The sequence below is a fragment of the Ictalurus furcatus genome, chromosome 29 (genome assembly GCF_023375685.1).
Source record: "Ictalurus furcatus strain D&B chromosome 29, Billie_1.0, whole genome shotgun sequence".
NCBI classification, from domain to species: Eukaryota; Metazoa; Chordata; class Actinopteri; order Siluriformes; family Ictaluridae; genus Ictalurus; species Ictalurus furcatus.
In genome coordinates, this window is record NC_071283.1 from 9,694,077 (window position 1) to 9,838,255 (window position 144,179).

The 144,179-nt window shown below is 38.3% G+C and overlaps 4 protein-coding genes across 4 annotated transcripts in view; all 4 read right to left on the reverse strand.

Moving 5' to 3' along the window:
- Window positions 1-5,037: 5,037 nt before the first annotated feature.
- On the reverse strand, window positions 5,038-31,798 carry LOC128604240 (uncharacterized). Its single transcript, XM_053619211.1, has 6 exons — window positions 31,626-31,798; window positions 25,596-25,644; window positions 22,901-22,989; window positions 21,457-21,526; window positions 7,799-7,927; window positions 5,038-6,115 (listed from the first exon to the last, which is right to left on the reverse strand). Exons 1-6 carry the CDS (start codon window positions 31,716-31,718, stop codon window positions 5,976-5,978), a joined length of 570 nt encoding a protein of 189 aa, XP_053475186.1. The 5' UTR covers window positions 31,719-31,798; the 3' UTR covers window positions 5,038-5,975.
- LOC128604031 (protein Dok-7-like) lies at window positions 31,786-49,743 on the reverse strand. The gene is made up of 8 exons (XM_053618802.1): window positions 48,813-49,743; window positions 48,641-48,686; window positions 45,571-45,786; window positions 37,409-37,609; window positions 36,075-36,194; window positions 32,541-32,633; window positions 31,823-32,353; window positions 31,786-31,790 (listed from the first exon to the last, which is right to left on the reverse strand). The coding sequence occupies exons 1-8, from the start codon at window positions 48,864-48,866 to the stop codon at window positions 31,786-31,788; spliced, it is 1,266 nt and encodes a 421-aa protein (XP_053474777.1). The 5' UTR covers window positions 48,867-49,743.
- A 59-nt stretch (window positions 49,744-49,802) lies between these two features.
- On the reverse strand, window positions 49,803-77,258 carry LOC128604239 (hepatocyte growth factor activator). The gene is made up of 14 exons (XM_053619210.1): window positions 76,824-77,258; window positions 75,055-75,118; window positions 74,717-74,810; window positions 70,384-70,457; window positions 64,567-64,707; window positions 61,271-61,402; window positions 61,046-61,156; window positions 60,774-60,948; window positions 58,408-58,505; window positions 57,815-58,049; window positions 57,057-57,196; window positions 55,377-55,517; window positions 52,296-52,438; window positions 49,803-50,997 (listed from the first exon to the last, which is right to left on the reverse strand). Exons 1-14 carry the CDS (start codon window positions 76,914-76,916, stop codon window positions 50,812-50,814), a joined length of 1,827 nt encoding a protein of 608 aa, XP_053475185.1. The 5' UTR covers window positions 76,917-77,258; the 3' UTR covers window positions 49,803-50,811.
- A 64,187-nt stretch (window positions 77,259-141,445) lies between these two features.
- Window positions 141,446-144,179, reverse strand: part of LOC128604269 (phospholipid-transporting ATPase ABCA1) — a 195,115-nt gene continuing 192,381 nt past the window's right edge. The window contains exon 50 of the mRNA XM_053619270.1: window positions 141,446-142,838. Coding sequence (XP_053475245.1) covers window positions 142,722-142,838 — 117 coding nt within the window. The 3' untranslated portion in view covers window positions 141,446-142,721. The remainder of the gene's footprint in view (window positions 142,839-144,179) is intronic.

A 144,179-nucleotide genomic window follows, 5' to 3' on the forward strand; every position in this document is an offset into this window, starting at 1 on the left:
CATGCTCTCAGGTGTGGGGCGGTCTCTTCCGCTCCACAGAGAGATGACATGACATGACATGACAAAGCCTTACTTTAATGCGGCGCGAATGCTACTGTGCAGCCAGCGGGAGGAACGAAGCTCAAGGCGGAGCATGAGGGGGAAGCGATGTTCCCCATGAAGCTAGAGGGGGGTGCGATGCTCTCTGCAAGGGGGGAGCGAAGTTCTCCATGAGGCCAGAGGGAGGAGTGATGCTCTCCATGAAGCATGAGGGGCGGAGCGATGTCCTCCGTGGAGCAGGAAGGGGGAGCGACATCCGGCATGAAGCAAAGAAAAGGAGCGACTAGTGTAATGTTCCAGCTTGAGGAGGGTGGTGGTGGTGTGGTTCTTAAGAACCCAGAGGAAACAGACCTGACAACCCATTTATTATTCTGCATATTATTAATTGGTCATTACATTAGAAAACCAGAAGAGAAGAAGTAGCATACAGAGTGAGAAAAGAGTAATGGATGTTAAAAGAGATTGGTGAGAGAACTTATGAGAGCGAGCACTGTGCATGTTAGAGGGGAAGAAGTGTCAGACAAAGACTGAGTGTGTTTGAATGAATTCTCAGTCACCCTGGAATGACCTTAAAAAATGTAAGGCCTTATTGTTACGCCTAATGTGCCTTGTTAATCCAGTGCTCCTTCAGATACATGGCATTTTTGTAAATGTTTTCCCTTTGCACTTAATATATTCTGACATGAAGGCCAGAATCACAGCAACAGTCTGATGAGACCCTCTGATGAAAGACTCTTTTTAAAGGTTCCTCCATCATGCACATTCACAAAACTTGCACACAAAAACATAGGATAGACATTATTGCACATGATTTCCTACATTAGGGCTTAGAAATACCTCTGTACAACCTACATCCACAAATTATGTCTCTCAAATGTTCTCCTAAAACGCTTGAGCAGGTACATTAACATGTTCCCAAATAATGCAAGCAGGATTCAAGAACAGGTAATCTTAGCCGATGCAGCATCGTCCTGCAACAGATAAGGACAATGCATGACACCAAAGGTCAGATCAGCAGGCTGCTGGACTTTTCAGACCTGCAGTTGCCATGGTGACCCACAATTTCCTGGGGCACACATGTAAGACCCAATCAACATATAAATGCTAGCTGTGTCACACTAAAGCGAGAGATTGTCCAGAACAAATGTGGCTCCTTTCTAAACAGATAATAGGAAATGGAGATGATTGAAGCATGTAAACTGATACAAAATTGATTGGCATTCTGGGTCAACATTTTTTCTTTAAGCATGCTATAAAACAATTAAAAGCGATTGGGGGAATATAAGAATTATAATGCAAAACCATAAAAAAAAAGTAGAGAAGAAATACCCAATATTCATAAAGCAGATTAAATTCATCTGAATATTTAATAATAACCAACTCTGTATATGCACGCAGAAAAAAATTACAAGGCCCGTTTTTTTTTATTTTTTTAAATATTTTGCATAAATGTGACAGTTCTACAACACGGACAATAAAGATATCTAATATTTCCTATAAAATAACTCAGGACTACACTACTAATTAAGGTTATTTTATTCTTATATTAAAATGGTGTCAGCACCATTTTAATATAAGAATTAACTAAGCTTAATTTAACTTAATTTAACTCCTAAGTCATAAATAAACTGACAGAACAGCAGAAGAGTGAATAGGGAGGTTTCTATTACGGCATGTATCTGAAAGCAGTCGAAATCAGAGGCTCATTCTCTCTAATCACTAATGTCCACTCAGAAATAAATATCTATCGGAAAAAGGCACAATTATTGACAGAGTGAATTCCCAACTTACGACTTAAATACAGATTTATAATTGTTAATAAAATAAGTACATTATGGAAACATGATGAAAATGTATTTCATGACAAATCATCATCAACAGAAATATTAAAAAATGAAGCAACTTAACTAGAAACGTAGAAATTAATATATTACACACATCTTGTACTCAGTATACCTAAGACTCATATTTAAAGTGGCATACATTGATCAGCCATCACATTAAAACCACTGGCTGAATATAGTGTAGGTCTTCCTTGTGTTGCCAGAACAGCTCTGACCTGTCGAGGCATGGACTCCATAAGACCTCTGAAGGTGTGCTGTGGTTTCTGGCACCAAGACGTTAGCAGCAGATCATTTAAGTGCTGCAAGTTGTGAAGTGGGGCCTCCATGGATCGGACTTGCTTGTCTGGCACAACCCACAGATGCTCGATCAAACTGAGATCTGGAGAATTTGGAGGCCGAGTCAACACCTTGAATTCTTTGTCATGTTCCTCAAACCATTCCTGAACAATTTTTGCAGTATGACAGGGAGTATTATCCTGCTGAAGGAGGTCAGTGTCATTAAGGAACACTGTTGCCATGTAGGGGTGTACTTGGTCTGCGACAATGTTTAGGTAGGTGGTACGGATCAAAATAATATCCACATGAATGCCAGGACCCAAGGCTTCTCAGCAGAACATTGCCCAAAGCATCACACTGCCTCCAACGGCTTGCTTTCTTCCCGTAGTGCATCCTGGTGGCATCTCTTCCCCAGGCAAGTGATGCATATGCACCCAGTTGTCCACATGATGTAAAATAAAACGTGATTCGTCAGACCAGGCCACCTTCTTCCATTGCTGCATGGTCTAGTTCTGATGCTCATGTGCCCCTTGTAGGTGCTTTCAGTGGTGGACAGGGGTCAGCATTGGCACTCTGACCGGTCTGTGGCTACGCAGCCCCATACGCATCAAGCTGTGACGCACTGTGTGTTCTGACACCTTTCTATCACAGTCACCATTAACCTTTTCAGCAATTTATGCTACAGTAGCTCTTCTGTGGGATCGGACCAGACGGGCTAGCCTTCACTAGCCAGGCGCATCAATGAACCTTGGGTGTCCATGATCTTGTCACTGGTTCACCAATTTTCCTTCCTTGGACCACTTTTAGTAGGTGCTAACCACTACATACTGGGAACACCCCACAAGACCTGCCGTTTTGGAGATGCACTAACCCTGTTGTCTAACTATCACAATTTGGCATTTGTCAAAGCTGCTCAGATCTTTACGCTCCCCTTTTTTTTCCTGTTTCCAACACATCAACTTCGAGAATTGACTGTTCACTTTCTGCCAAATATATCTCACCCCTTGACAGCTGGCACTGTAACGAGATAATCAGTGTTATTCAGTTCACCTGTCAGTGGTTTTAATGTTATGGCTAATCGGTGTATAAATAACATCGCTTTAAAATAGTCTCTAGGTGGAACTGCATATAGTTTACAGTCAACAGTCAGTCATCCATAAATCAAGAGCAAGAGTAGCATTTTACATGCATGTACAAGATACTGGTATAAATACATAAATTATTACAGTAAGTGGATCTTTATCTTACAGAGAAAAGGCTATAGTGACGTCAAGGATGCTGTTGCAATATCTTGTTCATGACCTGCTGAATTGAAGACTTTTGACTCAAGTTGTATTTTTCAAACATCTACAGTATACACCTCACAGGCCACTTTATTAGGAACACCTCTACACCTGCACAGTCATGCAATTATCCAGTCAGCCAGTCATATGGCAACAGTGCAATGCATAAACTCATACAGGACAAGAGCTTCTGTAAATGTTCACATCAAACATCAGAATGGGGAAACGTGATCTCATTGACTTTAACTATGACCATGGTTGTTGGTGCCAGATGGGCTGGTTTGAGTAGTTCAGAAACTACTGATATCATGGGATTTTCAGACACAACAGTCTCTAGAATTTATACAGAATTGTGTTAAAAAACAAACAAACAAAATCATCCAGTGAGCGGCAGTTCTGCAAGCGGAAACGCCTTGTTGATGAAAGAAGAGAATGGACGAAGTGCTTTGAGCTGACAGGAAGGCAATGTATCTGTGGTGAGCAGTAAACATCTCAGAATGCACAGTACATTCAACCTTAAGGCAGATGGTCTACAGCAGAAAACCACATTGGGTTCCACTCCTGTCAACCATGAACATTAATCTGAGGCTACAGAGGTCACGGCACACCGAAACTGGGTACATGAAGACACATCCTGCCTTTTGTCAACACTTCAGGCTGTTGTTGGTGGTATAATGGTGTCTGGAATGTTTTCTTGGCACACACTGGGCCTCTAAATACCAGTTGAGCATTATTTGAATGTTACAGCTTGAATATTGTTGCTGACCATGTGTTACTCAAGGAATGCTGCACTTGAAGTATTGGGGACGAAAAAGAAGAAAGGAGATGGGTCCTACCCAGTGTTTTTATGGTATTCCTAAAAGAGGCTGGTGAGTATATACAAGCAACTGAACTACATTAGAACAATACAGTTGTGGCCATTTAAACAAAGTACTTTTAGTATAATAGAGAATGCATTACGTACAATTTTATACGGCCACTTATAATATATTAACGTCCAATATACAAACAAATATAATATAAATATACATTAAATTCTGTTATTCAGATCTCAATACTGAGAAATTTGGTAACACGTTAATCTTACCAAATACTGCAAGTAGAACTCAAGGTCATGAACAGGTTATCTTCACTGATGCAGCATTGTCCTGTATCAGATAATCAGATAATACATGTCACCAAAGTTCAGCTTAGCAGCCTGCTCAGACATTTTCAAACCTGTTCTAATATCTGATGTTATCTCTGTTGACCTCCTGTGGTTTTAATAGTGACCCAAAATATCCCAGGGCACACGTATGAGATCCAATCAGCATATATGTAAATGCCAGCTGTGCAACAGTAATGAACATTGCAAAGATTATTCTGAATAAGAGTGGCTCCTCTCTAAAATGCCGCTAGGAGATGTGGTCCTTGAAGGACTAAAGGTGCATAGGGAATAAGGGTGAAAAAAACTGATGCTCCTCCTGCTTTCATTCATGTTAACATTAGCATTCTGCTAATAACAGTTTTTCTTTAAGCATGCTGTAAAACAATTAAAGCAATGTAAAGAGGGAAATAAGAATTTGTATGAAATACACAATAAATACTACAAAAAATATATTTTCAGTTTTAATTGTACTATAAAACAATAGTATAAAGCCAATAAAATGAGAGAAGAAATATAGAATATTCAAAAGCTGATTAAATTCGTCTGAATATTTAATAATGCCCAACGTTGTATATGCACAATTTCCCTTCATTCATTCAAAAGAAGATACATGGCAATTTCCATAGCCACAAACACAAAAATAAGGAATACGATTGTGGCACTTGCAGATGTGATTATAAATATTGCTGCTATTTTCATGACCAGGAAAATAGCAAAAAGAATGCAAGAATTTTGCTACTCTGTCCACACAGTGAGCCTCATATGGATCCGTCTGTTTTTTGCTCAGTATGTAATGTTTTGCTGTTCCGTGTTTGCAGCTCTTATACGTGGTCAGAGATATCCACTACTTGATTAAAGGACAATAGAGTATGTAATTGATTAAGGGCAAATATTAAAGCAAATTAACAAGAGACATGTTGCTGCAGGCAGCTGAGCGTGTGGTGACTCATCTATAATCAGCCATGTTCACACGGTCTGTCCTCACAGCTCTAATGCTCGAGTTATCACACTCACACTCACCCACACACACACCCACACAACAAAACCCACATGATCACAGTCTCATAGCTACACAACACCAGCTAATAAAACTGGGCCTTCGGCTGCCTCAGTTCAATTAGATTTTCTGGCACGTATGCCACCTGTTCAGTTTGATTTCGCTTGGCCTGTGACTCTGGGAGTAAGTGGAGTTGAAGCCTTTAACACGGACCTGCGGTCCAAATCAGAAGCGCGAGGAAAGATCTTGGCACTTTTAGAACTTAACATTCCTCACTGTTTCTCTTCTGAGAGACACTTTTCCAACACACTTTTCTCTTTTTCTTCACATCACTGTTGTCATGGTAAAGAGCAATGGCATCATCATTATTAAGGTGATAAATGATGTCATCATTGCGGTGCCCCTCCTCTTTTCCACTGTTCCATTTTCTGAAGTCCTGCCTCCCGCCCCAGTGCATGCTGGGTACCCACTCTGTGTGCAGTCTCTGTTGCAGTGATGTCAATTTGTGCGTATTTCGTGGTGCCTTTTCCTGCAGAACAGAGATTAAAAAAAACATTAAGAATGAAACCACATGACAATTATATTATTTATTATATTATTTATATGAATTATTGTCAGGAAATGCGTTTGATTTAAATGTAAATTGTAAAGCTCTGAAAAGTGGTAGGCCATGCTTTGACTGGAACTGACAGACACAGAATTCCACTTTCACTGTGCATGAGGAATGAGCACACAGGCCACACCTCTTTCACTGAGACTAACAGGCTCATAATGTTGCTGTAATTAATTATTGTAATTAAACATTATTATTATTATTATTATTATTGTTGTTGTTGTTGTTGTGTTGTTCTAATTTTCTAGATCCACCATACATTCTCCTCTTCTCCAAGCAGGTCTATTTGTGAAGGAACTGTTAGTCCCGGTTATATAATTACAAGAAAATTTAGACTATCACTGTAGCAATAAATTAACCTTTCCCACATGAGCTAATAATGATCCCCTACTGTGACAGACATGGGTTGTACAGCACTATGATTCACTTCTCTGTGCTACAAATGCTGTCAGTAGCCAAGGCTACAAATGTGAGGAATAGGATTACAGATAAATCAATTCCAGCAATGCTTTTGGGTGTAGAAGGAGAACCCTTGAGAATATGAAGCACTTTTCTATCCTGGTCAAACCCTACTCTGATGCTGTATTTAGTAACCATTTCACATGTTTATAAAGAGGAAATGGAATGACTTGCATGAGTCAGCATTATGGTTTATTGATAGTATCGCATCACTAATACGCACATTTCCACTGAAGTTCCTGAACCATCTGAAGAACTAAAGGGTTGCAGAACTACAAGGAGAATGACAGTATGAGAATGAGAACTGTACAAGTTCTTGGTTTGCATTTCCACCAGACTGCAGAGACATGACGATTATGTAAAACAAAATAAGTGAAGCAAACTGTTTGACATGTAAACATTTTAGGACACAGCAAAATTACATTACTATTGTGCTATGTTGCATAAATATGTTGTTAACATTAATGCTGCTTTTTCTAAACCAGCTGTGCACTTTCAATGCCCTATTTCTCATGCATAAATGTAGTTGATATCAACATGGTTTCATTTTGGTTGTGCCAGTGTAACCATGGGCAATTTATCACTTTTGATTAACGCTTCTGTTAAGAGTTTCAGCAAAGTGAACAAAGTTTTAAAGTGAATGTCCCCTTCTAATTATAAATATTTTATCAATGTGTCAAGTGACTACTGTTACTGTTCTGTAGCAATCCCAGTCCATGTAAATAATGTAGTATAGCCTAAATTATGTACAGTCTGAAATGAAAAACAAAGCAGCTATAATGACATACTGCTCCAAAAGAGTCCGGGGTATGGACTTGTGTATTCAGGCCAGCAGTGAAAAAACCACCCTGTTACTCTGGAGAGGTTTATTGTCTAGAAAGTATTTAAATGAAACAAAAAGACCAGAGATGTTGGCACATTCTTCCTCTGTAAAACGTTCAACTGCATTTTGCATGTACATTTAATTTAGTTGGGCGGTTTATAAATGGTGGTTGCAGTCTATTTAGGTCAATATTTCAAGGATGTCAAATATTTTCTCATAATACACAAACAAAGGTTCAATAAGACTAATAATCACAGTTGGCAATCAGCCATCATCCCCACTTTAACATCTGCAGGTTAAATGCTGTGTGTTCTCACCTCTGACAGTGGTACCGTGCTCCTGCAGCTCCAGCTCCATATAGTGCAACTGCTTTTTGGACATTGGGCTGATGGGAATATTTACATATGTCACTCCTCCTCTCGGTCGTTCACTCACCCCTGAGCCATCTGGAAGGAACACAAACTCTCTTGTAAACAAATACACGTCCTTTTAATGGACCTTCAGTTTCCTGGATCCTCATTTGAATAACATGACATGAAATGGACATAGCATTCTGTGATGATACAATCACCACATACCCGGTGAACCTGTAACATGTCAAAGTTAAAACTGACCTGCATTCACTGGTTAGAATGCAGCTTACTTTGATATATTTGGATCTATTAAAGATCACTTTTTAACTGGAAATTGGAAAGTGCCAAATCATTTTTAGCTTTCAGGTTTCAAACTCCTGAAGCAAGAATGCTGTGTGATCATTGAAACAAGAGATGATAGACTGCAAGCAGAGGAATCAATAAACAGAATATAGCTACAAGCAGCAATTATCAGGGTTCAACCCGTTTATGGCCCTTAAAGACGTTAAAAGATATTACTTAATATTGTGCAATCCTATAAGCACCTAAATCAAAGAAAAAACAAGATAATTTTAAGAAATATCGGCCTTCATTAACCTTGTCTAATAGCTGCTGAACATTGATCGACGGATGGCAGCCATGTTTTTCAAGATTCACAGTTGTCCTCGTATATGCTGATTGGACCTTGGACACCGACAATTCTTGCAAGATTTATTTTTCAAGTTTATTGGACCAACGTTCCACATTTACTGCCAACTGCATTTTGTTTTGTTCTGCTATAGCACTACCAACTGGTCATGCTCAGTAATTTTTTTTTTTTTTTTAACATCTATCCCCTAATTGAGCCCATATATAGGTACCCAAAGTTTGGTGAAAATATCTCATTCAGTTCAAGAGTTATAGCCATTTAAGAAAACATGGCCACGCCCACTTCAAACTTTATGTGCCCTTGTGAAGGTAAATCAATACTTTTTTTTATTTATAATTATTGATCTATGTAGCAATACTATTATTACAGTTGAGCAAAAAACCTAGGACTAAGCTTTTGAAATAATCTCAAATATTTAATGAACGATTTGATTGACAGCAGTGGTTCTAGAGGCAAAGTTGTTCAGAATGAGGAGCTCTAATGTATGACACAAAAAATAAGTGTATGTCTGAAACACTGAATAATATACAACCATTTATACAGCCATTTTCATGTTTTTTATTATAGCACCACTAAGTGGCCAAACTCCTTCATTTTTAACAACTGAGCTCAAATAGAGACCTTACATAAGGATAACAACTTTGGTGAAAATTTCTCATTCTGTTCAAGAGTTATAGCCATTTAAGTAAAGGTGGCCACGCCCACTTCAAATCTTTTGATATACCCTTGCAAGGGTAAATTAAAAGTTCAACTTTTTTTTTTGATAAATATTGATCTAAGACGTCCAAAGTATTGTCCCTCTTGGCTTGAAACCCTAATAAATGGAAATTCTCTTGATGCTTCCACTAAGGCAGGTGTACGCAAGCATACAGTATGGCATATAATATACCACTTGCACTACACATCCACACTCCACACCCAGAGAGAGAGAGAGAGAGAGAGAGAGAGAGAGAGAGAGAGTGAGAGAGAGAGAGCGAGCTTGATCGACTGTAATTTACTGCCATTCATGACTATTGTGCAACAAGAGACAGAGACAGAAATCTATTGTTTTCTAGTGACGTGATAACAGTAGAGATTAATAACAACGACTATTAGAGTGGTTATAGTTTTTATAGTCATTTTTAATCACAGCTTCAAGCCTAATTGACCGACTGGTGACTTGAAGTAAATGGGTTTCTATTCATATTCTATTCATGTTTCTTTTGGAAGTTGAGTATTTCCTAATCACGTCGCGAGATGTAAGGGAGTAGAGTACGGAAGCAGGTAAAGACGTATTTATTTAAGGGCAGGCAGACAAATCCAAATCGTAATCCAAAAAAGGTAGTCAAGACAGGCAAAGGGTCGGGCGATCGGCAAACAGGCATAAACGGGGCAAAGCAGGAATCGAAGTCGCGGTCACAGAAAACGGGGTCAAAACCCAAAACAAGAAACATGAACTAGTACTATGGACTCGGAGCGGAAAAACCAGTGGGGACTAAATGAACTAATCTATAGTTTAAACTAACTAAACCTATCAAGGAACATAACATTAACAACGTATCTAACTATACTATATCTACTATAATACTCGACGAGGTGTACAGGGACGCGAGCGGTATATATCCCCAATATAATCAGCCATATAGAACCGAATAGAACCATTTTTTGCACTCTTGTCAATGCACTTTTTAATGCACTTTTTTGTTGTAGGCTACAGAGTGTTACATTCTTTCAGCAGTCAGTTATAGGCCTAACATAGGCTATTCAAGGGGAGTTCAAAGATGACCACATAAAAATATTTTTATTTTACTAGTTTATTTATTTAAAGTTATATTGTGCCTTGTTGGTAGCCTATGCCTGCTGGAATGAAAAAGAAAGTTCAGTGTTAAATAAATATTTTGAAATTGTAGTTTTTGTAATTGATTTTTTTGTTTGAAAAGCAAGACAAAATAGTAAAAAGCACTTTTTGACTATTTAATTTATGCAATGGTGAAAAAAATGGCAAAATAAATAGAAAAAACACGAAAAAACGTGTTCAGTAATCGGCCAAGGTTTTCTTTTCGGTGCATCCCTAGATTATACTGTATATAAAATGGATTTAACTGATGAGACTAGCTAATTTCTTTTAAATTTTTCAATTCAATTATAGTGCACAAGACTATTATAATTTAAAACACAGATTCTATATTCAGTGGTGAGCCCTTTATCAGGCTGGTCCAGGCAAGCGGGGCATATGTTTGACACCACTGATCTAACATTTTAAAGATTTGAATAGTTAAATGGTACTCATAGCATTAATATGTTAATATACAATTAATTGTGTCTTTAACATTAGTTTTATAATGAAAGCGCTGGAAAAAGATGGAGAAGCTCTGATATAGAGGCAACATTTTTTTCTTTCTTCTCCTTCTCTCTGTATAAATATTTGTTCTTTTGTATGACAGCTCAGCAGGCATGTGGGCGCTGACTAATGACACAAGTGGGGAGTAGGCAGATCTCTTTATGACATTTTTTAGGTCCTTATACTGTTATTGCACCACACACACACATACATCTATTGATCATCCTGTAAAACATTATGAATGTCTTATCAGCCACTTCCTCACACAGAAGAGCAACTGATCTTAATGATGCTATTTGGAAGACATTCTGTCCACGTGGACTGATTCACAAGGTGAGGCCTTTGCTATTGGGACACGGCAAGAAAAGTAATAAAAAAGGAACGGGAATATTAGATTAATTCTGAAATAAACCACCCTTGCTGTCTGGAATGAAAGTAGAAACTCTGTTGATACCAGTCCAGTGTATAATAATGGTGCAAGATATAAAATGTATGTTTATTTGTAAAATAGTGACGAATTAATTAGTATTAATTAATTAATTAGTGCCAGCTTAATCACACTATGCCTAGCACAAACTGAGGAAAGGGAATCTGAAGTAGGGGAGCGCAGGGCTAAGTGCAGATAACTAGGTGACCCTTCCAGTATTACTGCATGGTCAAGTAGACAGCATTTGCCTCACGAGGAACTTGTTAATTCTCGAACAATCCGATCACATTTCTATATGAATTAATATACAGTGAACAGAGATTTTACAGAATGTTTGTTTTTCTTTATTATTTTAAATGTGTGCCTTTTAGCACCATTTTGAAACCTGTGACCAACTCTCAGAAGTGCTAGCCAGGCTTAACCCTCTTACCCCGTATGGCCGAAAAACCGGCTTGCCTGTCTTTGATCTTGTCACGAACCTCGAAACGGCACGGAAGCAGGAGCGGGCGGCGGGTGTAGAGCGTAGAATCGGGAAGTTCAAGAAACGTAGTCGTAGGGCAGGCAAGGGTCAAGCGATCGGGCGAACAATACAAACGGGGACAGGCAGAGAGCGTAGTCAAAACCGAAAACAAGGGTCGAGGATCACGAGAAACAAACAATCTAGAACGGCTTGGTAACGCAGAGAAACGAGCTACTGAGCGTATACTTCGCGTATAAACTGGGTGAATGACTTCCCTAAATACTAGCGGTGAGTGTGTGTGATTGGTGCCAGGTGTGTCTGATCAGAACTCCGGGGATGGTGAGCGCATGCGTGCGTGAGAAGTGAGTGTTGCATCTTGGGAATTTGAGTTCTGATCGGACCGAGCTGTGACAGAACCCCCCCCCCCCCCCAAGGGGCTCACTCCGGGAGCAGAGTTCTTTCTTGGCCTCCCCCGGGGTCGTGGACCAGGGAGATGAGGATGAGTTGCGTGAAAGTCTTTAGTAAGCTGTGGATCCAGTATATCCTGCTTGGGAACCCAGCACTGTTCCTCAGGTCCATAACCCTCCCACTCGACCAAATACTCCAGCTTGCCCCTCCTGTATCTAGATTTGAGGATGTTTTTGACACGGTAAGCCGGTTGTCCATCAATTTCCAGAGGGGTCGGAGGAGTTTCAGCTGGTACTTCGGTGGCTAGTGGACCGTTGACAACAGGTTTGAGACGTGATACATGGAATAAGGGGGAGATGCGGCTGTGTCGTGGCAGTTCCAGACGGTAGGTGACTTCATTGACTCGCTTGAGGATCTTGAATGGTCCAGTGTATCTTGGCGTTAGTTTTTTACAGCTATGAGCTTGTCTCAAGTACTTTGTGGACAACCACACCCGATTGCCTGGTTGGTAATTAGGTTGTTCTTTGCGGCGGCGATCTGCTTTGTGCTTGTACACGTCTGTGATCTCTTTCAGGCGTCGGTGGGTGTCAGCCCAGACACGCTCGCTACGTTCGAACCAGTGGTCAACGGCTGGAGCTGCGGTGGGAGTTGCGTTCCACGGGAACAGTGGAGGTTGGTAACCTAGCACGCACTGGAAAGGGGTGAGATTGGTAGCCGAATGACGTAGTGAGTTCTGGGCGTACTCGGCCCATGGCAAAAACTTGCTCCAATCCTCGGGGTTATTGGCACAGAATGTATGGAGGAATCGCCCCAGTTCCTGATTGACTCGTTCAACTTGTCCATTGGCTTGTGGGTGATATCCGGAGGTGAGATTCACCGTCACTCCCATCTTGGTCATGAAGCTGGACCACACTCTGGAAGTAAACTGCGGGCCCCTGTCACTGACAATCTCCTCCAGAATGCCGAAATATCTGAACACATGCTGGAATAGAAGTTCGGCTGTCCCAAATGCGGTGGGGAGAGCGGGTAATGGAATGAAACGTACGGACTTGGAGAACTGGTCCACTGTGACTAGAACTGTGGTATTTCCTTGGGATCTAGGAAGGTCTGTTATGAAGTCTACGGATATGTGTGACCATGGGCGTTCGGGTATAGGTAAGGGCTTGAGCCTCCCAGCTGGGAGGGTCCGAGGTACCTTATTCTGTGCGCAAGATGAACAGGACGTCACCACCTTGTGTATATCTCCTCCATATTGGGCCACCAGTACTTCTCTTCTAGGAGATGGTGTGTGCGTTGTGTCCCTGGATGTCCTGTGCCGAGTACCGTGTGTGCCCAGATGATGAGTTCTTGGCGGTACTCTTCGGGTACAAATAGTTTGTTCGGAGGACACTTTACGGGTACTTGTGACTGGGGAATCTGCTCTAGCTCCTGGTCCAGATCCCACTCTAGTGCACTGATAACACAAAGGATGAATGATGTACTCTTCATGCTCGTTGACACGTTCTATGTGGTCGAGATGAGACAGAGCATCAGCTTTTGTGTTCTTGGACCCGGGTCTGTAGGATAACGTGAAGTGAAACCTGGTGAAGAATAGGGCCCATCGGGCCTGGCGGGGTGTGAGTCGCTTTGCAGTGCGAAGGTACTCCAGGTTCTTATGGTCTGTGAAGATGACAAATGGATGTGTAGCCCCCTCTAACCAGTGTCTCCACTCCTCCAGTGCTAACTTGATTGCCAAGAGTTCACAATTTCCCACATCGTAGTTTCTCTCAGTGGGGGAAAGCTTTCGCGAGAAGAATGTCACCGGATGGAGCTTTGGCTTCTCTCCAAATCGTTGGGATAGAATGGCTCCTACCCCGGTCTCTGACGCATCCAGCTCCACTATAAAGGGTCTGGATGGGTCCGGATGTTTGATGATGGGTGCAGTAGTGAAGGCTTTCTTGAGCTTGTCGAAGGCGGATTGGGCAGTTGAATTCCATGACAGACGTTTGGGTTTCCCCTTTAGCAGGGACGTGAGGGGGTTGGTGATGGCACTGAAATTTCTGATAAACCTTCTGTAGAAGTTCGCAAACCCCAGAAACCTCTGTAGTTCCTTGATCGTCGTGGGTGTGGGCCAGCTTACTACTGCCTGGACCTTTTCTTGGTCCATGGAGATCCCCTCGGGGCTGATGACGTATCCCAGAAACGCAATGGTGGTTCTATGGAATTCGCATTTCTCAGATTTAACATATAACTGGTGACGGAGCAGTCGTTGTAGAACTTGGCTGACGTGGTGAACATGTTCCTCCCGGGAGTCAGAATACATCAGAATGTCGTCGATGTAGGCGATCACATGGCGTCCCAGCATGTCACGTAACACGTCGTTAATTAGACATTGGAAGACCGAGGGAGCGTTAGAAAGCCCATACGGCATGACCTGATACTCATAGTGGCCTGAAGTTGTGCTGAACCCAGTCTTCCATTCATCTCCCTCTCGAATCCGGAGCAAGTTGTATGCACTGCGTAAGTCCAGTTTCGTGAAGATGGTGGCAGTGCATAATTGTTCCAGAGCAGCTGGTACTAGAGGTAGTGGGTAACGGTACTTGACGCAACACTGGTTTAGTCCTCGGTAGTCGATGCATGGTTGTAAACCTCCTCCCTTCTTCTCCACGAAGAAAAACCCCGCGGATGCTGGAGAAGTAGATGGTCGTATATACCCTTGGTGCAACGCCTCCTGAATGTACTCTTCCATGGCTTTTTGCTCAGTGACCGTTAACGGATAGACTCTCCCTCGTGGTGGTGTAGTGCCTGGGAGCAAATCGATTGCGCAGTCGTAATCTCGATGAGGAGGTAGTCCGCTAGCCTTCTTCTTACTGAATACTTCTATGAGGTCGTGGTAAACACTGGGGATCAGAACGTTGTCTGCTTTGTCCGGGCTCTCAATGGATGTGGATGCTAAGGAGATCACAGGGACTTGAAGACAGTGATTGATGCAGTGAGCTGACCAGCGAGTGATCTCCCTTTGATTCCATGAAATTTGTGGATTGTGATGTTCGAGCCAAGGAAGACCGAGAACCACTGGATGCCAGGCCGTCACAATGACATGGAACGTAATCTTCTCCTGATGAAGAGCGCTGGTGCGGAGGTTAATAGGTTCGGTACAGTGGATGATTAAGCCATCTCCAATGGGGGCCCCATCAATGGCTTGGACACGGCGGGGGTGCTGAGAGGATGAACGGGGATGTTATATTGGAGTATGGTCTCTTGGTCAATGAAGTTCCCCGCCGCTCCAGAGTCGATCAGCACCTCTAAAATACAGGAAACGCTTGAGTAACCCAATATAACGGGTAATACGAATGCAGACTGAACTGTGTACTGGGCAATGGGTTCTAAACTCACCCCTGGCTGAGGTTGTCTGGCAGTTTTGGTTTCCCCTCGGGTAGAGCACTGTTTGAGAGGGCATTGTTGCACGAAGTGGCCCCTCTTGCCGCAGTAGAAACAACAATGTTCACGGCGCCGTCGTTCTCTCTCCTGCATGCTCACCCGAGTCTGTCCCAGCTGCATGGGTTCGCTAGGGTTCTCAGATGCCGGTGCTTCCGCCTCGCTGCGTAAGGAGCGGCGGCTCCGTAGTAGATGATCCAGGCGGATAGCTACGTTGATGAGTGAGTCGAGGGTCAGCTGATCATCGCGGCACGCCAGCTCCGTTACGATGTCGGCATTTAATCCCCGGCGAAACATAGCCTTTAGAGCAGGTTGATTCCATCCGCTCCTAGCGGCCACAGTACGAAATTCAAGAGCGTAATCCGCCACACAACGTGATCCCTGCACCAAGGACAATAAGTCCTCCCCAGTCTCCCAGTTGTCTGGAGAGTGATCGAATACAGTGCGGAAGCATGATGTCAGCTGCACAACGGTACGTGCTGATACCGTTCCCTTCCTGTTCCCATTCCGCGGTAGCCCAGAGGAGAGCTCTCCCGGTTAAAAGTTCCGTGAAGTGGATTATCTTCTGATTCTCCGTCATGTCTGGGTACTTGGAAAAAAACAGGGAGCACTGGAGTAAAAAACCTCGACAGCGTGCCGGATCTCCATCATACTTCTCCGGCGCTGGAGTGGGAGGTAAGCGTGGGGTCGGCGCCGTAGAAAGCTGTGCGGCTTGGTTTAGCCGAACTACCTGCTCAGTCAGGTGGGCGAGACGGTGATCATGTTCACTAATCATCCGGCCATGTCCTTCGATGGCTTGCGGCCAACAATCTCCCGCTGCTTATATTGGAAGGCGAAGTATTCTGTCACGAACCTCGAAACGGCACGGAAGCAGGAGCGGGCGGCGGGTGTAGAGCGTAGAATCGGGAAGTTCAAGAAACGTAGTCGTAGGGCAGGCAAGGGTCAAGCGATCGGGCGAACAATACAAACGGGGACAGGCAGAGAGCGTAGTCAAAACCGAAAACAAGGGTCGAGGATCACAAGAAACAAACAATCTAAAACGGCTTGGTAACGCAGAGAAACGAGCTACTGAGCGTATACTTCGCGTATAAACTGGGTGAATGACTTCCCTAAATACTAGCGGTGAGTGTGTGTAATTGGTGCCAGGTGTGTCTGATCAGAACTCCGGGGATGGTGAGCGCATGCGTGCATGAGAAGTGAGTGTTGCATCTTGGGAATTTGAGTTCTGATCGGACCGAGCTGTGACAGATCTATTCCCGTAAGGACGATATACCGGCTTGGTCGTCTATGCCAAATACCCGTAAGGCCGATATAGCGGCTTTACAGTGTAAACGTTATCCCCGTAAGGCCGGTGTACGGCATTACTCTGCTATGATTCCTTACTTATTTAATTATTGTTTTTTAACCCGGAAGGTTGATGACGTCATGACGTCACGACGTGATTACGTTATTACGCCGGCATTACGATGAAGATCCAAGCGTGAATAGTGGTGTAATAGTAGAAGTGAACTAAAAATGCCAACGTGAAAAGCTAATCGTGTTCCAGCTACAGTGAACACAGGTACATCTAAAACAGTGAAAAAAAAAGAAAACATACACAGTTACACAGGCGAGAGCTAGGATTCTAGATAGTGACAGCAGTGAAAGTTCAGGCGATGTTGAAACCGAAACCGAAACCGATAGTGACGCAAACTCTCCTGATTCAGACCCTGATCCGTCTTCATCTTCAGCATCAACCAGTGCAACTGACACTGCAGGGATCTGGAGTCATAACGTGACCATTTCTGTGCATTCGTGAAAACACTACCTGCTGGTCTGATTATCACCAGAAACGACTTTTGGCACTAAAATGCATTTATTTATTTATTTATTTATTATTTACTTGAATTTATTCAAAGGCATTGACCACGCTGATGCTCGTATGGTACTTCTAAATGAGTATAAGGATTTTAGCGTGCATTTTTCGTCATTTCTCTAGTTAAGAATTGTGCTCTAAGTGGAGTAAAAACACTGAACTGCTTCATTTTCAAAGTAATATTACACAAATACATTATTATAAGTTGTTTCAAGGCCTAAAAATGTTAAAATTAAAATGTTGATTTTGGGGCCAATTTTGGCCTGGGAACTCAGGGTTGGCGTGCTGTTTCTATGGGGAATATAGGGTTGTGGGACATAATACTGTGGGAACTAAGGGGTAAGAGGGTTAATTTCAGCCTCCATATGGTAGGGTTTCAGGGTGTCCAAACTATTTACTCACATAATGAGACACAGGAGTCATGCTAAGCGCTATTAACACCGTGGAGTAATTAACATTTCACTTCTTCCACTTTTTTTTATTTTAACTTATTAATTAATTATAAAGCAAAAAAGCAAAATGTATCACATAGTGGAGTCAAAGAGGGAGGGGATAGCTGTGATGCTGAAGATTGTAGGCCAAGGCATGTTTAAGACTAATGCCAATATGCAGTGAATCATTTGAAACAGGGCCACTGACAGGACAATTTGGATTTGAAAACAATGGAGAACAGAGTAAATCCATCAAGAAAATGGGTCTGGAGGGGTCAATCACCAAACTTCCCAGGCAGAGACCCAATCAAAGTCTAATAAAACCCTCAAGAAAAATACAGTCTGGTTTATGCTGTCCTCATCTCATCTCGGTTGGACAGGCAGAAGAAAGACCAAGAACCACCTAGTGACTGGTAAAATGAAGGCACTTTACAGAAACACTTATGACAAACCAGCCTTGAACGTTTTCTGCCCAGTAGTTGAAGGATCCTGGGGTTCAACTGGAGAGTTTTGGTGTGAGCAAAAACTCCCATAACATTCAGAATATGTATAGATCAAAATAATGTCGACATGCATGAATGGATGGAAAACAATGACAATGTTCATACTATAGCCTGAAAAAGTAGTGTACATGAAAGAATAAACAGCATCATGTCAACTGAATATTCAGTTTTAAGCTCAAAATTTCTTTGCATTTCGGGTCTCAGTCAGGGACTCCCTATCCTTAATAAAAAGCAACTAAGGGCCAACCTTGACACATATCTTTCAATAAAGAAAAAGCAATGGGAATTAATCACATAGTGTGCACTGATGCTAAAAGGGACTATATAAAATCTTGTGCTAATGTGTTGCCAGGGAACATAACTAGCACAGGTACAATGCCTTTTAATATAATAAAAATATATGATCTCAAACATAAGGGATAATGGTTTCACTTGTTAGCTCCTTAAAACAAAAGTACAAGGGCTTTTATTTCAATGTTATATTAATGGAAAATCCAACATAGAAACAGCGGAGACAGCAAACATTTGCAGAATGCACTGTAGGGATATGGCAGGGACTCTGCTCAGCTAGTTAGCTATGTACGTTAGTGATGAGAAGTGCAATGGTGCTGATGGCGGTACTGGCATGAAAGTGAAGCATTAGAAGCTGAATGCAGCCTATTGAAGGTATTGAGATGGAATGTGGAATACATGATATTATCCTTCTCAGTGTATCTGCACTTGATAAAACCAGCATGAACAGTAAGAAAGGAAATACAGATTTGGGACAAGCAGCATTAAGGAGACTGAATGTGTGAGACTAACTAGATTCACAGTCCAGTGTGCCTTTATAATTTTTGATAAATAAAACCTGCTAAGCCAAATGGAAGGTAAAAACACCTGAGCTTGGGATTTTGCTGCTTTGCATAGATACTGTATGTTCAAAATGATTTTTCTGATGGTGAAGGGTAGCTCTATCTCAACTTTGGCAACAGCATAAATCTTGGGAATAGGGAGTATTCTATATTAATGCCATTGCTTACATTAATGTTGTTGCAAGATAAATGTTATTTATCAAAGAACTCAGTTCTGAGTAAAGAGATTTCTTCACAACCTGTCATAAAGATTTCCCCTGGAGCACATGTTAGCTTGCAGTTAAGATGCTGCAAGATGTGGTTGGAAGCTACAAGCTATACCCTGGCAATTAGGCTTGTCATATTTAGCTAAGCAGACACAGAGTGCGTAGATTTTAGCATATTGGCTGTTTTATACACATTTAAATTCATAAATTGGGGAAATGTGCCTCTGGAGCCATACCAGAAGTTAACTCAGTCCAATTCCCCTGAAGATTATAGTCAACAAAAAGATCATGCCTCAGTTTAGCAAGTCTGAATCAGTGCGAAATTAAAGGGTCAGGAAACCTCCCTCTTTCAGCTCAAGTCTACCTCTCAATGTTTTTGAAAAATGCAGCTTAAATGGGTGTGGATGGCTGTGCGAAGAAGGGAGGGGGAGTGGGTGTAGCAGGGAAAGGCAGGAGAGGAAGAGGGGGGCGAGCCTTCAGAACACTCACAATAAAGATGGATAGTGACAAAGTTTGCAGATGAGGCAGCTGACTTCTCTCCTCCTGAATCCCCAGGGCTAAATGGAGACACAATAGATAGCAGTGCAGGTCCTCTGCCCTATCTATTTAAACCATTAGCCCCTGGTGTGACTATACATGAAATAAAACCGGAGGCAGCGTGGATGAGAAATATCGGAATGGTAGTTAGCTAATAGGCTCGAGCTTATCACGAATAAAAGACGAAGGCTTTTCCCTTCAACACGGACTCTCATTGCATAATTTTACAGGAGATGGCCCATGAAGCTTTAATATTATATCATATACTGTATGTACAGTTTTTATAATATATTTTATTATCGTTTTCCTTGAGCCGGAGGCAGCGCGGATGAGAGAAATGTTGGAATGGTAGTTACCTAATAGGCTTGAGCTTTTCACAAATACAAAAGTGAAGGCTCTTCCCTTCAATGCGGAGTCTCGTTGTATAGTTGTACGCGACGGCCTGCGGAGGTTTAAGCGGTTAGTAAAACTGTCATGGTTAAAATTAGACACATACACATTTGAAGGGACAGAAAAGTCCTTGGACTGAGTACCGCATCATTGTGTAGACACGAACTGCTTTCATGAGCAAGTACGAAGTCCACCTTTCTCCAATTCTCATAGCTCTCCCGAGAAAACACACTCAAACTCTTACACCACTGAAACAAACACCTGCGACCCATTTGAACGCCTCTCTCATCTACTACATCTGTAGGAAAGCAGTCATGTGCTGTCATGAATAATTAAGAGACAGCATCTTCTCATAGGATAAGAACACACAGGCTCATGAATAATTATGAGACACCGACACGTCATCGAAGAACTATAGTTCATTGCCAGGTCACTGCCTGTGACGTGGGACAGGACAAGATTTTAAACCAGGAAGACGAAAATTAACCAGTTTTCTCCTACAATTGAAATTAGCAGATGCTAAGATTGTCTTTTATGATGTGAGATATGAACAACTCTCGAAAATCTCAGAAAATGTAGTTTAGTGTTTCATGACGCTTTAATGATATATTTGCCAAGGGTACATAGAAACACAGGGCCAGTGCTAAATAAATTATTTGATGATTATATAAATAACTAGTTTAAAACATTTTGTATAATACATACAGTATTTATTTTTTCCTTTTAGTTGGCTTAAAACATTTCAACAGCTCTACAGCTCTGTCCTTTGGCTTTGCACCTCACATCTACAAGAAAACGCTAGCAGCAACCCAAAATACATCAAGTTTGTTTCATATCCTGCAGTTGAGTTGATGCAGGGGTGAATCACTTTCTCACTGTACTCGAATCATAATAGAGTATGCTCGGAACCCGACTAAGACCACCTTGCCCTTGAACCAAATGTTTTGGTCACCTGCCTAAAGGAACCACACGAAGGGGAAAAACGCACCATGGTTTGATTTGGACTAAATGATGCATATGTGAAAGCACCACAATATAACCCTAACCTACACAGTGTGAATGTGTGTACCACAAAATGAAATGTATGTATCAGATAAGGAGGTGTATTGAAGTCTGAGGAACACATGTTGTTCTACATTGTCAGAGAAAACGTGTGGTTGCTCACCTTCAGGATCGTCAGTGCTCCTCTGCTGCCCAGAGCTGCCCATCAAGTCATATCTGCTCTTCTCATCTGACTGAAAAAGAGTCACATATGTCACTAGGTGGTAAATAATGTTTGCTATGTAAGGACGACATTTAAATCTTCTAGAAGAGAGAAGGCAGTAACAATGTGCTACAATGCTGTGAAAAAGTATTTGCTGATTTCTTCTGTTTTTGTGTAGATATCATACGAAATAGTTTTAGAACATTCTTCCAAAAGGTTTGAGGATCATCAAGGTGTGTTTTGGCAAAATTCAGACGAGCCTTAATGTTCTTCTGGGTTAGCAGTGGTATTCACTTTGCCACTCTTCCATAGATGCCATTTTGCCCAGTGTCCTTTGATGTTGTTCTTGGGTCTTTTGTGAAGTAGTTGCTGTGCTCTTGGAATAATTTTTAAAGGTTGGAAGGTTCACTACTGTGCCGAGTTTTTCCATTTGGAAAAATTGCGTGGTAACCCTTCCCAGACTGATGCATTTCAATCACATTCTTCCTCATCATTTCTGGAATTTCTTTCAACTTTGGCATAGTGTGTTACTGGGTAAGACCTTTTAACCAACTTCATGCTGTTGAAAAAGTTCCCTTAAGTGTTGATTTGATTGAACAGGCTTTGCAGTAATCAGGCCTGGGTGTGTCTAGTCCAGCTGAAACCCATTATGAATGCAGCTTCATAGATTTGGGGAATTAGTAACATTTTCACACAGGTCCAGTTGATATTGGATAGCTTTTTTGCTTCAATAAATAACATTATCATTTAAAAACTTTATTTTGTGTTCTCAGGTTGGCTGAGAACACAAAATACAAAATCTTAGATTTTGTTTTAAATTCTGAAACAATTTAGTATGATACACACAAAGACCAAAGAACTCCGGATGGGCTAATACATTTTTCATAGCACTGTATTTGGGGTAAAGCACAACAGATAGAAAATAATATGACTAAAATACTAAATTGTAATTCAATTAAGAATCATATCCCTGGAAAACCATTTGGAATTTGGAAACCCACCATGATTATTATGTATTTAGTCTATACTACAGGTTTTCATTCCAGGCTGGGTTGGTGCATTCAGAAATTCCCTGTGTGTTCATTAAGTGTTTTTTTTTTCAAAGGGATGTTGGCAGAGAGAAAGTCAGCGAAAGAAAAAAAAGATGCTTCAGTATGAAAAGCTTCTTTCTCTATGATTGTCTTGTAGGAGGGTGTGAAAATTCTTTGTCCAAACTTTTACGCAACACACCCTGTTCAGAACACTGGGCTTATCACAAGCTCTAACTAGCTTACACACTTAAGTTATGACAAACATGATGCTGTTTCCCTCGCCTTTTCTCTCTCTCTCTCTTTCTCTCTCTCTCTCTCTCTATCACAGCCTGTCTATGTCAGTGCCAGACCCTTCATCTCATTCAGTGTTGAACCTCTGAGCTCCTGTCTGTGGCTTGGCCCTCCATGATCTCATAGGTGGGATCCATTCTCCCTCTCTCTGCATGACTTCTCTGCTTCTTATCTGTACAGGAAAAAAAAAAGAAAGTAATTTGATGGACAATGTTGATATTACAGTATGCATGCACATGAACATGAGCCAATAAATGCTATCTGGGAATCACTGTAACCCTGAGCAGCAACTGGACTTCAATGACTTCAATCATATTCAATCATATACATCTTTGGTCTCCCATGGCTTATAAAATCAGTTGTGGAGTACATGTTGTGATGATCAGGTTCATGTATTTTGTGACCTTGGTGCACAACAGATCGATCAGTCCACATATCATATATATGTGTGTTTAGGATTAGCTTGTTATTTTCCATACAAGTCTATACACTTACTCATGCCTTGAGAACGTAGGTTGAGATCTATGCTAGAGAGTCAGCTAAGCCTTCTCTCTGAATATAGTTGGAACATTTGTCTAACAGTCTGTGGGCTGGTGCTTCAGATGGCAGCCCTAGCTAGACTGCCAAAATGCCTTAGCCTAAGGAGTACCATTACTCAAAACTGAGCGTACCACACATCACTTTAAAATAATAACTGCCACCATGACTTAATTTTAAAGTTTTTGTCAGAAGCCAGAGATTCTCTCTAACATCCATAACTCCAAAACAGCAAGTACAAGAAATAAATCGATGAAATGGTTGGGGGTGGGGGGCTGTGAGGAGGTGGAAGCAGCAGGCATAATGAAGGAAAACAGGCCAAGAAAGGAAGAGGGCATGCACCCAGCAGGAGGAAAATATGTTTTATTACTTTGTCAGAGAGAAACAAGCACAAAAGAGAAGAAAATGTTCAGGAAAGATCTTCAAAAGCAATACAAACGAGAAGTGAGTGTTGTTTTGTTCTCTTGGGTTAGACTACAAGAGTGCCCACAAGAGTTTAGCTGAGACTCTTGGTTGATCCCTTACCTCCCAGTGTTGTTTCTCCATTACTGAGCTGTAAAAGTGGCTGGGAGGTGGATGTAGGAAGATGAGGAGGTTCTTCCACAGGAGGGGTCTTTGAACTTAATCCCCAGCAGCTAGCACTCAGGTCCTGGAGAAAGGGAGAGTGACCCTGCCCACCAGTGCTCTTTTGTCCAGATGGGTGGCTCAAGCTACTAATTACTGGAGGAACAGCCTTGGGCAGCATGCAGCCATCCTGACCTTTTCTACATTGTAGGCAGTTCTCATAGATTGTTGAGCGAGAGGTATGGTAGGAAAGAACGGTGGGATAAACTTGGCAAGATGAAAGGCACTGAGGTGATGTTAATGCTGAGGCCATCGGGATATATGCACCAGATTGGGCTGATCCCAGGCTATTGTTCCCTGGAGGACAATAAAGCCTTATCAGATCAGGCAGGCTTGGTATAATTGGTGCTGTGCCAGTTCTCCCTTGAGAATAATGTCCTAACAGATCAGACAGACTCTCTATATAGCACTTAGGGCTTCCCTTTTGCAGCTTATCTGTTTGGGGATTCCACTCCAGATTGGTGGCATGAGCTGACGTATCACTGATGAGACTCGTCGATTTTCCACCTGCTGAAGTAACACCTGATGTTCTGAAAATGGGACCTTTAAAAAGTTTCTACTTACCTGCTGTTTTACATATAGTATAATCAGACTATTAATCATTAATCATTGTTATGCATGAAAAATCATAGGTAAACAACTGCTGGGCTATTTTCATAGTTAGCCGCTTAAGTCCAAAGGTTTTGTCAATATTTAGGTGGGGAAGTTGTTAACATATGGGTTACATAGACTCTTAAGTTAATTTTCTAGGTGTGCTATTCAATTATGCAATTGTTCTCCATGTAGTTGTGCCTCCAAAGTTCCAGATTTGTCTGAGATGAGATTTTACAATAGCGTCAGCACCACTGTCTTTAAACATAAACACATGCCTTTAAACTTGAACAAATCAGGGCTAGAACATACGGACCCACAGAATATTGAATGTGATGGGAGAATTTCATTGTTCACACATCAGATGTATTTTGAACAATATTACTCTGAATTGAACAATATTATTTTGAACTTGATTAAACCCATGGAAGAAATGACAAAACGTCACATCAAAACATTTCTGGGTACGCAACTGGACAAAACACTCTACCAATCAATCAGCATTCAACCAATATATAACACCACAATGTGTCATTAGCCTGTCGGAGGACTGATTGCTAGCACTTCTCTCTCACGTTTTCACTTATGGTAGGTGTACCTAGTAAAAGGCCCAAGGAGTGTGGATGTAAGCTAGATGTACCTAATGAACTGGCAAATACACATTCTATAGTAACATGAACCAAACTGTGAAGCATAATGCTGATTTTATTGCAGTTAGCAATGGTAACAAATGGTTACCTCAAAAATTCAGTCTAAAGTTAAACACCTGGGAACGTTTTAAATGGACACCTTGCATTACCATGTGTTGGTGTATGGTGTCACTTACCAATGCTCTCAGTAAAATGAATAGCAAGAGGTGTGATTTTGATTTTGACTCTAAAATGTTGTTATAAATGTAGCCTAATGGTTAAATTGAATTTTACTGTGCTGAATGGTCCTGAAGGTTCTTGTGAACATAACCTAATTAAATTACATAAGCTTTAGAGTGCAGCTGTTCATAGCTGTTCAGCATGAAGAATGTCCTACCTGGCACGCCAGGCTGTAGTGAAGCTCCTGCCTGAGGTAAGGGTGCTCTCTGTTCAAGAACAGAAATCATCAAATTAGTTAAAAACTCACTTACTGTATAAAGTAGGACTAAGGGAGGATTTAGATTTCCACGCGTAACAGATATACAAAAATACATTTTACATAAACATTTATTGTTAGAATTCAACATCTGCCCTTCGATATCCATTAAAAGTGAATCTAGAGATTTCGCAATGTTTTCTGCTTTCTCAATGACTGCGTTTACATGGACAACAATAATCCACTCTTAATCTAATTAAGACCATAATTTGATTAAGAAACTACCATGTAAACAGCAACCTTAATCTAATTATGGTCATAATCTAATTAAGCTCTAATCGATTTAAGACAGGTGGATTACTCCTGTTTTGATCGTATTATGGACGTGCATTACAGACATGTAAACACCTTAATCACATTATGAACCACGTGTGAGCATTTTCACCGCATTTTGCGACAGGACACGATCACACACGGCAGTTTTACGTTTTACGGCAAACAAGAGAGTTCGGCTGTGTCCCAAAATGCATACTTGCCTACTATAGGCCTGTAGTGGGGAAAAATACATGCATCTCGGCTACTATACAGTAGGTAAGTATGCGATTTGAGACGCAGCCCACGGCTTCAAGCAGTTGTCTATTTCCATGTACAGCATGACTAATAATTAACCGCACTTGAAGCGTTCGTAAAAAAATTTAATAAAAACATCCAAAACTGTATACGGTACCATAACAAAGACGAACTGTATGTCGATACGTGAAATTCTGGAGGGACGTCGGACAGCGTGGCGCGGTGACGTAATGACGCGGGCTCTTAATCTAATTATGATCAATAACATGTAAAACGGGTACATGACAGCAGTATTATAAAAGCGACTCATGTAAACACCTTAATCACAATATTACCTTACTTAGATTAAGGTCAATAATTAGATTACTGCTGTCCATGTAAACGTAGTCAATATGTGGTAAAACTCCTGTCTGTAGCACAGTCCATACAGATGCACTAACTAAATATTAGATGAAAAATGTTGTAGTATACCTTTAACACCTTTAATTCTGTTTACACATGCTCAATCTGGCTGCATCCTGTCTCCAAAAGGTAGCACATTCTGCACTGTATTTTTCAGCCATTCTGCTTCGGAAGTGAGTGACTCACTTTGGGCCGTAACAACTAATCGACAACGTTGATAACGATAGTTGGTAATGCATTTCATTATCAATGAGTTGGTCTGTATTGTGAAGTACGCTGTGGCATTTGATGGAAATTTGATGTTACAAAACAGTACGACCTCCTCTAAAGTATGGAAATGCTTTAAATTATACTACGCTGTTGACCTCATGACACAACTTGTGCTTTCATGTGAGCAATATTAAATTTGTAGTCATTCATTTACAAGAATATGAGAAACTGTGGAAACATGATGTCCTTGGTTGAACCATGATTATGCTTAACAGCTGTGCATTCATGCCCTATCACAAAACATCATCTCATGCTATTTTGGACAAAAATTTGGTAGTTTGTATGACAACTTGAAGTGTTAAAAATGAACGAATGCAGCCTTAACTCAATGATTAGTCGATGAGACGAATGTATTCTCACTTTAAAACGAAACTCATATCAGTGAGTGGTGACGCTATTTGTAGAAAGAGCATAGATAATATAAGTATTATTATTTTAAATGTATCTTGTATGGTCAAGTCACTGTTCTGCTTTAGATTGAAATTAATCCCCATAGGCTCAAGATTCCAGCAGTAGCAGATTGACAGTGCTGGGATTTGAACTCATGACCTTCCCATCAGTAATCCAATGTCTTAACCACCAAGCTACCACTTGGTTAGATAGTTCAGCTTTAACTGGAAAGAATTACAGAATACCATCTCCATGCATGAGTCTGGGCATCTCTGATTGATACTTGATAATATTCTTAAACTTTACAGATTATCTGATAAATGTCAGTAATGTCATATTGCAGTTATTCAATTAAGACTAGTTAAGAGTGCTATAATAGTATTAGTTGGATGAAATGCTGTACAGAAATATTTTTTAATAAATATATTTGGTATCTAACATACAGTATTTAAAAAAAAACAACCCCACTAATAAATAAATGATTCACTAATTATCAGAATAATCATTACCTGCAGCCCTAGACTCAATAAAAATGAAAATGATCTGTGTGAGAGAATGGACCTCCTCCACACAGTGCTACTACCAAGGTGCAGCATGAGCTGTCTATCTGAGGTATATATTCTTCTGTTTGATCTAGCAAACAAATGTTAATTACAGCAGTGAGTCACAAAGAAATGTTAGCATCAAAGAGCCTTTTACTGTGCATTATCTGATCACAGCTTCATAAGAACACTGAGGGTGAGGAGATAAAATGTAATACCTCTTTTATACTACTTCTTTTATCATTTATCTTTTAAATAATATTCATTCAGGTCTGGTCTTCAAATGAAGACTCAAATAGCACAATAAACTGTTAAGCTAATGTTCTGCAAAAGACTGAGAGAACGAGAGAGAGAGAGAGAGTACAGGAGAGAGAATACTTGTGTGTGTGTGTGTGTGTGTGTTGCTATAAGTGCTATACAACACGTTTATCTTTTGACTATAACTGTCACAATTTGTTCAAAGATTCGTATATCTCCTGCTTCAAATGTGCCCAAGATGTACCTTCAACTGTATCCACCAGCAGCTCATGTGTCTGAGCTATATTAAATCATTTTTCAATCTTCTATCTAGTGGTGTCTTTAGAATCTAGGAAGCTGCAGAAAAGAAAACAGGACTCCACCGACATCATGTTCTGCTTATGATGCAGTCAGAAAATATTACTGAAAAGCAGAACATTGCTAGGCAGTGCTCGAAAAGCCTATTTTGCCAATGTTTCAAATTACCCAGCTGGCAAAGCAAATACTGAAGGCTTCCCAAAGTAAGTAGCCTATTTCTGTGGTCGTGTTTTCAAAGTAGCCACCTTAATGTTGTTATCTTACAGAATGAACACTTAACACAAATCAGTAGCGATTAACTTGTCATACATTGCAGGGCTAGTGGTCGAAATCCTAAGAGTGTGGTGACAGCAGGTCCTAATGCCCTGTCCTTGCATGTCAGAACTGCTGTAGTGGCCGTGAATAAACCTCTCTAAATGCAACATGACACCACTATCTGCTCGACCCATAGCATCTCACTATGGTCTGGGTATCACTAACATTTTAGAATTTTTTTCTAGAATAAAATATATAATTAGTTGGGTTCAAGCAAGTAATCATTACGCAAATCAAACGGTGTTTTTGTTCGATTTGTGGGTATATAATTTCCTATCCATTCAATGTTTATTCATCTTGGTCAGGATCACAGAGAATCCAAATACATGGAATGTTGGGTGCAATTCAAAAATACACCGGTCCATCAACAGATCAATTTAGCATAGCCAATCCACCTACCAGCATGTTTTGGGGAGATGGGAGAGGGACCAGACAAGCTAGAGGAAATATGATCAGGCAGGCTGAAGTCTCTTCTAAAGAAACAATTTCTACAGCTGTTTGCCCAGAGAGTTTGTGGGTTTGTGGAAGCTATCCACTTTCAGCTCGCGCATCTGGCTCACAGGCTGTTTTTACTCTCATTTATGAAGTTTGTGGAAATAGATTTCCAGTATCATCCAGGAGAACTCTTTCAACTACATTAAATCTCAGGTTTGCAGATAAATACATCCATCCATTTTCTGTATCACTTATTTTACTGGGTCACAGGGAACCTGGAGCCTATCCCAGGGGGAATGGGGCACAAGGTGGGGGACACCCTGGGCAGGGTGCCAATCCATTGCAGGGCACAATCACACACTACAGACACATTTTTGGAAATGCCAATCAGCCTATAATGCATGTCTTTGGACTGGGGGAGGAAACCCCCACAGTACAGGGAGAACACGCAAACTCCGCAGCCACAGGGCTGCAGTGGGAATTGAACCCTCAACCCTGGAGGTGTGAGGCAAACCTGCTAACCACTAAGCTACCATGCCCCCCAGATTAAGGCCATTTTACCTTTTGTTTATTTTATACCTACTGCTGTTTGCTGCTCTTGCATGGAGTATTTTTTATGTTTTATTCACTAGCTTAGTAAATATAACATGCCAATCCTGACTATCAGATTATTAGAGACATCAGGACTGCAACAAGTAATTGAGACAATAGATAATATTACAACCCCAATTCGGAAAAAGCTGGGACAGTATGGAAAAAAGAGTCATTTGAAAATTCAGTTCACACTGTACTATATTGAAAGCACATTATTAACACACTATTTTATGTTTTACTTGTGAATTTAATTTATTTTCAAAAATATACACTAATTTCAAATCTGATGACTGCAACACACTCCAAAAAAATTTTAATGTTTACTTTGTATCATCAGCTTTTCTTTTAATAACACTTATTAAGCATTTGGGCGCTGAAGACACCAGTTGGTTAAGTTTAGCAAGCGGAATTTCCACGATTCATCCATTATGCATTTCTTTAGCTGTGCAACTGCACGAGGCCTTCGTTGCCTTATTTTGCGCTTCATAATGTGCCACACATTCTCAATCTGAGACAGGTCAGGAATGCAGGCAGGCCATGCTAGCACTCGCACTCTCTGCTTATGCAACCATGCGCTTGTAACCCGGGCAGAATGTGGTTTGGCGTTGTCCTGCTCTGAATGGCAGCATATGTTGCTCCAAAATGTGTACATATCTTTCTGCATTAATGGTACCCTCACAGATGTGCAAGTTACCCATGCCATGGGCACTGACACACCCCATACCATGACAGACTTTTGGATCTGACGCTGATAACAGCTTAGTTGGTCCTTTTCCTCTATGGGCCAGAGAACACGACGGCTGTTTTGTCCAAAACCTATTTGAAATGTTGACTCATCAGACCACAAAACACGATTCCACTGTGCTGCTGTCCATCTCAGATAAGACCGAGCCCAGAGAAGTCGACGGCGCTTCTGGACAGTGTTGCTGTATGGCTTCTGCTTTGCATAGTAAAACCTTAACAGCGGCGAATGGTGTTGACTGACAAAAGTTTACCAAAGTTTTCCTGAGCCCATGTCAAGATATTACAGACTCATGACGGTTTTTAAGCCAGTGACATCTGAGGGATCGGAGAGCACGCGTATTCAGAAGTGGTTTTCGGCCTTGCCCTTTATGCACCGAGATCTGACCGGATTGCTTGACTCTTTTAATTATATTGTGCACTTTAGAAGGTGAAATGTCCAAAATCCTACCGATTTTCTTTGGGGAATGTTGTTCTCAAAGTGTTGGATTATTCGCTGATGCATCTGTTGGCAGATTGGCAAGCCTTGTACCCATCCTTGCTCTTGAAGGACTAGGATTTTTTTGGAAGCTCCTTATATACCATGATTAGTCGATTGCCTCACCTGTTTCACATCACCTTCTTATTTCAACTCCTCACATCGCTATTAGTCCTAAATTGTCCATTTCCAAACTTTTTTGGAATGTGTTGCGTGCATCAATTTCAAAATAAATGTTTACCTTCAAAAAACTATGCAGTTGATTAGGTAAAACATCAAATATCCTGTCTTTATATGTTTTTTTCTTTTAAATACAAGTGAAAGTAAATTTACAAATCACTCCTCTTTGTTTTTATTAGCATTTTCCATGGTGTTCCAACTTTCACAAATCTTTGAACTTGAGTGGCAGAAATTGCTGCACAAATGTTTAGCAATTTTTGGCAATTTTTTGGCTCAAGATGACTAAAATACTCTAATTATGGGCACGCTTCCTAATCTGGTAAGACTGTAACGATCAGTGCAAAAATAAACAGAGAGAACAGCAGCTTTCTAATATTAATTATTTCTAATTAGGATTAAAATGGCTTCTGTTATATTTTTATAGCAAATTTGTTTTAACCACTAATTAATAAGATCATTTACCTTGAGTCCTGCTTGATATTCTGTAATACCCACTAGTGTGTGTGAATGGTTGTGTACCTTTAAGCCACCACAGATGGGGCAGGTGGTGAAGAGCATTCTAGATGAAGTCAGATGGGGACAGCAAATCAGGCAGTCAGAATGCGTGTCCATGCTTGATGAACCCCGAGCCTCCGAGTCTCTGGGAGATTCAGGAACAGAGCATGCAGCAGCTGAGGCTTCACTCTGCTCTTTAATTGTTTCCTCAGTCTGTTCACTGGCTGAAGCTCCTTTCTGCTCTCTGGCTTCTTCAAGAAGACTGCGGGGCGTGTCATACAGGTAGCGTAGTGATGAAGGCACTTGGTACTCATGGGTGTGGCTGACTGGACAGGTACAACGATGCTTTTCGGGACTAGAGAATGGCGGTAGGCTGAGCAGAGTACCATACTCCTCTTTGGGGCTCCCTGTGTCTAGGCTGCCTGTGTAGGATGAAAAGCTGCCAGAATAGGAGGAGTGGCTTCCTGTGGCAATGCCGCTGTCTGAGGAGCTCTGTCGGCCAATTTCCTGAAGTCTCCGTGAGAGAGTGGGCTTTGATGGCAGTTTGGGCCCACTGGCTGGATTAACTGGCAGTTTCTCCTCTCCATGAGAGGCAGTTCTAGTGGACTCAGCTGTGGTGGTGGGAACCGGCTCCACCCACAGGGCCAATCGGCTGCTGATACTGGAATCCGAGTGGCTGGTTTCTGAGTCGGAGGACCCGGATATGCTGCGGTCATCTCCAGCTACTGAGGAACTGAAACTGGAGGTGGATGCTAACACAAGATACAGAAAAAGAGAGTTAGACTGAATACACAGTCTTGGTAACCAGCAACCATAACATCAATCTTTTTTCTTGATTTAACTCATTAGCAATAGGTGATAAGATGAACGCTTTTCTGTTGTACCACTTGGGACTGTAGAAACCTATATTTAACATGTAAAACCTAGAAAAACAAGCACCTGCGTTATGAGAAAGCAGGCTGAGCCTCTTCTCCAACTCTTCAGCCTCTTGGTTCAGTCGCTCCTCTGCTGATGCTGCACTGGCACTCGGCTCTGGGAGTCACACAGATGGGAAAATTCACCAGGAATCTCTTAATCTAGGTATTTTGGGATACACTATGCAGAGCCTCCTATTCACTTTAATACTGTCAACATCTGCAATTTCAACAGTTAACAGACAAAGAAAATACTCAAGGATAAACTCTGAGCAGTTCATTCATAGAAGTGGGCAAACGCAAGACTATATTCAAGTACTATTAATGTTTTCATAATATTTTCATATATTTTATAATAATCATGTTTGAAGACAAACAACACACTATGTAGGTCTTACAACACCACTGTTATAGGGCTGTATTCCACCTGGGCTGTCAAAAGATATGTCGACGACACCGCCCCTCCAAAAGTATTGGAACATCAAGGCCAGCGCTATTGTTTTTGCTGTACACTGAAGACATTTAGGTTTGAGATCAAAAAGATGAATAGGAGACAGTAGACCACAATTCCAGCTTTCATTTCCTGATATTTACATCTAGATGTGTTCAACAACTTAGAACATGGCACCTTTGGTAGCAGAACACCCAATTTTTAGGTGAGCAAAGGTATTGGAACGGACAGTCTTAAAGTAAAATCGAGTAAATAACACTTAATATTTGGTTTCATATCCCTTGTTTGCAATAACTGCATCAGCGACCCACTGACGAGTACATCATGAGTCACATCATCAATAAAGATTAGTGATCCTATTCCAGCAATGCAAGCCCAAGCCATGACACTAATTCCACCATGGTTGACTGATGAGCTTCTATGTTTTGGATCATGAGCAGATGCATTCTTTCTCCACAGTTTGGCCTTTCCACCAGTTTGGTAGAGGTTAATCTTGGTTCCAGAACTTTTGTGGCTCATCTCTGTATTTCTTTGCAAATTCCAATCTGGCCTTACTGCTGGTTGGTGATGTCTCTGATGTTTTTGGGGTTTTATTCACAGCTCTCACAATGTTTCTGTCATCAGCTGTTGTTGTTTTGCTTGGCCGACCTGTTCGATGGCCGGTTGTTAGTACGACAGTAGTTTCATTCTTTTTCAGGACATTCCATATTGTATTACCTATGCCCAATTCTTGTACAATGGCTCTGTTCGATTTTCCCTCTTTTCTCAGCTTTAAAATGGCTTGCTTTTCTCCCATAGACAGCTCTCTGGTCTTCATGTTAGTTTATCATTTTTAACAATAGATGCAGTCTTACAGGTGAAACCCAAGTTTGAAACTCAAACCAAGAGTAGACATTCAGAGCTATTAATTGTTTAAACAATCAATCTAACAGGGCATACCTGGGCAACAAGAAACACATATCAGTTACATGGTCCAATATTACTGAACACTTGAAAAATGGGTGGGTTCAAACAAGTTTTTAAAGTTTTTAAACACATCTGGATGTAAATATCAGGCAATGAAAGCTGAAATTTTGATCTCATATTCATATTTTGATCTCAAACCCAAATGTCTTCAGTGTAAAGCAAAAACAAAAGAATTCGCCTTGCCGTTCCAATACTTTGGTAAGGGATTGTAAACAGTATGTTAGTAAAACTTACTTATAGACTTATAGATTCAGATTTACGCTGCTTACCTTGATTTTCTTTGAGAAATAGTTTTTTTTTTCCTCAAAAGATGAGCTTTTCAAATGAATCTAGATCACCCCTTTAGAGCAAGTACTGTATTTGCATTGAAGCCTATAATAAATCAGGTGGTAATTATTATTTTTTTAACTGATAATGCAGATTGCAGTTGTTAAGTAGAATAGAATACAGTTGCGATGTGATGTAGCACAAAATCAAGAAAAACTGTTCAATATACTAATCAACCTGCTATCCGTTAAACACTTTTCTACATTGTTGTAAAGATGTAATGATAGGATTAGAATATAAAAATGCTGCCCTCTCGCAGTGTATTTTTGTACTGCAGAGCCAGTGGAGATGAATGTAGAGGGTGGGGTGTTGAAGCAAACACCTCTGTGTTTGTCTAGCATTTAACTACTATTAATAGGCCTTGCATGTGGGAATGATGGCATATAGCCAAGTGAAACCATGGACACAGGGACACCTCTGCTGATCTTTTGACAACAATGCTAATAAAGGATATTAAACCAACTTTTAGGAAACTTTGGAAAATATTTTTCTTTGTCATAAGACAAAGCCAACACATTTTGATTCCAAGGCGAAGTAACTGAGAAGTGTGTGAAATTTGCAGACCCAACGCATCTGTTGCTGATTTCATTTCTAATCAATGACTTCATAAACTCAGGCACAGTGGAGAACAGAACTGCTCTTATTACAGCACTGTGACAGAGATGGAGAAGAAGGGGAGGAAAGGGAGACTATGTACTGCACTACAAGTGATTGAGTGTGATGGAGGCTCTGATGAGACTTTAGCCCCGACCTTGCCTTCTTCTCACTCACTATTTATTCTGTCTGTGAGTGTAAGAATAGTTGATCAGCTCAGATCTGATTGGCTAGTGCGAAGTGTGAGAACAGGAATACCCATAAATCTTAGGTGCCTGATGCAGCCACACGCGTGTTAGCCTCTAATTAGCTAGCTGATCAAATACATGTACATGACCTATTACCAGCCTGTACAGGATTTCGCAGTTTTTTTTGTGCTTATTGAAGACAAAAATGCTTGATTTTGTGGCTTTTTTTTTTACTTTGTGATGCAGCTTGGGGAGTTTTTGTGCTTTTTTTGTTGTTGCAGAAACCTACTTGAATTGGCGAAACTGCAAATGCATGAAATTGTTTTGCACAGTCTTTTGCAGTGATGTCTGTTGGTAAGTGAGACCTTTTCTCTGTACTCATGCTCGACATGAATTGAAGACGGCTTTGGCTGAATGTGTGTTGTGTTGTCGTCACATGACGCGTCATGGCCTAAAATCTGCGGTAGTTTTGAAAAACTGCAAGCTCCTCCAAAAATTATGGAGTTTGCATGATTTTGCGTTCATTTCTGTGATCACAAAATTGGTAAATCCTGGAGGGACTGTATAACCTTCACCAGTACACAACTGAAAATGAAAACACCAGGGGCTTGGGCTCAATAGAACATGCATAATGACATGGACATAATTAACTGACATACAGCATATTGTCATCATTAAACTGTATCTTTCTCTTTCTCTTTCCATTTCGGCTTTTCCCTAGTTCAGGGGTTGCCACAGTGAATCAATTTTCTCCACATGTGAATCCACCTTAAAAACATCATTAAACTGTATAATGGTTATTAATATTTGACACTGTACTCATTACTAATGTATTGCCACACTGTATTCTTATAAACCTACGCTAATGAGGAGTCATAGCCGTTAACCTGTTGTAGCCAGTATTTTCAAATGATCATAGGCACACACACACACACACACACACACACACACACACACACACACACACACACACAGACAGACAGACAGACAGACACACACAGACAGACACACACAGACACACACATATTCACACCTGGCAGCAGTGGTTTGATTCCAAAGGGAGTTCTGGAGGGGGAGATTCCGCGCACAATGCAGTCAAACAGAAAACTGATCTGCTCCCCTTCAGCACAGGATAAGAAGAACACACCAGCCCCTACACACAGACACACAGACCTTTAACACGTACCTTTTGGCTTCCATTATAAATGATTGCCTAATAAACAGTTTTACATTCTTTTCTCTGTACAGGTATTCTAAAGATGTGATGTATAGGGATTAAATTAAAAACAATGGAACGTATCTTTAAACACGTGACAAGAACAATATTTGTGTTTATTCAGGATAACAATGTAGTCGTATTAACACTGAGTATTATTACCATAAAAACACTCTGCTGTGCAGCTACAGGGCATATGTATAGCGTAAATAGTAACATGTTACTGTCTGCTTCTCTCCCATGCGCAAGTAGAAAAACCACACTTCAGAAATACTCTGAGTGACAGCTGGCCTTGAGTGAGCGTGTGAGGGTCAGTGGGTGGATAGATGTCTAGATTTACTCACATGTGTGATGTATGTGTGACCTCCCTAGGCTGGTGGTCAACAGGGAGACTTATGTTAACTTAGCAGCTAGACCACCCAGAATGAATACCCTCCACCACCAACACACACATTTGTCTAACTTTTCTTCTGAGTGCCTTCCATTGACATAATTATTAACACAGCTAATTAATTTCATACCTACACCTAAACCTAACAATAACCTTCTCTTCACAAACCATTACATTTTTAATTTTATTTTATTTTAATTTTAAAAAACAAACAAACAAAGAAAAAAAGCAAGGTTTCCTTTGACCGAACAAAACTGTCAGATAGTCCTATTGTTATCTGCAGCATGTGAGGCATTTAAAACACTCTGACTCATCTTACAGGTGATGAAAAAAATTGGCACTGTATGGACAGACTGCATGTCAAGGGATTAAACGAAAGACAGCGGTGTCACATAAGCAGCATACCACACATTCATGTTGTACAAACACAAACACATCATTGCTGACTCTTTACTAAACATCTGCACAACATTACATACTGAAGAACCATGAAACATCAAAAGACTTTTGCTGCATGTTAAGGGATAAAACCTTTCAAATTTGTAACACTACCTGCATCAGGACTGACAGAGAGTCAATCAGTGCCTTGTTTTACATAAACAAATCTTTACACTTTTGCAAGTTTTAACAACAAACATCCAACATATTTGCATCATGTACTGTATAAACACTAAAGCTTTGGTCCCCAGTATTCTGTCTGATTTTTCACAACCCTCACAAGGATGACACCAGAACACACTTACATGCCCTGCTTACTTACAATAACCACAACGAGTGCCACCCTCAAACACAAAGCCATTGGGGACTGGGCCGTATCTGCGCAGGTCCAGAAGGTTCCACTGGCCACCGATAACAGGGGGGACGTCCCTGGCAATGACGAGCAGATTGTTGCACAAATGAAGTGTGGCCAGACCAGTTTCCAGCTTAGTACCAGGCAGGACCGTCACCTTAAAACTGTGTACTATTTTGTAGAAAGAGCAAGACAGAGACAGAAAGAGACAAAAAGTGCATAAGAGGGCGTTAAATGAAAAATCCACCCTGAAAGTGTGATCTTTAATGGCATCCACGATTTATTTTGTAATTAAACTTTTTTTTTTTTTTTTTTTTTACTTTAAATGTCTCAACAACACCTTGAGCTATTTTCACTTTAAGTAACGTTTCCCTACATTACTCAGAATGCTGTTCAACTGCCCTGCTGGGAATTCAACTGTTCCAACAGAGCGCATGATGCAGCAGTGCTGTAGACGTTTAGTCTGTCCAGCTGTCTCACCTCCTTATCTGTACACTCTGCTCAAACAGATCAGCTTCCAAAGCTTTCATACTATTACCGTTGGAGGTCTCCTTTAAGAGAGACAAGTCTGATTGGCTTGATGCTGGCATTATAATGCAGCGTTACCCTTTTCAATCTAAAAACAGAAGTACTGCTGTTCAATATGCTGATTAGTTACCTCAAGATGAACGTAATTACAATTAGAATCTTCTAGCTCTGACCTTTAAATATTAAGCTAATTACCATAATATTGAATATGGAACCCTGTTTGGTTTTTCCTTCTTACAAATCTAATCCAATCTTCATCAAACTTGACTGAGATGATATACAGACTGTACCTGAAAACAAGTTATTGGATGGAATTTTCGTTTTCAGAGGAGTTTGCCCATGATACTGTACTCTATTTGATGGCGCAGATGCCAAACAGCAAATGAGGCAATATATCTTTTACATATTGATACCAAATTTGGTGGACATATATTACATGTTTTTGAGGTATCCTACCAATTTTGACATGTTTCTCATTAGGGGGTGTTATAACATTCAATTAACAGGGTGAGTCAGCAGATCTTCATTTATACTCTCATTAGTCTCACCATGCATTCATTTGATTTTTGTATTTATTGTATTATTACTTGTGCTCTTAGACTGAGATGTTCCTTTTCTTGACTGATAATTTTGTATACAGTTTATGCAAATGGTCTTTGACCACTCTAGCACTTGTACGAACTAGCATTTCTCTCTTGTGTTTAGGTTACGAATCCTTGCAGATTCGCTAAAGGCTTTGTATTGGTACACCTTCAACTATTTGCACGTTTTGCATAAATTACTCTGCATAAAAGTGTCTACTAATTGACTAAATGTAAATCCATGTTGAAATCTTGTTCACTATAATCCCAGATCTGCAATTTGCTTTCGTGTGTGACCTGAAGAGACCTGCACAAAGCCCTGACCTCAACCCCACTGAACACCTTTGGGACGAACTGGAATGTCGACTGCGCACTAGACCATCTCCGTGATTGATCTCACTAATTGTGAAATGTTTGTTAAAGTGACTGATAAATACCCAAACACATCTGTTCGGCACATGGGCAGCGAGTAATTTGGCCTCACCTCACTGAGTCATCGTATTTGAGTGTGTATGTGTGTTAGGTCCTTGGGCAAGACTATTAGTCCTCAATTGCTCAACTCTATGGTTGTACTGGATCTGGTCTATTTGTCCACTTTGTTGTCATTTTATGCTCTGTTTTTTTCCTGTGCACTCTGCTGTTGTCACGATTTCCCCTCGCGATAGTGCTGTAGCACACAGCACGTGTTAAAACCCGAAGCGTGAGTGTGCACTTCCGGGTTTTTCAGTGACACTGACTTTGTTTACTTTTGACACGTGCATTTCTTTTGATTTCTGTTCTGTCTCCACCCCTGTATTGTCATTGGTTGTTCCTTTATGTGTCATCATTAGTCTCCGCTGTTTTGTGTTCACTGTAATTGCATCCATCTCAACCACCTTTAAGTGACAGCTGTATGTGTATTTTTCAATGGCTGCAGCCTAATAATCTAATAACTCTAGTGATAGCGCAGTTGGAATAGAAAATGTTTATGCAAACACCTCAGTTGGAATTGAGTAAACCGACTGAGGTCAATCCGAATAAAATTTCTATCCAAATGAATGAGGTGGGTAATCCGGTTAATAATCCATTAAACAGAAAAATCACAGGCATGTACATTTATGTGTCTGATTACTTTTACTACTGGAACGAGCATGTGTTTGATCTCAGTAAAGTTCCGCATGTAGCATTCAGAAATGCTCTAAAACACGGGGGCAAGACTTTGATAAAACCTACATTTCTTATCTTATTCCCATATTTAACAGCCTTTAAAGTTGGCATTATTATAAGATGCTCATCTCAGTGATTGACCTCACTAATGCTCTTGTCGCTGAATGGACAAATCCCCACAACCCTGCTCTAAAATCTAGTGGAACGCCTTTCTGAAAGAGTGGAGGGTGTTATAGCAGGGGGGAATAAATCTGGATTGGGACGTTCAAAGAGTACATATGGGTACAAAATATCAGGTGTCCACAAACTTTTGGCCATATAGTGTAACACTAACAAGATTTCTAAAATTGAAACAAAAGTTTTCACAGTGATGTAAACACATAGACCTGAGAATTCTCACTAAATCAAATTATGGCACATTGTACACACTTGTACACACAATTATGTAAACATGCTGAGATGTGTTTCACACACACACACACACACACACACACACACACACACACACACACACACACACTTTCTCAAACAAGATTACTCAGTGAGGTGAAGCCAAATTACTCAGTGCCCATGTGCCGAACAGATGGATTTGGGTTTATCAATCACTTTAACAAACACTTCACAATAAGGGCCCTGTTCCAATTAGTAATAAATAACACCTGTGTCAGTGTGATAACACGTAGAACATTGCTTGCAGGTGTTTTTTCTTAGTGTCTTGTGTTTTGAGATTCTTTATTTTTTTGTGAGGTTACTTTGTAAGAATGAACATAAAAGGGCATAAACAATAACGATGTGTCTGTAAGAGCTTAGAAAGACCCGATTTATGTTTTTTAGCCTTGTGTAGCTGCACAAGCCATGACACATGGCTAAGATAGCGTAGCTTTTTACAAGACAGTGAAAAAACACTGGGAGAAATGTGTTTAGAAATAGAGCAAGTGAAATACAAAGTACATTTGCCTGTGAGTTACTCAGGGTGATAATGGTAGATTATTTAACAAACTAAAGTCACTACAACTAGCTTAGGTAGTTGGCCGAGAACTTTGGCCAACACAGGGTCATGGGAAGCCTAGAGCCCATTCCAGGGGACTCGGGGCACAAGGTGGGGGACACCCTGGATGGAGTAGCAACCCATTGCAGGGCACAATCACACACACACTCAAACACTACAGATAATTTAGAGTATTTAAGGGAACGTTTACACGATAATGATGTACTACAAATGGAAACGTTTTTCCTTTGCATTATTTTATATATACAAATATTTACTGTTGAAATGTTGTAGGTGGTGCTATCGAGCCATTTTGCTACGCTCAATTCTGGAACCCCTATTAGATGTAAATTTTCAACAGTTCTGACGCGTCTGAAGTTTCGTGAGTTTTCGGGTATGTTTAGGCCCTTTAAAATGTGATTCATTTGAGAAAAGAATAATACTAATACTAATACTACTAATAATAAATGGAGCAGATCCAATAGGGCGTTGCACCAGCGGTGCTCGGGCCCTAATTCTAAGATTTTGAATGCCCTTCGTCGGCGTAGATGTGGGTTAATAATTTGGCGTAGGTAACAAATGCGCCTCCGATGGTCATAGTAGTGATGCAGTATATCTACACTTTGCTGGACAAGTGTCAATAATCTCAAAATCTTGAGCAGCACAAACACAGTCCTGTACTCCGATGTTGTAGTTTTAAATGTCTCGCGCGTTGTTCTGAAGTATTCGCACACATGCCTATAGACTGAACACGTAATACGCGTGCGCATGACGTCATGGTTTTCACAAATTCTCATTTTTGTATGTTTACACGGAGACGATAAAGGCATCGTTTTCAAAAACTTGCACTTTGAATCCCGTTTTCAAAAGTTTGCGTGTTCAGGCCCCAAAATGTGTAGGTTACGCATGTAATCCTGTCCCGAGAAGGGAACGAGGCGTTGCGTTTGGCACAACAGTATGGGGAGCGCCCTTGCACACGTGACTCATACTGTTATGCTAAACGCAACGTCGAAGTTCCCATTGAAGGGGAACGCCATTGTCGTATAAACGAACAGCCAAACCATATTCCTGTTGAAAATGTTGTTGTGTAAACAGCCCCTTAGAGTACAATTTAGAAATACACTGCATGTCTATGGACTGGGGGAGGAAACCCCCGAAGCATGGGATGAACATATGAGAGAACTCCACACACACAGGGTGGAAGCAGGAATCGAACCCCCAACCCTGGAGGCGCAAGACAAATGTGCTAACCACTAAGCCACCATTCCCCCTGTGTGTTTATTCTATAACAGATGTGATAACAGTAACGTGTTCTTCACGTGAGATTATACGATGAAGATCAGCTAATGTTCTGCTTATGTTATCGATTAGCGTGATCCGGGCTGGTGCATAAAACGGGGTCGCGTAAACAGAGCTTGAGCTAATAGGGATATTTTTTCTGTCGATTAGTATGTTTTCTTTATATTTTGCCACAGCAACTAACATATTTGTAGCTGTCTTGTGAGCTTCAAAGGTATAGCCATACTCACTTTGACATCCGCTGCCTTTAGTGGCAATTGCGTTGCATTACTTGTTCAAAGACAATCTCAACTAGCAAGCAAAAAAGTCTTTTATAATGTGTGATTATTGTCTGCAACAGCAAAATCATACAACAAAATCGGGCCAAAAAAAATCATTACTAATACAACATTCAAGAAAATAAAGAATAAATACCTACAACACATGAAACCATCATTTTACTCCAACATGATCAAACGTTAAACAGCTGAACACTCGAGTATCAGTACAATCAATTTTTTTTACTAAGCTCCTATTTAATTATGATGCATAGAGTACATGTATTTATGATAAATCCACGTACTACATGAAGGCATCAAAACATTCATATTGGGGCTGAATGTACCAAATGAGAAAATATTTGATGACGCTTTCTTGTGTTAATTCTTCCAAGTGATGCATCTTCATTATTTGGATGCAATCAGGAACAATTTCAAGTATTCTTTCTATTCTTGGTACTTTATTTCAACGGTAATATACAGGTAACTAAGATGAGAATCCCGAGTGTGGGCAGACTAAAAGAACTGACACAAGGTGTGTGTAAAAGAACTTGTGCATTACACTATGAGGTTAAGTGCATTGAGGGGTACTTGATAAAGGAATGTGGGGCTGGTTGACCCTGTCAGCACTGAGTCTGATACATATTCATGAAGGGCCACAAATCAAAACAATGAAGTAAAGAGTCAAAGTTCAAGATGCGCGCACACACACACACGCACACACACACACACACACACACACACAGTGACAGCAAGCAGGTGACTTCACAGCATGCCGTGCCAGCCCCCCTCAGTATAGTAACTGCAAATCCCCACTGCCACACACACACACTCACACACACACACACACACACACACACACACACACTCACAGGTCACATTGGGTTATTTGCTTGTTAGATTTATGAGGGTAATGACTGGAATGCACATCAAAGCCTGCCATTTAACAGACTTCTCTCTATTGCTTAAGGGCACCTTTGAGCTTAAACACATTTCTATACATTTGCTCATTTGTATTTGTTCCATAACAACTTGTAAGATGTTTAAAACGTTTTAGAGCTAAGCGGTTTAAGGTACAACATTACACTAAATCAGTCTCCTTATCCTCATAATCTGCTCTACAAAACGTATTGTTTTGCTTTCCTGGTACACGAGAATCAATATGGCAGTGGTCCGTTAAGGATCTGTGTCAGTTCTGAGCTCCCAGGACTACCGCAGAGCCACTGTTAGTTCCCTGAGCAAGACTATCAGTCCTCAATTGCTCAACGTTACGGTTGTACTAGATCTTGTCACTTTGTATAAGTCACTTTGTCCACTTTGTTGTCATTTTATGCTCTGTTTTGCCTGTGCACTTTGCTGTATGTGTATTTTTCAATGGCTGTGTTTGCATGCAGCCGAATAATCTAATAACTCTAGTGATAGTGCAGTTGGAAAAGAAAATGTTTACGCAAACACCTTAGTTGGAATTGAGTAAACCGATCGATACCAAATGAATGAGGTGGGTAATCCTGTTAATAATCCATTAAACAGAAAAATCACAGGCATGTACATTTATGTGTCTGATTACTTTTACTACTGGAAAGAGCGTGTGTTCGATCGCAGTAAAGTTCCGCATGTAACATTCAGAAATGCTCTAAAACACGGGAGCAAGACTTTGATAACACCTACATTTCTTATGTTATTCCCATATAATAGCTTTATATAATATAAGATACTCATCTTATAATATTGGCATTGTATTATAAATGCATTACACTGATGTATAATGAATGCGTTTTTGTTTTTTTTCAACAAGTAGAATCAAAGTTTACTGTGATCACAAATGCTTTTTCTCTCCATTTAATAATCACACTTGGGTGACTCATTAAACATGAGCAGTGTGGAAAAAAAAAAAAGCTGAATGTGCTGACTGGATTCACTTGCTGCATGTTGTTATCTTAACTTTGGATCATGTTATGTGTAATAATGCATATAAATGAAGTATTACACCCCTAATACATTGTTTAGAAGTTGAATCAACTGTGTTGAATCAGGATAAACACAGTCTGTCCGTCAAGTGGGATTAGAAATAACTGCACTAGAGACTCTGGACATGCAACCTTAATGCACTGTGATCATTATTTCAGTTCTAATGCGATATTCAAATGAGCTAGCTAGCTAAATTTAAGTGTGAAAAGCTGTCAACAATAGCAGGAATTGGATCATCAGCGTGTTAAACTGTGCAGCCTGTACTTGCTATTTTGGCTTAGAAAGCTGGCAGCTGTGGACAACAATTGGAATACTGACAGCAATGGAAACACTATTACAGCGATCTACTCGTTAAGGATGAACGAATGTAAACTTATATGGTGGGAATGGATTTTTTTTATGTATATATAGTGAACAAAATTAAAAAAACACTGAGTGAGCAACAGTTCTGTGGGTAAAAACGCTTGTTGATAAGAAAGGTCAGAGGAAAATGGCCAGACTGCTTTGAGCTGAAGGGAAGGATGTACTAACGGATATAATCACTCTTTACAATCTTGGTGAGCAGAAAAAGCATCTCAACATCGAGCCTTGCGGTGGATGTGCTACAACAGCAGTTAGCCAAGAACACAAATCTCAACAACCATTAAAATCATAATTTTAGCATCCAAGAAAATTTCTTGCACGCAGAAATATCTTGTTGATGAGAGAGGTCATAGGACAATGGCCAGACTGATTTGAGCTGACAGGAAGGTTTTCTTAACTTAAATAAACACTCTTTACAACTGCTGTAGACAGAAAAGCATCTCAGAACACGCAACATGTTTAACTCTGAGGCAGATAGGCTACAACGGCAGAAGACAACATTAGGTTCCACTCTCGGCCATGAACAGGAATTTGAGGCTAGAGTGGGTACAGGTTCACCATAATTGGACAGTTAAAGAATAGAAAAACATCAACAATGTGTGTCCATCCACACAACTGCTGCTCACTGGATATTTTTTCTCTGTAGACTGTTGTGTGTGAAAAATCACAATTTCCCCACATTTTTCAGGTCACATCTTTCCCCATTCTGATGTTTCATATGAACTGATGCTCTTTATCTGTATCTGCTTCTTTGCCACATGAATGGCTGATTGGACAACTGGATCAGTTCCTATTAAAGTGGCCGGTGAGGGTACATGCCATGATATAAACACAGGGTTTAGCCCTATATGGCATATCAACATTATGGACACTTGCATTCAGAAACTAAACATTTAAAATTCTAATGCAGTTTTAAAAGGACTTAGACAGCTATTCTTTGTGACTGAATGGCCATCTGATCACTGAAAATGCATATTAATACCAACACATAGTCATACTCACCCTCCCCTAGATAGTAGCGAAGCCGAAGGTCCCAGGCCAGTAGGGCCTCCTTACTATCAAATCCCAGCTGAACGATCTGATTAAGACTGAGGATTGTCAGAGCATAGGCGACTCCTTCGCTGCTCCCTCCTGCCTCCAGACCACAGATGTGCTCCAAAACCACACTGCTCCGCTCCTTCACACCGCGCTCCTTAGACACCAACAACACCAGGCAGTCTGTGACAGAGAAAGAAACTGAGAAACAAGCGTTGGCGATATATAAATATATGTGTGTCTTTCATGCTAATAAAACACCTTGACGTGACCTGAATTGGCAGAGAGATGAGAGGAATATGGGGTGTTAATATTCATGGAAATAAGCCAAGTGTAAAGTGTCCCTGTTGTTCCCAGTCAGAGGAAATACAGCAACTGTGAAAACATCACCCTTCGTTCTCTCATCCACACCACCTTCCATTCGCCACATCACATGTATTGACCATGGACAGCTGTCACAACAGCTACATCGAGAGTGTGACCTCTACACTAACACACATTCATACACAATCATACACAGGCAACTAACTGATGCATCAAACTTCATGGGGTTAATTTACATATTAACATATTAACGGTGGCAAACCTGTCATTAACTGTCCTGCTGCTCCTCATCCACTGAAAATGTTCATAGCACTAGCATGGGGCAGCATGCCTCCTGCCCCAATGAGGGAAGTGAAATGCGGGCAGGATGCAATCCTCCGTAGACCCTGTAAGCAGCTTTCATTCTTTTTGTGGGTGTTAATATGTAAATCAATGACATGAAGTTTGATGCATCGGTTAATTGCATGTGTGTATGAATGTGTGTGAGTCTAATATACACAGAACCATTTCTATTGTAAGAAATACAATAGAAGAAGAGGAGGATTATAGAATTTATCAAGTCCGTTAGTGCTGCACGATTATGGTCAAAATGATAATCATGATTATTTTAATCAATATTGAGATCACGATTATTTATCATGATTATTAATTGATTTTAGGGACAACATATTTACATTGCACTTTCACATTTAAATAAACAGACCGCTGATTTCAGCTCCATGTTGTGCTACATTCCTGCTAATGTACAAATCTTTACATCAAATTAGACTGGTCCTTAAAGTGCATCATCTCGTAGAAGCAAAATATAAATAAAATTCTACCCAAAATATAGGTTAAGTAAAAATTAAAAAAAAACCATCAACCAAATGAAAATATGCAATCAAATATAACAATACGCAACCAAATGAAAACAATTCAGGCCTATGCAGAAAACGCAATGACAGTGTTTACAGGAGGAGAGATGCAGCCAAATCACCCAAGAGCGGTACAGGGATGACGTGATTTTGTACCGGAACCCGGAAGTTAGCATCACACCGATTCCCTCGACAAAAACCCAATAGGATTTTCACATAGGCTTTTGGATTATTGCAAAATTTAAGCTCTGTAATCAAGAAACATTTACAATACTAACACGTTTTGTCCATCAAAGATAATTTAAACAAATCAACACAACGTTTATGAATTTTGAAGCCTAAATACAATCGCCAAAAATAAAAAGCTAACCGTTTACTATAAATGAACTACATCGTTTCTGGGTTTTGGCGTTACAAAATGACGTCATCCCTGTGGTGACTGGCTGTAAGTTTAGGAAGCGTTTGATTTGATCTGCAGCGGTGTTTTCTATTAGTGGAGGACAAACTTTAAACGTCAATATCACAGTCGATCATGTTCATGCACTCGTGGGCAGTCAAAATCGTAATCGAGATCGATATGCGATTAATTGTGCAGCCCTAAAGTCCGTACATCAGAAATGCGTATGCACCATGGTGACTTTTTCCCACATAAAGTCTGAGAAAAAGATTTATAATATATATATATATATATATATATATATAATTTACAACATGAATTAAAATGCTATTTTCGGCTCATCATCTCTGACAGTGATTTTACCCTGAATATCCAATCACGTCAGCCAATTATCCTATCACATAATTTGTTGAGGCAAAGTCACATGACTAATTTTTTGAAGCGCATCGAGGAATTTATTCAGTAAATGTCTTTGCATCGTAGTTTACATCGCATGTCTTCTTATATGTTTTTTGTATGCGCATTTTGGAGATTTTATTCGCATCTGCTGTTTCCATCCAGCGTTTTTGTTTATACGACATCCCAAAATTCGCATAAAAATACGTGGACGGAAACAGGTCTACTGTTAACGTGTGACGTGAAGCAGTGAGTGATGGGATCCGAGTGTCCAAGAGTTAGGGTGTGTGTGAGGTGTTTAGTGAGGTGTTGAGATGTTGAGTATGATGGGTGTTCGGTCTGTGAGAACTTGACCTCAGGTCAAATCTATTTCATGACCCCTGTTCAACAGTTTTACATACCGAGTCCCTAAAAAAACGCCATGATCTGATCAGTATTCCTCATAAAGTGATACTCTGAGTTCGAATGGGTTCTTGGTCTTGTACCGAATATATTCAAACGCACAACCGCTGTGTCTTTAAATGTAATTCAACACATGGTGAGCTAAACTGGGAGAGCCCGAGTTGTGAATGGGGAACATGATATACAAGCAAGTGTTGCAAGGATATCTGCTGAATATATAACATAATGCTAAGTCAACTCCTGCACAAGGAAGCAGACTATGAAAGTTGAACACAAACTTAAAAACAAAACTAACACACATTCTTTTATATGTATATATATATATATATATATATATATATATATATATATATATATATATAACATTGTGAGGACCTACTAGTTTCCTGTCCTTATGGGGACATTTTGTGTGCAAACCAAGATATGCACCTAATGAGCCAGCTGTATTGTGTCATGTATACTGGTTACTGTAACATTTTACACTGTACCAGTGCAATTGAAGTGAACTGAACACTTTCTGAAAGTAAATTAGAGCATGCCTCGAAAAAGAAAAAGGTGTAAAGTTTTTAATAGTAAACTTCATCTAAGGTTACTTGTAAACGAAAGGATTCTGTTGCTAGGTCTGTCTGTGAGGGCCGCAGTATCAGATTTAACGGTTACATACCCGCCACCGGTGAGGGCTTACGGAGAACTACCCACCGAGCTTTCCACTGCGGAATATAAAAATAAACACGTCAAAACAAGCCTCAAGGTTAAAGAAAAACAAAACCGAAGTCTCTCTTGGAATAATAAATGAGTGAATTAAAAAAAAAAAAAAAAAGCAGAAGCTCACTCGCCTTTTTGCCGTCTCTGACTTTAACGTGTCCTTCCGCGACCGATGAATCCGTCATCTTCCTCCGCTCATGGCTCCTGAACAGCTGCGGCTCCGCGGCGCGCGCGGATCACTTTTCAAAATAACTGGCGCCGCCGCAGAGAGCCGCACGCGCAGTGAAAAACAAGACTTCCCGCGTCGACGGAAGAGCACAGGTGACATGGAGGTGGGTTTATTGATTTATTTATTTTATTTATATTTTTTATTTTTTGGGAGATCTTGGGCATAAAATCGTAATATGTGGGCATTTGGTCCATATTTATCCCCTGGTGGGAAAAAAAAATTAAACAATAGAAACCATCACAAACATTCTAATGGATTCCACTACAAATACCATTTCAAACCATCAGCTAACCATTAAAACCATTACCTTTATTGTTCCTTAATGGTATCCACTAGACATAACATAATGCCAATAGAAGTCAACAAATAGAAAATAAAGTGGAGAGCCACAGGGACCATTACAGTTTCCGTTAAAACCAATTATAACCATTAAAACCATTACCTATAATGGTCCTTAATGGTATCCACTAGACATGACATAATACCAATAGAAGGCAACAAATAGAAAATAAAGTAGACAACCACAGGGACCATTACAGTTCCCATTAAAAGCAATTATAACCATTAAAACCATTACCTTTATTGGTCCTTAACGGTATCCACTAGACATAACATAATACCAATAGAAGGCAACAAACAGTAAAATGTAGAGACCCACAGGTACCATTACAGTTTCCATTAAAACCATTACAAATTCTTTTAGGGTTTCTATTGTTTTGTTGTTGTTGTTTGTTTGTTTTACTTGTTTGTTTGTTTCTTAGCAGGGACATCTTGAGAGACTACACAGGCACAAAAAGTTTCCCTCAATAACATAGGGCTGCTGGTTTTTTGTTTGGTTTTTTTTTTACCATTAACAAAATTTGGCCTAATGGTGATGTTTGCCAAATAGCCTACTTGTGGATAATACAGGGTGATATCATATGTATAGCTTAGCCTTTCCTATGAAAACACCTCATCTGATGGTATCATACAGTATCAGTAGCATTGCAGCACCACAAAGTCACATCAAATCTTTATCCTGGCCAGGGTCGCTGTAGATCCCGAGCCTATCCCAGGAACACTGGGCAAGAGGAGAGAATACCCGCTAGATCGGACCCAGTCCATTGCAAACACAAATTCACACACTCACTCACACCTACAGTCCACCTACTGGCGTGCTTGTGGGAGGTAGCAGGTCAGGTATCGACTTTTGACAATGCCACTTATGCCCTCAAGTGACCCTATCTGAGCAACATCAGAGGAACTCAACTGACCAAATATTTCTGACTGACCATAATGCTTAGTGAAGAGTAAAGGAACAGGACTCATCCTGCAAACCTTAGAGTAAACACAGCCCCAATCATACCTGTGGATGTGCCCTGGATCGAATCCAGATGTCATGTGACTATTTACAGTACCTGCCAATGCACACTATACAACATTCTTACACAGCGAACTGAAGAACTGCAGAATAGTATTCACATCATCGTCTGTATTACATTCTGTCATTTTTATCAACTGTTGAGTGTCTTTCTTTTTCCATCACTCCACATCCATGTTTAAACAGTTGTCTTGCCAGAAGCTGGAATTTATCCAATTAACAGGGTCAAAGTTCAAATGCTTCAATTAAACAAGAAAAACAAAAGTGCTACACAAAGTATCACACAGCTGTCAGAAGCAGACAAACTCGACCGGACCTAAACGTATATGTGCTGAGCCTGTATTCCCAAAAATAACACAACCAGTGGACGACATTCAAGTCTATGTCAAAATGACACTGTTTATTCAAGTGACATGAGGCTATAACAAGTCATGGTTTCAATATAATTTAATAGAATATAAAACATACTCTTCATTCACAGTTCTTTAAAAAAAAAAAAATGTCTGGCAATACACACGGCAACTGCATGCTAACACACATGCTAAAGTATTTTTTTCCGGGAGGGTTTTTTGCGTCGGATGGTCTGATTGATCCAGGAGATGTATTTGGTGACTTTGGTGTAGACACCTGGTTTCCCTGTTCGTCCACAACCATCACCCCAACTAATAATACCATAGAGAAAACTCACTTCGTTACGCACACATGCCAGGGGCCCGCCAGAGTCTCCCTAAACGCACACAAACACAAACAATTTTATTTTTTTACATTACTGGAGATAGTGAAATTTTCATTTTTCACACCTTTAACATTACGCTACACTAGTACAGATAATGAAATTACAAAATAAATACTTGATGAAATTCAAAAGACAAAGAAAATAGATACATGCCCTTTAGTATGTTAGGTTTCACAGATGTTCCTTTATTATTACATGTAACAAAACTGGTCAAACAATATATGCTTATATAATAATATAAAAGATATAATATAGTAATAATAGAGAAACAATCAACATGATATTAATAATAAAGAGAAAACTAAATGATGTTAGTGTAACTAGCCATTATATCTGCCTCCATCTTCAATCTAATCCTCAGATTTTTTTTCCTCCAGACGTATTCATTCTCTTCTGTTCTATTCTGGTCTGGAGATTGAGATTTTGCCTCACTTCTACAACGTTTTGATAAATTACTGATGACTGAGTGATCGTCTAAACAACTATCTAGGTAATATTTTTCCAATCTTCAACTCTCCAGTATCGGTGTGCCTGTGTCTTCTGGGATGCTTTTCTGCTCACCATGGTGGTAAAGAGTGTTTATTTGAGTTGCTATAGACTTCTTGTGAGCTTGGACCAGTCTAGCCAGTCTCCTCTGTACTCTGTCTTTAAGTAGGAATTTCCACTGGCAGAACTTCTGCTCACTGGATGTTTATTTATTTATTTTTTTTACTTTTCACACCATCCAGCATAAATTCTAGAGACTGTTGTGTGTGAAAATCATATGAGATCAGCCGTTTATGAAATATTTAAACCAGCTCATTTGGCACCTATAACCAAGCCACGGCCAAACTCACTGAGGTCATACTTTTTCCCCACTCTGATGTCTGGTGTGAACATTATTAAATGAAGCTCTTGACCTGTACAGTATCTGCATGATCTTATGCATTGTTCTTCTTCCACATAATTGGCTGACTGCACAATTGAATGAATAAGCAAGGTACAAGTGTTCCTATTAAAGTGTCCGGTGATCGTATATTGACCACAGGGTTTTTGGAACTGACTCAAATTGGGTTAGTTTTACCTAAGCAACTGTTAGAGTGCAGCTACTTGTAATGTAACTGTCAATATTGTACCAGCATTTATCAGCATTACAACATAGCTGAAGACCCAGGACCAGCCAAATGATTCAATGATGAAAGCTTACTTTTCAATGCATTTGTTTAAAGTTCCTCTTTAAATACTCTCACTCTAGCTTGTCGTACAGAGTGCCCATGTGCTACTACATTGGAAGATTATGGTTCTCTTACCTGGCAAGCATCCACGCAGCTGTCACTACCTGCACACAGCATCCCCTCTCTCACCTCTGAGCCGTACACCTCGGGAGAGGAACACTTCTCATCCGGAATAAGCTTCACAATTCCCTCTCTCAGGGAGGAATACGAGTTTCCCTCTAAGACACACACACACATACACACACTAGTTTAATAGTCCAGGGGCCTATATGTTAGTGCAGGTGTTAATATTTTATGTAAGTTAATTTAGCTCAGTGTGCTGCTGAGAACACGTTTTCTGCTTACAAGCTGTCTTAAAGGAATACACTACTGTTATTCACTGTAATCTCTATCCACAGCTCTAGTGTAGGGCAAACAGCACAAGAATTTTTCCTGAACTGAGAAAAGAATACAAAAGGTTTTCACTATAAAGTCAGTTATACCAGAAATATCTGATTATCTACATTTACAAAATTCTGGCAACAGATGATTAAAATATGCGACTATGCTGTACTAAGCAATGTTGAACAAATGTCAGACCCAATCATTACACATAAAAAAATAAAATACTTTGGATGAGATAGAATGAGAGAATGCCTTATTAAAGCTGTTTTTATGTATAATTGTCCATCACAGTAAAAGGAATTCTGATCATTACACAAAACAGGTTTTGCTTTATCGAGGTATGCTTAGTCTTTTCAGTAACACAACACAACTTCTTTCCACCATTATACGAATTGGGAGCTTATTAACAATTACCAACATTCAGTGCGTTTACATGGACAACAATAATCCACTATTAACCCGAGTAAGACGATACTCTGATTAAGAAACTAGCATGTAAACAGCCATTTTTTATTACCTTAATCCGATTAAGTCATACTCGAAGTAAACACAAATGGAATTAAGACATGTGGGGTACTCCTGTTTTAGTCGTATTATCGACGTGTATTACAGACATGTACACACCTTAATCACATTATTAACGTCGTGTGAGAGTTTTCACCGCATTTTGCGACAGGACATGTACACACACGGCAGTGCTCAACCGTTTGACGGCAAAAAAGAGAGCACGGCTGCGTCCGAAACCGCGTACTTGCCTACTATAGCCCTGCAGTAGACGAAATACATGTATCCCGGCCATTATATAATAGGTAAGTACGCGATTTGGGACGTAGCCTACGGTTTCAAGCAGTCGTCTATTTGCACATACAGCATGACAAATATTTAACCGCACTTGAAGCGTTCATAAAAATTTTTTAATAAAAACACTCGAAGACGAACTGTATGTTGATACGTGAAATTCTGGAGGGACGTCGGACGTAATGACGTGTGCTGTTAATCGCTCTGTGTTCTATAACATGTAAAACGGGTACATGAGAGGAATATTCTAAAAGCGACTCATGTAAACACCTTAATCACAATATTGTCTTATTCAGAATAAGGTCAATAATTAGATTACTGCTGTCCATGTAAACATAGACAGTGTTGTCCATGTAAACATACTGATTGACTAAGAAGGATGTCTTAGCAGGCAAAGAGACGAAACAGAATTTTATCACAAAACCCGACTGTATATAGGATGAACATGAATTCACTGATCATAGTTCACCTAAATAAAGTTGTGATGTAAAAGGGAACGTTTTCAGAGGCATACAGCTTGTATGTCTTTCCCGCTTTACTGAATTGCCTTTTCCACCTGGTCAGTTTTATTGGTGTTTGGTCTGATCGCTGATGAAAAAAGCAGAAAAGTGTTGTTCAAAAATTGTACATGCTATGGCTAAACCATACAGTCCCATTCTAAAGTATTGGAACGGCAAGGCCAATTCATTTACTTTCACTATACTGTGAAGACATTTGTGTTTGAGATCAAAAGATAAATATCAGTAAGGTGACAAATCAGAATTTCAACTTTCATTTCCTCATACTGACATCCAGATGTGTTAAACAAGCTTTTGTTTGAACCCACCCATTTTTTCATGTGATCAAAACAAGTGACTGATGTTTCCTTCTGCCCATGTGTGCCCTGTTAAATTGATTGTTTAAAGAATTAATATGTCTGAAAGTCTACTCTTTGTTTGAGCCCTAGGTTTTGCCTGTGAAGGCTGCGTTTGTTGTTAAAAATGATAAACCAACATGAAGATCAGAAAGCTGTCTATGGGAACAAAGCAAGCCATTCTGAAGCTAGGAAAAGAGGGGAAATCTATCAGGGCCATTGCACAAGCATTGGGCATAGCCAATACAACAATTTGGAATGTCCTGAAAAAGAAAGAAACCACTGGTGTACTGAAAACCGAACATGGAACAGGTCGGCCAAGGAAAACAACGACAGTTGAATGGAATCAATTGGAATTAATGTTCCATTAATTTTGCTCACCTAAAAACTGGGTGGTTTGCCACAAAATATACCACGTTCTAAGTAACACATCTAGATGTAAATATTAGGAAATGAAAGCTTCTGATCTATCATCTCATATTCATCTTGTGGTCTCAAACCCAAATGTATTCAGTGTATAGCTAAAAAAAAGAAGAAGAAAAAAAACTTACTCCAGGTTATCCGGTTTCCTCCCTCAGTCCAAAGACATACATTGTAGGCTGATTGGCATTTCCAAATTGTCCATAGTGTGTGAATGATTGTGTGTGCTATTGTGCACTGTTATGGGTTGGGACCCTGTCCAGGATAGGATCCAGGCTCCCCGTGGCCCTGTGTAGGATATGCACTATAGAAAATTGATGGATGGGAAAAAAAGGCCTTGCCATTCCAATATTTTCAGAGGGGACTGAGTGTTGGCAGCTCTGCAAGTGCATTTAATTGAAAAGCGCTCTAGAAAATGTATTGCATAATGTTTATTGATGGAATTGCCCTACCAACAACTTCCATTGTAAGACTTTCCTTTGAGTTTACAGATTTGTTAGCAAAAGAAAGCCTTTCAAAATTCCAGTCTGTAGAAAACCCACACATTACACGTTTTTTTACTATAAGGCTAAATAAAGCTAGATTATTTCTTTAATATCATGACATTGCAGTCACATACTGCTGGTTTAAATAGCAGAAAGGTGGTGTGCAGTGTGTGTGTGTGTGTGTGTGTGTGTGTGTGTGTGTGTGTGTCCACTTACTCTCCTGCATGTGTCCCCAGCCTGTGATAGTGCAGCATGTGTAGTCTGGGAACGTCATGGACTCGTCCGGCAGACAGATTGGCCGAATAAACTTGGTTTTACGAGCACAGCGACCATTAACCTTCTTCAGCTTCACAAGGGCTGTAAACCACACACACATACACATACACACAAAATTAAATCAGCAAATTGCCAACTATTAAGCTTTAATTTATTAAAAAACAACGTCATACTTTTGTTATCCATTTATAGTTAAATTTACTGTCATGGAAAGTCCATGAAACTGGTTATTACTTATGTTATAGCAGCTACAAACAATAATTTCTGTCCCCATCCTCTCAGTTTCTCTCTCCAAAAGGTAAAGATAAAAATGCAGGTTACAGAATAACCACAAAGCACAACGGTGGAAAACGCTAGATACAGTGCCCCCACAATTATTGGCACGCTTAGAAAATATGAGCAAAGTAGGCTATGAAAATTTTTCTTTATTGTTTAACCTTTTGATCTATTGTTCAGAAAAATTCACATAAATACTTTGCTCTCATGGATATCAAAGAATTGCAAACAAAACACATGTTTATATATATATAAAAAAAAAAAAAACTTTCAGTCAATACTTTGTGCTACCTCCCTTATATGAGTCTTGTCCTATAATGCCTGATGAGGTTGGAGAATACATGATAAGGGATCTGAGATCATTCCTCCATACAGAATCTCTCCAGATCCTTCACATTTCGAGGACACTGGTGGACTCTCCTCTTCAGTTCACCCCACAGGTTTTCTATGGGGTTCAAGTCAGGGGACTGGGATGGCCATTAAAGGACCTTGATTTTGTGGTCAGTAAACCATTTTTGTGTTGATTTTGATGTATGTTTGGATCATTGTCCTGCTGGAAGATCCAACCACGGCCCATTTTAAGCTTTCTGGCAGAGGCAGAAATTCAGTTTTCATTTAATATCTGTTCATTTAATATCTGTTGAGTCCATGATGCCATGTATCCTAACAAAATGTCCAGGTCCTCTGTCAGAAAATCAGACCCAAAACATTAAAGAGCCAGCACCATATTTAACCATGGGCATGAGGTACTTTTCCACATGGCTACCTCTCTGTGTGCACCAAGACCACCTCTGGTGTTTATTTTGAAAAAGCTCTATTTTGGTTTCATCTGACCTTATTCCCGATCCCATTTGAAGTTCCAGTAGTGTCTGGCAAACTGAAGATATCTGAGCACCCAATCTTGAACACCTGATTCTAATTGTATGGATTTGAAGGTGTGATAAATGTAAGGGTGTACTTACTTTTTCCATGTGACTGATCTGTTTTTTGTTAATTTAAATTGTGAAAATTACAACAAAATGTTAATTTTACGTGTAATTTGATAGAGTATCAACTTCATTAATAAGCACTGTTTCAAGCAGGATCAAACGCTTGCTTGTCCAAATATGTCAAAAAAAGCCAACCATTTCCCTGGGGTGTACTTATTTTTTTCATATGACTGATTATGTGTAGCATCCACCATACCAAATCCCTGTGAATTAACTGTTACTACTGTGATCTGATTTGCAGCCAAAACTACTATCTGAGCTGCTGTTATAGAAAATCAATCAATGCCTTCTAACCAGTCTTTGGAAACACTGCACATGAAGTCATGTTCTGTGCTTGCTATTTAAGGCCACTTACCAATATCATGCACTGTTGGGTTGAACTGAACGTACTGGTGGTAGAACTCATACTTTTCTATGCCATACGTTTGCGTGTTGGAGCTTGAGTCGTTAAAAACGTGCTGACCAAGGACTACACGCACCGCCGACAGCAATGGACTGAGAGATGTAGGAGAGAATGAAAGAGATGGAAAAGGTCAGGAATAAAAATTATTCAACCTAAGTCAAATATTCAGCATGTGATTTATTGGAGAGTGAATGTAAAGCACACATTCCCATATTTCTCCCATGTAACCCAATAAATAAAAGGCCAATAAAATCAACCAATACTGTATTTCCACAGCATCAGTTAAAACCACATTTACAAATTAATGCTTCTGTATGTTGAACAGCAGTGAAACAAACTGTATGACACAGCAATTTACTTGCTTGTAGTGCATGCTAACCTCACACGTTTCCTAAAAGTTTCACATAGTAAACGATTTAAAGAGAGCAAAATCATTTTTTTCGAATCGGTTTTTCCCAGAAATTTCCAAAAATGGGAATATTTATTGCTGTGACTGTTTCTGGATTTAGGACTCAATATTCCATGCAAAATATTTTGAATTTGATTGATGGGATTAGTATTAGTTTTATATTACTGGTGTATGTTTGATTTCTGGCCATATTCAATTCATCACTTCTTGTACTAATCTGTATTATTTTTCCACTGGTCAGGCCTTATAAAGTGTACACAGACACACACACACACACACACACACACACACACACACATACTTGCGGATGAAGCAGTGGGCGGCCGACACGACCCAGCAGGATGAGACGAGGCTGCCAGCGCAGAACTCATCGCCGATATACAGCGCCGCCATCCAGGGGTGACAGCCGGCCATTGCCGAAGTGCCTCCTATGATTCGTCCTCGAGGAACTCGCTTTGGGTGTCTCCTGCCACAGCTGGGATTTGGAATGGGCACAGGAGTGGGAAGAGAGGTTGGCGTGGGAGCTTTACGAGAAGCTATAAAGGGAAAGGAGAGTCAGTTCTTACTTATATACATATACAAAATCATTCAAACACCTAGGGGTAATAGAGCATTGTTAATCCATATATATGTTTTTGGAAGGTGGGATGTAACCAGATAGTACCCAGAGTTCGAACCATAGGACCCTGGAACTGAGAGGTAATCGGTATTTAAGTTCCAACGTGCCCACATTGGGGTGTTAATGTAGTGAGTGTATACTGTAGAGTATATAGAGGGCCATTTAAGACTCAGTCTGATGGTATGTGAGGCGAGGCTTAAATATAAACAGTATCTCTGAAAAAAAAAAAAAGGAAAATTATCTGAAATATTTACTTTGAAATGACTTTGACTCACATGACACACTAAGGCAAGATGGCACATCACAGTATTCCCAGGAGATCACTCCATTATTCATTGTGTAACACCAGGGCTTCTTGTCATTATCAGGGTTCCTGTGCACACACCCAATCACAATACAAACAGTTACAAACGAACACAATTGCATTTAGGCTAATACGCCATAAGTGGTAAAAATCATCATCCAATCAGAATGCTCCTACAGAAAATATGTCATCTAATCAGAATCCTTAAACAATAATGGTATCATGCAGTTAGAATGCTGACACAGCAATTTTATCATCCAATCAGAATACCGTTACAGTAAATTAATTCTGTCAACTACAAGAAGGACCTGAGTCGTTTCTATAATCTATTGATCTATTCTATGCACTTGCACTTTTGGCTGTGGGCCTTATTCACAGTTGAGTTTACGGCTGCAACTAACGGTTATTTTCATAATCGATTAATTGGCTGATTATTTTTCGATTAATCAGATGGGGGCAAACTTTCAGTACCATTTTTCTTTTATTTATAACTAAATCCACAAACTGAGTGTTACAAATATAAACTTCGGACTAAAACTTTACACAGCTGTTTGTCCAATTATATAAGACTGAAAAGAACACACACACACACCAGAATATATATTATTAATTTAGGACTGTAGTTTAATTCAGTGCTTGTTGTGCCTCCATAAAAATAATGCATAAATACTTATATATAATAGAAACTAATATATAAGTTTATATTATATAATAGTATTTATGTATTACTTTTTATAAAAGGTAACATTGACATAAACAGTAAAATGAAGAAAGTCATTGTCGGTGACTCTGGGTATCTGGGTAAGCTAGCGGCATCGCATTACATGCGTATGACGTCATGCGCCGTCGACTAGGAAACGGCTTATACTTACACTAGGAAGCTAGTGTTCCTTTTGAGATGATATTACCTAATTCACACACTAGACAGTAGAGTACATAGTGCATAGTGTAAGTGTATAGTACATCATTTGGGACACAACTTTAGTATTTATTCTCCGATGTGTGTTTTTGGAACAGAAGTAACGTAGTGAGTAAATGCACCCCGTGCCACGCACAGACCAACTAATCGATAATGAGATTCATTGACAACGATTTTAATAATCGATTATTATCGATTTTATAGACTAGCTGTTGCAGCTCTAGTTGAGTTATACACAACCGGTCAAAAGTTTAGACACCCTCATTCTTTATTTTTATATTTCAGTTTAAATTTATATTTTAAAAAAGTAGTGAGGATTTAATACCATCGTTATTCAGACCTCAGACTAAACTACAGACGAGAGATATACACACAGGGTGGAGTCTGCTAAAAAGAGAGGCGTTTATCAGTTACACTTGATTCTGACCCTGCACTTTCTATACATGTGTGATATCAACTCAAACGAGGAGCGGTATTAAGTCCAGCTCTACTGTCTGACAGATTGATGTAACCACAATATATCATGCCGATATGTTTGTTTTGGGCCGTAATTTCAGTAAATTAATTCTTTCGGCTTACTGTACAACTGTGGACAATACTAGAAGGTCAAAGTTAAATATACCAATATGACACTATTAATTAATTAATTAGGTAGGTAACAGAGTACAGCTTAATTTAAGGAAGATTAATGTAAAAAAAAAAAATAAAGTTTTGTGCTATTTTTTATTTTAAGTTGTTGAATAGTGAGGGAAGCCACATTAAATGAAACCAAATTTACAAAACTAATGTGATCACACTGCAACTAAGACTAATTCTGTAGCAATATTGTAGCACCACTAGACTCCTACCAGATGTTCATTTCAATGCTTAACATCATCTCATTCATATATCAAATTTATCTTCTCACCATCATCAACATTTTTTATTTTTCATTTATCTTTTGAGTTTTTTGACAGCATTTGCCAGCACATTGAAAAGAATAAAAAAAAAAAAACTGTATCTGCTTGTTTAGTTTGCATTTTCTATCCCCCCCCCTCCCCCCCCCCAAGTTCTTTTTGGGCTTAAGGGGAAGTCATAATGTTTAAATGTCTGGACACTATTTAAAAACCTTGTCTTAGATGTTTCCACTCATGAAGAAATCTGAAAAGGTATGAACTACCCACAGGTAATTTGTACAATCTGAATGGGGAGACCGAGAACTTAAGTCCCTGTGTGACCCAATTTTGAATACGCACAACATTTGGAAACAAAGTGCTGTTTGCCATTTCTATTAATGATCAGTTGATCACTGCTGTTGTTCAATGTTGTCTACTATCAATCAAATAAATTTAACATTATACAGAATCCTATATGTAGCTGTGTTAGGTTACAGTTAGTGTTATAGCAGATGCATATGCACATGGTGCACTTATTCTAACCTGCAGAACGCATGGTCCCCGAGTCCCCGCTTGGAGGCATCCTGTACGGTGTCCGGCGAGAGCTCATTGTACATGAGGTCTGAGCTCCAGGGCAGGCAGGGGGCACCAGAGAGCGTAACGTTCACAGTGCCACGATACTGTACACCTCTGTCCTTATAGCATTTTTCCTCGGGTGCTAAACCAAATGCACAGACACTTGATCAGTGATTTCGTGTTTGTGTGTGTATGTGTGTATGTGTGTGTGTGTGTGTGGTCAGTGTTTGTATACTTACAGATGCCACAGTATGGTCCTCTGTAGCCTGGTCTGCAGGCACACACTGCCTCTCTTGTTGCTTCGATTATTCTGCAGGTTCCTTCATTCTCACAGGGATTAGTTAGACATACTACCCCCCCCCCCCACACACACACAGAAAGAGAAAGAGAGAGAGAGAAACAACAGACTAAGAATGGTATAAGAAATGTGAGTTACGTTTGTGTATTTATAACAAAGGTACTACCTCCGTAACGTGTGCGCTCACAAGACACTCCGCCTCTGCCGCATTTGCACTGCTCGACGTTACGCAGGTGGATTCGTCCCCACACCTCCCCGATGTTGTAATGCCTCAGGTGTAGAGGTTCATAGCATTTTTCTATTAATCAGAGAAAAGAACAAAAATGCAAACCATCAATCGAAAGAGGGGAAACTTTTCACTCTGACCAAAATGCAAAACTCACCAATACACCAATACTGCCACCAACTGTAAGCAGCTAAAAGTGATAATGAATTACAATGCGATATGATTTTATATGGTCAGAGATTGAACAGACACCTTACTAAATACCTGTCAATTGCTTAAAAAAAAAAAAAAACCTCAACAAGAAACCTATAACAATAATAATAATAAAAAAAGAAATGACCAGAAAGTGTTGATTTATTTTCTATAACTGCAAGGTTATAGCTGTTATAGAACAGTTGATGGTGAAAGTTTCTTTGAGGAGACATTTATTAATTGTTGGAAGGAGTCTCCAGTGTCAGCGCTTTATAGTCAGAAGTAAATCCGTAACTTTTTTCGGACATCTTCAGGACAGAGGACTTTGCGCTTTACAATTTTTTTTTTGATAACATAACCATAAAGCACACTTGGTGACAAACTGCATTTTTGATCATGTTAACTTCAGAAGAGAGAGACAGTAGAGGTTGGCGAGGTAAAGACTGTTTGTCTTTGAAGTGATAACAGAAACTAATTTATTTGGTGGATGTTAGCCAACATTAAACATAACTATAAACTAATAAAAATCATGTCATGTTCTTTAACTCTTTTTATCAGAAGACAAAATAAATTTAATTTCGGCCTGTTTTGGGTTTGCCTGCATTCAGCATTGAATTTATTTGTGATGTCACACTCCACAGTAGTGGTTAATGGCTCATATGAAAGTAGACACTGGGGGCTTTAAAGCGCACCTATTATGGTTATGAAATGTGCCTAATTTTGTTTTAAAGGTCTCATATAATGGATTTACATGCATCCAAGGTCAAAAAACACTTTAATGTGCTCATAATTTAAATTGCAACATTAGACTTTTTCCCCCCAGTGTCACAAACGACTCGTTCAATCATCCGTTCTAAAGGATTCATTCTAAATTCCTCCTTTCAGAGAGCACACTCTGCTCTGATTGGTCAGATGTCCCAGTCTGTTGTGATTGGTCTACCGCTATCAGTGTGTTTCAAAAAGGAAACACCCACTACCGTAACAAGTTTTAGCTCCGTGTGTTCGGAAGCAGCCGATGAAGACCAGAGTTGGGTTTTTTGGTACAAACTTACATAGGTTAGTACAGGAAGTAAGTCTGGAATCACTAACGATTCATTTCAGCTGTTCAGAATCGCTTTCTTCTTTTGGGAGTCGATAACTCTGTTTGTCGTGCGCTTTGATTTTTTGAAACTTTGCAGACGTTTTACATTCACAAACAGCTCTATAACACACTACATGAAAGGTAATATTTTAAAAACCATAATAGGTGCACTTTAAGAATTTGCAGTTTTTCATAAGCACAGGTGTGCCCAAAAGTTTGCATACCTCTTGCAGAATCTGCTAAATCTTAATACTGTTAACAAAATAAGAGAGATCATAAAAATCCCATGTTGTTTTTTATTTAGTTCTGTCCAAATTTCGCTATTTCACATAACAGAAGTTTACATATAGTCCACAAGACAAGATTATAGCTGAATTTATAAAAATTACCCCGTTCAAAAGTTTACACACCCTTGATTCTTAATACTGTGTGTTGTTACCTGGATGAACAACATACTGTTTTTATGTTTTGTGAGAGTTGTTCATGAGTCACTTGTTTGGCCTGAGCAGTTAAACTGCCCACTGTTCTTCAGAAAAATCCTCCAGGTCCTGCACATTCTTTACATTTCCAGCATCTTCTGTATATTTCACTCCTTTCCAACAGCGGATATATGATGTTGAGATCCGTCTTTTCACAGTGAGGACAACTGAGGGACTCGTACACGACCATTACAAAAAGGTGCAAATATTCACTGATGTTCAAGAAAGCAACATGATGCATTAAGGGGGATGTAAACTTTTGAACAGGATGATGGGTGTAAATTGTAAATATTTTGTCTAAAGATCTTTTTTTTTCATTTAGTACTGCTCTTCAGACGCTAAATAAGATGGTTACATGTCTCCCAGAAGACAGAATACTAACACTTTACACCAATCATCCTGTTCAAAGGTTTACACCCCCCTGGCTCTTAATGTATTGTGTTGCCTTCTTGAGCATCAGTGAATATTTTTCCTTTTTACTTTGTACTTGTCCTGCTGTAGGTCTGTGGCACGTAATTCAACGAGTGAAGCACATGACTATTTCCCTTCAAATTATTGAATAAAAGAATTTTCATATTTTGTTACATTGTACCGAACATTTCGTTCTTTTCCAAACTGGATTATTCTATTTGTCACACGATCCCAAAGTGTGCTACAGAAAACTTTAGTTCTGACTTTTCTTATGTTTGTTTCATGTCTGAAAAATTAAGTTGAAATGGAGACAAATGGGTACAAAATGTCCACAAACTGCATTTTATAGGTTTTAAATATCTATTGTGGTCTAACGAGAAACAGACCTAGGTTCATGAGTGGGTCAACTGGAGCCTAAACAGCTTAAATGACTAAGCTGGGTTTAGATGCATGTACATGTCTGCATTCTTATTATCCGCAAATGTGACTGAAGTCTGAAAATAACCTTGGCACTTGACGTTTGCAATGATTGGACTGGATGTTAGAATTAAATCAGTTTATACGGTCAAAGAAAGTGTGTGAGCAGGACATACTGGAGTGAGGCTGAGATTAAAAACATGGCTATTGGCTATTATTGTAAAAATGCACACATGCAACCATGAAAAATTCCTCATAACTAAACACAGATGATCAGCTGGACACAATCCGTAATTTAGAACTGAAAGTCCTTGTAAGCGAACAGACAAATGGCAGAGATAAAAGAGCTGGCAGATAGGGGAAGGGTGTAAAAAGTGAAACGTGATCATTAGCCTAATAAAAGAGAGGAGTATAGACGAGTATAACTGGGTGTGAACCAACCTTTTAGAACACATATACATAGCCTTTTCCCCTCCAGACTTGGCGTAAACCTAATCTGGAAGTATCTACCCCAAAGCTAGTTTCAATCTGTGTCCACACGCAATAACTGGCATGTGAGCATGTATCAATCCCAATATGGACTCACTGGAATGCAAATGTTTGACGTGAATGGTGGCGTTTCAGTGTGTTGTGGTTTTTAACTGTGATTCACTCACTCAGCTCACACTTGGCTCCTGTGAAAGCATCTGGACACATACACTCAAACGAATCCCGGTAAGGAACTGCAGTACACACCCCGCCGTTCTTACATGGGTTTGGATTGCACAGGCTTTGCTCGCTGATACTGTGGAAAACAGCTGAGGGGAGAAAGAGAAAGTCGTCAGGATCTGACTTCTGTATCTGAGTTTACATCAAACAGATGGTCCACATGGGGACGTTCCACTGAGTCATTGTTTTTTTGAAACCGCAGACAAATCTAAAGGCCCTTTAAAAAACTGCCATGGCTCTAAAAAGGATGTTGATTATATAATACGAGCTGCAATATTGGAAGGAGATCCTTAGATAAATTATTTTAGGTCACAGTAATGTGCGTCCAGTATCAAGTGGGCCATGTCAAGTGGGCATGTTCTGCATAAAATCACAGAATACAATTAGAGCATGGGGATGAAAATATCCACTTCAATTTACACATATTGTATTATCTTGTTTGACTTATAAATATAAACACAAAAGTTTGTATTCATAAGCACAAACAAAGATATGTTTTAAAAAAAAACAAATATAATAGGGAACAAAAGTATTAATTACCAACTTAATGGTATGGTATTATGGTATTTAGTACTTTACTGCAAATCCATTGCTGGCAGTTCCTTTGCTTTGAGTAACGTTACTTTAAGACATTAAGAAGAAATTTGTTTTTTGCAAAACTGTGGTTCAATTTTGGCCCACTCCTCTTGACGTGGACATGCAATTTCAAAATCCTCTACAAATAAAGTCAGGAGATTACAGTAGCTAGGACACGCAAGCACCATCATCTTCTTGTTTAAAAACCTGTCTGGAGTTTTTATGGCTGTAGCTGTGGAGCCGTTGTTTTCTCCCCAAATTCATTAACATGGCCGATGACATTAAATTCTCCTCTAATACAGTATATCCCAGTACATCAATCCACTCATGTTTCCTTAGATGACATATAATTACCCCCGAACATATATTATAATGCTCCCAGCTCCATACTTTACCGTGGTTATGATGATCTTGGGAACATACACACAAGCCTTTTTCCTCCAAGCATGACAAGCTGATTTATTGCCAAAGAGTTCTAGTTTTCGTTCTGTATTGTCTAAAGGCTTGTGTGCAAATTTAAAAAAAAAAAATTTTCATTGTTTATTGTTCTCTGTGTAACTGTTGTTCCTGTTGCACTCAGGTCATCCTACAACTCTTTTCAGGTGACTGCTGGCGTCTCACTTACCTTCCTGTCCACTAATCTGAGACTAATCTGAATAAGTTCTATTTAAGTGTTGATGTGATTGAACAGGGTTTGCAGTAATCAGGCCTGGTTGCGTCTAGTCCAGCTGAACCCCATTATGAATGCAGTTTCATAGATTTAGGGAATTAGCAACTACAGGGGCAAAAACATTTTCTCACAGGCTCAGTTGTTATTGGAAAACTTTTTTGCTTCAATAAAGAACATTATCATTTAAAAACTGTATTTTTGTGTTCTCAGGTTGCCTTTGTTTTATCTTAGATTTTGTTTTAATTTATGAAACAATTTAGTATGAGATATACACAAAAACAGAAGAAATCAGCACAACACAGCACCACAGAAAAAGTCTCCAGAAGAATGTTGGTAGATGCTACCAGCCAATTTTCTTATAAAACTGTACAAACTGTACCTGAGACTACTGATGTTTTTACTGATGTTAGAGAGTAACAAGTAATTTTGAAGCTTAGAAAAGACTCACACTCACACAAACACACACACACATATACACACACACACACACACACACACACATACACACACAGTGCCCTCCACTGATATTGGCACCCCTGGTAAATATAAGCAAAGAAGGCTGTGAAAAATTGTCTTTATTGTTTAATCTTTTGTTAAAATAATTCACAAAAATACTCTGCTCTCATGGATATCAAACAGTTGCAAACACAACACAGGTTTATACAAAAACAAACATCTTTGTTAAATATAGGTGTGCAACAATTATTGGCACACTTTTAGTCAATGCTTTGCACTACCTCCCTTTGCTAAGATAACAGCTCCAAATCTTCTCCTATAATGCCTGATGAGGTTGGAGAATACATGGAAAGGGATCTGAGACCATTCCTCCATACAGAATCTCTCCAGATCCTTCACAGAGGACGCTTGTGGACTCTCCTCTTCAATTCACCCCACAGGTTTTCTATGGGTTTCAGGTCAGGGGACTGGGATGGCCATGGCAGGACCTTGATTTTGTGGTGAGTAAACCATTTTTGTGTTGATTTTGATGTATGTTTTGGATCATTGTCCTGCTGGAAGATCCAACCACGGCCCATTTTAAGCCTTCTGGCAGAGGCAGTCAGGTTTCATTTAATGTCTGTTGATATTTGAGTCCATGATGCCATGTATCCTAACAAAATCTCCAGGTCCTCTGGCAGAAAAACAGCCCCAAAACATTAACATGAGGTACTTTTCCATATGGCTACCTCTCTGTGTGCGCCAAAACAACATCTGGTGTTTATCTGATGTTTTGGTTTCATCCAACCATAGAACCGAACCTATTTGAAGTTCCAGTAGTGTCTGGCAAACTGAAAACGCTTGAGTTTTTTTTTGGATGAGAACAGAGGCTTTTTTCTTGAAACCCTTCCAAACAACTTGATGTAGGTGACTTCAGATTGTTGTTTTGGAGACTTTCTGACCCCAAGGCGCAAACATCCTCTTCACCATGCGTTGAGATAATACAGACACACATCCTCTTCCAGGTTGATTCACAACATTTTTAGTTAACTGGAACGTCTTAATTTTATATATATATATATATATATATATATATATATATATATATATATATATAATATATTTTTATATATATATATATATATATATATATATATATATATATATATATATATACATGTGTGTGTGTGTGTGTGTGTGTGTGTGTATATATATATATATATATATATATACACACACACACATATCACGCACACACACACACACACACACTGGGGGAAATAAGTATTGAATGTGCCAACATTTGTTTCAGTAAATATAGTTCCAATGAGACTATTCACATTAAATTTTCACCAGACTTTGGTATTAACTCAAAAAATCCAAACATTAAAGTCCATAAATGAAGTTATGTGTAATAAAGCATGATGACAGGAAAAAAGTATTGAATACGCTGAATGAAATTTATTTAATACTTAGTGGAGAAGCCTTTGTTTGTAATGACAGCTTCAAGGCGCTTCCTGTATGAAGAAATGAATCGCCCACAGTATTCAGGTGTGATTTAGGCCCATTTTTATAAACATATTGCGGGGATGAGCGTGAGCAGTGGAGTGCATTACCTATTGTTTTCTCTGTGACGATGGAACCTGCTGCCCCCAAGTGTTTCTGGAGCTCTTTCCGAGTGGTCCTTGGCTCTTGGGCTACTCGTCTGACTATTCCTCTGACTCCCTGGTCAGAAATCTTGCGAGGAGCTCCTGTGCGTGGCCGGTTGATGACAGAGTGATGTTGCTTCCACTTGTGGATAATGGCCCCAATGGTGCTTACTGAAGGATTCAGAAGTTTTGAAATATGTCTGTATCCGATTCCATCAATATGTTTTGCAACAACAAGGTTGCAAAGGTCTTGGGAGAGCTCTTTGCTTTTATCATAAGATGTTTCTTGTTTGACACCTTGGTAACGAAAAGCCTTTTTATACACCATCAATTTACTAACCCATCTGATATTAATCTGCACAGATAGGGCCGTATAATTACTTACAGATTGCAGCTGGCTCCTTGCCTTACCTTGCCTTGGAGAACAGCTTTTTCTTAGCGTGTTCAATACTTTTTTCTGTCATTCCACTTTATTACACATAACTTTATTTATGCCCTTTAATGTTGTGAATTCTTTATATTTAAAGAATATTTATAATGTCTGGTGAAAATTTCATGTGAAAAGCCTCATTGGAAATATATTTACTGAAAAAAATGTGCTGCTTTTCCCAGTGGTGATGATTACTTCATAACCTGGATAGGTAGTCGGCCACTAGGTTCTGCCTTCCAGGGCAATGCACCTGAAAGGTAGGACAGGGTTGGAGGGCCAGGTACCATCTTTTCACTAGGGCATTGTGATCCTTTACCGAGTGGATCCATGTCAATGCTCAATGGTCTGTCTTCAGGTCAAACTCCCTCCACAGGAGGTAGTACCGGAGAGCTTCCATGGACCACTTAAGAGCAAGACACTCTTTCTCTATTGCTGAATACCTGGTGTCTCTGGACAATAACCTACAGGAGCTCAAAGGGGGAGAATCCCGTCGAGGCCTGAGGTACTTCCCTATATGCAAACAAGACCAGGGTAGCCACTTGTCCCAGTCCTGCCCCTAGTCCACAACGAACTTCCGTACCATGGACTTCAGGGTCTGATTAAATCTCTCCAAAAGTCCATCAGTCTGTGGGTGGTAAGGACTGGTTCTCAGAGCAGTTATGCTCAGTTGCTGGTTGCTTTCCTCAGACGTGGAGTAAAGTTTGTCCCTTCATCCGTCAATATCTCCTCTTGGTTTGTTCTGACCAGCTGCCAGAGAGTATTGCTAACCAGTTGTAAAGTTACCATTTTAATAGAGGTCCTTAATATTTCATATTTTGGGGTGTCCTATGGTTTAGTAAACTTCTACCTCTTAAAGGACCTTTTAAGCAGCTGTGGAATTTTTTAAAGGCTAAAAATTGTAGCAATTCAATAAAGTAATCACTCTGAAAAATCTTTCAATTTAAAATAATAAGCTAGTTTGATAAAAAGTTGGAAAGCATTTGTCCATGTCAAGTATCCAAAGAGTCAATTCGATGCAGACCTGGCAGTGGGCAAAAGATGAGTGGAGTTGGAGTCTGGTCCATATATAATATATACTTTTTTTTTGTTCTTATCTATAAGTAAACGACATTATGTGTATAAATCTGAAGTGAATATATGCACTGGAAGTATATCAAATAACATAACCAAAATACTTAATACTTACTGAATGTGTTTTTTCTCACTGTATATTTCACATTAATATCGCATAAAAATGCAGTAATGCCCAACATTTTCTACAACAAAAATCTGACTGTATTTCAATTACTAATCCAAATACAACTTGATAGTGATAACAATTTTCAAACCCAAATGTGCATGTTGTGTGTAAGTTAATTCTGGTTAATAATTCTCAAACTTGTCTTTATTTATGCCCATATATATAAAACACAATGCCAATTTAACTTATTAATAAGAACTGCTTAGGATACTGGCATGGTTTTAAAATTTATTCTACAAATGTATAATGTAGTGTAACTTTGTCATTTTAACAATATACTCTCTGTACAAAAAATGTTAAGATTTTGTAGTTTCATACAGTTTTGCAGAACACAGGGCTGGTTTCTGTGCTGATTTTTTCAAGCAGACCTGGCAACCATAGGCAGGACACCTAATATTCTTGTGGTAAACGTTCTGGTACTTTATGTAGTGGAAACATTTATCTATCCATCGATCCATCTATAATATGTAGTACAATGACGAATAATTCTCATCCAGTACTTGCGTGCAACTTTTGTGTGCTTCGGTAGTAAAGCACACACATACTGGAAAATTTGCTTCCAGCTGCACGAGTTAGCATGTTCATTCATCTAAACATGCTGTGTCGAGTGTTTAGATTTTGTTTTTTACATCACCACTACACTTATTGCTCAAGTGCATGGTGACACAAACAGATTCCACCCACAATGTGCATGTTCATGAGCTGAGTAATGCACTCCTTACACAGTTTGGTGTGCGTAAGAGAGGAAGAAGGATTTTTCCTTACTGTTAAAGAGGCGTGTGTGCGAACTACAATATCCCCACTTCATGTCCCGGTCGAAGTTGTTGGTAAGTGAGCACCTGGAATGAAGGAAAAGTCCAGATGTGTGCATGTGACATTGTCAGAAGGCTAATTCAGTCAGACAGATAGAGCAGATGTAAATCTGAAAGGAAAGGGAGAAACTTTCCACCAGTCTAAACAGATAACAGACAAGATTATAATAAATAGATTATAAACGTTATTTAACAGACAAAAAAAAAGGAAACATTTACTGAACATTTATGGAAGTTTATGGGAGTCTCCCGTGTCAATGTTTTGTAAAGGGCTTTTTTACTATCTTCAAGACAGAAAACAAAAGAAAGGCTGGTGACGGAATAGCAGTTTATAGCTGTTGTGAAGTGATAATAGGAATTAACTTGTCTCATCGACATTTGACAAAGTTAAATGCTTAAAAAGTATGATGAGTCGGTGGTATAAGAGGAATGAAAGATATACATGCTGTTGTTAGAAAATAAGCAAAGCCCCAAAGCATTTTATTCTGGATAACATGTACCACAATATTTAATCATACCGAGGTGCTAATATATACAATGGGGTCCAAAAGTGTGAGCCCTGAAAAGCAGAATCTTTAAAATATTAACATGAATTTCAGAGTTTCTTAGTTTTTGGTTTGTCCCATTTTTGCTTTAATGACAGTGTGCACTCGAGCTGGCATGGTCTCCACATATGATCCATTTTAGGTCAAATCCATTGGAGTGTATTCTGAACACATGCTTCAAATAGAAGCGATTAGGCATGAGGAAAATCTGACTTTTGTACAAAGCAGTTAACATGGTCAATATCACACATTACATTTAAATAGGGATCTATAATTTTAACATTTTCTTTACTTTCTTTGTTCATAATATTTCAAAATTCTAAAACCTTCTGTTTAGCAATTTTAAATGAAAAATAATTCTAAAAAAATCCTAGATTTTCAGTGTGGTTTCAGACTTTTGGACCCTGCTGTACCGACCTCCTGTCTCAACTATAAATTATTCCATAAAGAATCATCATTACACAGTCAGTTCATTGGCTGCATTAGATGGTATAACTATGTTACTTGTGTGTAGTTTGACTGTTTATGTTGGGCAAATTAACAAGGCAGACTTGAACAGGATGATAAGAACAACAGATCTACCAAAGTACAGCTCTGTATACACAGACTTTTGTAGTTGCCTACAAAAGCTGGTGAAATCAGTCATAGCTAAAAAATAAAATAGTCATGGCTATTGCTAACTGCACTAAACCAAAGGTACTTTCATGTGTCCAAACACTGTTATGCCTAAGTATGACTGCGTCTTAAAGCTTGCTGGTTAACAGCAAAAAAAAAAACAAAACTACCAGATCAGATGTTACCAGATGGTAATTCAACTAGCAAGACCAAATTTATCAGGAAGGTTTTGATAATCAGCCAGCATGGCTATCTCACAAATCTCACTCTCTCATTGAGGAACCTTTCTATAAGCTACTTGCCATGTCTAACATTTCCCTTCAGTAACAAATTGTTCTTTGGTTGCCTTTTGTGTAGCCAGCTAATACAACTTGACAAAGAGTCAGAAAATGAGCTCTGAAAATGAATGTGAATCAGCAGACATGTTATGGTGATTAAACTTTGGCATTGGGTAACTACAGACATTTAAACTAAACCACAACCCAAAAGACAAGCAACAACAGACTACAGCTAAAGAGAAAAAGAAAACCCACTAACAATCAGCATCACTGGTATGTGGTACACATTATGACTCATGTCAGTGTTTATAAAATTTAGCTTTAGTTTAAGCTTGACTCTAGCTACAGTCATATATATAACTAAACAGATACAGGTTTGGGAGGTATGAGTTGTATTATACGTGGCTAATATGGGAAAACACGAAATAGTGTAATGCTGGGGCTTCAAGGAATGCAGACATCACTGGTTTAAAGCCGAGAGAGCCAGTGGTTTCAAAATTCTATTCTCTTTTAATCCCTAGATGGCTTCCATACTGAAGACTATTAGCAAAGGCTTTCTACTTAAAACACCAACAACCTACACACACACACACACACACACACACACACACACACACACACACGCACGCAACAGTGCCCTCCACTAATATTGGCACCCTTGGTAAATATGAGCAAAGAAGGCTGGGAAAATTGTCTTTATTGTTTAACTTTTTGACCCTTTGTTCAAAAATTTCACAAAAATACTCTGCTCTCATGGATATCAAACAATTGCAAACAAAACACAGGCAGATGGTGGAAATGTCCATTTTCCACCATCAAGGCAGGACAATAATTAAGAAGATTCTGTATGGAGGAATGGTCTCATATCCTTTGCCATGTATTCTCCAACCTCATCAGGCATCATAGGAGAACAATCAGAGCTGTTATCTTGGCAAAGGGAGGAGCACAAAGTATTGACTAAAATGGTGCCAATAATTGTTGCACAACTATATTTACCATTTTTTTTTTTTTTTTTTGATAAACTGTGTTTTGTTTACAATTGTTTGATATCCATGAGAGCAGAGTATTTTTGTGAAATTTTTTTGGAACAAAAGATCAAAAGGCTAAACAATAAAGACAATTTTTCACAGCCTTCTTTGCTTATATTTACTGTCCAGAGTGTTCAGTGTTTAGTCACCCAAACAAGAAGCAATTTATCTAGATCAATTATAGCTCCTATTCATATTTCCAAATATGGTTGGTATAAATATTCTAGCAGGGCTGTCTTCTTTAAATATAAATTACATTTCTGACATTCACATCAGATTATTTGCTGTTAACAAATATCTTAATGCGGAATATTTGAGCCTAGACTGTAAATTCTTTGTGGCCATTCAGTGACAGTCATGTCCGAGTTGTACACAGTGAAACGCTACCTAAATCTGATCTGGATTTGTGCTGAATAGTATCAGAAAAGTTCACTAGACACGGTATCAGAATATACTACGAAGCTGGGATGCACTGTTGCTGCTAGTCAAAGTGGGGTCCTTTTATTATAATGTTGGAAAGATTTCCTTTTTTAAGGATCAGCAACGGTCATGTAAGAACAATGGAAAACACGTACAATGAACATGATGAATGTGCATATGCCCAGTGTGTAATGGGTGCATCTGAAATGCGTGTGCACCACTGTGAACTTGTTTCCCATGCAAAGACTGAGAAAAAAAAGATGTGTCTCCTTCATCCAAAGCCTGAACTTTCTAGTTTCAGGTCTTTTGTGCATTTTTTAGATGTAGTTTGAGTGGGAATTTTCCTGTGACCTGGCAACCCTGAGCACTACCTTCACTGATTTCAAGTTTCCAACATAAAAACTTTGACTTTTTTTGTTTCATCTTCTGGGATCCCAGACCTCACGCACAAATGAACAGTGCCTCTCCTGTTCGTATCTGTATTTGTTTAGAACGTATTACCTGTTTTAACTAAATAATGTATTCATATTCATTTACATCCCTAGTGTGGTATGTTGTGATGACATTCATTCATAGGTTAGACAACCTCATCACCATATCATTTCACCTGATGTGTATACACGCTGGCATTTCTTTGCTGTAATTTTCCTTCTGAAAAACCAAGCTAAGGCACATGCAAACATACATAAAGAAGCAGAAAGTGAAACTGATCAGACTAATGACTAATGTAGACAGAGAGGTAAAGGCATATTCTGGAATACATACAATAAATATAATGTTCCATGGTGCTCAGTTTCCCCGAATGCCGGGGGGGGGGGGGGGCGTATCATGTCCTCAGACAGTTTGGTACAATCCCTGATAAAAACTGCTTTAAGATGTTCCAAATGTGACAGAAGAGAAGTTCTCTTAAGCTGTAACTTGATATCAGCCGATCTACTTATGAAAAGGATGCAATGAGTAAATATTTTAGGGGCAGTAGTAATGTCAGACATGCACATACACACACACATACACACACAAACTCACCCCTTGTAAAAGGTGGAGTCTGAGAAGTGTGCTTCGAGATTTTGTGTGTGCTTCTGCATAAGTGAGGTTTCCTGATTGCGTCTATACTGTATGCAAGACTGATTTTGTGTACTGATTTTGTGTGTGTCCACAAAGATATCTGACTGTTTTGACCTTGTGGGGACATCTGACTGGTCCTCACAACTAAACTAAAATAGGTTCAGTTACTGAGGTTAAGGTTAGAGTTAGAGTTAGATGTAGGCATCACATTAATAATTTGCATTAACAAACATGTGTGTGTGTGTGTGTGTGTGTGTGTGTGTGTGTGTGTGTGTGTTTGTGTGTGTATGCGTGTGTGTGTGTGTGTGTGTCATGTATGATGTAGAATAACTCACCACCGCCTGCCAGAGTTGAATGTAATGCACTGATGATAAAGAGTCCCACCCAATCTGAATGGAAACTTACACTCCCTTCCCTCTATGGTGAGGACTGAAACACGCATACACACAGAACACCATCTGACATTACACGGCAAGATGAAACATATCTAAAAGCATCAAATATTTTTTAAATCATTAACACCCATTAATGACAAATGGTTGGCACTGCACCGCTGCACTACATCACAGTGTAAACTGAAAGCCCAGCACTGTTTGTTGAAGATCTAAAATCTTTAACTTTATCAATCTTTAACTTTATTCAACTGCATTCTTTTTTCAAGCAGCCACCATACCTTTTTGACTTGCCGTGACCGACTGTGTGGAGGTAAAGATCTCAATACCAGGAGGCTGCTTGTGCTTCAATGTGGGCAAAGAAAAACAAACAAACAGAAACTTGAATTAAAATTATATCATGACAAAACATTTCATTCTCTTAAAGCATTTGTGATGACTAGTAAGTGTGCAGGACACAAATAACCATATCTTTCTGAAACAATATTCTTTTTAAATCATTCTTCTGGCTCTAAACGATTAGTTGGTCCAACTTGCAAATAGTGTAATCAGTAATCCCTATCATCAAAGATTCAATCAAAAAGATTCAATTGGCATGGTGTATAATGGTTCACACTTAAACTGAGGATAATCATGCTTAAAAAATGGAAGCAATGGAAATAAATGTTGTACAGAATGTACCTAAATGGCAAGACAAAAATCTGAACAAATCAGTGGTTTGAATTATTTTACTGTATTGAAGTAAATGACATGAATCATTAAAAAAAATTTGCACATCACCCAAGCTGACCTTTCAAGCTAGTCCCCCTAATATCACAAGTACTATTTATTAATTAAAATCACCCAAAGCGATAATATTACTTATTATAAAGCTGCATTAATTATTTGTGAGATAAAAAATAAACTGAATATGAAAAATGAAAACCATTCATCATTAAAAAGAAAAAGGAAAACAGTTCAGTAGAGCTAGCGACCAAGCATTAGCTTGCTATTAAATAAACTAGCTACCATTGCAGTGAGAGACTGTTGTTGAAAAATGATAGCTAAACATAAATGAGTAGCTTGCTAATACATCAATAAATAAGTTGTTAAATTGTACTACCTAAATAGTACAGTATAAATAGTTAAATATTGTTATACCCTCTACAACACGTGACTACATACACTACATTCACACCAGTAAATTGAAAACTTTGGTTCAATCTAAGACCCTTGGGTTATTTGGTTTCTCTCTGTGATTGAATTAAATACAGTATGTATAACCCTCCCTGCTGAAATCCCCCCCCCCCCCCAAAAAAAAAAAACAAAAAACAAAAAAAACAAAAACAAAAACAAAACACAGAAATTCTAATGGTTTAGACTACACTACAGAAACCATTAAAAACCATTACCAATTGGTTTCCATTACGTAGTATGACGTATTAAGCACTTAGCTCCTTACTGATATCCACTAGACATAACACACAATAGAAGGCAGAAATTCCCAGCAGAGACCCACAGGGATGGATCATTACAGTTTCCATTCAAACCAACACCATTACCATTATAGCCATTACAAATTCTACAAGGGTTTCTATTTAAGGGTTCTTTATTTCAGCAGGGCTGCAACAAAGGGTTCTATGAAGAACCATTTCAGAAAAGGTTCCATGTAACTTCCTTAAGAAATCATTCCGCTTAGAACCTCATTGATACAACATGGTTTCTGAAAAGAACCCTTTACGGCTGTGTTAAACATTGTGAGATGATGGTACCAGTTTGGGATTTTGAAAACCCCTTTGGAGGAGCAGTGAACCAACTTTTAAAAAAATAATAATAAAATAAATAACAATAAAAAAAAGATAGTTTACAAAGATTAAGGTCAAAATGGTTAAGACCTCCTGAGGAACTGTTTAGGAACTTTGGAAGTGTAGATGAAGAGAGAGAGAGAGAGAGCGAGAGAGAGAGAGAGATGAGAAAAAAATGTGTTTCATGACTGAAACTAAATCCCTTTAACTTATTAAAGTTACTTGTAACTGAACATCTTCCCCTCAGATCATTTGCCGCCACTTACCAATCGCACGCCGCGCGCGCCGGGTTGCAGCGTCAAACACGTCAGACACGAGACGAAAATTCGCGCGAGAACCGACCTCTCGAGGACGACCATTTCTGGGCGAGCTGCGTCTCCTCTCTGAAAACCAGTAAATACAGACAGTATGCAGAAAGAGAGAGAGAGAGAGAGAGAGTCCTCCGCTCAGAGTAGTGTCACAATCCGCGCACTGAGTTGTGTTAAAAGCTTGCGTCATTTTGGCAGAGGACTCTTGGTACGCTTGCGCCCATCGCGGGGGCTGTGAGCATATCTAACCCTGTAGAGCCTCTGTGGACTCACACACCTGAGCTGAAACCGCACACTACCTGGTGTGGCGTGCTGTTCTGACATGCACTGGCTCAGCGGTTTCACTTCAGGTGGTGTAATATTTGACACAGGCCACTATACGGTCAGGTAATATGTGGGTTGCAACTCAGCTCGAGCGTTGCCAGAACCACGTTTTTTCCCCTCAGAATTGGGAGGTTTTGAACTTCTGAACTGTGACCACTAGTTGAGTTGTAAGGTTGGAATTTGGTCTTTTGGATTAAAACACACTTCCGTAGAAACAGATTTCACACAAAAGTTATTTATGAGCTTTGCAAGCAAAGTGCTTCTACACTGCTACAACCGCAGAAACTTGCTTGCACAGCTGATAAGGGACTTTTGTGCAAAAAACTTCCTGTTTCTGATGAAACTTTAAGACTTGGATCTAGCAAGACGTTCTAGTTTTAGAAGTTTTCATGGAGGTTGGCGAATAAATTTAAGTTTAATAAGTTTCTTTGAATAAAATAAAGACCATAAAAACTCTAAGCTAAAAATAAAGACTACATTTATTAACTTAGTAGCTGTCTGGTTAGGATCGTGTTTGAATTAGGCCACTAATTTGTTCATATTGTGGAAAATGCACCTTATGATAAAACGTTTGTGAACACCTGACCATTAAACCCATATTTTGGCCTTCCCCAAAATTTTGGAATTTTGGAAAAGTTGGAAGCACACAGTTGTATAGAACATCTTTGCATGTTGTAGCATTACAATTTCCATTCACTGGAAGTAATTGGCCAAACCTGTTCCAGCATGACAATACCACTGTGCACAAAGTGAGGTCCAGGGAGCCATGGTTTGCCAAGTTTGGAGTGGAAGAACTTGAGTGTCCTGCACAGAGCCCTGACCTCAACCCCACTAAACACCTTTGGGATGAACTGGAATGCTGACTGCACCCCAGACCTCCTCGCACGACATCAGTGCATGACCTCACTAATGCTCTCTTTACTGTATGAACACAAATCCCCACAGCCACGCTTCAAAATCTAGTGGAAAGCCTTCCCTGAAGAGAGAAACTTATTGTAACAGCAAAGTGGGGACCAACTCTGTGTTTATCCCCATTATTGATTTGATACATATGGGTGCACATATGGGTGTGATGGTGAGGTGTAAGCCATACTTATGGCTATATGGTTTATAGCCAACTATATTTATTACAAAAGATCGTGGGAAGGTTACAAACTAAAATATATAAAATTCACTCTCATGAGTAATATAAGGTTCTGGTTTTTAGGCCGCTACAGAAACCAAGAGAAGACTGGCTGATCATTTTATTGAGCATTTTTACACCATCAGGATGAAAGATTTTTCCTTTCCAGTGGCAAGACACTTCAACGATGATAGACATACTATTAATTACATCCCAGTTTTCATCACTCGTTGTTATGGGAGCAATGTGGAAAGGGCAGAAATGTAAGGATTGATTCATTTTTGGTGCATTACTTTCTGGTTGGTTCTTATTAAAAAGATATTTCCTACATATTGACACTTTTTAAATCATTTTTCTATTATGTTTGTACATATTGATTATAAGATGTAGCTTTTCTTTTGTATGCAGTGTACAAAACATTTTTAAGATGAACAGATACAGTAGCAACATTATACTGTAGCTTTAGTATTCACATTTGTATATTGTGTTAACCATATTTGTCACTTCTCAGAGTCCTAGATGTGGCTAGATGTGTTTGTGGTATCGGACAGTGGTTCTCAAAGTCAGGTCTTTTTTTTGTTTTGTTTTGTTACAGAGGGAATCACAACTTACATAACTAACTAATTAAAGTTGTTATAGTCATTATTAAGTTATGCATTTATAGTTACTTAGTTACATAGTTATTAGTTATGGTTACTTAGTTTGATAACTTCAATGGAATGTGTTAAATCCAAAAACAATTATATAGGCCTATAAATAATGCCAACTTACTTTAGACCTAATGTGCTATAGCAGTGGAAGGTCCAGGAACAAAACGTTCTCCGGCTCCAATAAAGAGCCAAAATATTATTGTACACATTTGTACATTTGGCTTGAAAAAGTTTGAAAATAGTTGACCATAGGGAACAAGTCAAGAAGACATTCACATTTCATTATGATATAATATAATGATTTACTTTATGCATTAATATTTAAAGACAATAAACCATTCAATGTACGGAAGTGGTTATATATGAAGATTAAAATATGCTTGACTGATGCACATGAAGCTACACTCTGGAAATTTGAGTGTTTTGAAATGGACATGAGACTGCGTTAAGTACACAGACCTGGCAACCCGGTAGAAGAGGTTTTAACACAGGTTATGTGGTAATCTCTTTATGTGGCTTTGATTTTGATCCTTTTTCACCTGCCAAGTGTACCATCACATGTATTCAACAATTTCATATTTGTCAGCTTTGAGAGCTCATAAAATTTGACACCATTCCCCCCCCCCCCACCCCCCGACATTTCTAGAGTATCATTATGTCCTTCTTTTTTTATGAAGCACTGTTAAAACTTCACTGGGTGCGACCTGTTGTCAAGGCAACCAACAGAACAGTTTTGTGTAATGGAGAGTCTCGTGCTGCGTGCTAACACACTTCTGAGGTGAAATAAACCTGGAAAGTTCATTGAGTCTGAAACCCTAAAGTATAGTAGTGATCAAGTCTAAAGTACGTTTCCACAATTAGACTTTTGACATTTAGAAAACTGATTTTATACAACACACTCAGGTGATAGGGTAGTTTTTTTTAAACAATATATTTCCCTGCCAGTTGATTGCTGAAGTTCATTCATGCATTTTCATTAGCTGCTTTATCTGGGTCAGGGTTATGGCGGATCCAGAGTCCATCCGGGAAACACTGAGCAGGGGAGCATGCAAACATTCAAGCACTCACCCACACCTAAGGGCAACTTAGAGTAGCCAGTCCAACTATTCACATGTTTTTAGGAGGTGGGAGGAAACCAGAGAACCTAAAGGAGACCCGTGTGGACACGTGGAGAACAGGCAAAAAACGCAGCACAGACAGGTTCGAACTTAGGTTCAAACTGTGGACCTTCAAGCTGTAAGGCAGCAACACTGTTGTGTCATCATGCCACCTTGCAGATGTTATTTCAAGTATTTTTGAATTTGAACAAAAAATGACTTGTATTTATGCAAATGAGACTTCATTTAATTAAATGTGTCAATTTGTATTTTAAAGTTGTTAGAATTAAAATATTTAGCCCATTTCACTGTGAACACACTCTCAAGAAAAAGACTTTTACAGAACAGTTGTTTCGGATATCATTTCTTTATTGTTGAATTAATTGTACTAATCGTAGGGTTGGCGGTTCGATTCCTGGTCCACATGACTCCATATGCCGAATTGTCCTTGGGCAAGACACTGAACCCCAAGTTGCTCCTGATGGCAAGTTAGCGCCTTGCATGGCAGCTCTGCTACCATTGATGTGTGAGTGTGTGTGTGAATGGGTGAATGAGAACCAGTGTAAAGAGCTTTGTAGAAGGTTAAAAATGCGTGATATAAGTGCAGACCATTAATTAAGAAAATACCATACAGTGTCATTTTAATGCCATTTTCAGTATATTATAAAAAAAAATCAACAATAATCAACATTTTGGGGAAGTCCTCTGTAACGTACTTCTAAATGAACAGGAATGAAAATTTTCAGTTCTGGCTATAGAAGAACAAAAACAGATTTTTTTTTTTGGGGGGGGGGGGGGCAGTGATGTGATTCAATGTGATAAATGTGATTCAATGCATTTCCATTCTAGTTAGTGAGGTTTATAAGGTTTATAAAGAAATTTGTCATGTATTTCATAATGACACATATAGTATATATCAGGAAACAAGCTTTTTAGAGATATATGCGTCTACATTCACAGAACACTTTATTAGGAACACTGTAATAATACTGAGCAGGGCCTCCCTTGGCTCTCAAAATTGCCTAAAATCTTTGTGGCATGGATTCCACAAAATGTTGGAAACATTCCTTTGAGATTCTGGTCCATGTGGACATGACTGCATCACACAATTATTGCAGATTTTTCAGGTGCACTTTTATGCTGAGAATCTTCTGTTCTACCACATCCCAAAGGTGTTTTATTGGATTCAGAGCCAGTGACTGAGAAGGCCACCTGGAACTCATTGTCATGTCCATGAAACCAGTTTGAGATGATTTTTGCTTTGTGACATGACGAATTATCATGCTGGAAGTAGCCATTAGAAGATGGGTAAATTGTGGCCATGAAGGGATGCACATGAAGGGATGCACATGGTCAGCAACAATACCTGGTCAGCAACAATAGGCTGTGGCATTTAAGCCACTGATTGGTATGAACAGGCCCAAATTGTGCCAAGAAATAATTCCTCACATCATTACACCACCTCCACCAGCCTGGACTGTCGACACAAGGCAGGCTGGGCCCACGGGTTCATGCTGTTGGGGCCAAATTCTGACCTTACCATCTGTGTGCCTCAGCAGAAATCAAGATTCATCAGACCCGACTACGTTTTTCCAGTCTTCCACTGTCCAGTTTTGGTGAACCTGTGCCCGCTGCAGACTCAGCTTTCTGTTCTTGGTTGACAGAAGTATAATGTGATGTGGTCTTCTGCTGTTGTAGCCCATCCACCTGAAGATTTGATGTGTTGTGCATTCTGAGATTCTTTACTGCTTACCACAATTATACAATGTGGTTATCTGATTTACTGTAGTTTTCTGAATCAGTCTGGCCATACTACATCTCTGTTTCTGTCTGCAGAAATGTCCAAGAATGTTGTGTGTGAAAATCCCAGGAGATCAACAATTATAGAAATACTCAAACCAGTCCATCATCCACCTGCAATCATGCCACAATCAAAATCACTGAGATCTCATCCCCCCCAACCCCCGACCCCCACCTGACGGCTGATGTGAATATTACTCAGAACTGCTGATCCGTATCTGCATGATTTTATGCATTGAACTGCTGCCACAGGATTGGCTGATTAGAGAATTAGGTGTACAACTGTTCCTAATAAAGTGCTCAGTGAATGTGTATTGCTAAGTTAAAGATAATGCGATGGTTAAGACTGGACAAAACTGGGGAAATAAACATTTTCTGTTGAATTTCGATATCCTTCCTTCTACACCTTCACAGAAGACATGATATAGGTGTCCACAAAAGAGGCTACAAAATAGTCACTTCTAGCTGTGGTGTCTTGCCTTAAAGTTTGGATTTTTAAGGTATCAAACATAAATTGAACTTTGCTTTTCTGTAAAGGGGCGCACGGTGGCTTAGTGGTTAGCACGTTTGCCTCACACCTCCAGAGTCGGGGGTTCGATTCCCACTGTGGCCCTGTGTATGCAGAGTTTGCATGTTCTCACTGTGCTGCGGGGGTTTCCTCCCCCAGCCCAAAGACATGCATGGTAGGTTGATTGGCATGTCTAAAGTGTCCGTGTCCGTGTGAGTGTGTATGTGATTGTGCGATGGATTGGCACCCTGTCCAGGGTGTACCCTGCCTTGTGCCTGATGTTCCCTGGGATAGGCTCCAGGTTTCCCGTGACCCTGAAAAGGATAAGCGGTATAGAAGATGGATGGATGTTCTGTAAAGCTGAATGCACTCCGGAAGAAACTTTAAGAGGAACCAGACACAAAAGGGAAACCATCCTTATCTGGGTGACACCAGATAGTGTGATTATAAATGATTTCTCTTCTATAACTGTATAATATAGAGCCATATAAGTGTATACTATAGATCCATATAAGTGTGTTAATAGGAACTTGAGTATGCGCATCATTAGAACTTTAAGTCTATCGTACCAAAAATGAAGTTATCAACTCTTCAATAATTGAATATTGTGTGTAAAAGCAATGACATACAGGATTTCAAGATGGTCAATGAAAATCCAAAAACAGATTTGATCTTCTAGATTAAAAATATAATGTTAGTATTCATATTGTTTTTTGAATAAACGTCATACCAATTAAGCCTAAAAATGTCAAGTGGTCTGCTTAAAAAATCCCACATTTTATGCACCTTAACTACATGAATAGATGTCATAATAAATACTTTTTCCATTCCAGTTCCAGGGATACCTTTGAATTTTGTAAGTACAGACATTGACATTTCAACATCTATACATAATCTATATAAATTAAATAAGATGTTAACGTTTCTTGGAAATCATGTATTATTTATTTAAACTAATCTGGTTACGTTAGTTAACTAAAAGTTTGCCCTATATGTCATCATTTTTGATGCGTTTAACTGTTGTGTATAGCTTCAAGTTTTAATTTGTTAAAACACAAAATGTGTTCAGTGATAAAGTAATTCATTCTGACAGCCAAATCTAAAATTCAACAGATAAACAAATAAACAACATTTTTTTTTTTTTTTACAAACAATTGATCAGATTTTAGTGTCACAGGAGCATGCTAAGTTAAAGAGCACCTATTATACCTTTCATGTAGTGTGCTATAGCTGTTTGTGAATGTAAAAAGTCTGCAATGTTCCAAAAATGAAAAGCGCACGACAAACTGTGTTATCGACTCCCAAAAAGAAGGAACCGATTCTGAACAGCTGAAACGAGTCATCAGTAATTTCAGACAGACTACCTGTACTAACCTATATAGGTTGGTAACAAAAAACCCAACTCTGGTCTTCATTGGCTGCCTACGAACAACGTGTTGAGGGTGCGTCCTAAAAGACTTAGGTTCATGTCTAGAAGACGTTGTTTTCTTCGCTGAAAAAGCAGAACCACTTTGCATGGACTCCCAAAAGATGAGGATGTAAAGTGTCAGTGATTAGAATTAATTTTAAAATGATACCACAGCAGTTCAAGTAAGACCTTTGTCATTTCCCTGATGACTGCTTCTCAAATCTAGCTGAAGTCAACGCGGGATTTGAGAAAGGATTATCCATTAAAGATGGGGCCATACCCACTTTATTTGGACCATCTTGCACCTCTGGATCACAACCTGTAAGCATGATTAATTATTTATGTATATATTTTCTACCGAGTGTTCCATATGTGTAGTTTTGTGTTATATACGTGTACAGCCATTGCGCAGCTGTTAGCCTGTTAGCTGTAAGCCTCTGCTAACTAGCTAACTCATGTTATTGCCAACCTACATATAAACTTACCACTGAGAAATGTCCTGTTCTCATCGTGCTTGCGATGGTGGTTCGGGTTTATCTTCCGATGCATCACTATCGGACTCGGGCTCAAACTGGTAAGGTAAAACCGACATTATTACGGATAGGCTATGTTAAACTCGGATATGGTAGTGGGCATTTCCTTTCCGACATGCACTGTAAGTGGTAGACCAATCACAACAGACTGGGACATCTGACCAATCAGAGCAGAGTAGGCTCTCTGAATGGAGGGGTTTAGAATGGACGGATCCTTGAACGAGTCGTTTGTGACACTGGGGAAAAAAGGTAATGCTGCAATGTAAATTATGAGAAAATTAATGTCCATTTTGACCTGTAATGCATGTAAACCTACTGTATGAGACCTTTAAAACAAAATTAGGCACATTTAAAAACCTTAATAGGTGCTTTAACCAAGACTAAAGTCTGGTCTATTATAATCATTAAATTACTGTTTTTCCAACCTTAAATAGTAGACAAGTTCTCATAGCACCCACAAGAACAACTGGTATTAATTCTGAAAAGATGCCGGATATGATTAAAACAGTTTTCTACATATATAGATATATCCAACACACCAGCAAACCTACATCTGAATGGCTAAAGAAGATAAAAATGAAGGTTTTAGGATGGCCAAGTCAAAATCCAGACCTCAACCTCATTGAGATGCGGTGGCGAGAGCTGTGCAAAAACGAATGGCCTCAAACATCAATAAACCAAAACAATGTTTTAAAGAATAGTGGAGTATATAAAAGTTTATAATGATCATCCATGTCTGTAGACAACTGCTTCAAAGTTTAACTTTAATCTGTTTGCAGGTGCCAAAATATCTTACACGTATTTAAGCACAAAAAACAAAAAATCAACTCTCCTGTTTAGCCCTTTGAAATTTAGTCAAGTGTAAACATTTGAAACAAGATCTCAATATACATCTCAAAACCACCGATCAAGTCAAAATGAAAAGGCTGACGTTTACAGACTGAAACGCTGTTGCCTCTGAATAGGTCAACCTAGAGTTTGGGTAAGGACACACTATACAGTCACAGTTAAATCTCCCCATATGTTATCCAGGGGTACTTCAGAAACAAAGCTGGGTGATGATAATAATAATAATAATAATAATAATAATAATAATAATAATAATAATAATAATAAAGCAGTAGTTTTTAAAGTAGAAATATAGGCAAATTGAGAAATGGGCTACAACAGCAGAAGACCACATACGGTTCTCATCCTGTTAGCCAAGAACAGGAAGCTGAAGATTGGACAAACATTGCCTGGTCTTTGCAACTTTCAACTGCCCAGTTGCAGTGAACCTGTGCTCAGTGGAAGCATTTTTTATTTCATGACTTCTACATTATCGAGTCAGTACAAAAACATTTTAGATTTCCAAACATTAGTTTTCTAGCACAAAATTAAATGTTGCAGAAAAATGTTTGTATGTCAGTAAAGAAAGCAGCATATTAACTGGTAAGGGACACTTTTCAGACAAAAAAAACATAATGAAGGCTGCTAGATTTTGTTGCAAAAATAAGAAGCAAGTGCGACAGTCTCCAGTCTCCAGAAGAACCGTGATTGATTCTGCAAGATGCTCAATAAAACCTACAGCTCTTTTCCTTATAAAACTGCACAAACTGTACCGGAGACTACTATTTATTTATTTTAATGTTTTTTTTTTTCACACAAAATATTGACTTTGTTTCATTTACTACTGTTTACTGCTCTTTGTGGTGTTTAAAAATGTTTAAAATTTTTTTTTTAGAAACATTTAATTTCATTATTTAAAACCTTTGCACAGTACTGTATATATACATTATTGGCACATTATTTGGTTTACCAGTATGTTCTGCATATTTGACCCCTTTCCAGCAGCAGCTATATGATGTTATGATCCATCTTTTCACACTGAGGACAACTGAGGGACTCGTATACGACTATTACAAAAGGTGCAAACGTTCACTGATACAGAGGTATATGTAAACTTATATATAGTGTGTGTGTGTGTGTGTATATATATATATATATATATATGTGGCTTGGCGGTTAGGCTCTGGGTTACTGATCTGAAGGTCGGGGGTTCAAGCCCCAGCTCTGCCAAGCTGCCGCTGTTGGGCCCTTAACCTTCTCTGCTCCAGGGGTGCTGTATCATGGCTGACCCTGCGCTCTGACCCAAACCTCCTGACATGCTGGGGTATGCGAAGAAAAGAATTTCACTGTGCTGTAATGTATATGTGACCAATAAAGACTCATTATCATTATACACACATACATACATACATATACATACAAAATAGGCTGCCTAAAACTTTTGCACAGTGCTGTGTGTATGTGTGTATATATATATATATATATATATATATATATATATATATATATATATATATATATATATATATATATATATACACACACACATGTGGCACACATACATACATACATACACACATATGTATGTATGTATGTATGTATGTATATATACACATATATACACACATATGTGTGTGTCGCTTTTCTTACAGTCAAGATTATTTGATCTTTCACCAAAAGGTGTTGTTGTGCTCATATCGGCATGCCCCCCTTCAAACTGAAGCATATGTATCAGCGGAGCTCATATTTCACTCTTTGTGTACCCTTGATTCTTTTGAATAAAAGTCGAGTCGAGTCAAGCTACAAGCGTGTAACTAGAGAGATCTTTTGAAATTCCTGACGTGTGATCATCAAGGTGTGTCAGACATTTGTGAAGAGTGTTGCTCAACACAAAGCTTTTCAGAGCCCAAGGCCTAATGGCAGTATTTTCAGCATGTGGTAATGGGAACGTGACACTAATATTCTATCGTCATGGGAGCTTATTGACCAATATACGTAAGACAGAAAAATAATGTGCTGTCATGATCACTTCATGATAAATCAGTAAGGTTTTCTGCTGTATTTCTTATATTTTAGGATTAAGCGCTACAGATTTTTTAATGTCCTCCCAGCAGAAACAGAAATTCAGCCTGAAAGAAAAAGAATGATGGCAATGAAATGACACACTGGATACACACAGATGAGGAGTGCATGTTAATGTAAGTACTGTAACATTCTCAGTACTCTCCTTCTCAGTGTGTCAGAAATAAAGGAAATAAAGAATAGAAAGTGGAAAAGAATGAATAGAAAGAAAAAGGAACATTCGAAAATGCAAAAGAAAGCATAAAAGGTGCAAACTTTTGAAAGAAAGAAAGTGTGACAGAAAGAAAACGTACAATAAAATGTCCAAATTAATTTGGTAACAAACTAATTAATTACCAAATAATCTAAAGGCAAGAAAGAGCAAAAGTGTGAAAGAAAACGAATAAGCATTAACTTCAAATGTAATACAAACGAAATAAAATGTCCAAAAAAGAAAGTGCAAAAGGATAAAAGCTGAAGAAAATAAAAAAGCGTAAAAGTGTCAGAAAGAAAGAAAGAACATATGTGAAAATGTAAAGTGTGAAATAATATTTTAAAGAAATTAATCATGAAACAAAGGTGCATTAAAAGAATGTGGAAAGGTAAGAAAAAAGTTCAACAGAAAGTGTGAAAGAAAGAAAATGCAAAAGAAAGTGTGACAGTGGTGACCCCACCATGTATATCAGCAGTTCAGTATATTCAAAATGTCATTCAACTCCATACATTTTAAATGACTGTACATGGACATACTGATTACCTCTTTTGAGGTACACATATCATGGGGCAGTGTGCTCAATGCCCCTTTAGCTCCATTGCACCCACTGCTCAAACATGGGAACAGCAACAAGCGCTAATTGAGGTCCACTGGGAGAGGAATCATGCTGCCCCATGCTTGGTGGAGGATGAGAGGACAGGACAGTTAATGACAGGGATGTCAGAGTGGGTTAGTTTTAAACTACTGAGTGTGAGTAAATTAGAGGTTGATAGTGGATTTTACTGATACCAATAACTAAGTTGGTCAGTATCTACCGATAATCGATTAATCAACCAATAGTTTTTAAAATTGATACTGAATGAAAACAACACTCAAAGGAAAATACTGCTGAACTTTATTACAAAAATAAACAGTATTGACTGTACCATGAAAATGGAATACATACATACACAGCTGCATCTCAAAAAATTAGAATAACCTGGAAAAGTTCATTATTTTTCCTTAATTTAATTCAAAAAGTGGAACTTTCTGCGAAATATTTTTTGTGTGAAATATTTCAAGCCTTTTTTTGTTTTAATCTTGATGATTACAGCTTACAGAAATCAAAGGACTCTTGACAAATTATTAAAAACAATTTTTTGTGTGTGATTATGTTAATCTGTCCAATTACATTTCAGCCCCTGAAATAAGGGAACTGTGTATAAAAATGGGTGCAATTCCTAAATGTTTCATATGATATTTTTGTTCAACTCCTTGAAAGTCTGAAAGCTGAAAGTCTGCAGTTCAATTGCATCTCAGTTGTTTCCTTTACCCTTGGTAAAGATATATTTTTTTGTATAAACCTGTTCTGTTTGCAATTGTTTGATATCCATGACAACAGGGAATTCTTGGGGATTTTTTTAAACAGAAGAGCAAAAGGTTAAACAATAAAGACAATTTTTCACAGCTTTCTTTGCTCAAATTTACCAAGGGTGCCAAAATGAGTGGAGGGCACTGTATGTCTCAATGCTAGCTTAACATACGATCACAACTATTCTTTATTCTTTCTAGAATTTTGAGCATTCATACCCAACTTCAGTGTCAGTTTGGGGCAAATTGGGGCTTGTGTCAGCTTATGTCACACATGACAACTTGCCCTCTTATATACATTACGATTTTGTTGGTTACCCGCTTACATCTTATTTTAAAAGTGACCCATATCCGATATCTGCATTTACACTATACACTTTGTGAAACAACCCACCGTAGACGTCACCGGAAAAGCTTAGGCCGAAAATGAAGTAAAAACGGCACAATTTGCAATGGACGCAGATGAAAATATAATACAATCTTTTGCTTTCTGCACCATATTTAAAGGTAAGCAAAACACCAGCCCCTTAAGGCAGAGAAAAAAGAAGAAAGCCCTGATTGCTGATAGCAATGATTGCTGCTACATCGGTTCAGAGGGGCATGTGGATGCGGCAAAGGACTCAAGATTGGAGGGATCGAAAGCTGGGATCAGGAACAGTGGGTCAGCAACTTTCGTATGAGACGAGAAAGTTTTTATATGTTGTGTGAGCTGATGACACCAAGGTTCTCTTATGAGGATTTTCGTGGTGGGTGTCCACCGGAGTTGATGACCTCACGCTGATATGAAAATTATTTGAGAATCACCGGTATAGCTGTAACATTAGCTGCACTGCATGGATATGCCGCTAGATGGCAACACAGTTCCCTGCAGTTTTCTTCCAACAACTGGGCAATCTGATTTCTGCTCCTGTTTTAATTACATGAAGGGACAGAACAGTCTTACTTTCAAAAAAAATGTCGGAGAACCATAAGCAATATTTCCAAAGCTTGCAATTTGCATGAAAATGATTAATTGTACTTAATAAAGTGTGTTGTATAATTGTGCTATTTGTTTATTATACAGTTTCTTTTAGTAAAACTGAGCTTCTGCCATATTTACAAAAGTTTCAGAAAGGCTGATTTTCTTCATAATCACATGCATTAGGCAGCTCATTTGCATGTAGTGCAGCTCACAAAATTCCATAAAAGTGGAAATAACTTTCATTCACTTCTATGCCAAAATTTTTTTAATAAAATATATTATAATACGAAATCCTCTTTCAGCTGAGGCATCTGTTTATGGCTTACCATCCTCTGCTTATATTTTTGGAGTTGTGCATCCACGGCTGTTGATTGAGCATTGAAGAATGATCTCATAAATGTACTTGGATGATAGAAAGATCAGGGTCACAGAATTTTCCAATTAAAATAAAGCCATGCTATGGAAAAATGATCACAGTCCAGTCACATGACCGAAATCAACCAATAGGCTTTGATTAATGGTGGACGCCAAGCTGAGTGAATTTCATTGTTAACTTACTGTCAAATTTCTTCAACATATCTCATCAGTAATTGATCAAATATTAATACAATAATATAATAATAATATTAATAATTGATAATTAAGTAATATTAATATTGATAATTAATAATTAATAATATTCAAGTTGAGATTGATGTATAATGTATATTCTGCGAGTTTTCAGTATTTAAGTGATGTTGATGATGCTCAGTTGATTAAATTAGTATAAGTTCATCACTGTATTACTGTGAATACCCACGAAAGAAAAATCAGAGTCCGCGCAAGCATTTTTTCATGCTTCAATTAAGACAATGTAACAATGGTGTCTTCATAGAGACTATGGGGCGTACGGTGGCTTAGTGGTTAGCACGTTTGCCTGTTCGCCTCACACCGCCAGGGTCGGGGTTCGATTCCTGCGGCTCTGTGTGTGTGGAGTTTGCATGTTCTCCCCGTGCTGCGGGGGTTTCCTCTGGGTACTCCGGTTTCCTCCCCCAGTCCAAAGACAAGCATGGTAGGCTGATTGGCATGTCCAAAGTGTCCGTAGTGTATGAATGGGTGTGTGAGTGTGTATGTGATTGTGTGCCCTGCGATGGATTGGCACCCTGTCCAGGGTGTACCCCGCCTTGTGCCCGAGCCTGGGATAGGCTCCAGGTTCCCCGTGACCCTGAAAAGGATAAAGTGGTATAGAAGATGGATGGATGGATGGATAAAGACTATGAATGGGTCTAGTGAACATATCATCAAGATTTTCTCTGTTCTCAACTATTATGACATAAGAAGGTTCTGAACTTTTAAATTCAAATTCTGGAATTCAAGCACAATGTGACTCTGATCATCTTATCAGTGGTGCCTTCATATTTTAAATTATTACCCAATGACGTTTCGGACTGTGCTGTTGACGTCATCATCCAACTCTGAACTCGCCTCAAAGTGAATGTTTGTCGCTTTGACCTTTTGATCATGACAGTGGAGTCAGTGTCCTGAGGCGAGGAAACCAAATGACCAGCGGGAAGTTAGCATTCATCACTACTTAGCATTCATGCTGCTGAAAATGTCTGGCCGAGTTTGTGATATTTAGGCTGTGAGATCTTGAAAATGTATTCATTGGAAAACAATAACTCAGAGAGTGATAATTAACTTTACCTATCACGATGGCTTCAAAAGTGAATATCATGTACTGCTTCCTCAGTGTTGGCGTGACACTACTAGTGTCATGTGTTTATGTTGGCTGTGAAATATGGACTAAGGTTTTTTTCTATATTTCTCTGGGTCTGTATCTTATCTGAGATACTTATGTCTTCCTGATACGAAGCTGGATCAGGGGCGGATTTAGTTATTTGGTGGCCCTAGGAAAAATATAGAAATGCGGCCCTCATTTCAGTGTTTTAACTTCTATATTTAAATGTTCAGCATACGTTATTTAACATTAATAGCAATAATCAGGGGTGGACAAGGACCAAAAAGTGGCCCTGGACTTTCTGGCCCAGAGCGGACCACCACACCCGGCCCACAACGCGCCCCATCATAACACACCGGCTCATTGATGGTTAGACCAATATTTAACACCACTTACTAGCATAAAAATATAACACAATACAGAAACATAAATGCTGTTTAAACATATTTTTTGAAGTATCACAGAACAGATATCAAGTCATACGTGCAAAATAAGCAAACAGAAGAACAGTGTGACAAAGAATATAAAACAATCAAGAGAGCAGTGTAGAAGAGCTGCACAACTCAGCTGTACAACTCCTGCATCAGGATTGAAACTTTATATTTTAGCCCTAACATGAATCCACAACTAATAATTTTATCCCCCAAAATAAACCACTAATACTAATACTTGTACAGCTACTACTACTTTTACTACTACACTACTACTACTACTACTAATAATAGGCTACTACTACTACTACTACTGCAACTACTACTAATAATAGTAATAATAGGCTAATACTACTACTACTACTAATAGTAACAATAGGCTAATAATAATAATAAAACACAATAATAATAGGCTAATACTACTACTACTAATACTAATAAAAAGAATAATAATACTAATAATAAAATAATAGGCTACTACTACTACTACTACTACTACTACTACTATTAATAATAATAATAATGTATTTTGTTTTCTAATATTAATATTATGAAATTAATAGAAAATGAATAGACTCATTTTGAGGCGCTGTTTATGATTTATTGGGAATATACAAAAAGGAGTGGGTGGATTTTTACCATTGCAGGATAGTTGTTTCCACATTCTGCCGACACTGATTTATGTTCAAACACCATTTAAAAGTGAATTTTGCATAATAGTTCCCCTTTAAGGTCTTTGCTATGGCTGTGTAGCTTTTTCTGTAACACAGTACAAGGTAAAACATTGAATCTTTATTAAAATTCATGCAATAACATAGTACATTGTCTGTTTTTTTTTTTAGAGCCATGATTTTTTTTTCTTGAACTTTCCACCAGCAGAACAGAAGTTGACATTATTTATAGGCCTCATTATTTTATTGAGGTTTGGATTGCACCCAGTCTACCAGTCTAAGTGACCAGTCAAACACGACTCTTACAATAAGAACTCAGTAAATAGAAATACATTCACTCAATAAATATTAGAACTTTCATAACGATGGGTTGTGATTTTCACCACTGCAACTAAATTTGAAAATGGTGGACCCCCTGCAGATACTTCATGGACTGAGAATTTAGGAACATAGGGCAAAGTTGGAAATTCCAACTGGAAGTGTGAATTTCTCTAGAGAATACTTCCTGATTCAGAGTTCAGAGGTATTTCATGTGTAAGACAAAAATATAGGTTTATTTCCTGGGAAGGACACGCTTCAGGTGTGTTTTCTTCCGACTCACCTAGGGAGTATTTTTAAAATCATGATGAACATGCAGCCACACGAGAATGTGTGTGTATCTGACACTGAGTAAATATGTGTTTTTTTTAAAACTCCTCTTTGTTTAAAGTTAATCTACCTATTCCTAAGTAAGACAGGGAAATCCCGTTACAACATCTAAGTACACTGTGCCAATGCGGGGGACAACTTCCAATGTAATCAGAGTGACTATATAAGCACTATATAATCTGTTAAACATCTCTCAAGGACTGACAGACAGAGAGAGAGAGAGAGAGAGAGAGAGAGAGAGAGAGAGAGAGAGAGGGAGAGAGAGAGAGAGAGAAACTGAGATAAGAAACATAAAAGGAGACAGAGGGTGACAATGTAAGACAGGGACAGAAAGATAGAGAAATATGCAAAAGATATAGCAGTGTGCCACACCGGAAAATAGAAAGAAAGTCATGATATGAGACAGAGATATGCAGAAAATGAAATCTGAGTCAGAAAGATCAAGAGTGATAGGGGCAAAATGACAGAGTGGGAGAGACAGGAAGCATGAGACAAGTGCCGATATGTGTCTATGTATACAGGGGAAAATTGTCAGAGGACAATCGAGACCTTCCCCAGCACTGTAAGTACAGTTCCATGTTTTATGAGGTTATATGGTTGCTTAAATTAACCATTTTAATAAGAAACTGCTGCTAATAGTAATAATATTATTATTATGTTGGCTGACTGGGTTCACCTCCTGTTAGCCAAGAACAGGAGTCTGAGGCTATTGTAGACACATGCTCACTGAAACTGGTAGGTGAAGATTGGAAATACTCCAGGTGAGACTGTCTCCACTCTAGTCTCAGATTTCTGTTCTTGGTTGACAAGAGGGCACCCAGATGTTGTCTTCTGTGTATTCTGAGGTGCTTTTCTACTTACCATAGTTGTGAAGATTGTTTATTTGCATTACCATAGCCTTTCTGTCAGCTCAAACACTAGATACTGTTGTAAGTGAAAATCATAGGAGATAAACAGTTTCTGAAATACTCAAACCAGCCCATCTGGCACCAACAGCCATGCCACGAGATCATGTTTCCCCCTATTCTGACATTTGATGTAGATATTAAGCTCTTGAGCTGTCTCTGCATGATTTTATGCGTTGTGCTGCTGCAACATAATTGACTGATTGGAAAACTGCATGAGTTCACAGGGGTAAAGGTGTTCCTATTAAAGTGGCCAGTGAATGTGTGTGTAAGTGTATGTGTTTAATATTTTGTGTAACTTCCCTTTGCCAACCTAAAAGCACTGAATCACAGTGAACACACACTCGTTCATTTTGGCAGCCAGGAATTTTAACATCTGCATGCTTCAGTAGCTCTCAGCAACATTACAGTTTTAAAAAAGCCTGTGTGTCTTTGCCAGGTCATGATCATTCCATTGGTTTACTAAATGAGAATGATAACAGGTAGAGTAATGGAAATATTGTAGATAAAAAAAAGAATCTATAATAATATTTCTAAAAACCACATACATGGGCTAATTCTTAATTTGACTATGAAGAACATACTTACATTATCTAAGACCTGAGGGTGAGGTAATTAGCTGAGAAGCTAATTTGATCAAATGTGAATCAATTTCTTGTCTTTCGATGGCCATTAAGCATTTTAATGTATGAGTGTATATAGTGGGTAGTCAACTAGAATGTACCACTGCCACAAGGCCACAGTGCTAAATACAAACCAATCACATGTGAAAGTCATTTATTTTCTCAAACAAAAAATTAGCAGTTAGTGATTTCATGTTATTGTTATTTTCTTAAGCTTTTTAGAGCAATGTACTCGAACCGGAATGAAAGTATAACTTATATAAGTGCTACACAAGTTGACATTTTGGCTCGGAGTGTTGAAAAAAACTCATTTTGAGAAAACAGCTAATGTTCGTCACGCTTTGGTCATCTCCTTTCCTTTTCATAGCAGTTCTTTAATACTAGACTTATTCATCCCAAGTTCTAATACAAGGCCATTTCAAAACAAATAGTGAAGATGAGTCCAAAAAGACGATGTTTAACATTTTGCCCCATTTAAAGCTTGAAATAAACAGAAAGATTTAGAATAAAAAAAAGTAAAACAGAAAGAAAATATTCAAGATTCTGCGCTACTAAATGTAATTTAGATTTAAGCAATATTGTAATATTGACCATGTCAGCTTCTTTGTAAAAAGGTCAGGTTTTCCTTGAGGTTTGTTCTCTTCCACTGAAACACGTTTCGTTGACACTCAGATGCGTTTGATCTAATACGGATCTTCAGGTTTTGCACATACAGTGCCCTCCACTAATATTGGCACCCGTGGTAAATATGAACAAAATAGGTTTTGAAAAATTGTTTTTATTGTTTAACCTTTTGATCTTTTGTTTAAAAAAATTAACAAAAATACTCTGCTTTCATGGATATCAAACAATTGCAAACACAACACAGGTTTATCAAAAAATATCTTTGTTAAATATAGATGTGCAACAATTATTGGCACCTTTATGAATGCATATGAGAAAAATATATTTGAAGTATACTGATATTTAAAAATTGTTTTTAGTACACCTGGGTGACTAGGAACAGGACATTGTTCAATCATGACTTCCTGTTTTACGGGGGTATAAATATGAGGTAACACATAGGCCAAATTCCCTTAGTCATTCATAACAATGGGTAAGACCAAGGACTATAGCTGTGATGTGCGGCAAAAGGTTGTTGAGCTTCACAAAATGGGAAGGGTCTATAAGAAAATAGCACAAGCATTGAAAATGCCCATTTCACCATCAGGGCAATAATTAAGAAGTTCCAGTCAATCGGAAATGTTATGAATCAACCTGGAATTGGACGTGTGTCTATATTGTCCCAATGCACTGTGAAGAGGATGGTTCGAGTGGCCAAAAAATATCCAAGGATCACAGCTGGAGAATTGCAGAAGTTAGTTGCATCTTGGGGTCAGAAAGTCTCCAAAACTACAATCTGAAGTCACCTACATCACCACAAGTTGTTTGGAAGGGTTTCAAGAAAAAAGCCTCTACTCTCATCCAAAAACAAACTCAAGCATCTTCACTGTGCCTTCAGATCGGGTTCATCTATCAGCAAAATAGAGCTTTTTGGCAATAAACACCAGAGGTGGTTTTGGTGCACACAGAGAGGTAGCCATATTGAAAAGTACCTCATGCCCACAGTTAAATATGCTGGTGGCTCTTTAATGGTTTGGGGTTGTTTTTCTGCCAGAGGACCTGGGCATTTTGTTAGGATACATGGCATCGTGGACTCTATGAAATATCAACAAATATTAAATGAAAACTGAATTTCTGCCCCTGCCAGAAAGGGCTGTGGTTGGATCTTCCAGCAGGACAGTGATCCAAAACATACATCAAAATCAACACAAAAATGGTTTACTGACCACAAAATCAAGGTCCTGCCGTGACCATCCCAGTCCCCTGACCTGAAACCCATAGAAAACCTGTGGGGTGAACTGAAAAGGAGAGTCCACCAGCATGGACCTCAAAATTTGAAGGATCTGGAGAGATTCTGTATGGAGGAATGGTCTCAAATCCCTTGCCATGTATTCTCCAACCTCATCAGGCATTATGGGGGAAGAAAGATCTCTAAGATTTTACTTTCCACACAATTTACAGCTAATGATATAATTTATAATGATTTATTTTGGTATTAAATTAGAAAAGATAAAAAAAAAAAAAAAACTCAAGAAGATTTTCTCCAAAAATGATTTTGACATTTTCTATTAAATAGAATTTCCTGAACTGGAATATATTTCTCTTTTATATGAAGTTCTAGTGAACTGCATGTAATGTAAAAAAAACGGGTATGAACACTGCTTTAAAGCACTGATTATCTAAAAGATGGGAATATATTGAATTAATTTTCATTACATTTAATATGTAATAAAAAATATAGAAATCATAAATATGACAAATACTGATATGATAAATATTGATAGCCTACAGTTTATTCAGACACCCAGTTGTTGTTCCTTGTTAAATAATATCCTTTATTTTTCATTATTTTTAAAAAATTTGTTTGTATTTCTTACATTTATATTATGAATTATATTATGATTTTGGACAGTTATCATCTACCACTAAGCCACCTTGCCCCCATTATTATTTATTCACTAAAATATTTATTGATGTCATGATTTCATCTTGCGCAATGTGCTGGAGCTCGCACGCTTTTTCAGTGACATTTACGTTGTTTACTTTTGACATGTGTGTTGTTATGGTTTATGTCCTGTCTCCGCCCCTGTATTGTTAATAATTGTTTCCCTTATGTGTCAGCATTGTACTCAGCTGTTTTGTATTTCACCCTTGATTTCGTTTAGTATTTAAACCCCTCACGTCTCTTTGTTCGTCGCGAAGTATTGAGTGTATTCACCGTACCAAGCTGTGTTCTACTGTTTTCATTTCTTGCTTCTCGTGTTGTGCTTTGCTTTGCCTTGCCTGATTCATTTCCGTTTGCCATTCACCTGACCCTTTGCCTGTTCTGACCATGCCTATTTTTCACGATTTGTATTTATCTGCCTCTCTCCTATAATAAAGCTCTTATCTGCACTTGCATCCATCCTAATCTCCATTATGTGACAATTGATCTACTACTACTACTACTACTACTACTAATAATAATAATAATAATTATTGTTATTATTATAATTGTTATTATTATTTCTAGTAGTCATCATATTAATTTAATTTAATTTATTTTTAATGGAGTTTTAAAACTTGCTTTTTTTGTATAAGTCGAGAAATTATTATACCAAATGATTTTAATCATTAAATATGACTAAATAATTTTTGACAAAAATATGACAAATAATTAAAATTATTATACCAAAAGAAAGTTCCTATTTTAGTGAATTTACAGCTTCATGTCACATCAGAAAAAAAACAAACGCCGTTTGCCAGATGATGATGTCATCATCCTCTGCCATTGCAGAGTCTGGTGTGACTCAAGAACAGAAACCCCCACACACGCCGTGTTGTGTGTGAGAAATTCGCGCGAAATTCGATCACTTCATGCTCTCTCACTGAGCCAGGCTGCGCCTGACTTTCTGTACCGACTGTGCTCGTCTTGTGGCCTACTGCGTGAACATGCTTATACACCGCCCACTCAGATTTATAACAGACAAATTTTATTTTTAAGGACGTTCTAGAGAAATTGTATATTCTACAGAAATCTTATTTAATGAATAAGAAAAATGACTATTGGCAAGCATCAGAATCATATCGCGGACGTCCATGGACAGTACGATTGAGAACAATTAAGGCTTTTAGTAACATACAGTATGGATCGATAGAGAAAGAATAGAATGAGTGTTGGACTTTAACCTGAACAATGAAAAAACACCACAAAATGATCATAAGTGTAGTTAATGGAGCTGGTTGATGCTACCAGAAATTTCCTGACTACTCAAATGTAGACTATAAATATATATAGCCACATGTGTGTGTGTGTATATATATATATATATATATATATATATATATATATATATATATATATATATATATATACACACACAGCACTGTGCAAAAGTTTTAGGCACCCTATTTTGCATGTCATTAAAGAAAGCACCATATTATTCAAGCGACCACTTTTCAGGCAAAAAAGGCTGCTGGGTTTTGCTGCAAAAGTAAGAAGCGAGCACAGAAGAACTGTGACTGGTTCTGCAAGATGCTCATTAAAACTTACCGCTCATTTCCTTATAAAACTGCTTATAAATCTAACTGAGACTACTGTTTTTTTTTAAGCAAAGGGTTGTCACAAAATATTGACTTTGTTTTATTTATTACTGTTTCTGCATTATTTCTATGTAGAAACATTTAATTGAGGCATTGTGTGTGTGCGTGTGTGTGTGTGTGTGTGTGTGTGTGTGTGTGTGTTTGGATAAACCTGTGTTATGCTTGCTATTGTTTGATATCCATGAGAGCAGAGTATTTTTGTGACTTTTTTTTAACAAAAGATTAAACAATAAAGACAATTTATCACACCCTTCTTTGCTCATATTTACCAAGGGTGCCAATAAAAAGTCGAGGGCACTGTGTGTGTGTGTGTGTGTGTGTGTGTGTGTGTGTGTACAGCTAGGGACCCCTATTTTTAATTGTTGAGCTAAAAAAAAAATCAATTAAATAAAAACATTAGACCTATTATTCAGGTGTACTCTGACTAGCAGCAGAGTTTTAGTTGTAGAATGTTTCACTGATATAATACATCAGGCCCAAATAGAGATTATACAATAATTAGGCTAGTTAGTGAGATTTGCATTAAACCCATTCATTTCAAGTGACCAGGCACACTGGCTAATAACAAAATAAATATAAACAATATATAAAAAATTAAATAATATAAAAAAAAATACTTTAACAAAAAAAAAAAAAAAAAAATAGAACCCCTTTCTATGCTTCACAGAGTGCATGCTTTCATAATATGGTAAAGTCCAAGCATCGTATAAATGGTTCACTATAAATGAGATCCTAATTCGGAATCACGTGATACATAATCATGCACAACTTATATGTCATGTTAAGATTTAAACCGGAAAGTGCTTTAAAGGAGTCATTTTCTTTAGAAATGAAATCAAGAGACTTGATTTACTGAGTTATTAGGGAAAATAGATGCACATGCAAGGAGATCAGGAAGTCTCAAAACCATGCACAAAACCAGTCATAACCAGTCATGATATTATATCAGTGAATCAGTGAACTCAGTGGGCTACTGCTGGATGCCATGAGTCACTGGGGGAAATGAGGGAACTCAGAAATACACTCACTCACACACACACATACACACACACACACACACACACACACACACACACACACACCACCGTGAACACTCTCCAAATTTGATAAACAGTGAGTGCTACAGTTTGCATACTCTTAGGACAAAATGAATAAAAGGGCATATATGTATAACAGCTTCACACATAGTGAATGTTAAGCTATTAACAATAAAAATAATATTATCAGTTCAGACGTATATTCTGAAGGTCAAAATTCTTTAAGAATTTATATGCCTTTATAATTACCCGACCTAATGATTATTTTCTTTTATGCAGATAGTTTGTACAAAATAATAATAATAATTAAAAAAAACACTCTGAAAAATGATATAAAAAAGAGGTATGTTGAAACCTCGGGAGATGTAAACGTTTACACTCAGTTGTATAAGACTTGTCAAAGCTCTTAGTTGCAAAGCTGAAAGAAATGTGAAGAAAGTAGGTGGAGGAAAACTTGTCAGCATTAGTGTTTGGCTTTGAATAAATGCATTGAGATTGGGATATTGGCCCATTCACCTGTTTGTAAAGTGGGAGGGAAGCCTGGGTGCGGCAGTTATTATTGCGCCGGGAAATGACTCAAGGACAAAAATGTAAAAAGATTAAGCATGTTTAGAACAAAATCCACCTCCGTTCAGTAAAATTATACTTTCATTTACATGTTAAAATGTCATTTTTAAAGCAGGAACACTCACTTTCAATGCTCTGGGGTTGTCTCTGCTTCTAGGAAATCAACTACTAGTGATATTGGAAGTGCAGTGAACCAGATGGTTTAGCCCTTAGCCAGTAGTCTCAGTCTTTATTGCTCCATCCAAAGGGCCACAGAGCATGTTTAGTACACTTTTCTGGCCACAACCTTCATGATCTTGAAGGTTAAAGTTGGATTGTCTTTTCCCACTTCTGTGTATACAGACCGCTGTGCACTAGTTTCCTGTAATAATACACAATTTTGAACACTGTGGCACAATGAGCTTATTGGAGAAATTCACTACAACATGTTTTGTGAAAGTACCTTTTTCTTGACCACATTTATTAAGGAAACATAACAGACTCCCTGTTTGAACTGTTAGATAATAGCCATTAGATGTTACGTCCAATAAGCTATTCTTATTATTATCTTTTATGATCCCTGAAACCTTTCATGCTTTAGTGGACTAGTGACTCAAATGAACCTAATACACTATATGGATAAAAGTATGTCGAAACCTGACCATCAAAATTCTTGCGAATTTTCTGACCAATGATTTGTCATTAAGACAATTAAAAGCTTAATATTTGGCCATTTTGGGCTTGGCTCTTGCCCAGGAGTGTATGCAGGTCTTCTACAAACTGATGCCACAAATTTGGAAGCACACAATTGTCTAGAATATCTTTGTATGCATTTCCCTCCACTGGAACTAAGGGTTCCCAGACGTTAGAAATAAGGAATAAAATGGGTGAAGTAATGCATTTGTAGTTAGTTTATGTTATCACTTATGTTATAGCAGCTATCTTGTCATGCTACATCCTATCATGCTATACTGTTAAACAAAAATGTCCTCTTTCTTGAAAACTCTCCCATGGTGGAACATGTACTGACTGTTACAAAGTGCTGAAACTGGAGTCTCCTTCCATACATGTTAAATAAATATTTCCTTACTTCAGAACTTCACCATATCAATGATTCTCTGGATGTCCTTCTTAAATAACAGCACTTTTAAATCTGTTAATTATTGGGCTTAGATTACGTAGCACGTCCGCCATATGAGTCCCTATGAATGAGCTGTTTCTATAGAAACTGTAACTGATATTGAGCTGTACTTCAAATACACATAAAATAACACATTAAATGCTGCTGATTAAGTAAGAAAGCTTCAGTCAGACATCAAAGACGATGTTCCAGCACCATAGTTCACATGACATATCATTTCCCTTCGGTACAATGAATCATTATTGAATTTTAATCAACCTCTCCTGTAGGAGTCGACTTGATTTTGCTAATACTTCAACCAGACATGGTCCCAACATCTCAAATAACTCATATAAATGAGCTTGGTTAGTTTAACAGATTTTTACAGTCCGTTGCTTTTTGAGGAATTAAACCTTATAGACTAAATAACCATATTTTTATACTAGTTGTTGTACTGTGTTTAAGATAGGAAGATGAAAGGTGAATGGAAGGGAAGAGAGAGCGAATTGAGTGTCCACACACACACGCACACACACACAAATACACACACACACACACATATGTTGGACAGAAGTTGCCCCTGAGTCAGATCTGAGCTGATTTTGACTCAGTGAAAATATTGAACATGCAGCAGATCTGTTTGTCCCTATCCAGCTTCCAGTCTAGACTACATTCCAGTGACTGGTGACCTACGTTCATGACTCATACATCCACGTTTACAACTTTATAACAACCTAGCAAAAAATTAATTTACACAGTGTGAGAAGTGTGTGAGTGATGGGAGTGAAAACAAGTGAAAAAGAGAGGAAGAAAAGAAATACCACTGCTCAATTTTCAGATAATATGTGAGATTAGGCCATGCATGTACACTCACCGGCCACTTTATTAGAAACCTTGACCTGCCAGGTCTTTTTCCAAATTCAAATCTGTCTGTGCCCACTGTAACCCCAGATTCCTGTTTGTGGCTGACACGAGTGGAACATGATGAGGTCTTCTGCTGTTTCAGCCCATGTGAATTAAGATTCAGCATGGTGAGGTTTCTGTGATGCTTGTCTGCTCACCACAGTTGTGAAGATTATTTGAATTACTGAGTACAGTATATGTACTATATAAAAGTGTGAAATCTGGGGTACTATATAAAAGAGTGACCTCCTGGGTATTATATAAATACTATATAAAAGCGTGACCTCCTGGGTATTATATAAATACTATATAAAAGCGTGACCTCCTGGGTATTATATAAATACTATATAAAAGAGTGACCTCCTGGGTATTATATAAATACTATATAAAAGTGTAACCTCCTGGATATTAGATAAATACTATATAAAAGCGTGACCTCCTGGGAATTATATAAATACTATATAAAAGCGTGACCTCCTGGGAATTATATAAATACTATATAAAAACCTGACCTCTTCGGTACTATATAAGTACTAAACTATAATAATAATAATAATAATAATAATAATAATAATAATAATAATAATAATAATAATAATTCTCTCTCTCTCTCTACATATATATATATATATATATATATATATATATATATATATATATATATATATATATATATATATATGTCTATATAAAAGTTAATATGCTAAAATCATGTTACCAAGAAACATGAAAGCACAATATTATTTTTTCACCGATTAATTTCTTTTCTGTATAGCACATGTTTTTTCACACATGATTTTTTAGACACTATTCATTTTCACATTCATTTTTCACAAATGAAATTTGCACACATGAAATCCTACATAGGTATTTGCTTCAAGTGGTACTCACATAACCACATGAAAAACGTAAAGTATGATAATGTGAAATGTATGTGACTTTTCTGTAAAGGTAGCCTAGTCAATTTTGCTGTCCTTGCAGCATCTGTGTCCAATCAGTGCATCTCTTCCAGTGAAATTTCCCTGGCAGCTTTTATGAACACTGACTCGCTCACGACTCATGCGCCTGCGTGTGTGTGTGTGTGTGTGTGTGTGTGTGTGTGTGTATGTTTTCTCCACACAGCTGGGTGTGACATACTCTAAAAGGCCACACGCTCATACATGCTCCAGGTCAGGCTGGCTCTCAGTTCATTAATACTCCTTTATTCATACGAGACACGACTGAAGAGAAACACACAACTTCAACTTATATTACTCTAAACTTAGGATTGTAATATTTATGGGCTGATTCAACGGGTGAGTAGCCTACTATTATAACTATTATAACTCTTTCTTTCTTTCTTTCTTCCTTACTATAAGTTTGGAAACAGCCATGAGATTTACATGTTCTTAATTTTTTCAATGAAAAAATCTATTACGTTTTAAATTGTATTCTTTCTATCTATCTATCTATCTATCTATCTATCTACCTACCTACCTACCTACCTACCTATCTACCTATCTATCTATCCAAAACCCCAAGTCCAAAAAGTTGGGAGGCTGTGTAAAATGTAAATAAAAACAGAATGCAATGATTTGCAAATCTCATAAACCCACATGTTATTCACAACAGAACATGGAAAACATATCAAATGTTCAAACTGAGTAAATGTACAAATTTTAAGAAAAAAAAGGTAATTTAGAATTTCATGGTCACAACACAGGGGTAACAAAAGGCTGGAAAAGTAAGTGTTACTAAAAAGAAACATCTGGAGGTTAATTGGTAACAGGTCAGTAAAGATGGGGAGAGGTTCACCAATCTGCGAAAACCTGCATCTACAATTTGTGAAACAATTTCAGAATAATGTTCCTCAATGTAAAATTGCAAAGACTATGAATGTGTCATCATGTACAGCTCATAATCTTATACATTATGTATGTGTGTGTGTGTGTGTGTGTGTGTGTGTGTGTGTGTGTGTATATATATATATATATATATATATATATATATATATATATATATATATATATATGCATTGCCTTGTTTCTTCCCATAGTAGTAGGGGGAGAATTAGGAGTATTTGTGTAATAGTAGTAGTATTAGGAGCAATATGAGCAGTGATAGTACTAGTAGTATTTATGTACTTATCTATCTCCTTTATTTGTCCAACTGGGAGGGAAAAGGTGGCAAGATGTTGGCATAGCTGTTTGTGTTCATCGCCCTGCTATGCCTCCATATTGCCATTTTTTACTCCTACATGCTGCAAATGTGTTTATAGATTGAATGCCTAAGGACTCTGTGCCCATGATATTTCAGAATGTTGTCTCAATATTTGTTGCTTACTAATGCACACTTCAGTATACTTACAGTAAGTCAGTGATTCCATGATTGATGTGCCCTTTTTGTCCTACTGATGTTAAACTTTCAAATTTGTACTGCATGTACAATAAAACACATTTTAAACATGGCTAAATTCCACAAGCTGTGTGAATGTTTTAGATTAATAACTGTGCTTTTCCTTGCTGCTTTAGCGGTACCATCTTTTAGTATGTACATTTTACCTGGGAATGTGCATGTGGTGTCCTTTTAATAAACTTTTAAAAATAATTTAAGGTACATGAAGTACACCTGAAGAAGCATTGATGTACCTTAGTATATACTATAAAGATATACTGTATACTAAAGGAATGAAATATGTACTTTTGATGGCGCCATCACAGTTACAAGAAAAAAGAATTATGCTTTAATTTTGGAAGAGTTTTATGCTTTTATTTCAGTAAATATGCTTTTATATCAGTAAAATATGTCAGAAATCTTTTTTTTTCATTAATGCGTGAATCCATTTATTCATATTATTTTTTTATACTCGAAACATCCTTTTCTGTGAAGGGTCCATTACAGGTTGTGAAAATTATACATATTAGTTCCCACAACATTTACTCATTGCAAACACATGAAATATTTGGAATATTTCACTTCACATCTTTAACAGGAATATCCCAAAGATAAGTAGGTTATGGCGTTCTATTTCTTTATTTTCAGTGCTATTGTGATAATGGCTGATGAGGTCATTTCAAAAGTAAAACCCTGTTAGCCAAATTATAGGTTGAAAGTATGTTAACAATTTAAATGGATGCTAATTAGCCGAATTTTGTGTATTTGCTAATTCTAGGCTAAAAACACAACCTTGTTACTTAGTTAAGAATAAAATTAGGAAATTGCCAGTAAAGAAATGGTTATTAAAAATAAGACTGTTGCCTGAGATGGGTTAACAATTTTTTTCAAAGGTTAAATGTTTTAAATATCTTTTCTTAAATTTCACCTAAATAATAGGATCGCCCAAACAATGTGTTTATGGTTAATCATGAAAATATCACACAAAAACAATTTTTTTGTATTTACAGTGCTATGTGAAAGTTCTACATGGTCCCCCTGAGAACTGAAGCTTTCTTTCAATCAGCCATTTCCCCAAAAGATTATATACATTTTTTTAGTGTTTATGGATATTCATTATCACATTGACAGTAGTTTCACCGATCCAGAAGAAAAAAAAAAAAACAAAACAAACAAACAAAAAGGACAATATTTTCAACTCATTGCTTTGTAAGTCACTGACTCCACGATTGCTGAAATTCCTTTCACATTCATTCCCATTTATTTATCTCTTCTGCTAGCTGGATTCTTTGTTACAACCTGTTCTACAAATACAAATTTCTCAACAGTATTGCAGACAGATTTGTTCTTGAAGATTTCTTCCTGTCACTTGTTCACTAATATACCTCAAACTTAGATGGCTTTCCTTGGCTCTTCCACTGCATGTGGACTTGAAAATCCAGCCTGGTTAGCAGACATAAAGATTAAAATGCTCTCTGATTTATCCAAAACTGTCATGTTACCTAAGCCATTTTCAAACGCACCATTGTATTTTAATGACAATCTTTGAATGAATGATCATCTGTTTATTTGTTCAGGTGTTCAGAGGAGATTTGGAAACCAAACTATATTTATTGATCTCAATAAAAATAAAGTCTTGTAATGTCTTATTGTGTTGTTGAAGTTATTCCCTATCTCTAAACCCATTTATTTAGGTGACCAAAGATGGTACTATAATTTCATTTTAAAATCATGTTATCCATGTTGCCATGCTATGCTATATCCACAAAAAAAGAAATAGAAAACCTTCTTGATGTAGGTAGCAGTGTTTCCAAATGAAATCATTTTAAAGAATAATTTGTGCCTGCTTCAATAAAGATTTTTTAGATAGCAAGGCTTAGAGAACTGTACAATTCTTGAAAAAAGACTGTGTAATTATATTGAAAAATGTCAACAACAATAAGGCTGTGCACAAATTGTGCAATTTTAACTAATTATGAGGCTGTGTTACTGTTCGGCAACTGCAGGTTGGTTACGGGGCCATGCAATAGCTGCTGGATTGTCCAACAATTATGGGGTTGTGCAATAACGATGACTCAAATGATGACACTAGTATATGTGATATATGTACTGTATTTGAATGTGTGATAATGTTCTGTAATTGTGTATGTTGCCACTCACTGCATTGAGTCCAAGAAAACTTTACCTGAGGGGACAATAAAGTATGTCTATTAAGACTTGCTCACTGTCTGAGGGAGGACTCTTGTCCAGAGTAGAAATCAAATCAGTGGTATATGATTTCTGATGGCAGGTAGTTATACTTCCGACTTCTATGTAGGTTTCCCTCAGAACTTGTGGAGTATTCCTGTTTGCTTTTGCAGCAGCAAAGTCACGACTATGATACAATGTGGTTAGCCTATATAAGATCTCCAGTACCCAGTATGTCTTCTTGTTGAAGAATTCTGGAAGAGGAATCATGATGCTGGATATAGTGCTCTAATCCCTTAATTTTTGATATTTTTTTATTGTTATAGTCATGGTGGCCTTTTATAGGTTACCAATGAGGGGTTGCAGTCACAGTCAAGACGTGATGACTTAGCTAATAGTACTCAGCAAGAAAAACTCCACTAGTTCTTAAGGGAAACAAAGTACCCTTTTAGTCAATACTTTGTGCTACCTCCCTTTGGCAAGATAACAGCTCTGAGTCTTCTCCTATAATGCCTGATGAGGTTGGAGAATACATGGCAAGGTATTCTTCCATACAGAATCTCTCCAGATCCTTCACATTTCGAGGTCCATGCTGGTGGACTCTCCACTTCAGATCACCCCACAGGTTGCCACAGTGTGTTGAGATAATATAGACACACGTCCAATTCCAGGTTGATTCCTAACATTTCCAGTTGACTGGAACTTCTTAATTATTGCCCTGATGGTGGAAAAGGGCATTTTCAATGCTTGTGCTATATTCTTATAGCCACTTCCCATTTTGTAAAGCTCAACAACCTTTTGCCACACATCACAGCTATATTCCTTGGTCTTACCCATTGCTATGAATGACTAAGAGGATTTGGCCTAAATGTTACCTCATATTTTTGCCCCTGTGAAACAGGAAGTAATGATTAAACAATGTCCTGTTCCTAGTCACACAGGTTTATTAAAAAATGTAAAACAACAATGGGAATATACTTCAAATATATTTTTCTCATATAAATTCATAGGGGTGCCAATAATAGTGGCACACCTATATTTAACAAATATATATATTTTTTGGATAAACCTGTTTAAGACAACTTTCGTTCCCAGTGGGATAATAGCTTGTAATTGCACACAAACCTACCTTAATCACAGTAGTAATAACAAGACAGGATGCCACTTGAAACTCGTAATATGTTTTCTTGGAGAAAATAATTATGATTACAAGAAACCAGTCTTTCAAAAGCTCATAAAATACATTACATTTTCTGAAAAAACAAAAAATAAAAAATATTCATACATTAAAAAAGTAGTTAAAAGGTCATATGTAAAAATGTCTTAACACTTCATAATAAAAACAAAACAAATAATGATAAAAAAAATGCTGACATCTACAATGTCAAAGTGCCACAGTTGCATGTATAAACGTACATTCTGAACCGAAATTCATCACTAAAAGGTAACAGGATTTGAATAACTGGCAACCTTCTTTTGCCGGTAGACAAATAGCTTATGATTGCACAAGCGCCTTTATGACAGTATTCAAGACAAAACAGAGTGAACCTTTAACATGTTTATTGGGTGATAATGTCAGATTTTAATGCAATCCCCCCTCCCCCTGCATTCAACCTTCCCCCACAAAAAACAAAAATCCCCAAAAAGACAAAACACAGAAAACTAGTATGTTAGAAACTCATAAAATACATTGCATGTTCCTTGTTGAATTAATAAAAGCACTCTTTAAATACAATAAACATGAAAAATAATTTTCATTCATATTTTAAGGCTTAAGACTCTGGGTTACTGATCGGAAGATCGCGGGTTCAAGCCCTAGCACTGCCAAGCTGCCACTGTTGGGCCCTTGAGCAACACCCTTAACCCTCTCTGCTCCAGGGGCGCTGTATCATGTCTGACCCTGCGCTCTGACCCCAACTTCCTAACATGCTGGGGTATGCGAAGAAAAGAATCTGACTGTGCTGTAACGTATATGTGATCAATAAAGACTCATTATCATCATTATCATTATCGTTATCCTAAAATAGTGAAAAAATAGTCACATGCTTTTAAGTACCATATCAGTTACATTAGAAATATGTTAATTCACAATGAACTAATCCATTTGAAAAAAGATAGATACATTTAATACATTTATTTGTTTAATTTACCAAATGTCTTGATCTGCAATGACATGTTTAGTGTCTGAATTGTGCTTCATTAATTTTGCTAACTAGTACCAGGCAAATAGCACAAAATTAAAAGACACTTGCTGTTAAGTAAGCCTAAACACACTTGTCTGTTTGACATACTGTTGACATTTCAGTGTCATGAGTTAAATTAGAATATAGTATAAACGAACTATAAACTGTACATAAGAGCAAAAATCTGTCATTTCACAGCTCAAGAAAACTGCAAAATGCTGAAAATACACTACTGTACAGGAGTTCACACAGTTCATGCTTGATTTTGCGTCAGCATTTTTTTCCTTCCAAAATTTGTGAATCAAGTTGTGTTTTTTTTGTGCTTTTTTTGTTGCAGAAAACTACTTGGAATGGAAAAACTGCAATTGCATGAAATTGTTTTGCACGGTCTTTGGCAGTGATGTTTGTTGGTAAATGAGACCTTTTAGCTGTACTCGTGTTTGACGCACGTGACTCGAAGAGGGCTTTGGTTGAATGCGTGTTGTGATGACATCACATGATGTCATGAGACATCACACAAGTGTAACATTTAATAAAAAAGTAAGAATAAAGTATATCAGATATGACTTTCATCTCTACGTGTCTGTCTGCATCCATCGTTCTGACCTGTTTCTGATCCGCATGCAAACAATTTCCTGAATTCTGCCTTTTAGTCTGAGGCACGATGCCGTTTTGTCACATGGCTGAGAACTGGCGCTGAGGTCTGAGGATGTCCTAATATGTACCCAATACTGCACTGTTGTTTCACAATATCATGTAGCAATCTTTTCAGTAGTAAGCTGCAGTCGATCACATTTTACTGCCAAGTGGCTTGAGTTGCCAGTAAATCACTGTAATTATAATCCTGAGCAAAGACACATCCAAAAGAAATATTTGAATAACTTCTTTGTCCAATGTAAAGATGTCTACTCGAAAGAAAATCCTTACAGCTTATTCAGGATAATAAGAGACACAAAATATGTACTGTTTGATTTCATTGTGTATTCCTTTATTGTGTATATTCAGTCCTATTTGAAACTGCATCAAGGCATCAAAGCAGCAGCTTTGTTCCTGCAAATATCTAGCGACTACTGAAGTGCCCCTAGCAATAATTTTGATCACAAAATTAAAATATGTTTATATATAACCACTGTTGTCTGTCGGTGTCTTGTGGTTTTTATTTGTTAATTTTTTTATTCGCATTGAGATTAAGAATCTCTTTTACAAGAGCGTCCTGGCCATTTGTGCAGCAGCACAATTTGTGCTACACAGCCGGTTAACAGATCTCGTTCTCTACTACAGTGCGAGTTCCGGCTCCCTAACCCACGTTGCTGATAGGATTCGCTTTGCCATTTCTTGCTAACCTTTAGCAAGAGAGGCTGTAGCTACGTCTGGTTTTACGAAACGCCAACGCTCGGTCAACTAGAGGCACATCATGTAGGCAACCGGTACATGAGGAAGACAACATCCTTATAGTAACAGTTCTGTTCTGTGCATGAACATACAGGACAAATCCATCGCGTCTTATATTGATTCAGAGACAGTGCATTTTCTCAATGCGTGACAATCCTGTATGAATGGGATGAGTGACAAGCGTAAGTGTGTGTGTGTGTGTGAGTGTGAGTGTGTACTGTATGTGTACTTTGACTTGTTGTAAAGTAGCTCCTAAAGCCCACGTTTCTTTTTTTGGCCACCATCATGACTCAGCATATCACCAAATTAGCCAAATTGCTAAACACACACACACACACACACACACACATGCACACACACACGAGTGGACTTTAGGAGCTACTTTACAACAAATCAAAGTTTAAATTCCTTAAATATTTTCTCAATTTGTAATGTGTAGAGTCAACAGTAATGGTAATAATAATATTTAACTAAGCCATAAAGGTTTTCCCTCAATGTTCATGTGGCATGCATCAATGTGTTATTCTGTCAGGTCAGGTGACAGAAGCGGTCCTGCCACGTAGTATCTCAGACGAAGCAGGAAGTGAGGCAGGTGGAGAGGCAGGGTCACAGGTGAGGTCGAACAATGACATGGTGATGTGTTAGTAGTTAGATTAGATTCAGTACTGTGACAAATGCTAGGCTGATGAATTGATGAATAGTGTTTGAAATGAAAACTTTGAATAGGCACATGTTATTGTTTCTGTGGACTGCTTTTATGTCCCTATCAACGTCAAAATCAAACCTACACCCTTGCTTCATACACTACATTACCGTGAGGCATAAACATTATACATATATATATATATATATATATATATATATATATATATATATATATATATATATATATATATAAACTGTCCTAGACACACTGCCTCCTTGTACTATATGGACAGCATATCATGAAATTTCTGTCTGAAAAAGGGAGTGTATCTCATTTAAATGTGTTTACAGTGAGAGATCACTGGCTGAGAGAAACAACAAATTTCTGTTCTACTCAGTTCTACTCTATTCTAGATATGCCTAAATAAGATATGAGTTTTGTGGGCAGAAACAGTTTTTTTTTAAGCAGCTGAGAAAAAACCGTAATACAACTGCTACCAAGTTCCCTTTTTCAAAACTCTTCACACTTCTCTCTGCACAACCATGCTGTTAATTTGCGAAAATGTGTGAGAAATATGTTGTGGCTTTTCAGGCACCTTTAATGTGTGTGTGTGTGTGTGTGTGTGTGTGCTTAATATTAGTTTTTAGAATGTATATGTTTTTAGTATTAGTAATAAGTAGACATATATAAAACGTGTGTGTGTGTGTGTGTGTGTGTGTGTGTGTGTGTGTGTATACTTCATTTGCTTATGAGGCCCAAGAGCCCCCATTTTAGACAAATATATTTTATACAAGTAGATACAATACTGATAATCATACATCATACATGTGTGTGCATGTGCTTAATATTAGTTTTTAGTATTTAGATTTTTATTTAGCATTAGTACTACGTAGACATATATAACACGCAAGTGTGTGTGTGTGTATATGTGTGCGTGTGTGTGTGTGTGTGTGTGTGTGTGTGTGTGTTTGGGGGGAGAATCCTATTTTAAAATGAAGACTTAATACACATTATACATGCCATACATGAGTGTGTGTGTGTGTGTGTGTGTGTTTATTTCATCTAAGTACTCAGTTGAAATGAGTGTTCAGGTGTGTTTGTGGTCTTGCAGCTCGTAATCAACTCATTTCAGCCTGCTGCATCTGGCAACCGTACATGTTCATTTGTTCATTTGCTCCAGCTGTGCTCTCGTCCTTCTGCCTCCAGTTACCACATTCATTGGTCTGTTAAATGGTCTGATAAATAAATAAACATACTTGCAACCTATTGAATCTCTCTCTCTCTCTTATATATATATATATATTTGTGTGTGTGTGTGTGTGTGTGAGTGTGAGTGTCTGAAACAGACACTTGAGGGTGTCAATCATAATTTAAAGTGCTTGGCAGCTAAAATATACACCAATCAGCCATAGCATTAAAACCACTGACAGGTGAGGTGAATAACAATGATTTTCTCATTACAATGGCACCTGTCAAGGGGTGAGATATATTAGGCAGCAAGTTGATGTGTTGAAGCAGAAAAAATGGGCAAGCATGAGGATCTAAGGACCAAATTGTGATGGCTAGACGACTGGGTCAGAGCATTTCCAAAACGGCAGGTGTTGTGGGGTGTTCCCGGTATGTAGTGGTTAGTACCTGAGAGTTAGACTCCATTGCAAGTTCATAATAGTTCATCACCAGGTCATACTGTAGTTCATGAATTTTCTCAAAAAACCTCAGCCTTTGAGGTTTTTTTGCTAGTTCTCTTTGACGGCCTCTTCTGCATATGAATCTTCGTAAGGCATTGATACACAAATCTGTATCTAAAGAACTGGAGACCTCCAGATGAATGGCACAAGATATTAAACAAGTAAAAATCACTCCATATCTCTTCACCAGAGAAAGACCCCTCTTGACCTCTATGGGTCCAAAGTAATCAACACCTACATGGGTGAATGGTGGCAAATCTGGTGTGATGCGTTCGACTGGTAGATCAGCCATTTTCCGTTCTCCTGTTTTTCCTTGATGATGTCTGCAGAAGACACAGCTACCGATCATTTTACAGGACACAGCATTGGCACAAGGTATCCAGAAATGCTCTCGGAGTTTAGATAACATACAGTTTCTTCCAGCGTGACCTGTAAATTGATGAATGTGTCTCATATGGGCAAAATTATTGGATGTTGTTGTGTAACTGGCATAGGTAACTTATTGAGACGACCTCCTACCTTCAGTATTCCATCTTTCCATCAAGAAATGGATCCAAGCTAGAAATGTTATTTGAGGTCTTAACCGACTTTTCTCTTTGCAAGGATTCCATGTCAGTTTTGAAATGTTGCTGTTGTTCATGAGAGATGATTGCCTGTTCTGCTCTGACTAGACCCTTTACGGAAAGGCGGTTAGTTTCCTGACATACAGCCACATTTTCATCCACAGGTTTTACTTTCAGTTTTGCATTTAGGATGTCTTTCAATTTCAACAGCCATGCCACTGCTCTCTTCCGATCATTCCACTTGCTTATGGGATTTTCCAGAATTGTAGCAACATTTACTTGTGTAATTCTTTTGATTTCCAGATTATCTGGGTCTATGGAGAAGAATTCTTTGCTAACTTGGGACCACTGACTTTTATCTTTGCTGAGAAATGCTGGACCATTAAACCACAATTTGGATCTCAAGAATGCATCTACAAACCTGCAACCCTCAGGATGCTTTATCATCCGGGTTATTGTCTGTACTTATATGTTTCCACTGATCTTTGGTCGTTAGGTCTCTGATGGCTGAAAGGCTGTTGGCCACAAAGGTACGAAATCTTGTCTGATCATTGTTTATATACTTCAACACTGACTGGTTGTCAGTCCACAACACTGAAGGTTCCACCTGCACTTGCAGATCTCTTCTCAACATTTGATCCATTTTTGAGGCTAGTGTTGCAGCTGGTAATTCTAGCCTACTGTAGGAATGGTGATTTGTTTCAATGGGGTTACCCTTGCTTTTCCCATAACACAGGAGACATGAATTTTGTTTCTGTCGTTCACATTCCTCAGATAGCTAACAGTGCCATATCCTACTTCACTAGCATAAGTCTTGATTGGATTGCAGTTCTCAGGTTTAGTACATCTGTAATTTTCAGCAGAGATTTTCAGCTCAGTCAGTTTCAATTTTCTATTTTTCTTTCGTTTTAGCTTCCTCTAACTCTAAAGCATATTCCTGTGTTAGAGCAGCTGCTTTTCTGGCTTCAGCTTTCATGCGTGCAGAGGATGCAGTAGAGGACACAGAGGATCTTGAGGTTCGACTTGAATGACTAGTGTGTCTTGAGAGGTATTTGATCTAGATTTAGCCTTGGAGACTATTGATATACTATCGTCAAGGGCAACAGTACTTTCAAGTTGTGTTATAATGTCCTTTGCCCTTTTAAGTGGGTGTTGATCTGCTTGATCTTTCAGCCACATTTCCATCTCAAATAAGAAATCCTGAAAGCACATCATTTTTGGATTTAAACTAGTTTTTACTTTCTTTATCCTTTTCCTCTTTTGACATCATTGCTTGCACCTGACTGTGAACACCATCACCGTCTTGCATTGCATCATTAAATTTCTCACATTGTCTGGGTTTTCATTTGTTTGACATAGTTCTTTTATTTCATTCATCTTCCTTGCACATGCACCTAGTTTGCCTCTATGAGTTCCAATTAACTGTGTCAAAGCATCTCCTTCCTCTTCCTTATCCAAGATTTAAATTCAAATCCAAAAGTTTATAAATGCTTGCTAAACAAGCTAATCAAACTAAATCAAGACTTCAAATCAGGGTACTCACAAACTTGGTTTCCAGCGAATTCAAACAGTTTTCAACTTTGTGCCAGCCAGTCAACTCGCTTCATGTAGATTCTTTTCCATTTCGTCAATCAACAGAAGTATAACTCCTTTTGACAAACGCAAGTTCCACAAGTTTTACATAATTAGTAGTTAAACAATAAATCAAGTGAAACATCCACATTCCATGCGGTTGAAAACTGGCAGTCTTTGCGGGCAACCACGCCCTTTTAAACGGTACACTACAAGCATCATCTAGGTGCAGTGACTGGTAGGCAATACTAGAGGTAGGTATTCAGCTCAAAAGAATAAGAAAAGGTTCATCAGGTAAGTAATGAGACAAATATTCTGCTCTAATGAAAAAGAAAAATTAAGATGGCTCTAACAGTACCTACCAAAAGTGGTCCAAGGGAGGACAACTGGTGAACCAACGACAGGGTAATGGGAGCGCAAAGCTCATTGATGCATGTGGGGTGTAAAGGCTAGCCCGTCTGGTCCGATCCCACAGAAGAATTACTGTAGCACAAACTGATGAAAAAGTTAATGCTGGCTATGATAGAAAGGTGTCAGAACACACAGTGCGTCACAGCTTGCTGCCAATGCTGACCACTGTCCACCTGTGAAAGTGCCTACAATGGGCATGTAAGCATTAGAACTGGATCATGGAGCGATGGAAGAAGGCAGCCTGGTCTGATGAATCATGTTTTGTTTTACATCATGTGGACGGCGGGTGTGTGTGCGTCACTTACCTGGGGAAGAGATGGTATCAGGATGCACTATGGGAAGAAGGCAAGCCGGTGGAGGCAGTGTGATACTCTGTGCAATGTTCTGCTGGGAAACCTTGGGTCCTCGCATTCATGTGGATGTTACTTTGACACGTACCACCTACCTAAACATTGTTGCAGACCAAGTACACCCCTTCATGGCAACGATATTCCCTAATGACAGTGACCTTTTTCAGCAGGATAATGCTCCCTGCTACACTGTAAAAACTGTTCAGGAACGGTTTGAGGAACATGACAAAGAGATCAAGGTGTTGACTCGGCCTCCAAATTCCCTAGATTTCAGTCCGATCGAGCATCTGTAGGATGTGTGAGACAAACAAGTCCGATCCATGCAGGCCCCACCTCACAACTTACAGGACTTAAAGCGTCTGCTGCTAACGTCTTGGTGCCAGAAACCACAGCACACCTTCAGAGGTCTTGTGGAGTCCATGCCTCAATATTTCAGAGCTGTTTTGGCAGCACAAGGGGGACCTACTTTAGGCAGGTGTCTTTAATGTTATGGCTGATCGTTATTTGCTCAAACCTTTGTATTTAAAATGTAATATTAAAGCGCTGTAGTTTATGGCCACCAGATGGCACTGTTTCATTACATATAATTTTTTTGGACCTTTTGTGTGTGTGTGTGTTTCCCTGCGATGGACTGGCACCCTGTCCAGGGTGTACCCCGCCTTGTGCCCGATGCTCCCTGCGATAGGCTCCAGGTTCCCCGCGACCCTGAAAAGGAGTAAGCGGTTGAAGATGGATGGATGGATGGATGTGTGTGTGTGTGTGTGTGTGTGTGTGTGTGTGTGTGTGTGTGTGTGTGTGTGCATATACTTCATTTGCTGTGCTTATGAGGACCAAGTGCCCCTATTTAATAAAAGTATGATACAAGTAGATGTTTTAGTGTTAGTAATAAGTATACATAATACATGTAATAATACATGCCAAACGTGTGTGTGTGTGTGTGTTTGGGGAGGCATCTAGACATAATATACATAATATAATGCATGCCATACATGTATGTGAGTGATCGAGAAAGAGATAGGAAGAGGGAGAGAGAGGCAAATAGAGAAAGAGCTTGTAAGTGTGAGAGACAGTGTGTGTTCATGATGGTGTCTAAGTACTCAGATGAAATGAGTGTTCAGGTGTGTTTGTGGTCTCACAGCTCGTAATTAACTCATTTCAGCTTGCTGCATCTGGCAACCGTACATGTTCATTTGTTCATTTGCTCCAGCTGTGCTCTCGACCTTCTGCCTCCAGTTACCACATTCATTGGTCTGCTCGGGTCAGGTGGAGGCTTCGGGGTCTTAGCTTGATTATATGAGGCTTAGAGCTGGTAAATAAATAAACAAACACACAACACACATTTGCAACTTACTGAGTCTTTTAATGTGATGTTTCATCATCTTAATGTGTGTGTGTGTGTGTGTGTGTGTGTGTGTGTTTGTGTGTGTGCGTGTGTGTGTGTCTGTGTGTATCTGAAAGAGACATTTGAGAGTGTCTATCATAGTTTAAAGAGCTTGGCAACTAATATAGATGTTCAAGCATTTATATTTTAAATATAATATTAAAGCAGTATAGTTTATGGCCACCAGACGGCACTGTTTCATTACACATAATTATGTTGGACATTTTGTATGCGTTCGTGCATGCATGCATCTGTGTGTGTGTGTGTGTGTGTGTGTGTGTATGTATGTTTGACTCATTGTGTGTATCACTGTGTGTGTGTGTGTGTGTGTGTGCGTGTGTGTGTTTAATTTTGCATATCATTAAGTGTGTGTCTTTTCTGGCGGTAGTAGCCAGACTGGGCAGCCGGGTCGCCTCACCTTGATGACATGCGTGTGTGTAGGATGGCATGACCCCTGACCCTGTGACCTCAATCTCCTGGCAACACCAGAGCTAGGCACATTGTAGAATACGAGGAACCATCTGTGCAGTAGGCAGCTGTTCAAAGAACCCACAATACAATACGCTATTCTGTCTACACTGGAACTAGGACTACACACACACAGACACAACACACACACACACACACACACACACACACACACACACACACTTGTCCTATACTCTCCTTAGAGGACCTTCAATTGCATAACTTAAATCTAGCTCCATCCTTAACCCTATTAACTAAAAGGGAACCTTTTGGGTCTTTTACTTTTTTGGAATAAAAGCTGCAGTTTTTGTAAAAAAACAAACAAAACAAAAAACAAAACAAAACAAAACCAACCAACCAACAAACAATTGTTAGTTTTCCTTGTGGGGTCCAGCCAAATGTCTTCACAAATTCAAAACTATCAGATATTCCTATCCTAGTTGGGACATTTGGTCTCGACCAAGATATAAAAACATTCTCCCACACACAAATGCATGAATAATAATAATAATAATAATAATAATAATAATAGGCCTTTCTTTATCCCACTGGAGGAACGGTCCATCGTAATACAACTAAAATACTATCCGCTGAAACAATATAGCTCTTAGCAATAACAAATGAAGCCTGACTCATATTTTATCATTAAAAAGGTGACTACTATCCATAATCATTAACATTGATCAAGCTTTTTGTTCTATTCTAATGCTGATTCATGACACGATCGCTAAAACCTCTCGATTCAGGCCGCATTCAATTGTCTCTCCCGCTAATGTTACACTAGTATTATTCACACGGAGAACAGTGAGGTAAACGGTCATGAATTTCAAGTGCTCTCACTTCTCGATTATTTTATGGCGGCGCCACAGATGTTCTGATTATGAACAAAGTGCGTGTAGATGTGGAAACGAAACTCCAGTGCTGCACATGCTGCCATTTCACATCTTAATCACAAATCCAGGCTGAGCTGAAGTCGTGTCATTACTTTCATCCATCAAGGCATTTGCTAGGCAGGTGTTATTGTGTCCATATTTCAAGTGAATGTTCAAAATTTGTGACATGATTGGCTTCAGCCATCATGGATTACTTTTAGCATCGGCACCTGGATGAAAGTAATTAGTGTAAAATTGGATCATCAGATTCTGAAGTTACTTTTGGACATTTACACGTCTTGCTCTTGGAGTGATCTTTGCTGGTCCTGGAGAGGGTAACAATGGTCTTGAATTTCCTCCATTTGTACACAATCTGTCTGACTGTGGATTGGTGGAGTCCAAACTCTTTAGCGATGTAGTTTTGTATATAGTCTTGTAAACTTTTCCAGTCTGATGAGCATCAACAACTCTTTTTCGGAGGTCCTCAGAAATCTCCTTTGTTCATGCCATGATACACTTCCACAAACATGTGTTGTGACAATCAGACGTTGGTAGATCCCTGTTCTAAAACAGGGCGCTCACTCACACCTGATTGTAATCCCACTGATTGTAAACACCTGACTCTAATTTCACCTTCAAATTAACTGCTAATCCTAGAGGTTCATATACATCACATACTTTTGCCACTCACAGGTATTGGATCATTTTCCTCAATAAATAAATCACTAAGTACAACCCCAATTCCAAAAAGGTTGGGACACTGTGTAAAATGTAAAAACAAAAAACAAACAAACAAAAAAGTAAATATAAACAGAATGCAATGATTTGCAAATCTAATAAACACATATGTTATTCACAACAGAACATAGAAAACATATCAAATGTTTAAACTGAGGAAATGTACCATTTTAATAAAAAAAAATAAGGTAATTTTGAATTTGATGACTGCAACACGTCTCAAAAAAGTTGGGACGGGGCAACAACAAATGGCTGGAAAAGAAAGTGTTACTAAAAAGAAACAGCTGGAGGTTAATTGGAAACAGGTCAGTAACATGATTGGGTACAAAAAGAGTATCTTAGAGAGTCAGTCTTTCAAAAGTAAGATGGGCAGAGATTCACCAATCTGCGAAAATCTGCGTCTACAATTTGTTGTACAATTTCAGAATAATGTTCCTCAACGTAAAATTGCAAAGACTATGAATAAATTGGTACATTTACCCACTTTAAACCTCTAATGTGTTTTATATGTTCTATTGTGAATAACATGGTTTAGGAAATTTGCAAATCATTGTATTCTGTTTTTATTTATATTTATTTACAGTTTACACAGCGTCCCAACTTTTTTGGAATTGGGGTTGTATAATATTTTGGTTTAATTGGGTTCAGGTTGTCTACTTTTAGGACTTGTATGAAAATCTGATGATGTTTTAGATCATATTTATGCAAAAATATAGTAAATGCTAACTTTCTAACTCACAAACTTTCAAGCACCACTGTAACTCGTATACACAGGTCACTGTTGTACCTTTGAGAGTATGTTTACATCACTTGTAACCTGTGGGAACAAACTTTTATCACATTTCTGCTATTTCTATTGCAGTCTCCCAATAGACAAATCCAAAATGTGCATAAAAACAACTGGAAAAGCACAGAAATTTCTAACTCTAGTTTTTCAAATTACCTACCCAACACTGTTCTCACCTGATTTATTATGAATAATTTATTTCAATGTATTTAGCAAACACAACTTGCAAAAGAGGCAGAATTACAATCCAAGTAAACACTTTAACTGCCAGGTTATTAGTTATACCAATTGATTAAGTAACAAATTGCCAACTCGGTGTACAATCTTAAAAAAATGGGTTTATCTGAAGCTAATTCATGAACCCAAATAATTGGTTCATCTAAAGTCTTTTGCTGGAGGATTCAGACAGGATGAGATAAAAAATAAAACATAATTACCTCATTAAATTTGTTAGCTAGTTAAGTTTTGTAAATTCTCTTATTAAATTTGCTAGCTAGTTAAGTTTTGTAAATTCTCTTATTAAATTTGCTAGCTAGTTAAGTTTTGTAAATTCTCTTATTAAATTTGCTAGCTAGTTAAGATTTGTAAATTCTCTTATTAAATTTGCTAACTAGTTAAGTTTTGTAAATTCTCTTATTAAATTTGCTAGCTAGTTAAGTTTTGTAAATTCTCTAATTAAATTTGCTAGCTAGTTAAGATTTGTAAATTCTCTTATTAAATTTGCTAACTAGTTAAGTTTCAGTTTTGTTGCTAATGTGCCTTAATATTCATTTCAAAAGGGTTACAGTAGGAAACATTAGCTAAAGAGGTAGCCAAATTTTAGGTTTGTCTGAGTTAGCAAAATATTTTCTTTTGGACTGATGGCTTAGCAAACTAGCTAGTCCTGCAGGGACAGGCATGATGATATTCTGGTCACATATTTCCATCAATTAGAAGTATTTACATTTTACTCTTGAGTACTTGAGTATGTTTAAATGTAGTCACTTTCTGACTTTCACTCAAGTAGAGTGTTGCCGCCATATTTCTACTTTTAATTAAGATTCTGACACAGTACTTTTACTTGAGGACAGTTTCTTTGTCATTTTTCCACCCCTGGGTGTGTCTTGTGTGTCCTTTTAATTTTCCACTGGCTCTATGATGCTGATCTAGCAAACAAGTAGTGGAAGTCTTAACACTGCAAAATTAAAGGAGGCAGCCACGTTGGCCAACGCAGCCAACTTTTTAGCCAAATTAGCTATTCTCACACAAGGTACAAGAAATGTGCTAGAAAGCTAGAAGTGATGTGGATGATAACATAATTCTGCTTGGAACTTAAAATATGTAAATATGGACTATCTGTCCTGAATACTGAAGACTAGTGATGAATGTATACAGGGAACCGATGCACCAAATGAGGCACTACATGCATAAAACAATAAACGTTCTCTATAATCATGGCCTTTTCCACTCCAGCTGCTAATTCATCTGTAATAGATTCATAAAAAGCCAATTTCAACATCTGAATCTTAATTACACCCTCAGAGCAGGAGGGAAATACAAAACAAAGAAAATAAAAACAAACTCAATTGGTGGCCTTAAGACGCACATGTCTCTACTGCGCCTATCGTAAAACCTACATCACCTGTTACCATGGCAACCTTGGACCTATCGGTCCGCCTCCCTTCAGGCTGTCGGGGTGTTTGGGGAGGAAAACACCAATTTAGACAGAGAGAAAATGTCTGTCTGTCTCAATCTGTCTGTATGTCTGCCTGGGACAGATATGCTGTGGGAGAAATGTACTATATATGTGCAGACTGCTCCATGTATATCACACATTCTCATACACTCGTGGATAACCAGATCAAGTCGCAACTCATCTTGGAGTGACTTATTTTTCATATGTTTTTATTATTCTTATACCACAACAATTTGGCAATGATAACAAATTTCATTTATTAATGAAAAGTCATGCTTTTTATCTGTTTCTAGTTACATTTATTATTTTATTATTATTATTCCTCTTATAATCTACCTTATAAGAGCTCTAAACAGTTGTTCCTTAACCAGCCTCTATTTTTTCTTTAGCTTGATGGAAATAACAAAATAAAGGAAAGCAGCTTGTCATTTTATGGAGAACCTCTAAAGCACAAAGCTCCTCTGTCCTGAAGACTATCCCTTGGTGGAAAACTGACTGTTACCAAGTGCTAACTAACATTAGAGACTCCTTCCATAAATGTTTAATAAATGTTTAATCTCCTAACAGAGACCCTTACAACGTCAACAATTATACATTTTTCTTTGTTAAACCTTTCTCACAGTGCACTGGCATCTTAAATCGACAAGTCAGTTTTTTTCAATCAGTATAAACAAATTAATTATTTTATTTTATTATTATTTATGGGTTTCTGTGCATAGAGTATCACGACCTCTCCATAATATCATTGGTACAGAGATAAAATGGACAGCACACCTAAGCTTTTTTTATTTATTTATAGTAAATCACTGTAGTAAATCACTGTATACAACTGCCTCAATGAAATACTTCACTTACTATAACAATTAAACCTAGTAGTCTAGGTAAAAAAGGACTGCAAATTCTTAAAGCCCTGAGTCTCTACTTTCATATGAGCCATTAACCACTACTGTGGAGTGTGACATCACAAATATATTCAGTGCTCTGTTAGAAAGTGTTAACTATTAACTTTTTTCTTTATCCATTTATTATTAACCTTAGATTATGTATATCAGTACCGATACAATTCCCTGTGAATATGTTCTTACTGTAGAAATAATAATTCATTAGAACAAGCGCATTAATATAAACCTATTATTTGAATTATAGCTAGAACTCCTTTCAGAACTGCAATTATAGAAAAATGATCAACACATGGAACAGTCTGTAATTAAGCAGTATTATGTATATAGACAGTGAAATAAACACACTTTTTTATAAGCAGAACAGAGCTACCCACTAGTGGTCTATTTTTCCCGCATTAAGCAGTGGATGTTAATTACAAACCTTGAGTATAGGACTGAACAACAGCGGCACTAACAAAACAAACAATAAACTACACTGATATGGCATGAGAAGTACGATTTCATTGGCACATAGAAACATTATGTAAAATGAAAATGCCTGATATATTAATCCTAGTATAAAGCTATTAGAATCATACTGTATATATTGATTTTATGTTTAAGCACACAGTATTTCTGGGGTGCAACTGTCAGGAAAATATAATAAATCTTCCTGAATTTGTGTTGCTCATATCCTAAATGCCACTTATTTCAAATCTAACAATGTCCTCGTTTTCTATGTATTTTTTGCATCTTGTGTGTTTTTGTATTATAAGGCATTGTTATTTTTTCCTGCACTGTCCCACTTTTTCCCCCTACATATATTTCTGTGTAGGCCTCGTCCATTATGTGGTCCTGGAGGAACAATATTTCATCACTCCGTGTACATGTATATGTATGAGATGACAATAATATCCACCTGGCTTGTGTTGATGTGAAAGCATAAAGCCACCATAGACACCTCTCACCACACAATACATTACCTGTCAGGAATCCATTGTTGAAATGCATGTTTTGGATTAATATAAAAATATATATATAAATAGAAAGGGGCCTGAAATGAAACCAGGCAGCCTTTTTTTAATCTTATTGAGAGATCGATTGATCTGAGGTTTCACTCTTTTAGCTTCCTTGAGGCATGTTAGTCCTCTCTCTGAAACCAATATTACTGATTATATTATATTATAAAGAGCTGGATTTATCACCATCAATCCATTTGTTCTAATTTTTTAGAGAGAGTATTAAAATTAAACAGAATCGAACTTTTCCCTTTATAGTCCTCACAGGTACACATCTAAAAATGGTCACAGCCTGTCGGTATTTGTATGCAGGAAACCATTTCAATAATGACCATGTTCATTCTTCATGTTCTCCAACCACTCAGAATTCACATTATGATCATGATCAATCTGGACATCTTTCTGAACTAGCCAGTGGATAGAATTGGTTCTTTGTGAATGCTGAGTAAGTTATTTGTGAAAGACTAAACCAAATAATCTGTGAGCTCAATTAATAACATTCAAAATAGTGTAACTATGAATGCAAACTTTAACACACTGGAAAAGACACTATCAGCATTATATATATATATATATATATATATATATATATATATATATATATATATATAATTGGTTTCATGCTGCCCACATTTAAAATTTTTTCCTACATTCCATGGAATAAAAGAAAACAGAATATGCCATGAGTGAACCTTCTACCATCATTTACACATTTGAATGGCCATGGGATATGAAGCAGTGCGATAACATGACATTATATGGCCATAGGAATTGTTTTGACTCAGGACAGCTGTCATTAGCTGCTATTGTCAAGAAACTGTTTGATGCTATACTCAACAGCGCTTCGCCTCCTTTGTGTGTTCGCTGAGAGTAGGCTAATGGTTGAGAGGCAGGAATTTGGCCAGTAGTTGCTGCAGGCCTTTTATAATGGACCAATTGGTGTGCGAGAAGGTGGGAATTACAGAGAAGGAGTGTGAGAGTGTAGCGAGAAGTGAACAAACGGTATCAGATGTTCTGTAGTCTCTGGGTAGAGCGGTTAAAGCTGAGATTAGTGATATAGTGAAAAATTCATTAAAACGAATGCTAAATCATATGATGATGCATTTCAAGGGCAACTTTGTTTGAAAAAAAGCGGGGGAGAAAGGATTGTACCTATTACAGGGTTAGGGTGGAGCACACAAGGGAGGGGCATGACCTATGAATGCCCCATGAATCCCAACCTGGAGGTCCAATCAATGTTATAATACCTTCAAATGTATACTTCTCAGATGACGACCTGATAATTCCATGTTAAATAACTGCTGAGCCATAAGTTGCTGTAGGGAAATGCACTTGTTTGTCCACTGGGAGCATTTTTATTTAAAAGGGATTTGCGAAAATCATTTAGAAATCACTCATCCACTTCTTGCTAAGCCTGCTGAGAAGCTAGAGAGCTGGAAAGGAGGCAGCTCTGTACCTGTTCGACACTAGCTGACATTTTGAGACAGAGAGGTGGAAAGACAAAGACAAACAGAGAGCTTGGAGATGGCCAAAGGACTAGAGAACTATCTCGTGTGTGTGTGTATAGGCATGCTTGCGTATCTGTAACAGAACAAACATGTGGAAATATGACCCAGGACATAATGAGTTGAATATTTCATCATCTCTCCAAGCTCCAAACTCTAGTCTGTTCCATTCCTTTGTGATATCAGGCCATCCATATTAATTCTTCACACCTGGGTGTCCCTCAGTAAAGCTCTGGCCATATGGCTTACAGTAAAAGGTGTGTGTGTGAGAGAGGTTTGAGGGGACAGATTGTTTGGAAACCTTGAGTCCTGCACTTTTGACCCAGTTGTCACAGAGGCAATATGGCCACTGTGGGAAGGGCATTTGTCTCACCCTTATGCAGCTGTTGAACACACGCTGCAGATGTTGCACATACACACACACACACAAACTCACAGAACTAAATGAGAGGCCATTGTGTCTGTACTAAAAGCACTAAATGACTCTCCAGTGATTTGGCTACAGCATCACCTCATATAGTTTGGAGCAAAGCCAGTAAGAATCTTAGCACAATACAACCACCAGCTATTAAAAACCTATCAGGACAAAGCAGGTGATTAATATTGATTTGGTGCAGTGAGATGTCTCAGGTACCTGTTGATTTTGGAGTGATTATATGCATTGTCATCATTTTCACACACACACACACACACACACACACACACACACACACACACACACACACACACACATACACATTGATGGATGGCTGAGGGGGAAAATGACAGAATATCCATCCATCCATATTCCATATCACTTATCCTACACAAGGTGGCAAGGGGGGCCTGTACACTATCTGACGGAGCTTGGGGAACAAGGCGGGGGACACCCTGGACAGGGTGCCAACCCATCGCAGGGCACAATCACACACATTCAGACAGTACAGACAATTTGGAAATGCCAATCATCCCACAATGCATGTTTTTGGGCTGGGAGAGGAAACAGGTGTAGCACGTGGAGAACCACCATATTTAACCATGGGCATGAGGTACTCTTCCATATGGTTACCTCTCTGTGTGCGCCAAAACCACCTCTGGTGTTTATTGCCAAAAAGCTCTATTTTGGTTTCATAGAACCTGATCCCATTTGATGTTCCAGTAGTGTCTGGCTGATGCTTGAAGATGCTTGAGTTTGATTTTGGATGAGAGTAGAGGCTTTTTTCTTGACTTTCTGACCCCAAGACACAAGCTGTGATCCTTGGAGGTTTTTTGTCCACTCGAACCATCCTCTTCACAGTGCGTTGAGACAATATAGATACACGTCCAATTCCAGGTTAAGTCATAACATTTCCAGTTGACTGGAACTTCTTAATTATTGCCCTGATGGTGGAAATGGGCATTTTCAATGCTTGTGATGTTTTCTTATAGACACTTCCCATTTTGCTCAACAACCTTTTGCTGCACATCACAGCTATATTCCTTGGTCTTACCCATTGTTATGAATGACTAAGGGAATTTGGCCTATGTGTTACCTCATCTTTATAAAACTGGAAGCCAGGGTTGAACAATGTCCTGTTCCTAGTCACCCAGGTGTACTAAAAAATATAAAATATCAATGGAAACATGCTTAAAAAAATATTTTTCTCATATAAATTCATAGAGGTGGCAATTATTGTTGCACACCTATATTTAACAAATATATATCTTTTTTTTTTTTAACAATCCTGTGTTGTGTTTGCATATCCATGAGAGCAGAATATTTTTGTGATTTTTTTTTTATTTACCAAGGGTGCAAATATTAGTGGAGGGCACTGTATAAGATTATTATACTTATTTCTGGTTATTTCTATTCATTTCTGTCATGCTCTCGCCGGCAGATGGTGCTGCGGCTGCGACGTGCACGGACAGCTGGAAAGCGCGTACGTGCACGAGATTACATAAGGAGGACTGTTTCCTATGGACACGTGCCTTTGTTTTGGTTTTGGTTCTCTTCCTGTTCAGGTATTGGTTGATGTTCGAGGGTGTGTCATTATTGGTCCCAGCTGTCTGTATTCAAGCATGATTATGTTTTTTATTTAAAGCCCTTGTGTTGCTGTGCACTTCGCGCAGTATTGAATGAATGTATAGGTGAATACGTTTAAGTATGCCAAGCGGTCGGGTTTTCGTGCCCTGTTCGTGTTTCATGCCTCGAGTCTAGTTTCATGTTTAAACCTTGATTACTTCTTCCAGTCTAGACCGCGTTTCATGTTTATTGACTTCTGTTTAAGAATAAAGACTTTGATCTGTGCTTGCTTCTGTTTATATTCTCGTTTCGTAACAATTTCAAGCTTGATACTGCCTTATTCTATTGGCAAATAATTTTGCCTGTTTCAGTTAAGACAAGCTTAAGCTGAAATGACTAAATATGTCTGGAAATAGTCTCATATATTTGTTATACAATAATCTCACAATGACAAATATTAGATAACTTTTCTTTTGAGAAGATATATTCCTTTTTTCACCGAATGAAAGGGAGAGACATTAAATTAGAAGGTCGGGGGTTCAAGCCCCAGCACTGCCAAGCTGCCACTGGCCCTTAACCCTCTCTGCTCCACGGGCGCTGTATCATGGCTGACCCTGTGCTCTGACCCCAGCTTCCTGACATGCTGGGGTATGCGAAGAAAAGAATTTCACTGTGCTGTAATGTATATGTGACCAATAAAGACTCATTATATTACACATCAATTAAGTGTTAGAGTAGTCTGTGTGATACACAGAAGACAGTCTTACTGTAGGCTTCCTTCTTGCTTCTTCATATGTATATGTGACCAATAAAGACTCATTATCATTATCATTAAGTTTCAATATCAGATGTCCGTATTCAAAATAAACACGTTTACACGGATAACAACCTGAATTCACTACATCAATCTTCAATAGTCTTTTCACTGTCAAAGTGTTATTTCTTATTCATCAGAATAATGTCAACACAGCAACCTATGATCTGTAACATTACATTTTAAAGAGATATTCACTCAAGTTTCACATATTTTACACTTTCTCAAACAATCATAACACTGTTTGCATTAACATAGCTGTATTGACATAAGGATAGAAAATTATTAATGTCTTTTATATACTGAATTCCATTTCACATTAACCACAATTTACATATGGAAGCTGCCATCTTGGTTTGACCACGTTTTACATACGGGGGCCGCCATCTTGGCTCGAACTCATCTTGCGCCATCATCAGCTCCATTTTGGTTCTGCACCATTCTAATAGTAATTACGTTTGAACTCAATCACATTTTCTCAGAACAGGCAAATTAACATACTTTCTTCTTTTAACACATTTACACACTCATTTCGTTTACATATGTTCAAGAATTGAACTCTTAAACCCGGTTTTTATGACTCGTTTTTCTTAGATACATGAATCTGACAATAGCTGAACATATTTATTAAGTACTAACATCTTAACATTTTCCCTGCATGGTCTGAAATAGACTGATCACTTTTCAATAATTAATCCACATTCTTAAACCTTTTGCTCACCTGTAGAAACAGGGAAAAATACTCAGATATAGTGGGTGCAAGCTCTGGCAGCGTTTTATTGAATCTGGCCAGACCGTGTAGCACCTATTATACTCCAGTGCTAAGCGCCCTGAATGCAGAATAAGGTCAAGAATGCCCTTTAGCTTAAACATCTAGGACCCACAAATCGATCTGTATGTTGGCAATAAGCTTTGACACACACACACACACACACACACACACACACACACACAAACTCTACTCTATGTAAGCCAAAGGCTGCATTAACATTTTACATATATAAAACATGCCATAGAGGGTGAACTTTACACACATACACACACACACACACACACATACACACACCGAGTGCAAACAGAATAAATCACACTGCCACTGAGTTTGCTAAACCATTTACTTCTCTTTGTCATTTCAGTGTTATGTTATTTCCACATTTTTCGCTGCTTTTTTTTTTTATCTGTCCTTGACTTGCTTTTTGTGCTCTCTCTCTTTCTCTCTCTTTATCTAATTTTTTTTCTTTCTTAGAAAGCCCTGGAGAGATTACCAGATACTAAATCGAGGTCACAGAATTGTAAAGCAGACACACAATTTCCTCTTTCCTTTTCGCAATTTTCAGGCCTTGTATTCATAAGCAGTTTTTATGGATGTAGATTCTTTACCCATGGTCTTTGTTTAAAGAAGTGTATTGAGACACACTGGCATTGCCTTCATGTCATTATTATAGGAGGACGAGGATATTATAGGTACTTGCTGTATACCTTTAATTATTGCCTTTCAACTGATTTACGGGACTTGTCCAGACTTCACCAGAGCAATGCCAGCAATTAATGCCAGCTTGAACAACGCCAATATTTCCCAACACAGAGGAAAAATTGCTTGCTTAAAGGATATCTCAGCAGACTGAACATTGAAATGATAGTAGTTTTACTTGAGTTTATTCTAATAAAATACTTAACTTTGCTATATTAATTTATCGCTGAATTTTCAGCAATGTCTGAGCCAGTGAAGACAGATAAGCATCTTCACTAAAAACTCTGTACTAAACACTTGTCTGTAGGGATTGCCGGTTGTCTTAAATACATCTAAGTACAACCTACAGGTAATGCTCAGGATATATGTAAGGGGCACCTTTGCTAGATAGCTAACTATGTAGCTAGAAACATGCATTAATTAACATGAGCTAACTAGCTAGCTCATGAATCTAGCAAGCTACTGAAAGCTCAAGAACATTTAGCTAAGTTATTTATCCAGATATCGTTACCTGATAATGTTCAGTTCAGGATAGCTCAGTTGGTTAGTTAACATAATTGTTCAAGTTTGCGTTTGTCAGATACAGAGCATTTTCGGAATAGTTTTGTCAGTTGTAAACGTCTAAATGAGGAATTACTCGAGTAGTTTTTCACCAGAGGATTTGAGAAACTCTTACTTGAGATTTTTCTCTATAATATTTGAGTAAGATGTAATTAAAATCTCTCAGATAGCTAAATTTTTATCAGCCATATAATTGTGGGTGGAGCCACAGTGGCCTACTGGTTAGCACATATATCTCACACCTCCAAGAGTGAGGGTTTAAATCCCACCTCCGCCCTATGTGTGTACAGTTTGCATGTTCTCCCTGTGCTTCGGGGGTTTCCTCCGGGTACTCCAGTTTCCTTCCCCAGTCCAAAGATATGCGTTGTAGTCTGATTGGAACTTCCAAATTCTCTGTAGTGTATGAAATTGTGCCCTGAGATAGGTTACCTTGTGCCCCAAGTTCCCTTGGATAGGCTCCAGGCTCCCCCGTGACCACAAACCTTGGCTGTTAGGTAGCTAATGATTGCTGTCAAGTTAGCACAGCTTAACTAACTAATGTTACCTAAATATTTACTCTGGGCATTGATATACTAAGAGTCAAATGTTTAATATCACAATATATAAATAGCTATTTGTGTAGCTAACATAAAACATTTTATTTGAACACTTTTCTCTTGGAATCCTGGATACTTCACCTTTGGCCTAATTTACAGAAAATATTTTGCTAACCATCCTGTTCCTTATTACCATTAGCAACCAGTTATACTATGGTACAGCACTGAAACTCAGAAAAGTGTGTTGCCGTTTGTGTGTCAAATTATCTGAGACTCAAACCAGACTGCAGCTCCACTGGAACCTGGCGTCCACCTCTCATCTCTCTGTCCCTCACTCGCTCCTCATATTCCCTCCATCTCTCCATCCCTCCTGCTGTCAGGCTTATGGCTTCCTTTATAGCTGAAGCCCATTAGACAGCAGGATGAGAGGAGACACTCATTATTTCCCCAGCACTCCTGCCATCTCTCTCTCTTTTACTCTTTTTTTCTCATGTCATCTAAAGTAAATTTAATTCTTGAAAGTGAGACAAGCTCAGAGAGGAGGAATGAATGGAGATGAGAAGAAAAGGTGTTAAAATGAGTTAACAATGTTAAAAGAACTTCATAAAGAACAAGTACAGACATTTAAACATCTGTATACCCAATTAATGATAAACAGGGTCTGACTATAAATGCATACTTGCTGTGAATACTTTAATTTAGTTTAATTAATCCACTATATTTAAAAGAAGGGTCCACCCATGGGAGAATTTTTTTTTTTTTTTAAATGTCCCCACAAGAGGTGTAACTGAATAAAAAAAGGCTGTTTGGTCAAGTGGGCACAGGTAGATGTCTCTTCATAGTTAATAGAGTCCCACTGGTGAAGGAGTCATGCTGCCCCATGTTCACTCTGAACATTTTCCATGGAGGAGGAGCAGTGGATAGGGTTTAAGTACCCTGTGTTCACTAAGATCCTGTTTACCAGCAAATAATCAAAATTAAATCTAATACATTTCTGCAAATAAAGGTAGACAGTGTGTTTATTATGTATAGAATCATTTCTATTGCAATACTGCATATTGGTGCATTATCCTGCTGAAAGAGGCCACTGCTATTAGGGAATACCGTTGCCATGAAGGGGTGTACTTGGTCTGCAACATTGTTTAGGTAGGTGCTACGTGTCAAGGTTTCCCAGCAGAACATTCCCCCAGAGCATCACACTGCCGCCGCTGGATTTATTTCTTCCCATAGTGCATCCTGATACCATCTCTCCCTCAGTTAAGTGACACACATGCACCTGGCTGCCCACATGATGTTAAAGAAAATGTAATTCATCACTTTCGGCAGTGGACAGGGGTCAGCATGAGCACTGTGACCGGTCTGTGGCTACGCAGCCCCATATGCAACAAGCTGCATGAACTTTTTCATCAAAAAAAATTTGTGCTACCAGACGGGCGTCCATGATGCTGTCACCGTTTCATCGGTTGTCTTTCCTTGGACCACTTTTCTTTAGGTACTAAAACACTGCATACTGGGAACACCTCACAAGACCTTCTGATTTCTGGATTCTCTGACCCAGTCGTCTAGCCGTCACAATTTGGCCCCTTTCAAAGTCGCTCAGATCCTTACACTTGCCCATTTTTCCTGCTTCCAACACATTAACTTTGAGAACTGACTGTTCACTTGCTGTCTAATATATCCCACCCCTTGATGGGTGCCATTGTAATGAGATAATTAATGTTATTCACTCTACCTGTCTGTGGTTTTAATGTTATGGCTGATTGGTGTATTACTTTTTTGCTCTTTGGTGGCAACTCTAGAGAAAAAAGGGAAATACGCATTCTCTTTGATGAAGCTGAGCTTTTTCCGTAATTAGTTTGAGCTCTTTGTGACCTGTGTTGGCTTACTCTCTCTGATTAGGGATATTACTGTATTACAGCTGTAATTGCACTTTTTCCCGGATTGTTTTGACCTTTTGTGGTCAGCAAGTTGTATAAAAATTTTGTAAACCTCCGCTTTAAACCATCCTCTGCCACGTTCATCTTCAGGGGTGGAAAATACTTGAGTAATTTTAATTTGTTAATATATGGTGTATTGATTCTTTATTTCAGTATTGGGGTAATTGAATACTTGTACTCTTACTTGGTAACATCTGCACTCCTTACATTTTCCTTTAGACCTTCAAAGTTCACTCATTACAAATCGTAACGGTCACTTCATCTCTCATCCAGGTAATAATTAGATTTACATCAGTTAAGTAGAATCAGTTTAGCATCCAGTCATTTCAGTTAGCATCCTATCAAATTAATGTAGAAAAAAAACTATTAAGAATTGTGCCAATTCATCATCTACTGTACCGTGACTTTCTCATGCTACACAATGAATTTAGTGCTACAGCTATCTGTTTCATGTGTAAATAAAGACAGTCCACCAGACTGCAGTGTTAAACAAAGGAGTAAAGAAAGACTCTTATAATATGACGCATCTTCTTTGCCTCACTAGAAGGCAGGAACTCTATCTAAATTTATGAAAACGCATTTTGAAGCAAGTTTTGCTAATTTGCTAAGATTACCTGCCTATATTTAACTAAATTAGCCTGGTTTGTTTGCTAACGGCAGGTTAGATTAGCATAGATTCCAGTGTCTGATATAATTAGCTAGACAGATCCAAGCTAAAGGTAAATATTGGTTACTTATATGATATTTTACTTCTGATTAATCTATTAACAAACTACATAGCGTTAGTCATAACACATGCATATGACCGGGAAATTGATGTTTTCAGGTAACAAGTCAAAGTTGCTTTAAAATGAATAATCTTGTTACAATTTCCAAGATTTCATCAGTTAAAAACATTTGCCTTTGACTATTTAATACTTGAGTACATTTAAAAGGAGCAACTGTTTTTTTCTTTTACTTTTACTTGAGTACATCTTTGGCTGCATATGTCCCCTTTTCACCTTAACTATAGCTTCTGAGTACTTTTACACCCTTGTTTATCTTCTATCCAGCTTATATTTAACATACATCCAACTTCATCCAGTATGACACACCACTTGTATCTGTATTTAAATCTCCTATATATTAAAGCACACCCCATCATGTTAGATTGCTTCTAAAGCAACATTTCTCACTTGATGGGCCAACACAGGATGTCCAAAATGATTTACAATTAAGCCATTTCCTACATTTGGAAAAGTCCAAGTAAGAAAAGAAAAAAAAAAAAAAAACAGACATGTGAGACTGGTTTCTTCTTTAAGCATCAGAAATAGCTTAGAGGCATGCTACAATGAAAATGTTTTTCATTTTCATTCTGGTTGATTTGATGGGGTAGCATGAGTCATGTTAAATTTGGTTCTGAATGTGTTCTTCTTGAAGCCCTTTATAGAGATGGATGAAATTATAGTCATTGAGAACTATATAAAATATAGTTATATTTTCATGATCATATGTTTGTGCTAATGGTCAAAGTGAGGAAATTATTCATGCAACCATTTTGGTGCATTTGATTAAATGGGCATCTCAGAAAGTATACAGCTTTGTGAATGATTTTGTTTGAATCTATATTTTTACTTTTCATTTAGTACTGCCCTTCAAAAGCTACACAGAAGACTAGATAATAACAATTTATACCAATCATCCTGTTCAAAAGTTTACACCCCCCTGGCTCTTGTATTGTGTTGCCTTCTTGAGCATCAGTGAACGTTTGCACCTTTTGTAATAGTCGTGTACGAGTCCCTCAGTTGTCCTCAGTGTGAAAAGATGGATCTCAACATCATATAGTCAATGTTGGAAAGGGGTCAGATATGCAGAAGATTCTGGAAAACCAAAGAATGTGCAGGACCTGGAGGACTTTTCTGAAGAACAGTGGGCAGTTTAACTGCTCAGGACAAACAAGGGACTCATGAAGAACTATCACAAAACATAAAAACAGTCGTTGATCATCCAGGTAACGACACACAGGATTAATAATTGTGTGTGTGAACTTTTGAACTGGTTCATTTGTGTAAATTCAGTTATTATTGTGTCTTGTGGACTATATGTAGACATCTGTTATATGGAATAGTTTATTCAGGGCAAAATTAAATAAAAAAACAAATGCAATTTTTATGATTCCTGTTATTTAATTTTTTAATGTAAATTCATGACCTCAGTTGTATTAATGATTACAGTATGAGTGTCTGGTGTATAAAAATTCTAGTGAAGCCAGCCAACCGCATGCTGCATCACAGGACAGCATGTATGTAACACACTCAGAGGAACACTCTATCCACCCTCTTTCTCATACATGAGTTCATGGACTAGTGTGACTGTGACAAGAGAGAGAGAGAGAGAGAGAGAGAGAGAGAGAGAGAGAGAGAAAGAGTACTGTACGCCATCCCTTCCATTCAGAGCATGGCCAATTTTGCACCCTTTGCCCTCAATCAACGGATGCCTGTGACATCTTCAGGATTTTAACACTCAAACTCCCGTTGTGCAACACAGGAGCCTCTAACAGATACTTGAAGCAGATAATTGAATCCTGACAGTGCTGATGATCGACAAGGAACTGACTGATGATCAGTGTGGATCCTGATGTAGAAATGGCTCCGCCGTCATTCCACAGAGCTACTTAATAAGAGCTGTGATAAACGGCTTCCTGTTAAAGCTAATTTTCTCTATTGATTTATTCCCTGCCAAAATGGTTGAATTATTACCTGTGAATAGGGAGCCTGAATTTTTGGGGTTTAGCCTGTGACTTTACTCTGTAGATCAAAAGCAGGTGCTCTGATTAAGCTTCTCCATGAGCTCTTTATGGGATCAAATGTCACAATGATGATGTGAATCATATGAATAGCATTATGCAGCCACACGTCAGTGGAAATACCCTACAAAGGTGGCACTACAAGTTGTGTGTGTGTGTGTGTGTGTGTGTGTGTGTGTGTCCCAAGGGGGATATTAGAGCAAATAATGAACAGCAAACACACTCATCTGCTAAATGAGAGTAACCTGCACAGGTGTAGAGCCGCAATTACTTATGCAGATCACACACACACACACACACACACACACACACACACACACACTAGATGGTTCATTTCAGAAACCTGCAGAGCAAAACTGGTAACGACGCAGATGATAAACACACTGATCGATGTTGAGTCTCAGCTTGGCTGTGTACTCCCATCTCATGTTGCAGGGAAAGACACATAGAGAGACAGACAGATATAGAGACAGACAGATAGAGAGACAGAGAGAGAGATGGATGACAGACAGGTAGAGAAAGAGGAGCACAGAAATATTGCGCCTGTCCATTGGCCCGTGTCTCCCATCAGCATGAACATTTCCCCAATTTCTCATCAGAGTTGTTGTAATGAAGAAGGAGTGATCATCATTCACATGGGAGAGAGAGAGAGAGAGAGAGAGAGAGAGAGAGAGAGAGAGGTGACAAGATAAAGAGATTGAAAAGAGGGAGAGGGAAAGATAGAAGAGAGAGATGGAAAAGGAGAGAGAGGAGATAAATAGAAGGATGGAGAAGGAATGAATGGGGAGAGAGGGAGTGAAGAAATGATAGTGATAGAGATGGAAGAAGAAAGTGAAAAAGGAATAGAAGAAAAGGGTGAAAAAAAGAAAAATGAAAAACGGAAAGAGAGAAAAGAGGACAGTGCTATGACATTTAATGGCAAGAGGTAAGGAAAAAACAACAGCAAGACCAAGAAGATGAAATGATTAAGGATAAATAGAACAGAAAAAAATTGAAGGAAGGAGAAAGAGGGAGAGAAGAAAGAATATGGAAACAGGCAAAAAAAAAAAAAAAAAAAAAGGACAGAGAAAAAAGGACCGAAAAAGAATGAAAGGAAGAGAAGAAATTACAATGATATGGAAGCAACAAGAAAGTGAGAGCTAAATGCTCAAAAGGAAGGATAAATAGGAGGAAAGGTAAGGGGGGAAAAGGGGAGAGATGGCAACAGAACAGGAGAAAAAGTGAATGAGACAGAGTGAGAAGAGAAAAAGCAAAGAGAAGGAAAGAAAGATAAGGGAAGAAATGAAAAGACACATAAAAGTTGAAGGAGGGCACGAGAGATAAATAGAAGAAAAAAGAGAGAAGAAAAAAAGAAGAAAAGAGAGTAGAATGAAAAGTGAGACTGAGAATCCCAATGGAGTGGAATGAGAGAAAATGGCAGAGGAAAAAGCAGAGAGAGGATAGGGATAAAGACAGAAAAGAAAGGGGGAAAAGAAAGAAGGAAAGCGGAAGGGAAAAAGGCCAGGCAGGGAGAGGACACGCTGAAGGAGGGAAAAAGAGAGGAAATAAAATAAATGACAGAAGAAGAGAGACGTGCATCTGAATGAAATCATTTTAGAGCGAAGGAAAAGTGACTGAAATGTTCAATTATTCACACAGACAAAGTTTTGTGAGAGGACACACACACACACACACACACACGCTGTTCAATTTAATGCCATCATCTGCTTAATTATCAGTGACACTTCACTTGAGGGTAGAGTTCATAGGGCGGACATAAGCCCTGTCTGACATGTGACATGTCCACTGTCATGGATCTATTCTGACAAAAAGTTGTTATGACACTTTTTGACTTTGATTTGACAAAAGGTGTTACTTTGACACTTTCATAACTCATTTTAGCTAAGTGTGTCACATAATGGTGAGGATGTGATGTGTCAAACCTCAAAACCAAAATCTGAGAAAAGAGCAGAACATCATAGTGTGAAGATATTGTCCTTCATTTTCATAATACAGTCTTACATATATAGTAAAACTAAAAGTACTTGACTTAAGGGCTTGTAAGGGCAGGTAAGCAGAACTTAGAAGCACACTTGACATAAGAGTCAAAGACATTTGATGCAGTTTTGTTACACAACGTCAGATGTTACAAGTTTCTAAAGTAGTCAGGACAGAAGATAAACTTATGCCAAGAAAGATCTGTCACTTTTTTTTTTGCCAGCTTGACAGAATCTTGACAGTCTGACATCTGGGGACAAAAAATGTTAATGAAAGTATATGTTAAGGGCTTATGTACTTTATGAGGCCCTCTGAACACTGCTCTAAATAAAGTGTTACAGTGGTACAGTGGTACAGTGGTGTCATTTTCCTAATGTTCACACGAATTGTCTTGACTGAGCTGCTTGCATTGAATTCATGTGCTTAGCTTGAAAATAAATAAATAAATATATATATATATATAAATCAGTATTGACATTTGTGTAGCCAGAAAATGAGGAAACAGTATTTCCTCATCTAGTACAATAAGTAAAGAATTAATGTTCCACAAAACATTGCTAGTTCCTGGTATTAGCAAACAGCTACAAACAGTTGCTCCGTCACAGGAAACTGTAAAGTACAAAGTCCTCTGTCCTGAAGACTTTCATGTGGTGGGAAACTTACTCATTATTGCTAGAAGTTGCTGCAGCCAACGAGCTCTACCACCACCGTGCTTCACTGCGGGGATGGTGCTTTCAGGCTGAGAGCATGCGAGACTTTAAATGCATACAGGTGGACTCCTTTCAGCAAATGATATGACTCGGGGGTGAATACTTATGCAAGACGCTGTATAAACCTGTGATTTGCCTTGTGGCTGAAACTACTACTGTTATAGAAAATTAAGCGACAACTTCCGACTATTCAGATTCAAAAACTTAACAGCATTGTGGTGTAAGGATGCTATGAAGCAAATGTTAGAGTTTTCTGTCAAAAGTGACATATTTTAATAATCGCAAACATCAATTTTGTAGAGCTGCAACTTGTAACACAACAATTATTATTCACACATTCAGTTCATATTCGACTTCTCACTTTATGTAGACCTTTGATTGTGACTGCGGGATTAAAGTATAAGTATTGTACAATAACTGTAAAATAACAGAAAGTAAAAAATAACTATATTTTTCCATTCTCTACTGTGTACTGTAACCGAAACTTGACTCTTTTCCTACTCTGTAATTCTCAGTAGAAGGCCACAAGAACTACAGAACAATGGCTGATTTTAATTCCTGAGCTATGGTTCCAGGAACTTCTTTTTTTTGCTTCTGATTCAGAGTATGCACTTTTCTGAGAACCAGGACATAGTGAAAGACTGAACTGAACATCGATGATTAGTTAAACAAAAGCTTCATTTCTAAAAACTTGCTTTTAGAATTCAGTCAATCAATAAAGCTTATTATATAAATGGTCTGCAATTATATAGCGCATTTTTAGCCTTAGCGGATCTACAAAGTGCTTTGCACTGTGTCTCATTCACCCATTTACACACACACTCACATACCAATGGTAGCAGAGCTGCCATGCAAGGTGCTAGCTTGAAATCAGGAGCAACTTGGGGTTCAGTGTCTTGCCCAAGTCATGTGGGCCGGGAATCGAACCGCCAATCCTACAGTAAATGGACAACCAGCTCAATCACCTGAGCCACAGCCGCCTCTAATTATAATGAATTATAATGATTTTTATTAATCTAAAAATCTAATTATATTATATATAGCTTGTCTTATATAAGGGTTGCCTTTGCCTGAGAATTGAATTGAATGCTTCTTTAATGTTTTTTTGTCTGTTTTTGCACTACTTAAAAAAAAAATTGACATGTGGGTATTTAGTAAGGTGCAAAGCACATTAACAACGTCACGATATGGAGAGACGGAGACGGATACACATGCAGATTTAAAGTTTGATAAAGAAAAAAACAAAAGGCAATGCGGGAGAGCATAACGTGACAACAGAGGACAAACAAAGCCAGACCAAGAGTGCAGTGCAAACTGTGACTATATACACGCAGGTGCTCGTTAACAGCAATGGGAATCAGGTGCAGGTGGTTATGTGACAGTGATGCAGCGGTGCAGTGGCTGCTGGGAACTGAAGGTCAGAGTTTCTTTCTTGCAATTCATGACAAACAAACAAAAACGCAAGTGCAAATCAGAAAATGATGCACATGCTCACATGCTCGTTGCTGATTTGCTACAGTCTGAGTTACCACAGAAAACCAAGAGCTGTTTGAAGTCCCCATGAAATCAAAATGAAAGCTTTGTGGCTTTTAGTGTGAATATGATACCCTTAAGGTTATCTATAAGCTAGTGTGCTCCAAAATAAAGACAAAATTCGCATTTAGAAGATATATGCGTTTAAAATTTACGCTCTCTCTCTACCACCGATACCGATCAACAATTTTGATGACATCATTCTGCACTTCAATGTCTCATCAGGTTTTCGGTCCAATCAAAAGCTCTCTACAGTCTGAAGTGTCCCGCCCCCAACATTATAAAAATCTCCTTGCCGAAGTTGCTGTTGTTGAACAAGACAAATCATATCAGCAAGCATGAGTTGTAAATGTGTTGTGCACTTTTTATTCAGTAATCCAATCATAAGTTGGTTAAGAAGGAATTGGCTATAATTAATTCACTTTAAATTTTTTTGATTTCAGTTTTTTTGTCAAGTAAGGCTATGAGGAAAGCTAAACGCTATTGGCTATTTAAAAAGGAGGAGCCAATCGATATAACAAATGATGTCAACACATCGAATAACACTGCACATTTCAAGGCACTTCACGGGGACTTTAAGAGTAAGAACGACTATGAGCCTAAATGGATTTAATAATGGTTTTATTTGTGCATTTGTTTATCAAGGCTTTAATATGCTTATATGAATGCTAGAAACCTGCATAAAGGAAACTGGATTATACAGAAGAAAGATTTATTCCTTACTATCATTAAATCTATAAGCAATGCAAAACAAAAAAAAGAATAGAAATATCTCAATGTGAAATGGGGAAAAGGAGAGACTTGATACCAGAGGAGAGCGAGAAAAATGACTGCAAAAAAACTGCAACCGAGGAAAAAGTAACAGATAAAGAAAGATTCGAGGAGAGAAAGAGAGTGAGCAAGGGGCGAGAAAAAGAAATGAGCGACACGCTGTCTTCCTCTCTGAGCAAACTAAAGGTGAGATGTGTGAAATAAAACTCCCTACGGCTCAGAAGCTATGTGTGCAAATGTTTAATCGGCTGTTCGTGCACAGAGCAATCTGGCGTACAAACACATCAGGGCTTCGTCAAGAACACAGGCACCACTGGTGTGTGTGTGTGCGTGCTGTGGAACAGTGCTATGTGCAACGTGCAACTAAGAACTAATGCAATGCATGCATTCATACTCTGTATGCATATATATATATATATATATATATATATATATATATATATATATATATATATATATATATAATGTATATGTATATTTATATTTGCAATAAAAATGATTCAACCCCAGTGCACATCAGGTTTCTTGTCAAAATGTACAGGCTTTCAGCTGTTTGAAATAAACAAATCAAACAAAAGCAATTGAAATAGTTCAACACAACAAATGCTTCATGTGTTTTCCCCAAATTCAGAGACAACACCTATTTTGCATATTTGTGAGTTGTGAGTGATTCTATTCAGGGGGTTGAATAATTTTGAAACTGGAGAAATCATTATAAGTTGCATTTTCAGTTGAATTTGGGGAAACCATATGAAGCATTCCTTGTGTTGAACTATTTCAATTGCTTTTGTTTGATTTGTTCATTTCAAACAGCTGAAAGCCTGTACATTCTGACAATAAACCTGATTTGCAATGGGGGTTGAATCATTTTGATTGCAACTGTATATGCAACTGGAAACTACTTCCATACATTGTAAATAAATGTGTCCTGACCAATCAGATTAGAGAACTCAACAGTGCTGTGCTGTGCCATAATGAGCCAATAAATCATTTCAAACAGTCACACTTCACACATTGTAATAATCCCAGATCTATTTTCTCCAATGTTTTGGAGACATTTAACATTCTGTATATGTTGTGATCATGTTATTTGTATTACATTATTCTAATTTTGATGTTCTTCACTCACAATTGTTTTACTATGACTAATTTGCAAGCAAATGTATTTGATAGCTTGCTAACTTCCTCTACGTATTGTTCTGGAACCAAGACTGTTGACAGAAATGGGTGTTTACGGTTCAGCTCAGTTTCCATGGTTACCATGATTGGTGTTTATTGGAATTATATTATTCTAGTTGTGTTCTTCTCTCTCTCACTCTCTTCACTCTCAATTGCTTTCGAATGGCTAAATTGCTAATAATTTTATTTGTTTACTTGCTAACCTATCTACTGGCCTTCTGGAACCAAGACAATTGAAAAACTGCTTGGTGGCTGTTCAGATCTATTTCCATGGTTACTGCAATTGTGCCTATTGGAATTGTAATTGTGTATGTTTCATGTTCACAGTAAAACACAGAACTTTATTTGATCATTATGAGTATGTTTATTGTGTGGAAAGTTTATTAAAAATGTTTTTTGTAAACAAATTAGCAAAGATTTATATTCACATTGAACTGTTATACAATTTTACGATCATAAACTGTGTGCAAAGTGCTAGCAAAAGGAGTGACAGTAGAATTTTCACAGTGGTAAGTTAACAGGATCTTAAATACACAAAAAAAAACCCCAAAACAAACCACAAAAAAACAAACAAACAAACAAACAAACAAACAAAAACAACAACAAAAAACCACCAAAAACTACCTTCATTGAGATGACTATGGATTTAGGAGTGATGTCTATAACTGAAAGATTTACAAATATTGCACTTTAGCCCATTGAAAATGCATGTATAATGTTATTTGAAGTGGTGAAAAGTGATGATAATGGTGCTGTTGATGCTGATGATGATGATAGTTCATGAAGGCAATTGATGATGGTACATTTATGGTGATATTTTCATCCTGGCTGAGTTCACAACAAATATATCAAAAGCAACTTACACAACTTACTCTGAACTGTTTTATCAGGAAAAAAAAAGAAATAATGGAAAAAAAACAACAACAAAAAAAACCCAATGAACATTGCCATTCAAGTCTCTCATTCAAGTTTATGGCATGTTTTTGTTACGTGTTACAATATGAAGCACAAAGCTTGAAGGTGACTGGTTCCTCAGAACAGTTGCTTTCCATTCATTTGGGCACTTGAAAAATAAAACGATTGCAATGTGGGCAGAAAAAGATTCAAAACAATAAAAATATATAGATATATCAGTATTTTCTATCAAAATCCCTGAGAGGTCCTGAGAAGAACATTTTTAGTTAAATGTTATAGTAGAAGAGTATAGGCTTATTCTCTATGCATCTTGACATGAGGTCTGAGAATTTATTCATTACTCAGTCATTATTCAGTGTGTGTGTGTGTGTGTGTGTGTCTGCATTGGTATTTCATCACTCAGATCTACAGGATTGTCGTACACACCGTCTTCAGCATCGTGCTGCTGGCGTGCAAAATTCACAAACACCTGAGAGAGATACATAAAAAAAGCATTCAGATAATCTGTATCACTCATTTTAAAAGTGTATATCAGATATGTGTGTGTGTGTATGTGTGTGAGAGACATGTCTCTAGGACCTTCAGATTAATGAGTGTGTGGATTTTGTGCTGTCTGTTGGGTGAGCAGTGAGGCAGAACAGACAATTAACCTCTCTGCAGTCACACACACACACGCACACACACACACGTGCTGAGTTTATTGTTGGAAATCAGCACCCAATACTAGGTTGTTCCTAGTCCGCCTCACAGACAAACGCGATGTTCCCTGATAATCAGTTAAAAGATACACTGCACCATTCAACATGCACAATTATTTGAAGCAAATAGAACTCAGCACTGTGAAAAAGTCTTAAGCTACACTGACACATACAGTGACTTACAGTGACAAAGCGACCGGAGACCATTCATTTTCAATGAGAACTGGCGACTTGCATTGACATGAGTGACAGCGACCGCTAGTGACTACATGTGGGTGTGTCCAGTGATGCTTTATGAAAAATTTGGAGCGACTTGGCACACCAACCAGCAATGGGCATGATCCAGTGGCAATGGTGGCTTGGCAGTTAACGCTCTGGGTTACTGGTTGGAAAAATGGGGGTTCAAGCCCCAACACAAAAAATGAATATTCTTGTGAATTTTTTTTTAACAAAATATAAAAAGGTTAAACAATAAAGAATTTTTCACAGCCTTATTTGCTCATATTTACCAAGGGTGCCAATATTAGTGGATATTATGTAAAGATTGAAGAGTTTACTTTTCTTCTGCTACCCTTGATTCATGTAAACAAAAAATATGCTATTTTCAATTCATCTTCACTTTGGAATGTTTTTTATTATTAAACTCCAGCTTAAATTCAAAATGGCTTCCTATTCACTATATATGCTTACTACTTTGTATAAAAACCAAAATGGAATTCAGCCACATAAAAAAGTACTCCAGTAAGATGTTAAATGTTAACGTGTAATACTGTATCTCTTTTTCGACACATAACGTTTTAGGAAATTTACTCTATGTACAGTTTAGATTTTTGTCCGAATTTTCAGTCTCAGGCTGTATCCGAATATCCCTCCTACCCTACTACACAGAAGCGAAAAGTATTATGCCAAAAGAGTAGTATATAAGAATTCTCAATATTCATAAAACAGTAAATATCCGGATGACCTACTGGTTTTCCTGAGATTCTGCAGTATGGAACCCTGGACACTGTGGATACTGTGCTATCCCATAAGACAACGGGACTGACACGGAAGAGCTGTCAGAATCCGCGCCACATAGTACGTCCTGATTTATATTCACTCTTACCACTTAT

What these genes read in the sequence shown, in the direction of transcription:
- LOC128604031 (XM_053618802.1), bottom strand. Translation starts at nt 48,866, where the DNA reads ATGACGGATTCATCGGTCGCGGAAGGACACGTTAAAGTCAGAGACGGC. An exon ending in AATCAAACCACTGCTGCCAG is followed by an intron (nt 32,634 to 36,074) that starts GTGTGAATATGT and finishes TGTGACTCCCAG; the next exon opens with AGCCGAGTGCCAGTGCAGCA. An exon ending in CCTGCTTTCTCATAACGCAG is followed by an intron (nt 32,354 to 32,540) that starts GTGCTTGTTTTT and finishes ATCTTGTGTTAG; the next exon opens with CATCCACCTCCAGTTTCAGT.
- LOC128604240 (XM_053619211.1), bottom strand. Translation starts at nt 31,718, where the DNA reads ATGGACACGCATTCTGACTGCCTGATTTGCTGTCCCCATCTGACTTCA. An exon ending in CCATCTGTGGTGGCTTAAAG is followed by an intron (nt 25,645 to 31,625) that starts GTACACAACCAT and finishes GTTCTTGAACAG; the next exon opens with AGAGCACCCTTACCTCAGGC. An exon ending in GAGCACTGACGATCCTGAAG is followed by an intron (nt 7,928 to 21,456) that starts GTGAGCAACCAC and finishes TGTTCCTTCCAG; the next exon opens with ATGGCTCAGGGGTGAGTGAA.
- LOC128604239 (XM_053619210.1), bottom strand. Translation starts at nt 76,916, where the DNA reads ATGGTCGTCCTCGAGAGGTCGGTTCTCGCGCGAATTTTCGTCTCGTGT. An exon ending in GCGCGCGCGGCGTGCGATTG is followed by an intron (nt 75,119 to 76,823) that starts GTAAGTGGCGGC and finishes CCCACATTGAAG; the next exon opens with CACAAGCAGCCTCCTGGTAT. An exon ending in GGGGACCATGCGTTCTGCAG is followed by an intron (nt 58,506 to 60,773) that starts GTTAGAATAAGT and finishes GTGTGTGCACAG; the next exon opens with GAACCCTGATAATGACAAGA.